Genomic DNA, 142333 nt, shown 5'->3' on the forward strand with positions numbered 1-142333 from the left:
CGTGAGAAGTGGGTGGAGTCACAATATACCTTGAAGGTAGAGGGGGCAGCACCTGCTGATAGACTAGGTGTGTGAGAGAGAAAGAGAAGGCTGTTGTTTTTGTTATTCCAAGTCCACAGCTAATGACTTGCAGAGAGAGGACTAGAGGTCCAGGCTCTTGATGTTGGTCAAACGTTGTCCACCGTTCATTCATTTCACAAGCATTTATTGAGTGCTTGCTGTGTGCCTGTGCCTGGCGCCGAGGCAGACCTGCTCTGCTCTCATACAGCTTACATTCTCGAGGGGAAGGCAGATTCCAAGTCACAAGTGTCCTAATGGCTACTGGAATCACGTGGATGCAGAGAGGTGGGGGGTGCCCCAGGAATACAGGGGGGACCTCATTACCCCAGGCTTCCCTGGACCTGCAGAAGGACAAAGCTGGACCAGAAAGATAGCCAGCGTCTCCTGACCTCTTCCCAGGGGCTGGGGGGTATGCGGAGCAGCTTGCATCCGGGATCTCATTTTAATCTTGTTAAGAACCCTAGGAGAAAGGAATTATTTTTATTCCCCTTTTATAGATGAGAAAACCCAAGGTTCGGGGGAGCAGGGGCAGGTAGCCCAAGGTCACACAGCTGGCCGGGCCGAGACTCAAATCTCGGGCTTTGGATCCTAAGTTTCACCGTCTTCTCTATTCAATGTTCTCTGATATCAGCCCCTTCCCATTACTTCTTGGAGCAAAAGGGAAGTGATTAATAAATCAATATGTCACATAATAAACATGGTTTACCTCCAGACAGTCCCCTGTGATAGAAGCAGGTGTGTTTTTTTGGGAGGGGGTGAGCATGAGGGAAACTTGATGAAAGTCCAGAATTTTCCCCATGAAGTCCACATGACCTTTAATTACTTACAGATTTAATAGAATATCATTCCACATGACTTATTCCACTGGAAGATTGATTAGTAATATAACTTGAATTGTATTCCATTTCCCCATGCAATTTAAGATGATTTAGTGCCAAATAAAGACTAACCTCAAAGCCCTTGCTTCAAAGAGCAGCAGTCCCCCTTCCTGTTCGAATGCATTTGGGAGGGAGAAATTGTGCCTCCTCCCTCCCCCCCCCACCCCCGCCCCCAGTCAGAAAGCAATTCCATCTCTCCTAACCTTTAACTAAGTGAGGATCCGGATCCTTGCAATCTTGGCCGTGGGTCTGGGTCACTTTCTCTTAGCCCAGGGTTTCTCAACCTCGGTACTGTGGGCATTTGGGTCAGATCCTTCTCTGCTGTGGGCCTGTCCCGTGTACTGTAGGACGGTGACCAGCATCCCTGGCCTCTACCCACCAGATGCCAGTAGCACCCCCTGCAGTTGTGAATAACTAAAAATGTCCCCAGACATTGACACCTGTCCCCTGGGGGCAGAATCTTCACCCCTGGCTGAGAACGACTGATCCAGACTTCACTGATGTGGGGAGAACCCAAGTATGTTCTTTAGAAAAGAACAAATGAGCACAATTAAAATCTCACTTGCACATGTATAATTAAAAGAGGGGAAACTTTCTCGGAGGGATAAATCACACCTTTTGTTTCTTGTCTCTCTGGTCCCTGTTGTTACATAGACAGCATCCTTCAGGTCCACCTGGGAGACCCTCAGAGGACACTCAGGTGGACCTCAGGTTTCAACAGGGGTGTTGAGCAGGCAGCACGTTGTGACCTGTGAGCGGCTGGTACATTTCAGTCTGTTTCTTCCCTTGTATGTCAGATCCTGAGGGAACCAAAGGGACCCCGAGGCCTCCACATGAAAGCACAGTGGTCCGAATGTGGCTCCCCCAATGCAGGCTGGGTTCTCGGGCCAGGGAAACACATGTTGCACTTAGTACATTGGCTCTACCAGCTCCTGGGTTTTCAGCTTTTGGGAACCCCTGTCCCTCTGGGATGACATTTGATGTTACTTTGTGAGTGTGTGTGTGTGTGTGTGTGTGTGTGTGTGTGTGTGCACGCATGTTTGAGTCTCTAACACGTTGCAGACACTAATTATAGAAATTTGTGGGACAGTCCGCCTCACACCAGCCCCCTTCCCTTTTCCATTTTAGACAACAAATAAAACAGCCCTGTTCTACTTTGCGGCAGGACCACCAAGGCTGAGCAAAGGGCCGCCAGCCCCTCCCAACGGTTCCCTTGTGCTCTGCCCCACTTGGCTCTTTCAAGGACGGCTCAATGAGTGGCCTTGTTGAGACTTCCACTAAGGCCCGGCCTAGAAGGGACCATTAAAAACAGTTTAATCAGAACAAAAGAAGTTCTGTTCTTATTGTCCCCCTGGTTGCAGTTTGGATGCAGCAGCTGAAAATCTATCTGCACTAAGCCGCAAATCCGGATCCAGCCATGCCTCGGAGTTCGCCCTCCACAGAGATTTCTGGATGGATCTTTGGAGCAGATAATTTACAACGAAAGCAAAATGCAAGGAGAAGCCTTTTTATTTGGCACAAATGTTTCCTATTAAAAGCCTTCGAAAGCCCCTGGTAACTGGAGTGCTCCTTTTCCTGCCCAAGCTCAAGGTGATCATATTTATGCGTACAGAGCACCTTAAAAGAATTCCTGGCTTGGATGCCCATCCTGTCTGCGAGGAACAGTGTGGAACCTGATTGTGAAAAAGTATACAGAGGCAGAGGCGTGTGAAAGGGAGCGTCTTTGGGTTGATTTTCAATGCCTGCCCTGGAAGCTTTGTGGTCAGTGATTTTCTGCTGCTGAGAAGTTCCAAACAGGTAGGGGCGTTTGTGGTAAGCTTCCTGAACCGTCCGGAAACAGGGAGAATTGCCCCAAAGTGGAGCTGCTTGTGTGTTGTGAGGGGATGGGAATTTTTGTGGCCAGCTTTCTGGGACACAAAAGAAGCTCAGTGCTGCCTATTCTTTGGAATAGACCATCTAAAAGAGGTTAAATTTTTAAATTTTTAAATTTTTGGTTTTCTAAAATTCATTTTTAGTTCTATTTTTTTCTGTATTGGCAAAGATGAAATTTCTAGGGAGACGAGGTTGAGAAGCTCATCTTATTTGACCTCGAGGTTCCTCGTCCAGATTTTTCCAGAATGGTCAGCTCGTGGGGTTGTGGGCTCTTTTTGCTGTGCAGGGCCTAATGCAGCTCAGAACCATTTTCATCCCAGCTCATGAGTAGCTCTGAACAAAAGGAGTCAAAGGAACAAGTCTTACTGTTTGGGCCTCAACTTGGGGGAAAATGTGTCTGTTAAGGCCCGAGGAGGACCCTCCGGTGCAGACATCAAAGAACTAGCCAGAGAGCGACGCGGGAACAGCTGGGTGGAAGCATTTCCGTGTGATGTCGAATAAAAGCCCCAAAGGGAATTCAGTGCCAGGTGGATGTCACTGATGTTTCTCTCCTGGTGCCCAGCAGCCCCAGAGTCCAGGCCCCTGTCTTTCCTTATCCCCCGTGGAACTCCTAAGTGCCCATCTGGGGCAGTGAGGGTTATGAGGCTGTCACGAGACCAGTACTTGTGATCAGTCACCATTTCTTTTTTTTTTAAATAAATTTATTTGTTGTATGTATTTATTATTTTTGGCCGCATTGGGTCTTTGTTGCTGCGCGCGGGCTCTCTCTAGTTGTGGCGAGCGGGGGCTGCTCTTCGTTGCGGTGCGCGGGCTTCTCATTGTGGTGGCTTCTCTTGTTGTGGAGCACGGGCTCTAGGTGTGCGGGCTTCAGTAGTTGCGGCACGCGGGCTCAGTAGTTGTGGCTCACGGGCTCTAGAGCACAGGCTCAGTAGCTGTGGCACACGGGCTTAGTTGCTCCGTGGCATGTGGGATCTTCCCGGGCCAGGGCTCAAACCCGTGTCCCCTGCATTGGCAGGCGGATTCTTAACCACTGCGCCACCAGGGAAGCCCTAGTTACCATTTCTTTTTTTTTTAAATTATTATTTATTTTATCAATTTATTTTTGGCTGCGTTGGGTCTTCGTTGCTGCACACGGGCTTTCTCTGGTTGTGACGAGCGAGGGTTACTCTTGGTTGCAGTGCACGGGCTTCTCATTGCGGTGGCTCCTCTTGTTGCGGAGCATGGGCTCTAGGCACGCAGGCTTCAGTAGTTGTGGCACGAGGGCTCAGTAGTTGTGGCACGAGGGCTCAGTAGTTGTGGCTCACGGGCTCTAGAGCACAGGCTCAGTAGTTGTGGTGCACGGGCTTAGTTGCTCCACAGCATGTGGAATCTTCCCGGGCCAGGGATTGAACCTGTGTCCCCTGCCTTGGCAGGCGGATTCTTAACCACTGTGCCACCAGGGAAGTCCCTTAGTCACCATTTCTTAAGTAATTAGCATATGATGGGCACTTTCCATGGATTTTCTCGCTGACTCTTCCTGGCAACATGGGGGAGATAAATGAGGGAAATAAGTCTCCCCATTTTACAGATGGGAGAATGGAGACTCGGAAAGGATCAGTAAACTGTGCAGGCTCCCACAGTGAGCAGGTGGAAGGTTCTGATCGGCAGGCCTGGGTGGGCTTGAGGTTCTGCTCCCAGCGATGCCAGCGCTGCTGGCCCACCAACCACACGTTGAGAATCAAGGATTTAATGCAGAAGCCGGTCAACGTTTTCTGTAAAGTGTGGTTTACAGATTGTAAATATTTTTGGCTCTGCAGACCATATGGTCTCTGTCCCAGCTATTCAACTCTGCTGTGTAGCATGAAAACAGCCATAGATAATATGTAAACAACTAGCATAGCTGTGTTCCAGTACAACTTTATTAACTAAAATAGGTGACTGAATGTGGCCTGTGGGCCATAGTTTGCTGACCCCTGACCTAGTCCCTAGACTAGATGCACAGTCTGCACCTCACAGAGATGTAGGGAGGCTGAAATGAGTTAGGCCCGTGACGTGCTGAGACAGATGCTGCTGGTTGCTGGCCCTGTATCCCTTCTCCCCTCCTTCCTTTCTACCAGAACCAACATGATGCCAGTTAAAAGTACCCGCTGATTAGCCTCTGTTGCAGCTAAGGATGGCTGTGTGGCCCTGCAATGGCTCAGATATGAGGATGAGATATGTTGCTATCAGGAAAGGCTATTGTTTCCCCTTGTCCCCCTCCTTCTTCCGTTCATCCTGCCTGGAAGACTGGTGTGATGGCTGGAGCTGGGCAACCGGGAGGACACTGAAACCATGAGGAAGCAAACCACAGGCTTCGAACAGCAGGGCAGGAAGCTTAAGAAGAGGAAGGTACTTGTGGTGTTTTCTGGGCAGCTACATCAGCCTTGGACTTCCTACCTGTACACTTCCGGTATGGGAAAAAAGCACACCCTCTTTTGGTCAAGCCATTATGGGCAGGTTTCTGTTAATACAGCCACATGCAAACCAGTCCAGTTCTGGATGCATAGTGAGTATTTATAAGTGATTGATATTCAGTGTTGGAAATGTCAGAAGTGAAATCTTTGACCTCTTGGGCATCTTGAATGATGGGTAGGGTGGTAAGGTGGCATGTTTTGTCATGGTATCAATTTTAATGCCTTTTTTCCCCTTTAATTCAGTGAGCAGTTAGGAGATTGGGTAAAGAAGTGGAAAGAACAATGCCTTTGTATTTTTCATGCTGTCATAAATTGTGCCTGTTTCTCTCCTTTCCCCAAGGATACAGTTGACCTCTGTCTGAATCATCCCTGTGCCCCCGGGTACTGGTACCTGCAACTCACCCACCACATGCTTGTAGAGGCTTGAGGGTGGAGTCTTCTTGCCCAATACGATGGTTAATTTTAAGTGTCAACTTGACTGGGCTAAAAGATGCCCAGACAGCTGGTGAAACATTATTTCTGGGTGTGTCTGTAAGAGTGTTTCTGGAAGAGATTAGTATTTGAGTTGGTCAACTGAGTAGAGATGATCACCCTCACCAGTGGGGGTGGGCATCATCTGATCCATTGAGGGTCTGAATAGAGTGAAATGTGGTGGAAGTGCCAGTTCAGTCTCTCTGCCTGAGCTGGGACATCCATCTCCTGCCCTTGGACATCCTCAGTCCTGGTTCTCAGGCCTTCAGACTCGGACTGAATTACACCACCAGGGTTCCTGTTTCTTTCGCTTTCAGAGGGTAGACTGTGGGACTTTGTGACCTCCATCATTGCATGAGCCAATACCTGTAATAAATATCGATAAATATTGGTTCTGTTTCTCTGGAGAACCCTGAATAATACACTCCCATGGCATCACTGTTGTTTGTCCATCCAGCAGTCCCTCTCCACCTGCTTCTTACAACAGCAGAGGAGCTAAACCTGGTACTTATTTTCCCAGCCTCCCCTGCAGCCAGGTGTGGCCATGTGACCTGCTCTGACCAATGGGATGAAAGGGAGGTCCACTGGGGACTTCTGGGAAAATCTTCAGTCCCAATGAAAAGAGAGAGGGGCAGAGGAGAGGTTCCCATGCCCAATCCCTTCTATCTTTGGCGCAAGTTGTGTGAGGGCATAATAACCTGGATCTGTGGCAGCCATTTGTGACCTTAAGGTAACAAGTCAGAGAAAGAAAAGCCAACCCAATGAGGAGGGCAGAGAAGGGAGATGGAGACAGCCTGAGTCCTTGGTGACTCTGTTGAATTTCTGAGCCAATTCTAAAACCATTTTCCTCCTTACCTGTTGTTCTTTGAGATCATATAATAGCTGTATCATTTAAGACACCAGCCAGGGTTTCCCTACAGCCAAACACATCCCAAACACATCACCTTCTATGCAGTACCTTTTTAAGTTTAGTAAGCAGAGCTCTTCACAGGGTCCCCCAACCCCCAACCTCTTCTTCCTCCCCGTTCCCCACCTCAGTCCATGGCACCACCCTTTACCTGGTAATTCAGGCCAAAAACCTTGACATCATCCTTAGTCTCTCTTTCCCCCATGCCCTACATCCAGTCCATCTGGAAATCCTGTTGATCTGTCTTCAAAAGGAATCCAGAATCCAATCAGTTCAACATTCTTACAAACTTAGTGACTTAAAATAACACGTTTATCATCTTTTAGTTTCTGTGGGTCAGGAGTCTCTGTTAGCCTAGCTGGGTCCTTTGCGGGACTGCAGTAAAGGTATTGGCCAGGGCTGGGTTCTCATCTGAAGGCTCACCTGTGGAAAGATCTGCTTCCAAGTTCATGTGGTTGTTGACAGGACACAGTTCCTTGCTGACCGTTAGCCAAAGACCACCCTCCAACTTTGTTCCCTAATGCTCCAGCCACAGGGACCTCTGGCTGCCTTAAACACACAAGCATGTCTTGCTTCAGGGCCTTTGCACTTTCTGTTCCCTTGACCTAGAATGCTTTTCCGCAGGGATGTGAGCAGCTCCCTCCCCACTGCCTTCAGCAGGCTCTGGTCAGACACATGTCCTCCAGGAGGGTTTACCTGACTACTGTAGCTAAAGTAGCGCTCTTGTCTCTCTGAACCCACGCTCTGCCTTACTGGGTCTTCTGTCTGACAGCCCCATTAGGATAGAAGCTCGACAAGTCGGGAATTGTATTTGGTCCTTGTTGTTCACCCTGTACCCACCGTTCTCAGGAGAGTGCCTGCCGGGCACGTAGTTATGCACCATAAATACTTATTGCATGCAAACAGGATGAACCTCTAGAAGGATGAACCCTTGCTCTTGAAGAAGAGGAAGAAAAGAGTTTAAGGTGCAAGGTAGGAGCAAAGACAGGGAAAAGCTAGCCAACACACAAGCAAAAACCACTGGCAAATGACATCCACCCCTAATTAGCGTCTCCGACCACGTGCCAGGCACTGTCCTCAGAGCTCAAGGCAGGTGGACTCTGCCGTTTTAGTGAGGGAGGTGGACAAGAGACCAGGAGCTGCACTGAAGCGAGGTGAGTTAGGCTGTGGCAGAAGAAGTGCAGGGGGCTCTGCATCTCCTCTGTCAAGCAGGTATTTATTGAGCACTGACTGTGCAGGGTCCCGAGTTAGACACAGAAAGTATAAAACAACGGTATCTAGTGTGCCCTCTGGGACCTCAGAAAGCAATGGGCACGAGGCGTCCGCTCCTAACGTTCGGCCAGCAGTCAAGCAGGGCTGGGATTTGGAGGATGGAGAGGCCATGTGGCAGTGATAATTCTGGTTCCCCAGGGTGTCTGTCTGTCTGCAAAACCCCAGCTCAGCTGGATGCTTGACCAGAAAGGGGATTCTTTGATCAAAGGTGGTGCTGGTATCTGCTGTTTCATTTTCACCTACCTGGTATCCCTTCCCCGCTTTTTCTAGTGACAGCATCCCCTTGTTGTGGAGGAACTGCTCCTGCCCCACGGCAGGCATGGCTCTCTGGTGAGGCTTTCAGTGCCTTGATCCCCACCCTGACCCAGGGGCAGTCAGGTGACCCAAGTCAGGAAATCCAGGTGCTCCATTAACTGGTCCACGAGGTGAGCCAAGATCTGGACATCCTCTCCTGGGAGTGGATCCCCCCTCCGCCCCCAGGGTCACCAGCCAACACTGTACGGTGGCTGAGACCCCCTGCCATGCAAGGAAAGCTCGTCTGTGGTAGGAAAAAATGAACATTGAGACAGATGCTGAATCAAAAGAGAGAGACAGAGAGAAACTAAGCCACAGAGAAGAAAGCACGGTAAGCCCCAGCACAGCCCAGACAGAGCTCCCTTTTAGCGGCACCACTTGGATTTGGGCTGATGCCACTGGGACTTGATAGACCCCCCTGACTTACTGTAACAGCTCAGGGAAACTCTGCACTTTAAAGACCGAGGAGGCCCGCAGTGAAGAAACCTGTTTATCTTTCTTGAGCTCATCATTTCTTAAACTTACTTGACCAGAAATTCCTTTTTCCACAGGACACGTGCAGACATTTTGATGACCAGGGAGAAAGAGACGGCGCATTCCAGGTGATGAGACAGCAGAGGTGTGGAGGTAACATTTGCAACATAAAAACTCATCTGGGCAATGGGGCTTCGAGGTAGCTTCTTGAAGCCAGAAGTAGGGAATTATCTAAATCCCCCCAAACCTTCCCGCCTCTTGTAGGGTTCACTTCCCGAGTGAAGAGATCTGTGTCCACATGGGACACATTTTTACAAGATGACTTCTCTGAGTCACATTCCGTTGTTTTATCTATAAAAATTCTGCCTCGGAGACAGACCAGCTTTTTAAACACAGGATGGTTTTATCTCCTTGGCCTGTTTATTGCTTAATGCCAAGAAGGCTTTCTGAAGACACAGATGCCTTGAACTAACCTCCAAGCAAGGGGGACTCAGTGTGGTCACACTCAATGGATTTTTTTTTTCCTCTTTCAAAAATGGAAATGAAAGAACCGAAAGTCTGTAAATTAAATTTTCTGGTTATAATGATGCTTTTGAACCACTGTAAATCATCCTTTTGTTTCTCGGGTTCCCACCTCCCAGCCCCAGCAAATTCCCACAAGGCATTTGGGAATCAAAGAATATTACCCCATAAAAACAAAATCAGGGCCATAGTGCCAGAGACATGGAGGGACATGGGAGCCACAGATTACGGTGGGGATGGGGGTGGCTGGAGGCCTCAGCAGCTTCTACCCTTCGCCGGAGCCTAAGGAAAACATGTCAGACTCAGTGTCTAAACAGCAGCTGCAGGAAAAGGTCTGGCTCTGAGGTGACTGCAATCTTTGTAACCTCTTTGATGTCTGGGAACATCACGAATCCTGGCTTTGCAACTGCAGATAGCTTACTGGGAACACGGTCTTCAGATGCGGCTGGGCAGGGTCTGGCTGGTGAGGATGCTGAGCTTCAGACCAGGAGAAATGGATGAGCACTCAGCAACACCGAGTCTGAACTCTGCTTGGGGACAGAGGCCCAGGCTGGTTTGGGCTGAGTTCTCTTGGCTCTAAGAATTAGGCACCCGCTTAAGTCAACCCTGGGAATATGCTGGTATCGTAAAGACACTCGTGTCCGGGGATCTGGGCACAGGGAACCATCAGACCCCAGGAAAAACTGGAGTTAGAAGTTATTTCCGGAGTTAAGCAGCCCAGATGCTCTTGAGAGTCACCTCAGGGCCTTTGCACTGGCTGTTGCCGCTACCAGGAGCAACTATTCCCTGTTTGTCACATGCCTGACTTCTTCTCAGACATCTGCTTTTCAGACAGGTCTCCCCCACCTGTTTCCCTGAGCCTCTCTCTTGGCTCTGTTTTCCTCTTTGGAACTTCTCACTCACTCGTTTCTCGTCTGTACCCCCCAGCTAGAATATAAGAAATTTTGAATGTCTTTCCACAGCTGCTACCTCAGGGCCTGTATAGAGACTGCCACATGGTAGAAACTAAATACATATATGCAAATGAATCATGAATAAATAAAATCTCAGGGCTGCCAGGTACAGTCACTCAGGGTGTGCACTGCACAAGTCCGGAGGTCACCACTCTCAGACAAGGATGGGAATGGTGATCCAAGGGAATGTAGTGCACAACCTGTACCTCTGGACGTGGAGGGCCTGAGCTCCTTTGCGATGCCGGCTTGCTCACAGCCCATCATGGCTGTGTTCACTTCACTTTCTACCTCCTGACCTGGACTCACTCCCATTTTCTCATGATCTGCCTCATTTTTCTGGAATTTTCTACTTTGACTACTCAAGAGAGTGAATCTGATAAGCCTGGCTAGTGTCTTGCTCTAAGCCATGTCATTGATCACTCTGGCCAGCATGGAATGGTGGCCCGTAGGTGGCCTCCTCTAGCCTAATCATCTCTGGCTAGAGAAGGGACAGGGTTGCCTGTGGTGGGCACTCGGGCCCATGCAGGTACTTCACACAACATCCCCGCCAGGTGGTATTGTTATTAAACCTGTTTTACAGGTGAGGAAATGGGCTCAGAGCCTGATACCGGGCCGTCTGAGCTCATGTTTGATTTTATTGCTGTGTGGTAGAGAAACCCTGGGAAAACTGCTTACTCTTTCTGAACCTCAGTTTCCTCATCTGTAAAAAGGACTGATTTCAAAATACTGATTTCCAAAGTGCTATGACGATTAAATGCAGTCATGTAGATAAAGTGCCGGGAAACCTAAACTATTTAGCTACTGTTGATAAGAATGTCTGTAAGTGTGTTTTCCTTCCATCTGACACAGACTCAGTTGTCTGGGGGCACGAGCCCTTGGATGAGAAAAGGAAACCACACTCGAATACTTGAACATGTGGCTTTTCTAATCTGTTGCCACTGTTGAGGTTGTTTTGTCACCTGACCTCCCCTGTGATGCTGGGCTGTAAGGTGACATTAAGGATGGTGCCTCGGGGACAGGGTACCAGTGACAATCCCAGCTCCTGATTCTGAGTCAGGCAGTGTTCCTGACAGAAACCAAGAATTGCTCTCAGGGAGTGCATTCATTTACTCAGCAATTATTTGTGAGTGTCAACTATATACGAGACGCTCTTCTGGGCTCTAGTGAACAAATCAGACCAAAATCTGCACCCACATTCCAGTGGGGGAGAGAAACAATAAACATGTGACTATATACTATTTCTGGTGGTGGTAAGTGTTATAGAGAAAAAGCATGGAGAGGAGGAGAGGAAGGCAGGAGTGGGGAGAGATTGATTCTGGTAGGGTGGGCGGGGAAGGCTTCAATGACATTTGAGCAGAGACTTTTTAAAAATATTTTTTCCATTTCTGTAATTTTATTTTAATTAAATTAAATTAATTAATTTATGTTTTGGTCTGCGTTGGGTTTTCGCCGCTGCATGCGGGCTTTCTCTAGTTGTGGCGAGTGGGAGCTACTCTTCGTTGCAGTGCGCGGGCTTCTCATTGCGGTGGTTTCTCTTTGTTGCAGAGCATGGGTTCTAAGCCTGCGGGCTTCAGTAGTTGCAGCACGTGGCCTCAGTAGTTGTGGTGCACTGGCTCAGCTGCTCCGTGGCATGTGGGATCCTCCCGGACCAGGGCTCGAACCTGTGTCCCCTGCATTGGCAGGCGGATTCTTAACCACTGCGCCACCAGGGAAGTCCCTCGAGCACAGACTTGAAGGAGGTGAAGGAGGGAGCCGTGTGGATATTGGCAGATGAGCCTTCCAGGAAGATGATGCAGCAAGTGCAAAGGCCCTGAGGTGGGCATTTTACTACAAGGCAGAACCTAGGACACAACTGATGCTTCTTGCTTTACCCAGAAGAGCCCCTTAGTGTAGAATTGGCAGATATAAAATATGGATTGTCCAGTTAAATTTGAATTTCAGATACACAATGACTAAGTTTTAGTATAAGTATGTCCCACACAGTTTGGGACATATTTATATTTTAAAATTAATCATGTGTATCTGAAATTCAAATCTAACTGGGTGACCTATATTTTTAGTTGCTAAATCTGGCAACCTTACTCAGCGGTTAGTCATTGTGTGAGCTATGGAAATAAAAGTTGTGGGCTGGCTCTATGGAGAGGTATGGCTGGAAGAAATAAGGGAGTCAGAATCAGGTTGCCCAGGATTTGAATGCTGGCTTTGGCCTTCACTAGCCATGTGGTCTTGGCCAAGGTCTTTGACGTCGGTGCCTCCACATCTTCATCTGTGAAATGGGAGATGCGGCATCTAATTTCAGGGCTATTCGAAGATTCAAGATAATCTGTAATAGGAATTCCCTGGCGGTCCAGTGGTTAAGACTCGGTGCTTCCACGGCTGGGGCCGCGGGTTCGTTTACTGGTCGGGGAACTAAGATCCCGCGTGAAGTGCGACGTGGCCAAAAAAAAAGAGAGAGAATCTGTAATGTGCTCAATTAATGTCATTAATGTAACTCTCATTAGCGTTAGCTGTGTCATTAATGTAGCACTCATTAGTCTTCGCATCTGTGTTGTGATAGATGAGCTGAAATCTGTTAATCTTCCCAAATCATCTTTTTACATGAGTCAGGACTAACCTATTTAGAGTGAGGCTGTGCCTGGCGGGGGAGATAATAAAGATAAAACCCAAAGTAGAAGACAGAATAATTAAAAAAAAAAAAAAGGGGGTCAGAAACAGAGTGAGGGAGGGAAGAGAAGGAAGAAGAAACAGGGATGGAGAGAAGCATGGTGCGGTGCAGTGAAGAGCTCCCAGGACCCTGAAGGCCAGGAGCCCCAGTTCGAATCCCAGCTCTGCCCTGACTCACTGTAAGGTTTGGAGCCCCACAGTTTTCTTCTGGGTCTCAGTTTCTCTATCTTCAGGATGAAAGAAATGAACCACACACTGGCAGGACTTTGGTTGTAACTCACTGGAAACTCAGTATACAACGGCTTAAACTATCAAACATCTTTTTCAATAAACAAAGAAATAAACTTCCAGCATAAGTATGTCCCAAATAACACATAGGACATACTTAAACTAAAAATTATTCCTTGTTTATCTGAAGTTCAAATTTAACTGGGCATCCTATATTTTTATTTGCTAAGTATAGCAACCCTAGACCCCTTTCTTGCTCTGTTGAACCAGAGAAGCTCTGTTTCTGTTTTCTGTGTTGAGCATCTGTGAAAAGCTTCTTGACCAAAAGTTTCAGCAGCTGAAAAAAAGAGAAGGTCTGTAAGCTTTAGATCAGCATGATTTCCATGGCCCCTCCCAGCTCCTTGATGCTGTATTCTGCAGGGTTCATAGCTGTAGGCAACAGAAACCATCTGGGGCTAACTGGTGCAGAAAAAGTGCTCACCAAAGGATCTTGAGAGGCTTACAGGAGCCCCAGAAAGGCCAGAGAACCAGGCTTGGGGGCTCTGCAGCTGGGAAGATGGCCCCCAAATGCTCTGCAGGATAATAGCTTCTGGGGTGGATGCCTCTGATTGGCTGAGACTTGGTCACATGCCAATTCTCTCTCTGCAAAGCAGGCTGGGACAGTGCATGTCAGGGTGTTCAGCTCCTATTTGGGGATGGGGGGGCAGGGGCTGCTTCCCAAGATGGGGAATTCCCAAACAAAAGGAAAGGTTCAGGGGCTTCCCTGGTGGCGCAGTGGTTAAGAATCCGCCTGCCAGTGCAGGGCACACGGGTTCGAGCCCTGGTCCGGGAAGATCCCACATGCTGCAGAGCAACTAAGCCCGTGCGCCACAACTACTGAGCCTGCGCTCTAGAGCCCGTGAGGCACAATTACTGAGCCTGCGAGCCACAACTACTGAAGCCCGCGTGCCTAGAGCCTGTGCTCCACAACAAAGAGAAGCCACCGCAATGAGAAGCCCGCGCACCGCAACAAAGAGTAGCCCCCGCTCGCTGCAACTAGAGAAAGCCCGTGCGCAGCAAAAAAGACCCAACACAGCCAAAAATAAATAAAATTTTTTTAAGGAAAGGGTTCAGATGTAGCTGGTAGGAGGGAGGTGCTTGGAAGCAACAATGACCAACACTCTTGCTCCTAAAGAAAGAATTCTGAGTTTTGATGTTTCTGGGTGAATTTTCTGACCTGGGCGGGAGGGTGAGTTTATCAGAAAATCAGTTAGAGCCGGAGTGCCAGCGGGAAGCAGACTCTGGAGAGGGTGAGGGTCTGACTTTGCCTGGAGGCGAGGGAGTGGCAGGTTCTGTCTTTTCCGCCTCTCACTCAGTGTTCCTGGAAAAGTAAATTAAATGGAGCTGCTTAGAAATGCCCCAGCCTTGGTGGTCCTTTGGCTTGGGGCAAGGGGAAGGCTGGGTTAGTCCTTCAAATCCAGCAGAGCCCTTTATAAGGCCAGAAGCAAACTGGGTTCCTGAATCAGACTGGTAGATGGGTTTTCTTTGGTCTAACAGTTCAAAAACAAATGGAATTAGTTGCCAACAAATGCACATTGAGAGTTTTCACATACAAACCCAAATTTCCAGCTTCTCTTGAAAATTAGGGCTGTCTGGTAACATTGGGATCGAATTCCTGGACGGCATCACCCGTGGTAATGTGGTTTCCAGTTCACCTTGGTCCCCACCCCTCCCCTGTGGTATCTAGGCCCCGGGTCCCTCGCCACCTGTCGGTGTGTCTGTGCTCATGGTCCCCTTTAGAGGAACGTTAGTGGTAACTTCGGACATGTACAGCCTTGCTGCTCAGTGTAGAATCCTGAGACCAGCAGCAGCGGCCCACCCGGGGGGCTGGGGGAAAGTGCAGAATCTCAGGCACCACTGGGACTGGCCGTGTGGGAATCTGCATTTTGACAGCTCCCCCGGGGTGTGTGTGCAGTCCGGATGAAGAAGTGTTGCTTTAGGATCAAGCAGGGGGGAAAAGATCACGAAACCACCAGACGGTGAGGAGCCTGGGCTGTGTAGACGGATGTGGCTTTGGATAAGGGTTCCGTCGTAGATGAGCTGTGTGACTTTGGGCAAGGCGCTCTCGGAGTCTCCATCTCCTTCCTGCGGTCTGAGAAGCAGGATAGGCCGCTCTGTGCCGGAGGGTGACACGAGCTAAGGCAGCGCGGGGCTTAGCAGGTGCCTGGCAGAAGGGAAAGCCCTGGACTTCTCAGCAGCTCTTATTCATGTCTGGGAGGGAGGAAAGGGCTCCCTCTAAAGCCGAACTGAGAATCGTTAAGTTCTCAAAACCAAATCAGATTTCCTCCAATCGAGGAAGAAATATCAGCCATGCTAGTAATAAACAAAACCGCAGCTTCCCACTAGCTGTTTGGGAGACCCTGGAAATCCCTCCTTGGGCATCAGCTTTCTCTGGAGGTGTGTGTGTGTGTGTGTGTGTGTGTGTGTGTGTGTGTGTGTGTGTGTGTGTGTGTGTGTGTGTGTGTGTGTGTGTGTGTGTCTTTGTTGCCTGTGTTTTCCATTTGGAGCGGTGGCTACTGCCACATGTATTTAAGACTGATAAAAACTGTTTAGTATCTTACTCCTCTGTTTAAAAAATTGTGCAGAGAAAGTCCCAGCGTGAGCAAGCATGAGTTTATCTCCAGTGCAATGAGATTTGCATGGAACGCAACATTGAATTATAGGTGTGCTAAAATCATTTCCTCTCTAGGGTAGATCTCTTTGCACACAAGGATTTTAAAGCCTGTGCGTGAGGAGGCTCTCGGCCCCCTATTCCCTACTGGGGCCTGAGGCCCAGGTCATCAGGCCTCGGCCAGGTGGGTGGACGGAGGGAGCAGCTCTCAGGCTCCCTTGGCTGTGTAGGGCGCCCCCAGGGAGCCCTCAGGCCTGCTGCGCTTCCTCCAGGGCAGATGGTATAAGAGTTCTGCCCGTGAAGATGAGGTCCGTATCTCCCGCTGAATGTGCGTGTCAGCAGAATTCTTTTCTTCTTTTTATTGCTTTGGAGACATATGCTGACTTGGTCAAAATCGCTTCAGCAAGATGTGACTGATGGTGTATGAAATGAAAACTGCTTACCCAGTGCTGGGAGGCCGGCGAGTGAGGGCTGTGGACACTCGGCCGGGGCCGGCCAGACACAATAACACCCCTCACATCTCCAGGCCATCTTTCATCTGGGAGAAGCTGGCCCTGGGGTGGAGCAGATTGGGGAGATCGGGTTACAGCCCAAGAGTCCAGTGCTGGGTGCCCCGGCTTGGGGAACCACAGCTGGGGGCGGGTGGCTGGGGGCTGTCTGCTGGGGAAACGAGATAGGCCCCAGGGAAGTTCCTGGGCCCTGGATGGCATGGGGCGGGGGGTGGGGGGGTGGGGGGCTGGGGGACAATGAGAGGGATCGGAATGCGGGGATCCCCCTTTCATCTCTGATCCCTTCTCCCTCTCTGCCCTGCTCTCTCCTGCTCTCACGCTCTTGCCCCTGCCCTGGATCTCTCCTAGTCAGGATACATTTGCTTTCCTCTGTTTGGCCAAGAAGCAGACCATCATGAAAAGTTGCGTTGTTATTTTTAAGCTTAGGAGGCTTTCCTGTTAACATATTTTCCTTTTCATCCAGATGGTAACTAACATCTATCAAATGCTTTCTCTGTGCCCCAGGCACCTTGCGAAGTCCTTTACATGAGTTGAATTAACTTCTGAATCCTCCCAGCAACCCTAGGAAACAGGTGCTATTTGTCCCCCCCCATTAAACAGATGGGGGAACTGAGGCACAGAGAGGTTAAATCCCTGGTACATGGCTGCAGGTGGCAGGGCTGAGGTGTGAACCCAGGCTGCCAGCTCCCACCCAAGACTTTCTCTAAACAATCTCGAAGCCTTTGCTGGTGGCCTCCGCTCTCAAACCAGCATCTGATGTGCTTCCAGGCAGATATTCTTGTTTGCATGAGTGCATTCATTCATTCAGCAATCAAGCGCGCATTCAGTGGGGGCCTGGTGCAGTCTGGGGGACTCCTTTAAGGGAGGAAGCAGGGAAAATAAAGAGCCCCCCTACCCCCGGCATGAATCACAGGAAAAATAAGGTTAAATAGGGGGTGGTGGGAGTTCAGAGGGAACCTGGTCTCTTCCGGGTCTCAGATATGGAAAGCATATCGTCTCCATCTCGCAGGGGAAAAGATGGCATCCCAGAGCAAGGGGGGGGGCGGGGTGAGGGCTCCACGAGATGCCTTAGCCTGGCGCCTGCGCAGTCAGCCCTCAATCCACTGTGCTCTTTAGATGTTGGCTGTGCTTACTGCTCTTCATTCAACAGGTACTTATTGAGTGCCTGCTGTGTGCCAGGCTCAGGTGAGATGCACAGAGGGTAAACCATAACCCTTGCTTCAGGGCCTTCCCCTGGCCGGGGGGGAACAGCACAGACGCCGGCCGATCCGTTGTTTTCAGATGTGGACTGGTAGCACCAATACCTGCGGCCTCCACCCCCCGCCTCACTTGCTTGTTAAAATCCCCCCCAAGAGATTTGACAGTGGATTAAAAAGCAGAGAAGGCTGCTGCAGAGGAGTAGCATTTCAGACTGGAAGAAAGTAACCGCCTTCATCTCAGCTGGCTTCGGAGGTGGCATAGCGGTTGCAGTGGCTTTGCCCCTGGAAGGCCAACCCCGGGGGCACAGGCAGCTCTGGGGAGACGGAGCCTGATGGCCGTCCCTCGCGCTGCAGGGCCTGTGTTGCACTTGCTGCTCTCCCTGCCTGGGATGCTTCTCCCTGGCAAAGCCGTGTCTTTCTCATCCTTCCAGGACTCAGGTCAATGGCATCTCCTCCAGGAGATCCCCTTCCCACCTCCCTCCACCCCTCCCTGTTTATCCACTCCTTCACTCTATCACAGGCTGACATGATCTGGGTTGCATACGCGCTGGGGGACACTGGACCAGCCGGTGCCCCTCTGACTGCCTCAGCAGGTCCCTGTGTTGGTTCTCACCCGCCACGGTGCCCACCCAGGGCTCTCCCCCTCGACCCTCCTGCGTGCCCCGCTTGGCCGGGCTCCAGCAGATGAGCGCACTGCATCCGGCCTGAGAGAACCGATGGCTGAGCACGGCCTCCCCTCCCACCCCTAAACCATGTATCAGCTTCCCGCTTTGTCTCCCCCGGCCTGAAAGCCAGCTTCGTGGTGGAGGCCGCTGGGTGAGCTCACTCTCTCCTGTCCCCTCCAGGCCAGCACTGTGCTGGCACTGGGATGGGCCCAATGCAAAATGAAAGCAGGGACCCTTTATTCGTAGATCACGAAGAGCTGCAATGTGGCAATAGCAGAGCATTAAGCCAGGTGTGAGCGTGGGGGCCTGGGCACCTACTGGGTCACATGCCCGTGGAGCCCACCCTGCGTGACACCCAGGAAGTGCTCAACAAACCTTTGTTGAAGGAAGGCATCAGTGGAAGAAGGCAGGTGGAGGGGGCTTTCACAGTGCCTTGATTGACAGGTGGGCAGAGGCCCAGCCCTGGGCCAGGGGGCCCAGGACCTGCTCCACCTCACAGCCTGGAGCCTGTGTAACCGGGCCAGGATGTGATTGGAATGGCTAGGACCCACAGCCTTGCATTTCTCTTCTCACCTGGCCCCTGGCCTCTCCTGTCTCTACCCTTGTGGACCCTCAGGCTGCCATCTTGTCCAGAAGCCCCCAGAAGGCTGTATGGCAGAACCACCTATGCTGCAGAAAACTCCAGAAGATCAGGTTCCTCTTTACCAGCCCTGGAGCTTCTGCCTCCCCCAAGTGAGGCTTAGCCAGACCCCTCCCCCCAAAGGACACCCCTGTCCCCAAACTCAGCCCTTCACCTTTCATCCCAAACTCCCTCTGGTCACCCTTCATCTAGCCCATCATCTGGCAACCCCTGGTTTGCGAGTTTGCCTCCTCGGGGCAGGAAAGGGAGGAGGCAAGACTGAACTTGGTCATGGTCCTCACTGCCACTCTGAGTCAAGTGTTATTTTGCTCCCAGTTTTACAGTGGAACTGAGGCTCTGAAGAGCTGTAGTTCACTCAAGGTCCCACAGCGGGTTCTGAGTTGTCTGGGGCGCCTGTGTGCCATGCCCAGTGTGAGCTGGGCCCCAAGTGGGCAGCTCAGTGTCATTCGTGGGATGAATGAATGAGGGGAGGGAAGAAAGGAGGCCAGGAGCATCTGGTGAGGTCTCAGGCACAGACACTCAGAGGTGAACTGGATGCAAGGCCAGCTGTGTGCTCCTCAGGTGTGGCCAGGCAGGGGCTGGTGGAGAAGGTCAGACAGTGACCGGGGGACTTCCCTAGTGGTCCAGTGGGTAAGACTCCACGCTCCCAATGCAGGGGGCCCGGGTTTGATCCCTGGTCGGGGAACTAGATTCTGCATCCGCTTGCATGCCGCAACTGAGAGTTCGCATGCCGCAACTAAAGTCCGCACGCCACAACTAAAGATCCTGCATGCTGCAACTAAGACCCGGCGCAACCAAAATAAATAGATAAATTAAAAAATAAATAAATATTAAAAAAAAAAAGGGCAGTGCCGGTCCGGGATATCTGGTCTCAGGCTGAGGAGTGGTTGGGCCCCAAAGGAAAGGAGGTGGGGAGGAATTCTCCAGCTCACACAATTTCAGTCATTCAACAAATAATGACTGTGCAGCCGCAGTGGCTACCAGGCCCTGGGCTCAAGGACATCTGAGAGAGTCCCACCTCGGCCCCCAGGGAGCTCTGTTTCTAGTGGGAAGGCAAGACAATAAAGAAGGCACGAATAACTCAAACAGTAATTCCAGACGGTGGGAGGAGGAGTTAAAGAAAATAGAACAGGTGTGCGTGGGGATTAGGAGGGGAAGGGACCTTATCTCCGATGGTCTGGGAGGAAGTGGCACCTGAGTGGCACCTGGAGGTGGAGGGTTGGCCAGATGGCAGGGGTGGGGAGGGAGACTGGGGTGGGGGGAGAGAGTTCCAGGCAGAAGGACTGGCAAGTGCAAGAACAAGCTGGCGACAAGTTCGGGGAGGGATCCGCGTGTCTGGAGTAAGGGGGGGGGGCAAAAGGCGAGAGGGGCTCGGGTGTCACCTCCGCCAGGAAGCCTTCTCTTCTCGCCACGCTTCCTCCACACTCCCCCAGCTTGTTCTACCGCAGCGCAAATCCCACGGGTCCCGCTCAGGCCTCCTTCCCTGTCCGGACTACGAGTGCGGAGAAAGCAGGGCCGGCTCGGATTCCTCTCTCCGCATCCCCGCGGCGCCCGGCCCGGCGCTGGGCACCCTGTGGGCACTTGGTAAATATTTGCAGAGCGCACTAGAAGGAATGAATGAACCCATTGGGCGCCGCTGGGGGGAGGGCGGGGCCGAGGGCAGGTGGGAGGCCGCCGACGCGGGAGGGGCCCTTGGAAGCCCGTCCTCCTCCTCCCCCTCCTCCTCCTCCTCCCAGGCCCCAGCGCGTACCACTCCGGGGCTCCCGAGGCGGCCTCTCGTGCGATCAAGGGCGCGCAGGGCTGGGAGAGCGACCTGGGGCCCCTCTTCTGGGCGCCGGAGTTCGGAAGAGGGTGGGTCCACGCCGCCCAAGAGCAAGAGCGCGAGAGGAGCCGGAGGAAGGAGCGCCCGCTCGCCCGCCGCCTCGCTGCCACCCCGGCGCTCGCTCTCCCGGCTCCTAGGTTTGCTGGCTGCTCCTCCCACCCGCGCCCGCCTCTCTGCTCGCGCTCTCGCTCGCTCGAGCCGGCTTCCAAGCCCGCGGTGCGCCCGGGCGAGTGCGGGGCGAGGGGCCCCGGGGCCAGCGCCGAGCCGGGGGCGGGGGTCCGGGCAGAGCGCAGACGGCCGGGGAGGGGCCATGTCCGGCGCGGGCGCAGAGGGGCCCGTCTACAGCAAGTGACCGAGCGGCGTGGACGGCCGCCTGCCCCCCTCCGTCACCTGGGGCGGCGCGGGCCCCGGTGCCGGGTGCCCGGAGCCCGGGTCGCGCGTAGAGCCGGCGCGATGCACGTGCGCTCGCTGCGCGCCGCGGCGCCCCACAGCTTCGTGGCGCTCTGGGCGCCCCTGTTCCTGCTGCGCTCCGCCCTGGCCGACTTCAGCCTGGACAACGAGGTGCACTCAAGCTTCATCCACCGGCGCCTCCGCAGCCAGGAGCGGCGGGAGATGCAGCGCGAGATCCTCTCCATCTTGGGCTTGCCCCATCGCCCGCGTCCCCACCTCCAGGGCAAGCACAACTCGGCGCCCATGTTCATGCTGGACCTGTACAATGCCATGGCGGTGGAGGAGGGCGGCGGGCCCGACGGCCAGGGCTTCTCCTACCCCTACAAGGCCGTCTTCAGTACCCAAGGCCCCCCTCTGGCCAGCCTGCAAGACAGCCACTTTCTCACCGACGCCGACATGGTCATGAGCTTCGTCAACCTCGGTGAGTGAAGGCGGGAGGGAGGGGTGCGCGTCTTGGCCAGGAGTCGCTTTGGGACAGGGAGGGCGCCGCGTCTTACATCCAGCCCGCCCATCTTTCCACTCCCGGTAGTTTTCAGAACGGCAGTGCCTGGCCGAGGGTCTCCCACCCCCCTGCCTTAGTGGACCCCAAGCTGCGCGCGCCCCAGGTAGGGCGAGCCGGGCTCATCTGGCCTGTGGGAGTTCAGGGGAAGTAAGGAGCGGTCTGAAGCCCTCTCTGGGTTAAGTCGGCGACTGCACCTCTGGGGCGGGAGGCGCCGGGCGGGCCGCGGCTCAGTTCAAAGCGCGGGGCTCGGTCATGTGAGCTGTGCCCGTCCGGCTCGGCCCGCGCTACCTGGATTTAAAGGGCCCTGCTCCGCGAAGCTGACTTCCCGCCCTTTCTGAGCCCCTCTCTGCCCTGCCTGGCCCTGGCATCGCGGGTGTTGCGCTCCCTTCCCCGCCCTGGCAAGCCCTACCTGTCCCCTCGCGGTGCGCCCGCCGTAGCGTGCTGCGCGCCCCGAGCGCCTCGGGGCCCCTTTCCTGACCGCTGGGCGCCCCTCTCGCTCTCAGCTCTCCTGGCTGGAGCTGGGGGAAAAAACGTTGCCATTGCGACCTTTCTATTTTAAATGTTTAATGATAGGTCCCGGACTGGCAGAATCCATTTTCAGCGTTTATCACGTGTGGCGCGCAAACCACGGCTTCTGGCGATTGGGTGGCGAGGGATCTCCCAGCAGACGCCGCCGGGGTAGGCTAGGGGACCCGGCTTCCGACTGGAGTCGCGACGGCCCCGGGGATCGGAGGCTGGCGCTGCGGCGGGGGTGGTGCTCTCGCTCCATCTGTGCACGTTCACCAGACTTGCTCAAACTAACCCCCGACTGCGCGCTATAGGGCTCATGATCAAATATTTGGTTTCTGAGATAACACGCCCCGATAGCGCTGTTTCCCGAGCCGGTTTCATTCTACAAGTGTCACTTGCTGCGAAAATACGAACGAAGTCAAGACAGCAAACTCACGCCCACCGGCGCTGTGTCAACAGGGAAATAATGATCCAGAAGCCCCCCGCGGGGCACCTGGGGCGTGGATGGAGGGCGCCGGGAAGCGCGGATCAACCTTAATGCTTCCCGCGCCAGATAAGGTCCCTGGAGTTCCCGGGGCGCCATTGTCTGTCCTTAATAATAGCCCAAAATCAAATAGTGAAACGAGTTTCAGAGAGCAAAGGGTGGGAGGTTTAGATGCCAAAATGACTTCAAGAAAGTTTAAATTATACTAGGCAGCCTGTTAGAATGAGACAGCTCCATATGTCCTGATTTAGAACAATCTCCAAGATGTATGGGGTGGAAAAAAGCAAGGTGCAGGATCAGTGAGGTTACATACGTGCTTGTATATCATGCTTTCCCACTGGAGGAAGACGCCATGGATTGGAAATAGATTTTATGGGGGCAGGGCAGAACTGGGGTTGGGGCCTTAGGGATTTGGGAGCTGGGGCCTGATTTTTCATTGTCTGCAGTTTTGTGTATGATTTTTTTTTCAATGTGTATTTGTGACCTATACTAGAAGCTAAAGAAAAATCCCAAATACGTACATATAAATAAATTAATTAAAGCAGAGCTCTGTATCCATCCTGAAGCCAGGGGTTAACCAGGGCCCTTTCTCTGGCTGGGGATTTATGGTATCTTCTGTTCTGTTGGATACCTGTGACTCCCAGTGAATGCCAGCAGGTCCCAGTGGCGGCCTTCAGAGCCTGGCTGAGGTCATTAAAAAGGTATTTGTAAGCCCTGGCTTCTGTGGAGGGCTCTGCAAACGCAGTGCAAAAAGCACCCTGCTGCTTACGGACCAACCGCGTGGCCAGACCCGGGCTCCTCCCATGCCAGAAAAGGACCAGGTTGCCAACCGGGCACCTCTGGGACACTTGGGCAGGGCTGTTTGCTGCCCCTTGGTAGGGGGGAGCAAGCTGGGACTTGTTTGGGAAGACCACAGCTGGGTGGTTTTCCTCCTCTGGCTGTACACACACCTTTCAGCCCGTTAGTCCCATTTCTTTCATCTTGAAAGGACAAAGACCGGCTTGTCTGAGCCTCTTAATCAGTCAGGCTGGCTTTGGGCTTTGTGGGACAGTCCTGACTTTCTCAGGTCTTGCTTTCTGGAGCATCACTCCAAATTAGATGGCAGAGTGGCTTTTAACAGAGTGCACTGACCTTGTTTTCTTTCTTTCTCAGTCCCTAAAACTTTCTCGGTAATTAGTTGGGTGAAGACCTGGACCGCAGTTGGGCAAGACTCTTCCTGTAGATGTTTCTAAGGTTGCCCTTTAATTTCTGCTTGGCAGCAGCATGGGAATAAACCGCCTGTCCCTTCCATTTTGTGGGGTTCTGGGATTTTGCCACAGGAGGGGCTGTGGGGTTGGAGGGGGCATGTAGGAGACCTGCTTGGAAGCTGAGAAAAAGCACACGATTTTTCCTTGGATTGCAGATCATACTGACCTGTAACATACAAAGTTTTCTAAAGGTGCGTTTAGTCTCACACTTTACTAAGAGTGAGAAAAACATCGTTTGCTCATACGCAGCTATTACTTGTTACCTTGCAGGGGACCTGGGGGAGACCTTGAAGGGAGACTGACTTTCTCCACCACCCTCTCCTCCCCTCAAAGCCCCCCTCCTCCTTCCACCACCCCCTCCTCCCTCATTGCATACCGCTGCTGTCCTGCAGTGCTCTGGGGGACTTCGGCCTGAAGTCTGAAGGCTTTTGCAGAGCTGGTGCGTTTATTCTTCCGTCTGCAGCCAAACTGGTTTTTGTTCCTCTAAGTCGTTCTCCTCAGAATTCAAGCTTTTTGCCAGGCTGAGTGGGATCTAAACTAGAGAGGGAACTAGAGGAGAATTTATGACAAAACCAGGTGCTGAGAATGAGGGCCTCAGACCGCACCTTGTGACAAAGACCAGCCCGTACAATAAAGCCCCTGTAATGCTAGCTGAGCTGCCGGAGGGAGACTCACATCTTCCCAGGCTGGGCCTCTTAAGTTCAATGGCGAGATTTGTAAACTGGTTTGGATTAACAAGCCCCCAACTCCTCTGTGCAGACTTAAGTTTGGAATTCAAAACAGGCTACCCTCTCTTAAACTGTCCCCAGGCAATGTGAGTTCTGCAGACTGAATCCCGAAGATAGCTGCCCTCTCTCCCCCGCTTCTTTCTTTGGAGAAATCTAGCAGCTCCTTTTGGGATCTTCTCAAGAAGCCCCCTGGCACTGGGGGTGTTGCGATACACATTTATCTCTGGTCCAGGTTCTGAAGGAACCAAATTTGTTTAATCTTTGAAGCTAAATTAAAAAAAGGGGAAGTTGGAAACCTATCCTTATTGGGCTCAGTGTCTAAAAGTGGCTTTTGTTAATGTAGCCGAGGAGTGGGGAGAAGGCCGTTCAGTTTTACTTTTATTTTATACCATCTGGCGATCCTTTTTGTTGACAAGTGTTTGGCATTAAGATCTCTCCTTTTGCCCCTTCAGAACAGGCCCTACCACTGTAGAGTATTAGAAAAAGATTCTGTTACAGTTTAAAAATTTCCTTCAGGGAGTGCTTGCCGAGGGAGCACGGGCTGCAGGCGCTCGCAGCTGTAACCCGGCTTGTGTTAAAATTTGGAAGGGGCTGCCCCACATTCCAGCGCTGGAGTGCCGGCCCTCACTGGTGAGCGGCCAGAGGTTAATATAGATGTCACACAGCCTTCCCTCCTTCTTTCTTTCTTTCTCTCTTTCTGCAGAGTGTCTTCGCTATAGGAGTGCACCAACAGCTGTGTTTTTAGTAACCCTTTCAACATCACTTCTTTTAAACCTCGTTTTCCTGCTTATATAAATCAAAGATCTTCTCCCCCCTCCCCCCAAGGATATATGTGACCCAGATTTGAACTTTGGGGGGGGGTGTCTTTGTATTTCCCTTCTGGAATCAGAGCAGGTTAAGGCCGAAGCCTGGATGCCAGCTCGCGTGGCCGGTTTTGGTGTTTATTCCAGAGTTGTCACTTGGTTGTGGGGTGGCCCTTGAAGGGGTAAGGGAGGAGGCCTAGGGAAACGAGGTGGGGGGGGGATTCTCTGAACGCACAGAGAGAGGAAACAGCTTCTGAGATGCAGCTCCTGCGAGCTTCGGGTCGGGGCCTTCCGTAGCGTCTTAGCCTGTCAAGCCTCTGCCGAGATAAACACAGCTGGCCCGCGAACCCTTGACCACCAGCGTGCCTGCGATGTGAGCAAATATCACGTGTCCACTGAGCTCGGAGACGATGATGACTTCATTCCAGGGAGAACCTCATCTAAGTTGATTGATCACCCCTATCGCTTTAATATCTTTTTTTTTTCCCTATTGGGTAAGGTCATATTTGGCCCATTGCAAGAATCAGAGTGTCCTAACACTCCCCCAGTCTCCACCCTTCCCCAGCCTGCCCATCCATTTCACCAGCTGACTGTTTTGAATGGAGAGCCCTTTGCACCAAGTGGCTGGCCACGTTCATTCTTTGGCGATCACTCTTCAGGCCTAGCTGGGGGCTGTCGGCACGGCTGCTTTTTGGCCGGCCTCTGCTTTAATGCACTCTGGCAGTGTCACCGGGGTTAGGGCACAGGCAGGGATGTGTGGGACCTGTCACGTTATTGTCAGAAGGAATGCACGGATTAGCCTGTAAAACGTGGCGGTGGGAGAGCGCTGCAGCTGTGTACACTTATTATAAAAGATTTAAGTCCCACTGGTAAAATCAATACGCTGAATTGCATGACCCTCTGCTTTTAATTAGTTTAAATCAAATGCGCCGGTGCCATTTTGCCTCCTCTCGCCTTCGTGGGGTGAGGAAATACCAATATTTACATAGAAACTGTTAATTTGTGGTAAAAATGATAACACATTTAGCTTTGCACACCCAAAGTGCTCCGATTTGATGGATCCCGGATCAGTGTGGAGTCGTGGGGTGATGTCACCTGGGCGAGGGAGCAGGGCGACCACCTCAGTGATGTTTGTCGCCTGGACCCAGGATGTGGGTCGCAGGTGCCTGTACCGGTGGGTGCAGTGCGTGAAGAGGCTGGTCTTTCGAGAAACTAGCCGACTCTGTCTTTGCAAGCCAGATATGTTGCGATTCACCCCCATGATGTAAAACCTTTTAAGCATTCTTACAAAATTGTGAAGCGAAGCGGCAGTTGCCTTTTTGGTTGTTTTGCGTCTGTTCTCCCAGCATGCTGGGTCCTTTGTACTGGGCAGCTCAAGGCACAGTACTTTATTTATTCCAGAGCTTCAGATGCTTTTCTTTCCAATTCCTGAAACAGTTTATAGAGGAAGGGGGGTGCTTTCACTGCAAATGATCCCATGTACAACCACAGCTATTATGTGAACCGTTCGGTATTAGCTGTGTGTTCAGCTGCACTTGAAATCTGGGTTTTGCAGCAAATGGCATTTGACAAATAATATTTGACAAAAAATGTGACTTGGTATTTCTTAATATGGAACAGATATTTCCCAGTTAACCTTCTGCGGGGAAAAATTGCTCTAACCCGATGTGAAATGGCAGTACCGATGAATACCAGGGCTGCCGCTGTGTGATTCCCCCGCTCTCCAAAGTGGAGTGTTTATGATTTGGGGGCATATTAGCAGTGCATGAAGCTTGACACTTACTTATGTGAAACTCAGAGTAGCGTGTGCGATGCCGTCCTTTCAACATTTGTGTCGGGAGGCATTGCTGGGAGCCGAGAAAAGCCTTTGCTGATCCGCGTGGAGTGGATTGAATTAATGACAACTCCAAGAGCACCAGTTTTAGGGTAAATTGCTTTATTGTTTTGGAGCCAGGGTGCTTATAATCCGGTTCCTGTACAAACATGTTTAACGTGTGTTAATGCATTTGCAAACCAGGGCCTCTCAGCACAACCCTGCTTTTCATTAATTGATGTCGGTAGCATGGTACAGTATTTCAAAGAGCTGGCCAAGTATAAACTGTGTTTCCAATTTCCTTCCTTTCCTGTGTTTGGAATGCCAATGTTAATTTGTTCCCATGCAGGAGCAGGGGCTGCCAACTGCGGCTTTCTATAAAGGGCTTCACGGTGAAGGCTTCCAGCCCTCGCTGATGCTTGGGGCTGCCTGGCCAAGTTTCCTGACACTTTGCAGCTAATTCTGGGTGATATATGGAGTGGGGGGTTGGGGGGCTTCACTGCCGTGTAACGGAAGTCCTCGGTGACAGCAGAGGGTGTGACTTGGCAAGAGAGAACGGAATGGCATCCACACTGATTCTCTTTAGACCCAGCTTCAACCCATGTGTCTGTTTCCACTATGGTTGCCTATTAGCTGTGTGACCTTGAACAAGTTACTTAATGTCTCTGAGTTTGTCTCTTCGTTTTAGAAATCTGGTTAAGAATCCCCTCCTCCGCAGACCCTCATGAAGACAAAATCATATCTCTCATGGGTAGAGTCGGGCACCAAGTAGGTGCACAATAAATGGTAAACCTTGTTTGTATTTTGGTGGCCAGATCACTATTCACTTTGGTATAATAGTCCAAATTTCCGTTTTTAGGTACTTGATCTTAAAGTACCAAGATTAAGCCACCCATGTCGTTTTAGAGATGTGAAGAAAATGGCCCCAAAGATGTATATCTTTGTATATATGTGTATTCCCCCCACCCCCGACACATGCATTTTCCTCCTCTTCAGAGATCAGTGAAATTTGAGCACACCAAATTTATTTGAGGATAAGTAGAGTCTAATGCTGACTTTCTCTCGATTTTAAGCATCTATGGCTATTTAAAAACTTTCCTACTAGGGAACCTAAAACTTGTGTGAGGGGTGTACAGGAACTCTCTGTACTATCCTTGCAACTTTTCTCTGAATCGAAAATTATTCCAAAATAAAAACTTTTAATTTCAAAAACTCGCATTACTGACATATTTCTTCCCACCCCTTCCTGGAAGGTGGTCAAAGTACAAATTGTCTTTTCCTTCAAGGGAGTGACAAGCTCAAAGCATTCATTAACAGACCAGCACAACTTCCCCACTTTTTACGGGAGCAGGTGCAAGACTGCCTCCCCCCCCCCAACCCCTGCTCTCCCAGCTGGGGTTGGGATAACAAAGTCCCAAGTGGATTCAGTGCCTTTAGAAGCCTCTGGAGACCAGAGGATGGTGAAGGTCTCCGGGGCCTGAGTCTCGGGGTGGGCTTTCTCACACAAGGTTTCCCATAAATTCTCTTCAGCTCTTTCTGTACGGTTAGAAAACTCTGACTTAGCGACTATTAAGGTTCCCACGTCTTTGAGGTCACGTGTTATTCTTTCACATCTTTATCTCCCCAGAGTAGCTTTCAAGTTTCACTCTTCTGTTGTCTGGCTTAATTAAATTTTTGGCTGTGAATAAAAACTTGCACTGTTTCCAAAACTGCGGACTTGCATGTTTTTAAACATTGGAGTTAGACCTGTACCGTCTTGTAATGCCAGCCTCTCTCTTGCCTTCATGTAGTTGGAAGAAAAAAAAAGAATCCAAGCAGTGAGCATGACCATCCACCTAGAATGGTCCCAGCGCTCATCCGCCCAGCAATTTAACAGCGCACTCAAAGGCAGGCGGGTTATTCTGTGGTTTCGATGGCTTGTGTTTTGGCCTTTGATAAAGGACTTTCTTCTTGACTGTTTTCTCACACATTCTCCCCGTCCCGCTCTAGCACTGCCTTGCAGAATTCTCATGGCACAGAAGGTACTCAGACATTGGCAGCTTGCGTGCGTGAAGGGGGTGAGGATGTTACACGGCAGTGTCTTCAAGTGTTTTTTGTTTGTTTGTTTTTTTATGTATTTATTTATTTATTTATGGCTGCGTTGGGTCTTCGTTTCTGCGCGAGGTCTTTCTCCAGTTGCGGCAAGCGGGGGCCACTCTTCATCGCGGTGCGCGGGCCTCTCACTATCGCGGCCTCTCCCGTTGCGGAGCACAGGCTCCAGACGCGCAGGCTCAGCAATTGTGGCTCACGGGCCCAGCTGCTCCGCGGCATGTGGGATCCTCCCAGACCAGGGCTCGAACCCGTGTCCCCTGCCTTGGCAGGCAGATTCTCAACCACTGCGCCACCAGGGAAGCCCTCTTCAAGTGTTTTTGATCTTGCATCCCCGCTAGGAAATCTTCGAGTACACACCCTAAACAGAAATAGATCGTATAACTACTGCTGTTTTAGGATGGTGTGCACTTTATAAAACAAAGACTAAAATAGAAGTTTAAGTAGGAGGCACTAAAGATAAAAAAAATACAAAATTCTGATGTTCATTAATACACCTTTTAACTCATGCATCATTAGTAATTAATGCAAAGATTACAAGTTTAATTCATTAGCAAGACAAATGTAATTTTGCTATCCCTAAGATTTTCAGTGTGATGGAATCTGATCTTTCACAGCTCGTGGTTCAACAGTTTGGGGTCAGCGAGCGAAAGGTCTGGCCCTAAATTTTGATTATTTTTTCCTTCGTCTCGTCAGCATCAAGAGTTCACAAAGAACCCCACGATCTCGGTAGCTTGAAACCACAGAGCTTTGTTGTTCTTTTGTTATGGCTGCATCGTGGGTTGGCAGGGGCCTCTGCACATTGGCCGGGCGGGAGGGTGTTCAGATCTCCAGGCCGATGGAGCTGCCGCCCTCTTGAATGTCACCAGTTATGGTCCCAAAGGGAAAGACAGTGCGGCTTGTGCACGGGCTTTTCATCTTTCCAGCAGGAAGCTACACGGGCGCTTCTGCCTGCATTTCATTGGTCACAGCCTGTCACGTGGTCAGACCTGACCCAAGGCGGCAGGAGATGACAGTCCCCCCCCAAGCTTGGAAAGGGGAGCACCAGATAGAGCCTGGGAAGTGGCACTCATGACGACCACACTGTCGTAGGCGAAGGCTCTCTCACGGGGTAAAACGATGGAAATAGAACAGGTGAATTGTTGGCTGCGTTTGTTTGTTGAAGCTCAGCTAGTAAATTCCCATCTTCCCTGACGTCCATCAGTTCTTGAAATTTACTTAGTTGTGATTATAATATTTCCCGCCCCATGTCCCAGTGGATCCCTCTTGCCTCCCCTAAGTGCTTGCACCCCATTTTGGAGACCAGTGTTTCTAGAATCTTCCTGATCACTGAGGTATTCACGTGGTTCAACAAGAATAACCACTTCTCTCCATTCCCACTTGTAAAATGACTCGCCTCTTTAGGACTTGTCTTTCAGCAAAAGCACGCTTCAGCTGCACTCGGGTTCACTACCCAGAGAATTAAGGAGCCTGACTCTGGTCCCAGCTCAAGAGGCTCTTGCCCTAGCCGGTGTTTGTCCGGGCTGTGCGGGTGACTGTCTTGTCATGAAGTCTTGCTTTTTCTTCCTGGGCTTCAGAGGCACTTCCTCGTCCAGGCAGGATCTTGCAAGGCTGAACCTAGAAACTGAATTCAGAGACTCCTTCATTATCTAAATGCATCGCTGAAATAAATCATAGTGATAACGTGGGAGGGTTGTGATCTTTCTGTAGCACTAATGGATTTATAACAGCCTCCCTTATCAGGCTCCTTATTTAATTCTCTCAGGTTCTGCAAAGCAAGTCGTATCATTCCCGTTTTAAGGAGGAAGGGACTGAAGGGCCCCGAACTTGCAGAGCTCGGAAGCGGTGGGGTTGGCATTTGAAACCAGCTCTTGCTGAATGTAAACCCATTCACTCTTCCTCCTGGCCCCGTGGAGGTGTGTGAATGCGGGAGACGGGGCACAAGGGCAGTGGTGATGAGACCACCAGAACAGCCTCCAAGCCCTTGACCTTGACTTTGTGGTTCTGTGCTCTGAAGAGGAAGATAAAGATAAGCAGCTCACGCCTTCCCCTTCATTATCCATCCTGCTTGTGGAAACTCCCCTCTGCTCTGTCTCTATGGCTTAAGAATTATCGACAGGGCAAAGGGCCCCGAGTGCCCATGTACTGGGGCTCCTGCATGCACCCCGCACCCACTTGATGGGAAAATTCCAGAGGCAGCTAGGGACTGGTATTTTAATAGCGATACCTCAAGACGCTGTATTGAAAAGATCATGGAGGTGGTTTTTACAATATGTACTGGAATAAATATTGCATATTGTTTGTAATAGCATCAAGTCACCACCAGCCTAAATGTCCATGAGCAGGGGATTGGAGAAATAAATTTGTAATAAATTTATTTATAAATGTGTAATAAACCAGAAGGGAATGCAGGAATTTCTTTTTTATGTATCACCTTAGACTCAAACAGAATGTCAAGAGGGAGAAAACCAGTTGTAGGAGGATGTTTAGGGTGTAAGCGTTTGTCGTTGTGTCAAAACAGACACACACAAGAGCACCAGATAATACTGTGTATCGTTTGTGGGCTCATATATGTGTGGTAACACTATGCAAACACGGCGGTAGGACTCACAGCAACCGCCTTTGGGGAGGCAGGCAAGGGATGGGATTGGGGAGAAATTTTAAATAAATTCCAACTGTTCTGGTCAAGTTTCCTTTATTTTAATAATAAGAAACCATTCGGAAGTGCAGTGTGGTATCCTGGACTGGATCTTGGAACAGAACAAGGACAATAGTGGAAAAACTGGCGCAATCTGAAAAAAATCAGGAGTCTGGTTAATAGTAACACATCGATATTAAATTCTTATTTTTGACAAGTGTCCCACGGTTATGGAAGATGTGAACCTTGGGGGAAGCTGGGTGAGGGTCCACGGGAACTTTATACTGTCTTTGCAACTTTTCTATAAAGTTATTCTAAAATAAAAAGTTTATGGGAAAAACAGGAAGCAACCGTGATATTAACTCCTGCAAATTCTTAGTTGTGGGTACCTGGATATTAGTTACATTTTCCTCTGCATTCTTCTTTGTGATTTCATTTTTCTGAGCACCAACGAATCAGAAATCTCTCCTCCTGGAGACAAGAGAGTCTTGGCCGGAAGCTCAGCCCTGAGGTGGCTCTTGGTGGTGTGGCCCCAGGGAGCCCATCTTAGAGTGTATTCAGGGTATCACGCCCCAAAGGCCAATAACTCATCAATCCACAGACCCATTAACATGACGGGGCCTCAGCCAGCAAATGAAAACCCCACATGGCAGTGTCCCGAGACCTTTAAAACTCTCTCTGCCTTGGTTCACGAGATACCCCGTGTAAAGCAGTCCTCCGTTTATAAGCAAGAAAGAGAGGGTAGGGGGTCGTTTTAGGTCTTTCAGTTTTCCTCTTGGTCTTGAACTTTGTGAAATGTCCCCCCACCCTCTTCCCCCTTCTCAGGTTCCGTTTTCTGACTCACTTGACCTAACATTTGTTGAGGGAGAAGCCCTTAAAAATGGCAGTGGGGCCTCAGAACCTTCCAGGGCTAGTAAACGTTTATAGGGTGGAGGCGCTGGTTGGTCATTTCCTTTAGGAGGAAACAGTAAATGAAGCCACTTGCCTTATACCTACTCAAACCCGGAGCTCCTAATTGTCTTAATATACTGGGGGGGGGGGGGCGGAGGGTGCGGGGGGATGGGAGAGGAGATCCAGAAACCTCTGGGTCTCATGTGCCTCAAACACCCTAGGAACTTGGAAGTGGCCTCTTCAGGTCGGTGTAGAGCAGGGTTTCCCAGCCGCAGCGCTGGTGACATTTTCAGCCCGACTCTTCTCCACTGGGGGGCATCCTGTGCGCTGGGGGGGGCAATCCTGTGCGCTGCAGAATGTTAAGGAGCATTCCTGAGCTCCACGCATGCGCGGCCAGGAGTGGCCTCCAGTTTGACAACCACAGTGTCTCCAGACATAGCCAGATGTGCCCTGAGGGGCAAAGGAGCCCCCGGTGGAGAACCACTGGTTTAGGGCAACTTTCCTCCAACTTGGAAATTGACTTGGGAGCCTTTGCTTCAAACCCATTGGCCCATGGCCGTGAGCGGGGAAAGCGGCATTTTCGGATGGATGGATCGTTTTCCGGTTGAAAGGAAGACAGAGTGCAATCAAAACGTGAGCCCTCTCCTGGGGACCCAGCTCTGCCTGGATTTGAAACAGCCTGGAGATGAAAAGGAGGTCAAATCTCTCAAGGGCAGGCATCGTCTCCCGGGAACCAAAATATTTTTACAGCACCTTTTGCCCGATGATACTAAAAACTTATTAAACACACACTTAGAACTGGTCTCTCTTTATTTCCCTCCGCCAGCTTCTCAGGAGGAAATAGGGCTAAACCTCTCTCTTACCTTGTTCCCCTCCAGCAGGTAACTTGCTGGGGGGAGGGGCGGTGAGCAAGGAAGCTGCATTTTCCATTTCTCACTGCGGCTCAGAGCTATAATAAATAAAGCAGGGAGACCCGCTGATTTTTGTGCAGACTGTGAGCCGGAATGGCTTTTACATTTTTCAAAAAGGGTGATAAAAGAAGCATATTCCATGATGTGAAAATGAGATGAAATTCAGACTCCGGTGTCTATAAAGCTTTATCGGAACTCGTTTTGTCTGCGTCTTGTCTGTGGCTGCTTCACGCTCCGTCCACAGAGTTGAGTGGTTGCAACAGAGACGGTGGGGCTCCAAAGCCTAGAGTATTTATTATCTGGCCTGCTGTGGAAGTTTGCTGACTCCTGCTTTAGACTGCCTATACCCTCTACCTGGGGAAGGGTAAATAGTAAGAAAGTCTGAGGTTTATCTGACCCCTCTGTCCTCTGCAGACGTCCAGTGACACATAGACAACCCTCTCCCTTCCCGGATGTCGGAGGGCCTCCTCTGAGTTTGAACAAACTCTTAGTTAAACAGATTGCTCCTCTGAAGACTTCCTGGCATCTTTCATGTGGGTCGTGCGTCACAAGTTCCCACCAAAGGGATCAGGTAGACTGCACAGCTTTTCCTAAATTGGCTTCATCCCAGCAGCCCCATCCCATGTTCTCTTTTTAAAAAAATTGTCCTAAAACGTCTCAGGTGGTAGTTAAGACTGGCTCTGGGGTCGGACCTGAGCCTAAATCCCACCTCTGCTACTTGTTAGCTCTGTGACCTTGGGCAGGTTATGAAACTCTGGGTCCCCATTTCCTCCTCTGGGTTCGTGTTGGCGCCTGCCACCTGGGCTGCTGTGAGGATCCGTCCCCTCCGCGGTGGCGGGAGGAGAGCTGAGCGTGGTGCCCCCATGGCAGCTGGTGCCCCATACGTAACGTTAGTGGCCGGCAGCAATGCTGTCACTTGCCTGGCCAAAACTCGGACCACTCTGGGGGTGGCCTGCCTGTGCAGGTCCTCCGTGCAGCTCCCCCTGGCATGTAGGGCAGTGGGATGCACCGCCCGGCACCTTCTGGGGATGGGAGCGGCGTGGGTACGTGTCCCACCAACTGAGCGCTGCGGGATTTGGGTCGGGGTGGTCCTCCCTTAGCCGGGATGCCCCGTGATGAGGCTGGAAGCTGGCCTCAGTTGACTGGGCACGAGGCAAACCAGGAAGCTGCTTTTGTTATTACAAGTCCTGTTAGACTAGAAAGTTACCTCTTGCTGATTATAATCTGTGTTTATCGATGCAGAGGTTTAAGGAAACACCAGATCATCAGGACTAGCCCTCCGTATGTCCGCCAGCTTAGGGCACAGACAACCCCTCAGATTTAGACACTTGTCTATGGGCTGGCCTACTCTTTAAAAAAATGAATAATAAAAATTTCACAGTAAAACTGTACCCTTTTCTCTCTCTCTTTTTTTTTTTTTCTGAATTCTGTTTATGTCAGACTTAGTAGCATTTCCTGTGTCCGACATTTTTTGACATGAGCAACTGACCTCCACCTGAAGTGAGGACCCACCCATGCCAGTCATTCTTCAAATAGCACGATTTCCACATTTATTCTTATGTGTGAGGAAACTGGGACTCAGGGGTGACAGGTCATTTACCCAGCTTTGGGGACAGCGGGTCTGTCTGGCTTTGAGTCCCAGGTCACTGGTGTGTGACCTCATGCAGGTGACTGAAGGCATTCAAGTGCTCTGGGACCCAGCTTCTGTCTTAGTCAGCTTGGGCTCCCATAACAAAATACCATTTCCTGGGTAGCAGAAACATCAGACGTTTATTTCTCGTAGTTTTGGAGGCTGGAAGTCCGAGATCAGGGTGCGTGCATGGCTGGGTTCTGTTCTCTCTGGCTTGCAGACGGCTGCCCTCTTGCTGTGTCCTCACATGATGGGGAGAGGGCTCAAGTCTCTTCCTCTTTTTATAAGGGCACTAATCCCATCCCTTCATGACCTCATCTACACCTGACCACCTCCCAAAGACCCCACCTCCTAATACCATCCTGTTGGAGGCTGGGGTTCAACACATGAATTTGGGGGACCCAATTTAGTTCATAGCAGTTCCCCTCTCATATGGTGTGGCTTAGGGCCCAGGGCAGCTGGGATTAAATGGGATGATGGCAGCCATCTCTCAGTAAGCAGGGACTGCTCCTGGTACTGCCTTTGGAGCCCAGTCTGGCTGCAGAATCTCTTTTAGGTCCTTCTGTAAACGTGGCTAGGGCCTGATATCCTGATTCGTCCTCATTGGGGACGCCTGTAAGTTCCTCTCCAGGTCCAACTTGGGTCCTCACATTTAAGACCCTGCATTTTCCTAAGTAGCTTCACATTTGAAAAATCGTATTTATGTTATTTATTCAACTCCCATTATAGATTTTGACGAGGCCTGGACATTTTAAGAACAGTGTGATGCTGCATTTGCCCCTTTGTGGGGGCAGTGGGTCAGACAGAAATTGGGCAGAGTGAAAATTACCCTTGGAATCCCTTAGGAAGCTGCCATGTTGGAGATAGACACACTCTGTACAAGTCCCTGCTGCTGGTTTTTCTTCCAGCATTGGGGTAGTTTGCCACTTCTTCCATGGCCCATGAGATGAAACAGTTGGCTTAAGTTTAGTGCCATATTATACCAAAATATCTTTCTAAAAAAAAAAAAAATATATATATATATATATATATATATTTATTTATTTATTTATTTATTTATTTATTTATTTATTTATTTATTGGCTGCATTGAGTCTTGGTTGCAGCACACGGGATCTTTTGTTGGGGCTCGCGGGCTTAGTTGCCCCGCGGCATGCGGGCTCTTAGTTCCCCGACCAGGGATCGAACCCGCGTCCCCTGTATTGGAAGGCGGATTCTTAACCACTGGATCGCCAGGAAGTCCCCCAAAATACTTACTTTTAAAAACTAGAACCACTCTCATGAACAGGAAGTGCTGTAAGATATATACCTCCCAAAGCCTGCTCCTTGTTTCTGTGGAGAGGAATGATGTCTCATTTAGGACTTGTTCTAAGTCACAGTATACCTGCCTAACAGTGGCTTCAGCATTAGAAACATGTCAATATCTCCCATAACAGCACGTCTTCTATGAAGTCATTCCAAGTTTGAGGTAGCAGCTCAGCAATATCATCCAGGTATCCACGAACTTTCCCCCTTGCCTTCACCATCCTCAAATGCCTTATTATGTCTGTTACCTCACGGTTACAGGATGGCTGCTACAGCCCCAGACATCACATCTTCATATAACCTCACGTTCAAGGCAAGAGAAAGGGAAAGGGTCCAAAGAGCTCTCCTTGCTTATCTGTCTCCTGGCTTCCTAGACATGCCCTAGAAGACTTCTCTGTAAGTCCCCTGGCCCAAACTGGTTCACAAGGCCAGATCTTGCTACAAGGAAGGATGGAAAGGAATGAAACTGGCTTCTGGCCCACACAGTAGGAGGGAAAGCGTGGGGAAGGAAAGTGCATTGGAAGTGTTCGTTACGTAGCCACATTCAAATAATCTAAGTTGTTTCTCTCTTTTTGTCGTTGTTGCCTATGTGGTGTATAGTTGGATTTACAGAAGTTATCTGCACATGTGATTTGACTCAACTCTTCACTGTGCCCAGATAAATGGGGACCCTAAGCTAGTTTCCAAAGTCTCCAAATAATAGTGTGCCGCAGTGAATATATGCCGAAGTTGGGTTGCATGTTGGCATTAATTCAACCAGACCCTCTGCAGCCCATGGAGAGACTTCAGTTTCTCTTTAAACTCGAACCTGTGAGTAGGTACACCTCTCGCCCTGACTTTGAAGACTGCGTGGGATTCTGGCCAACAGCCAGTTGCGTGCTGAAAACTATATTTATTTTATCACCATCTCCTTAGACAAGTGGCAATACTTCTTGGAAATGATCTGAAAAGGTCAGAATCATTGTCCCCTGGAAGAAAACAGAGGCCAGGTGGGGCTTGGTCTGAGTTCTGCTTGTGGGACAGGTGGCTCCTGTTTCCCTCTGGGTAGAGGATGAACAGATCAAGATACTCAAGGCATGTTAAGAATCTGTGTCATTGTTGGTGAGCCAAGGGTGGAGAGCTACTTGGACGGAAGCCCTGCTATCCTGGTAGAACCTTGTTTGTACCCTGAAAGCCTGTAAGAACTTTTTCCAGTAAGTGGTTTCTGGGCACATGGGTTACTTCTGCTTGTTTCCAAGAGAGACCGATGTGAGAGGGTCTGGGTATATCCCTAGGCCCACTGGTTGGAAGAGATGATCAGTGGAAAAGGAGGTAGAAGGTGCTTTCAGGTGTTGTTTCTGTGCAGTGTGTGTTTGGTGTGAACAAAATTATATGTAACAGAAGTTTTTGGTTGCAGGCAAGAAAATATATTCAAACTAGTTTAAGGAGAAAAAATAGGAAATTGATGCATCCCCAAGACCTGGGAAAGGACATAACAGCAACTAGAATGTCCTTAGAGAGTCCAGGGGTTATTCTCTCCATGTCCCTCACTGAATAGCTTCCCTCTGACCTCTCTGCCCCACTGGATTCGTCTGCTACCCTGCCTATTGGGAGAAAGATGGCCACCCACAGCAACTTGTAGTCACAGCTCTCTGGCTAGCCACATACTTGCCTTACCAGCTTCCCTAGCAGGATGGAATGGACATGGGATGGTGTTCTAACCAGTGAGGCACCAGAGGAAATCTGCTGGGAATAGAAAGGGGTGGGAGATGGTTCTGAAAAATATTTTGCTTCCTGATGAGTGACAGATGAACAAACAGAACTGTCTATACTTTTCTCCCTTTTCTTACCTTGAATGTTGTTCTGTGAAGATGTGATGTTTGGCGCCATGGCAGCCATCTTGTGACCATTAGGCAATAAGCATAAGGACTGAACATCAATGTGCAGGCGATGGCAGAGCAAAAAGATGGAAGAAACTTGAGTTCTTGATGACTTGGTTGAGCTACTGCACCCAAATAAAATTCCTCGGGAGGGACTCTTAGCTTGAATTACATGTTCACTCATGAATCGGTTGGGTCTGGAAGGTAGATCATGCTACATAAATAAGGTTTCTGAGAGTCAGCCTTTGGCCCCTTATGGCTGGGTTGGGGAGTTGGGGGTGTGTATACGATCTGTCGCTAAGCTAGCCATAAAAATAATAATAATCTTTGCAGCTAATATTTGTGAAGGGCTTACTATGTGCTAAGTACCCTTTATCCTCTTTACCTATATTACTAATTTAATTCTCATAACAGCTGTTTCAGGTGGGAGCTATTACTATCCTCCTTATTTTAGAGATGGGAAAACTGAGCACAGAGAAGTAAGTAGCTGGCCCAGAAAGTGTATTTGAATTTGGAGGTCCAGTTACTGAGCCCTCCCTCTTAAACTTGATCCCGAGCTGCTCCTCAGGCTTGAAGGATGGGTTTGGAGCAGGTGAATAAACAGGGAGGGTCATAGGTCAGGGCAGTAGGATGCCACATACACGTTTCCCAATTAGGTGCTTTAGGCATAATATCCCATTTCTTTGATTATTGATGCTTCTGAAACCAAGATGTCTTAAAATTGATAAAGATGTTAGTATCTTTTCCCCAAACAGCTGGTATGAAATTGTACCTCTTATCATAGGGGGACTATGGTGACAGATACTTCTTGAGTACAACTGGAGATGGATAAAGCCAGCCAATACGTATTGTTAATAAAACTGTTTATTGAAGTTTAACTTGTGTACAGAACAGTGCACGAATCTAGGACAGTTAGGAATTGCCACAAAGTGAACACACCCAGGTACCAGTGCACAGATCAAGAAACAGAAGGTGACCAGCTGCCAGAAGCCCCCTCACAGCCTCACCCAAGGGCGACTGCCATCCTGTCTTCTAATGCCATAGTCTAGTGCTGCCTGTTTTAAAACTTTATCCATTTAATTGTACAAGTGTTCCCTTAAATCACTACCAATCATTTCCAATTATTTGGAAGGATGACCCCATTTAGACCTGTTTCACGTAAACCAGAGGAGACTCACTTTGGAAATCTGTTTGCCGCTCTGCCGGTTACATTCAACAGAGAATCCAAACTGTCATTTCAGAACCATTGTTTGGTTTGACCTCGGATTCTCCTTCACTTACCAGAAATAGGTTCAAGGGACAAAAATGCAGTTTTAAGGGTGTTTTGATAGTTCAGCTTGGGAAGTCAAGTTCAGTGTGTTGCAATGTGAGCGTGAAATGAATGAGGGTCTTGAAGTTTGCTGGTTTCCACCAGACTCCCCCTGCAAGCCTCCGGGGCGGCTTCTGCACATCTCTTTACAGTCCTATTTGCAGAAGTGGACGCTGATGCGTCTGTGATGAGTGTTTTGCTCCAAGTGTGGGGTTTAGAGAAGACTCTTATTGTGAAAGGGAGATGGGAGTCCAGCATGAAGGAAACGCAGAACAATCTCTTCCTTAGCTGCACCTGCACTGCTCTGGCCTAATGAGTTGAGGTTGATGGAACCCAGACCTCAGGAAGGATTATAAATTCTCATTTGATTTGATTTGCTTCTAAAATACCTTAAACCAGCTGTGCCTGCCCAGCTGACCCAGAAGTCTCTGGCTGCTTTGGGGGAAGGTCTGAGCAGGCACCCTTCTGTCCTGGGGAGGGGCACGTGGGCTGCCGCACTGCCTCTCCCACCCCCGGCCGCCCCCGGGGCCTGCTCTGGTCCGGCGCTTGTCCTTGTCATGTCCCATGATCGCTGGCCTCTGTCTTCTTGAATTCTCATGATGGCCCCATAACTGGGGACCTCTTCATGTCCCCGTTTTATTGAAGGGGAAGCTAAGCCTCCCAGAGATGGGTTAACTTGTCCTGAGTCACTGCTGGTGATTGGCAGAGTCCGAGTCTGAACCCAGGCCGTAGGGCCCCATCTCAACCCCAATTCTCTGCTGCTTCTAGAGCTGAGTGAGACCGAGAGGGGCTTTTCTGCCCTCCTAAGGGAACCCGTGGGGAAAGTTTCCAAAGATTGTTCACTGAGATACTTGAGAACCTGCCAAGTGCCAGGCAAGTGAGTATGGTGGATGGAACAGTGGAGAACAACAAAATAATCAGAGCTGACGTCGTTCAAGACTTTTCTGCGCACCAAGGACTCCACGGCCGGGCTGTATTCTGGCGGTTCTCAAAGTGGGGTCCCTGGACCGGCGGCATCGGCATCTCCTGACAACCTGTTAGAAGTGCAAGTTCTTGGGCCCCACCCCAGATCTCCCATGTTACAAATACTGGGAGTCGGTCCAGTGGTCTGTGTTTTAACAGGCTGCCCGGTGATTCTGGAACACGCCGAAGCTTGAGGATCCCTGGTCTGTTTTAATCCTACACCGACCCAGGGAAGTCAGTGTTATTCTCATCATCCTCCCATTTGACAGATGAGGAGTAACTTGCCCAAGCGCCCCGTGGGTGGCAGGGCCGGGACTCCCCCCCCCCCCCCCCCGAGCCTGGCTCCACGTTCAAGCCTCTTACGTTCTGTACCTGCCTTCTCTCAGGTCTTACTCTGGGAATTAAAACCTAGAAAAGAAGATGGTTAATAAACAGGTCAACGGGCCAATCAATCACTTCCTTAAGCCCTTGGAAGGAAATGAACGGGGAGGGGCGGCTGGGAGGGAGTGAACGGCCCAGCTCAGCCGAGGGGACGGGGTCTCGGCGCCGGGTGGGCCTGAAGCAGAGCCCCTGAACTTGCTGGGTCTGATGATTACCCAGCCTGACCGTCACTCAGCAAGTGACAAACTCCCAGGTGGCCCTGTGACCGGGGCAGGGGTCGTCATTCCTGTTTTACAGACGGAACCGAGAGCCCAGGGGCCACCAGCGTCCGTCCCAGGCCTCTCCCACAGCTCCGGGATTAAGTTCTCCCTACTTCCATGGAATTTCTCACACTGGGAACCTGTTTTTGAGGAAGAACCTCCCCGTCTCTCTGAGAACACGGATTTGGACCCTGGTTTGCGATAAGCTCTTTATGTCGTCATGCTGCTGTCAGAAACCAGTGCACTGATGCTACAGAACAGCGCTGTCCTGTAGCCCGTTCCCCGATGATGGAAATGTTCCGTATCTGCCGTCCAGTACAGGCGCCCCTGGGCACATTTAAACTGATGACACTGAAATAAATGTAAACACTGCCACACCGGCCACATTTCAAGTGCTCAGTAGACACATGCGGTTGGTGGCTGCCATACTGGACCGTGTAGAGTTCAAGTTTAGGTTGAACTACACATAGGTCAAAATTGGTGGAAATTTCACAACTTTTTTTATTTATTTATTTATTTATTTATTTATTTATGGCTGTGTTGGCTCTTCGTTTCTGTGCGAGGGCTTTCTCTTGTTGCGGCGAGCGGGGGCCACTCTTCATCGCGGTGCGCGGGCCTCTCCCGTTGCGGAGCACAGGCTCCAGACGCGCAGGCTCAGTAGTCGTGGCTCACGGGCCCAGCTGCTCCGCGGCATGTGGGATCTTCCCAGACCAGGGCTCGAACCCGTGTGCCCTGCATTGGCAGGCAGATTCTCAACCACTGCGCCACCAGGGAAGCCCCACAACTTTTTATGGTACAACCTAACAGAAGTGAAAGGGGACTTCAGACCAATGAAATCCATTCCTTTGTTACTGAGGGAAGAACTGAGGCCCATGGAGCTCGGGGTCCCACCCAGCCGATTGAGAGCCCAGGTGGGACCGAAACCGCCTGTTAGCTTGCGTGTCTGTTAGCTCCCGGATTCTCAGCTCGGCGTGGTTGACAGTGGAGGCTGGACCACCCCCTGTAGTCGGGGGCTGTCCTGGGCACTGTAGGATGTTTAGCAGTGTCCTGGCCATTACCCACCAGACGCCAGTAGCACACGTTCCCTAAGCTGTGACAAACAAAAAGGAATGCAGGCATTGCCCAAGAGCCCCTGGGGAGGGGAGGGGAGGACAAAATTGCCCCTGGCTAAGAATCACTAGTTTAGCTGAAATAGTAACTAGTTTCCATTCTTTCCCCTCATTTTCAATTAGCTAAGGATGGGGTGGGGACCCAGAGGTCCCTGAGGGCTGGGTTCCCCCCCCCCGACTCTGGGGAGACGGGGTACCCCTGGGTGAAGGATGGCTGCCTCGATTTATGGCGGAAAGGTTGATGTAAGCGCACAGCCTGTTTTTCTTTTCAGCTCTACCAGCGTCTGGGGCTTTTTAGGCAAACAACTGGCTTTGGCCCTAGAGATAATTAAACCCATCTTTTCTCCGTCTCCCCGCCCCATCCCCTAAACCCTTTGGTCCATTCAATTCACAATGATAACATTGTTCAGGCAACAGCGCACACATGTTGACGCCGGGGTGTTTAATCTCGCGGGGCAGCAATTCTCTGCTCCACCCCCTCCACATCTGCGCGGCTGCCACGCTTATGACAAAGCGCCTGGCCGCCAGCGGGCTCGCCTCCGCACCCGCGGCTTGGGACGCGGCCCCCTGCGTCTAACAAGGAGGCAGTGTCTCCGAAGACCCTCTCGGAGCGCCCGGCGCTGGGGCTCCAGGTGGTCTTGCTGGCAGCCAAAGCATTTGGTGGAAAGTTCGAGAGTTGAAGCGGCAGTTCAGGGGAGACAATGCCGCTTGTGTGCCCTCTGCCGGGCGGGGCCCCACCCCCTGATTTGGGGGGCTGGGGAGGGAGGATGGGGAGACGGGTTAAGGCTATACCACCTTCAAGCGGTCGGCCACCCTCCCTCCCTCGGGGTGACTCTACCACCAGCAGGAGCAACATTCACAAACCAGAGAGGGACCTGAGTGGGATGCAGGGTCCTCGCTCTCTGAGTTTAGCTTTTAAGGAGATTAATGTTGTGACCGCGTTGTGTGTGCTGAGAGCTTGGTGTGTACTTCAGGGATGTCTTTATTTAATCGTCTCCATGGCTAAGAGGTTGGCGGTGGCTCCCGGCATGAGGGAGAGAGTGTGGCCAAGTGGTGAAGCATTCAGACCAGCTGTGTGGCCGTGGGCAAGTGACTTTACCTCTCTGAGCCTCAGTGTCCGCATCTGTAGAATGGGCACGATGCACGTGCTTACTTCTGAGTGGGGGTTTTATAAGGATTCGAGGAAATGATGTGTGTGTGACACATGTGATGTGGTATCCAGGCCAGTGGGAGGGCTTTTATAATGGTACCCGTCTTCCTCATATCGTTAGGATGGCTGCCATCAAAACAAAACAAATCATCAGAAAATAACAAGTGCTGGTGAGAGAATGTGGACAAACTGGAACTTCTGTGTGCTGTTGGCGGGAATGTAAAATGGTACAGCCTCTATGGAAAACAGTTGGATAAGTCCTCACAAAATTAAAAATAGAAGTACCATATGATCCAGGAATTCCATTTCTGGGCATATATCCAAAAGGATGGAAAGCAGGGTTTCAAAGAGAGATTTGCACACCCATATCTGTAGCTGCATTATTCACAAGGGCCAAAAGGTGGAAGCAAGCCAAGTGTTCCCTGACAGATGACTGGATAAACAAAACGTAGTGTATCCACACAATGGAATATTATTCAGCCTTGAAAATGAAACAAATTCTGAAGCATGCTACAACATAGATGAACCTGGAAGACATTGGGCACAGTGAAATAAGCCAGCCACAAAAGGATAAATACTGTGTGATTCCACTGTACGAGGTACAGAGAGCTGTCAAAGTCATAGAGATCGAAAGTAGACTGGTGGATGCCAGGGGATGGGGTGGGTGCAGAATGGGGAGGTGTGTAATGGGGCCAGAGTTTCAGTTTTGCAAGAGTAAAAGAGTTCTGCGTATTGCTTGCACAGCCATGTGAATGGACTTAACGCGACTGAACTGTACACTTTAAAATGGTTAAGATGGCAGATTTTATGCTGTGTGTATTTTTACCACAATTGAAAATAAAAATTTTAAAACGGTGGCTGTTACCTAGCTCAGGGGTTGGGTAGGTGACAGAGCTGCAATCCAAGTGAGCTTTTATCCACCTCTCGCCTCTAGCAGGTCAACAGAGGGCGCCTTACTCCAGAGCGGGCGGTCAAGAAATACCTGTAGAATGAATACAGTGGGGGTGAGGAGACACCCAAATATTTTCTTGGCAGTGTTTATCAGGTTAGACTTTGATGCAGTTTTCCTCTTCTCTATGTTTAGGACCGTCTCCCTTCTTCTGTAAGAGCAGCACAGTGTATCAACGCTCATGTTATTAAGAGAACATTTTCCTGTTAGGGTTGTTGGTATGTGTCTTCAGTTCTCTAGGACTCCCAATTTATGGCATGCCTCTGGCGGCTTTTTCAAGCTCCTTAATCTTGCCGTGTAAATCTTGGAATGAATGAAGAGCCATCATCAAATTTCACATCCCTGAAGCTGCAGAGCCATAAATCGCCGAGTGACAGCAGTCTTGGTAACATCAGCTCCAGTGCATTCTGGCGTGTGCCAGAACCTTCTGGATGAATTGTATCCCCGTAGGACAGGAAGGAGCCTGGGGTGAAAGTTTCAGAGTGAAATCAGGGTGGGGGGATGCTGGGCCACAGGATCCTAAGAAGTCAAGGGTCTTTGAAAACTCAGCTCTAGTTTCTGGCTATATTTTGGGCTTTGGTTGGTTCTCGGAGCCTCGTGAAAGGCATTCGGGGGTCTGCCCCCAGCCCATAACTGGAACTCATGGTCCAGTCTGAGCTCAGGGAAACCGGACGCTGCGTAAAGAGCAGACTTCTAATGCTGGACTTGCAGTTTTTACTTGGAAAGCGTCACTTTGCTTATAAAATATTTAGTCCTCTCTCATAGTTTGGCGGCATCTTTTGGGGACAGTGAGAGGACCGCATAGTCTGGAAAGTTAACTAAGCTTTTTCTAAAAACCATGAAATTTTGGAAGGAACAGCTGGACCATTAACTTGCTTACTACTATTTATCAGGTCTTCCTAGCCCTGGCCGGGAGACCGGCTCGAGGAGGGAATGAAGGCAGCTTTATACGGGCTGACAGTCCCCCCTCCACGATGCAAATGTCTGTCCTCTGCAGCTGGCCATGGTCTTGCTCTCTTTGCCTTTTCTGCACGGCTGTCTCCACCGTTACCACTTCCTGGGGTCTGTAAGCAGCCGACGATCAAATCCCGTGCGTGGTCTCCCTGTCCCTGTTATCTGACTCTGGCTACCATCTGGTCATCTTATCTTGCCTGTCTCTGGGCCTGCTCCTTCCCCTGGACCGAGGTCTTGCGGTGGCCGTGTTTTCCATCTCCCACACAGCCCCCCAAGTAGTGGTCCGAGGCGGTGCTCATCTTTCTCATTGGCTGTGCATTTTTCCCACAAAACTAGATGCATCAGTGCAATTCAACAGCCCCCAATTGGACATTCAACTGCCCAGTCAAATTTCCCACTTTGATTCCCCACAGGTCACCTCAAGTTTAGCTTTCTGCATCTACACGTGTTTTCTTCCCTCCTACTTCACCTGTGGAGTTCTTGCTCCTGTGCTTTTATCCACCACTGGCATTATTGCCCACGAGGCATTCCTAGCCGGCACTGGGTAGCCCTTCTCGATTTCCCTCTCTTCAAAATGCTTGCCCTTGACCAATCTTTGACTTCTGTCCATTCCCAGTCCTGCTTCAGGGTGTTTACCCAATAGAATTGTGTTCACCAAAAGGAAGGATGTTCACTGTAGCCCGATTTGTAATAGTCCCAAACTGGAAACTCCCCAAATGTCCATAGAAAAATCAGCAGTGGCCTATTCATACAATGGGGTCCAATACAGCAGTGGAAATGAGTGAATTACCGCTCCGCAGAGCCACAGAGGGTGCGCGCGGACACAGTGAAGTGAAGGAAGCAGAGGCAGAAGGGGAAGCCCCAGGCAGGCAGAGTGAGTCTGTGGTGTCGGGTGTTCGGATGGTGGTCACCTTTGAGGATGAGCAAGGGCCTGGTGTTTGGGAGGGGCCCGGGGGGGGTGTCTTTGGTGCTAGTAACGAATGTGCCGTGTCCTGCTCTGGGTGCGTTTGCATTGAGAAGTGTCACCAAACTTCATGAACACGTAGGGTCTGTGTGCTTTACTGCATGTATGTTTTCAGTAAAATAGTTGACTTAAAGACTAGAAGAGGATTACACCAAGTAATATATTGAATCCAATAGACTAATGGAGCCCTACTAAGCATCAGGCTGTGCGGGGCACTGGAGGCTCATGATCGAGACGTCACTGCCCCTGTTCCCAGAGCTCGGTCAAGCGGTCATCTTATACTTGGAAATTATCCACGTCTGAAGAAAGCAGCTTTCACGGCAAATGGTCACCTGGACATCCCCACTGTTACCTGGGTGTGTTTCCTGCCCATCCATTTCTGGGTGTGTATATAATTGGGCTCAATTGTTTTGCTCAGAACTGCCTTGGTTGCAAAGGACAGCGACCTGACTCTAAATAGCTTACACGGGACTTGTCTGAAGGGTCTCCACGTGACTCACAAATTAGAAGAACTGAAACCTCAAACTTCAGGAAGGACGGGGACCACCAGGCCAGGGGATCGAGCCTGGAAGGCTTCCCCCTTAATTCTGAGCTCTGTCCTCCTTGCCTGGAATCTTCTTTCTCACCGACCAGCTTTCTCTGCACGGCGGTGGTGTGTGGCTGGCCAGAGTGCCACATTACATCCTTAGGGTTTAAGGCAGAGAAAACCAACGGGGCTCTTTCCCACCAGGTGCCGGTAAAGATAAAAGAAATCTTGTGTTTGGCCCAGCCTGGGGCTTGTTCCCTCCCATCCCTCAACTCTGGAGAAGTAGGTCATGGGACAAGATGGTGGCTCCCTTGGGACCATTTGGCTTGATTGCAAGAGCCACGATGAAGCTCTCCAAGAGAAGGAGTGGCGTGAACGTGGCACCTACTGGTGACATCACAGTGAGGTGTGTCTCAGCACGAAATGAACCCTTAGGGAGCAGGAGAAATATTGCATCTTCTATGCCTCTTTTCTCACGTGTATAAGAATTCATTGAATTCATTTATCTTTGTGTATTATTATGTATGCCCATCAGTATGTGTATATCGGGGGGCATACCCCTAATTTTTAGGGTGTTAAATACAGTTCTATAAAGCATGGCTCTGGAAACCTCTACTTAGGTACGCTTTATTTATTTATTTTTTAATTTTATTTATTTTTGGCCGCGTTGGGTCTTTGTTGCCGCTCGCGGGCTTTCTCTAGTTGTGGAGAGCAGGGGCTACTCTTCGTTGCAGTGTGAGGGCTTCTCATTGCTGCGGAGCACAGGCTCTACGTGCGCGGGCTTCAGTAGTTGCAGCACGTGGGCTCAGTAGTTGTGGCTCACAGGCTTAGTTGCTCCGCGGCATGTGGGGTCTTCCCAGACCAGGGCTCGAACCCGTGTCCCCTGCACTGGCAGGCGGATTCTTAACCACTGTGCCACCAGGGGAACCCCACTTAGGTACCCTTTAAATGCCTGCTGCCCTCTGCAAGTCTGCATGGCAAGCTGCCTTCGGTTATCGTAATCCACTTGTGCAGAGGACCCTAACTTAGTGAGGGGCACACTTGTACATATCGTGTGACTGTAAATGGGAAGAGAAACCCTAGGTGCTTAGAGGAGGCAAACGCTCTTGGGTGATGCTTGGGGATCAGGCTTGACCTGTATGTGGGGCAGAGGTCTTGCCTGACATGTCAGAGGGTCATGAGAGGGGATACCCAGGTCAGTGGCCTCCTGTTCCACCTGCCTCTACGCTTTACTGGCACCCTCCAGCCCAAAATTTGCCCTCCCAGGGCCAGCTTTGGGGTTATTATTTCAGGCTTTTGTAAAAGAAGGACACCAGAATCGGCTTTGGGGACAGTCGTGAAGCTGGTTGCTGTCAGGATGGTTTTTCTGGAATCTATTTTCTTTGGACTTAGCTTTTGGTCTCAGGGGTTGGGACTTTTTTAATCTTTTGAAGATGAAAGTCCTTTGTTCATTCCTGTGAGTTCTCTCAGTCAGTGGTGTTCTAGAATATAAAGGGCAGTGGGAGAAAAAGCTGGTTTCCTAGGTTCTGGGTTTCCTTAGGTTGCTTTTCTTAATGGGCTCAGGGAGATATCAACTCTAGGCATTTATTTTAAAACTCGAGTCTTGGGTAATCAACTACAGTAATGTAACAACAAAGTGTGAAGACAGTTTTCTCCCTAAAATACATGCATGTTTCCATCTGCTTTAGTGGTGACTGTTAAGCCATCTTGATCCCTGAGACTGAAATGGTGTAGATTCCACACGGTGGAGCGGTTTCCATATAAAATGGAAACCTTGGGAAGAGGAGATCTGGGATTTGCTTTGAACTTTGAATTAGTCGCTGCTCTTCTTTTAAAAAATGACTGTTTTTTCTTTGATAAATCACAAGATTATGTAGGTTTCAGGAAGAACAGAATAATGACATGGTTCATACCTCTCATTGTCTTAAAATGATTGATGAAAGAAATTCACTGAGGAAGCTATGCCAAAGAGCCTGTAAATGTTTGCAAGAAATTTAGTGGGACACTGTATCCATTTATCTTTTTTTAAAAAGGAAACCTTATAACCCTGATATCTTAACTGTCTTAGCAGTTAAGATATGTTTTATCTTACACGTTAAAAAAAGTTACACCTGCTGCAACAAACTATATTTGTGATTATATATCAGTGTTTTCTTTCTTCATTGCCTGTGACTTTAGTGATTGTACCTGTGTTAATGTCATGCTTATCCAAACATTTCTTTTCTGTTTGATCTATTGTAATTTTTTTCAGATAAAGTTATCATAGCTGAACTATGTAAATACCCACATGCACATATTATTTTTTCTGTACTGATTGTCACTCTTACAGCTCATTGTTTGAGAGGCCCTGTAAAAATGACCAATACAAATTACTTCCCATTTGCCAGGCACTGTTGTAAGTGCCACCTCCTGTGATCTTCCCTGTGAGGAAGGACCAGTGTTACATCCCTGGAGGAAGGGGACACGCACAGAGGTTTTGTAACTGGGCCAAGACCACAAGCAGCGCACAGCTGAGATCTGAACTCAGGCCACCTGGCTCCAGGTAGTGTAAAGGTCAAGAGTGGGGTTTCGGAGCTCAGGCACTCACCTAACTTGTGACCTTGGGCAAGTTACCTTTCCTCCCTGAGCTTCAGTTTCCTCATCTGTCAAATGGGGCTCAATCCTGCCTCTCCTGGATCCATCACGTGACGGCCAAGAGTGCTCAATGCGAGAACCGTCACGGAGCACGTGCCTTTTTGCACTTCTGGGTTCTTCAGCCATCTTCATTTGTAAATTGGGGGGGTCCACTGCCCCATTCTCTGCTTGGGTTGACGGCTGTGTTTGCCAGGAGGAGCTGTGGTGAGGCGTGGTCTGTCCCCGCGCTGGGAGCAGGGGGACCGGGGTCTGTCGGGGTCTCGCTGAGTCCCAGGCACTGTGCCCGAGGCTCCTGTGCACAACGGCACGAAGCAGGCTTGCTCCCTGAATACTGAAGCATCGCACACCTCAGGGGCTCTTTCTGGCCTTTGGGGGTTTGGCTCCGCTGGGGGAGAAGGAAGATGGTTGGAAATGGAGACTGTATCTGTCTAGTCTGTCAGCATGGGGGGCCACTCTGGATGTTCCCGAGCTGCATGTCAACTCCTGTAAATGGAAATATCTAAGGGGATGTTTCAAGGAGTGGCCAGAAGGATGGGGTGGGGTGGGCAGGAGACAGCTAAGTGTTCACAGTGAAGGGGACTGCAGGAAGGCAAGGTTTGCCGAGGCTGGAAGAGCCACATGTTGACTGCTGCTACCTGGAGGTCCAGCAAAATGGTGACCATAGGGAGTCCTTTCCATTTGGTTGTGGGAGGTCTCTGGTGACCTTGGCTTGGGTGGGGGGCTGGGGCTGGGGGCGACGCGGCTGAGTTCACTGCGAGCGAGCTCTGGGGGGCAGGGGTGCACCCTCCGGCTGCTCGCTGGGGCGCAGGGATCCTCTGCAGGAGTCGTCGCCTCCCCGCAGCCCCCCACCCAGAGTCCCCTGCAGAAAAGTGCCTGAGGAGAACAGGAGTCACCCCCAGACTGTGCCCACGTCTTTGGCAGGACAGACTTGCCTTCTTCCGTCACCCCCCCCCCCCGCACATAGAAGTGCTTGGGCGCGACAGCGAACACGCCCAACCCCACTTCTGGGTGTGCCCGCCCCCCGGAAACACGGTGCCCGCGTGTGCCCAGCGGCACTGCTCTCAGAGCCCCGCACTGGAAACTACGCAAACTCCCGTGTCCTGTAGGGCGGATCCGTGAACAGGGCTGTAACCGAAGTGTGGAATATCATACAGCAACGAAGAGGAATGGACGTCCACAGCAACATGGATGAATCGCACAAACGCTGTTGAGCGAAAGAAGCCTGGCACAGAAGAATAGATACTGTATCATCCCCTGTTTATAATGTTCAGAAACAAGCAAAACTGACCTCTGGTTTGAGAAGTTGGGGGAGAGGAAGGGGGCGCTGCTGATGTTCTGTTTCCTGATCTGGGAGAAGGTTCCACGGTGGGTTCACTGTGACAGTTCACTGAACTGCACCCCTGTGGTTGTGCACGTACAACATGTACGTTGTAATGCAGTGAAAACGTTCTGACAGACAAGCCAAGGAACTCCCCTTGCTGAGCCGTCAGCACTGCCACTGAGATGTGTGGTTAAGGCCTCGGGTTGGGTGGGACCTCGGTCTGAGTCCCAGCTCCCCGACCCTGGGAGGCCACACCACGCCTCTTGGGTCTCAGGTGCACCCCTACCCCTATCAGCGCGGCATTGTGCTCTCCTCCTAGGGTGACATGAGGGCTGAATGAGCCGGAAGGGTGACCAAGACCGGCCCGGGGCATCTCCCTAGTGACAGAGGCCCCCTTACCCTGGGGTCCCCTCCCGAGGCTCACTTGATCCCCAGTGGGTGGCACTTCGTAGAGGCTGCCACAGTAGACCCTGCATCCTCATCTTCTCCATAAATCAAAGTGGAAATGCCCTGGGCCAGTCGTATTATTAAGGTTTAAAACAGATTTTTGGTTTTTAAAGGGCCTTTGGGCTGCCGGTGCTGTGAACCTCCTTCCTCAAAGGCACTCACGCGTTCACGTCCTGCTTGCACCTGTGGCGGCCCTAACCCACCCAGCCTGAGGGCTTTCAAGCTCGGAAAGCTGAAGCTCGCTGCTCATGTTTCTCCTCCCTTCCGGCCAAGCTGGTTCCACTCTCCCTCCCTGTCTCTCTGGTTCCCCACCCCCGAGGCAGGAAGTGGAGATTGGGCTGTGGCTCCCAGGAAATGAAGGGTATCTGCAGATGCTGCAGGCCCACCTGGGCTTGGCCGTCCTGCATCTTTGCAACATCGATGAGGCTCACCTTCACTGCTGCTCCGTGTTAGTCCAAAGGATGCATGATCCTTGCGAACCAGGGGCCCACTCCCAGAAGCATTGTTCTTGGACTTTTATCCATCTTGGTGTTCGCCGTCTATGAAGTGGGACATAATGGCTTAGTCTAGTATCACTGCCAGTATAAGGGAGAAGGGCTTGGTCCCTTTACTTTATTTTGTCCTGAAGTCCTTTCCCGAACCCCCCCACTCTCCCTGCCAAGACGCTGCCATTCACCTCTTTTTCTGCTTTTTGTCTAAGGCTGTGCTTGTAAACCCTGGCTGCTATTAGAGACATCTGGGGTGCTTTAAAAAGTACAGGTTTCTGGGCCCCCTCCCCAAAGATAATGATTCATTTGGTTGCGAGAGGGGCAGGGTGCTGGAGCCCACTTTGTGCCAGTCTGCCATCTCTGTCCTCAGTGACTTCACTTTGGTAGCTTGAAATCTTCCAAGATGAAAATTGGCCAACACTACAGATCGGGTCCTAGAGAGCCAGTTATTAAACATTTACCAGCCCCCACTGGGCTAGGGCATCAATGTTTTCTCCACGTTCCCATGGTGATTCTCACACGCAGCCAGGGCTGAGTACCACTGGCCTAAGGTAACCCATGACAGGCATAGTAAGGTTGATGTTTACACTGTAGCTCACAGCTATCCAGCCCTTCCAGTGGTTAAACTATTTATGTGAATTAGATCACTTAACTCTCACAACAACCCATGAAGGAGGATTATTATTCCCATTTTTCAGATAAGGAAATTGAGGTCCGGATAGCTTACCTGGCACTTGTCCAGGCCCACCCAGCTAGGTAGTGGCTGAGTCCGGATTTGAGCCCAGGCCTGAGTCCCCGGAACCCAAGCCTGTCCAGGGCCTCTGGGATGACTTGGTCGGTACCCCACTCTCCCCAGCAAGTAGATGCAGAGTTCCTTGTTCTTGCTGTCCAAGGTGACCACCTGGACCCACCTGGGTGACCAAGGGTCTGAGCCTGTGACCTGTAGTCTGCTGCAGATCAGCCTGGAACGGGCAGTCATCACCAGGGGTCACCGGCTCTGGGCAGGTCTCTATCGAGCTTAGGCAAGATGCTTGGACGCTGAGCTGGGAGAGTGAAACCCGGTCACTAATGAGCTTTTGGTGCCGATGTGTGTTTTCTCCCCTTTCCAGTGGAACACGACAAAGAGTTCTTCCACCCACGCTACCACCACCGGGAGTTCCGGTTTGATCTTTCCAAGATCCCAGAAGGGGAAGCGGTGACTGCAGCCGAATTCCGGATCTACAAGGACCACATCCGGGAACACTTCGCTAACGAGACATTCCGGATCAGCGTTTACCAGGTGCTGCAGGAGCACTTGGGCAGGTGGGTGCTGTACTGGTGCCTGGGAGAGGTCCTGAGCTTCTTCAGCTACAGAGGAGCTGGTGGCTAGAGGATGCGACCGGACTGGTCATGACTGCTCCCCCCGTGGAGCACCGGCCACGTGCCAGGCCCTGTACAGAGCATCTTTTTTTAGAGATGGTGTATGGTGTATGTCTCCACCTCTTCAAACTATCACCGTCAGCAGATCGAGTTAGGAATAGGGGACAGCCAGGTGAGCCTGGGATAGGGTGGCCCCCGTGGGTAATGATGGGTAGCCTGGGTCAGCCTGTGTTTAGGGGGACGAGGAAGAGGAAGAAGTGTTTTTGACGGTCTGCCTCTCTCCCATTCATCACTGAAACCCAGCATGTGATGTCAGGCCACCAATGAAAGTGGCCATTTGTAATAAAATGCTAGGGGATAAAAATCCCCAAATCAAAAATAAACGGGCAGAGAACTCTCAGCCTTCCAGGAATCTTGAGGTCAGGAACCAAAAGCTTGTGTTGAAGGACTTTAATTTCTTGAGACCCTTCCGTTCCGTTTCAAAGTCCTCTGAGAGGTGAGAAGGCTAAGAGAATGGGCTGGAACTTCTAACAGGGACATCCTGCAGTCCCGAGGTGGTGCCGCCTGGTGGCTGGGTTTTTGGACATCGCGGGCTGTTGGACTTTTACTCCCACCCGCACCACCTGCCACTCCTCATAACGGAAGAAAGGTGGTGTGGACGCCCCCTTCTGCTGGGCTGTCCTAGCGTCTTCAGCGGCAAAGGGGACCTCGTAGCACATTTGGGGACATAGCGACTCTCAGCACCTGGGTTGGCCAGCACTGTCATTTGGAAGGTCATCTTAAATACTAAGAAAACCAAGCTTTTCTTGAGCGTTTCCAGTGTTTTGCCTTCGTCAACTGCCTCTGCCCCCAGTTTCTTGCGTTGTCTCAAATCAGCAAATATATGTGTGCATTTAAATCTTTTCACAAATGGTATCTCGTCATAGGGTCTCTCCTGCACCTACTTCTATCACTAAACCTTGACAATCTTGACAGTAAACCTTGACCATCTTTCCATGTCCCTTCCCAGGGGGCATCCTTGTTCCTTTCATCACCACACGTTTCCAATCGTGTGGGTTGTGCTCTAAGGTATTTAGCCAGTCTCCTGCGTGCACAATGTGGATTCTCAATTTTTCCGAATTATAGACGGTGTGGGTGGGGCGGATAACACATGTGCTTGTCTATCAGTCGGATATAGTTCTAGAAATAGAATTGTGGGGTCCGGGGGCACATACATTGGTGACTCTGATAGATTTTGCTGAACTGCTCCCTTTGGAGCTTATGTCAATTTATACTTCTGCCAGCCACACAGAGGCGGCCTGTGGCCCCATGTGTTCCCCAGCATGGGCTCTTATCGAACTGTTTTGATCTTAGTCTGTCTGATGGGTGACACATGGCATCTCAGTGTGGATTCAATTTGCATTTTAGAGCCCCCGCTTGAAGGCACTGCCCTGTACTGCTCCCCTGCTAGAGACGATGGCAGACCCTCCCTGAGGGGATGGTACCTTTCTGGAATGTGGGTGTGGCTCCGGGGGGGGGCGGGCAGCAGACAGCCTTGGCAATCACCTCCGAATCTTACTAAAGGAACTCAGGTGCCCCACTTCACCCTGGTGGGCTGGACCCTGGCCCCCACACCCAATTTCAATAAGAAGCATTGAGTTCAGTCCCCCAGGGTAACATATGTTTGCTCTGTACTCTGACAGATCCCCCGGGACTCTTGAACAAGAGCACATGTTTGTTTGACTTTTTTCTCGTGAAGGCTGACTAACTGGGGGCGAGGCAGGTACCCAGAGGCTATTTGTCAGTAGCACTCCATCGGTCCACTTGTGCGAAAGCCAAGCCCTGCTCACACCCCAGGGCCTCCTGGCAGGCTCCCCAAACCTGCCTCAGAAACCTCCATCCAGAGGTTTAACCTCAGGAATGTAGCTGCCCCGATGGGCTTTGGCTGAGCAGGACAGGGAGGGTTGCCTGGTGTCACCTGTGCAGCTCTTCCCCCAAGCTCTCCACGCAGGAAGGCATTCGCCCTGCCTGGCTGGTGGTCTCTGGGGTCAGCTGGGATGCGGCTGATGTGGGCCCCGCCCTCACGTGCGTGGGCGCTTGCTTCGTGACTGGAGCATCCTCAGGCCCCGCCCTTGACGCGAGGGGCACCCCACCCCTCGGCCCCACGCCTGCCGTGCGCGCCCGCTCCACTCCGCGCGCTGGGAAGAGCAGCGGAGACCCGGCAACGGGCGAGAGGGGCCTGGCGTGCACGTGCCTCCCTCGCGGTGCGGGTGGGCTGCGCAGAGGCCACTGCATTTGGAGAGACCCGTGGGAGCCCAGCCATCTGCTTATTCAACCACTGCAGCTAAACCGCTGGGATAAACCAGCCCGGGTCGCGGGGGCAGGGACCTCGTCTCAACTCTGTGTGAGGGGTGTACTGGTTTCCTGCCCTCACGAAGCACCACACACTGGGTGGCTTGAAACAACAGAAATGTGCTCTCTCACAGTGCTGGGGGCCGGAAGTCTGAAATCAGGGTGTCAGCAGGGCTGTGTCCCTTCTGAAATTTGCAGGGGAGGATCCTTCCTGCCTCTTCCAGCTTCTGGCGCTGGCCGTCGATTGCGTTCCTGGCGCTCAGCTGCGCCGCTCCGATCTCCACCTCCGTTGTCACACGGCTCTGGCATCCTCTCTGTCTGCCTCTCTCCTCTTCTGATAAGGAGACCAGTCATCTTGGCTTAGGGGCCGCCCTGCTCCAGCATGACTTTTCATTACTTAACTAACTGTATTCATAAAGACCCTAATTCCAAATAAGGTCACATTCAGAGACACCAGTGGTAGGACTTGAGCGCATCTTTGTAGGAGATACAATTCCACCCATAACAGGGGGCGAAGACGGGCAGTCAACAAATAAGCAAATAAATAGGCCCACTGGCCAGATAAGGTGACTGGTGGTCCTTGACGGCCTGTTGAGCTGGGGGTATTTGAAGGACTAGAAAGATCTGAAATGGGGCGCGGGGAGAGTATCTCAGGGGAACCGCAAGGGCCACCGTCCTAAGGTGGAGACAGGCATGTTTGTTAGAAGGACAGAAGGGAGGTGAGGATGTTGGGGTGGGTGTGAGCCACTGGGTCCTCACTTAGAAGAAACACAAGCCTTCGCTTCCCTGGCGCCTGCCGGCAGCTCCTCATCCTCCTGCCTATGTCAACCTGCTGACTTCGTGGGCACTGCTCCCGTAGCGGTTTGAAGTGGCTGCCTCCTCGGCCCTGCCTTAGCTCCATGGGGTGGATCCAGAGGCCCTGGGAGGGGAGAAGGCCTGAGTCACTGTGGTTGGAAGAGGGACAGGACAGCTGTCAGTGGCTCTGTGGCTGGCGTGGCAGGGTGCCCCGAAGAGCAGCTTGGCCGCAGGCCATCTCTGGGGACGCTCAGGCCAGCGTTGGGAATTCCTGCCTCAGGGGGCTTTGGGCTTTGCTGGGAGACCGAGTCCCCCCTCAGCAGATGTTTGAGTACCTGCCGTGCTGGGTGATGGTGGACGTGACCAGACCCCAGTCCGAGCCCTCGAGGAGGTCACATTCAAACAGAGGAGGAGACGCAGGAGGACATGGCAGGTGCAAAGCATACGGCAGAGCAGAGAGTGGACCGAGAGGCAGCAGGCGGGCAGGAAGGGGCTGTTTGCTTTAGATTTCTAAACTTCCTATCTATACTTTTTTTTTGAATTTATTTATTTTTTTATTTATTTATTTTTGGCTGCGCTGGGTCTTCGTTGCTGCGCGTGGGCTTTCTCTAGTTGCGGCGAGCGGGGGCTACTCTTTGTTGCGGTGCGCGGGCTTCTCATTGCGGCGGCTTCTCTTGCGGAGCACAGGCTCTAGGCGCACGGGCTTCAGTAGTTGTATCTCGTGGGTTCTAGAGTACAGGCTCAGTAGTTGTGGTGCATGGGCTTCGTTGCTACCACAGCATGTGGGATCTTCCCGGACCAGGGCCCGAACCCGTGTCCCCTGCCTTGGCAGGCGGATTCTTAACCACTGCGCCACCAGGGAAGTCCCCTATCTATACTTGAAAGAAGGAAGCAAGGCCCTCATTCTCCAAGAGTTAAAAGGTTAACATTTTTTACAAAAAATTACTGATTTTTTTTCTGGGTAGGTTCTGTTTTTGAATCCAGAAGCAAAATGATCCTATTATGTTATTCCCCAGGTGGGATAACCCAGCTTTTAAGAGTGTAGATTCGCATCCCGACACTATGTACCAGTGTGACCTTGGGAAGTAGTAACCCCTCAGAGCCTCAGTTTCCTCCTCTAAGCAATGGGGATAATAACTGAATCTACCTCCCAGGGCTGTGGTGAGGATAAAGGGAATTAACATACTTACTTAGAACATAGTAAGTGCTCAGTAAAGGTTTACCAGATATTAGAATCATCACCATCACTGCCACCCTCACCACCACCACCCTCACCATCACCACCGTCCTCACCATCACCACCACCATCCTCACCATCACCACCACCACCCTCACCATCACCACCGTCCTCACCATCACCACCGTCCTCACCATCACCACCACCATCACTGGGAATGCAGAGACCTGCTTAGGAAAAGGAAGGGCTCCAGGTCTGGGTGGTGGTACTGCCTTTGCCCTCTATGCTAAATCCCTTAATCTCGCAGTTTCTGATGGGGATGGAGGCCTAAGCTGGCTTGGAGGTGGAGTGCTTGTTTGCATTTCCACAGCCTGGGCCACGCATCCTCTTCAAGCAGAAGGCCTTTGGCTCGTCTGACCCCGAGACGAGTCCTGATCCCGCGCCCGCCGCCCTGCTGTGTGGCCCCCTGCTCCCTCTGCTAAGGGAGCCGCGGCCTCCCCGACACCGACCGCCCAGCTGCGCAGAGCTCGGAGCTGGGACATCTGGCGAGCCTCTGCCTGAGCCCCAGGAAAGCCCTGGGCGTGCCGGGGCTTAGCTGGCTTCGGGTCGGCCTCAGCATCACTCCCCCTGTGGCAGCCACTTTCCACAGATTCCTCTTGATCTCTTGGAATCCAGATTAAATTCCGATAATGAGCCGAGCTGGAGGCCTTCCACAGCCTTTGGGCTCCACTTGCAGCTGGAGAGGCCGCCCTTGGCCGGCTGTGGGGTGAGCGGGGGCCGAGAGGCAGGTCTGGGATGGTGGCCTTGGCTCCAGTGGCCTTGCTGGGGAGGGTGGGGGGCGGCGAAGGGATTGGAGTCTTGCCCTCCTTTTCGGAACCTTGGGTCAGGGGCTGGCCAGTCGAGGCTCGGCTTCCAGGAGCTGCTCCCACTTCTGTCCCCCTTGGCTCTAACTCTGGTTCCAGCTCCAGATGAGGCAGTTTGAGGTGGGCGTCCTGCAAGCTAACGGGCTTCATTCGTGGAGCTCAGGCTGGGCATTTTCCAGCCTCACCCCGCCCCGGCCCTCTCCTCGCAGGTCCACGCTTTCTCCCCGCAGCGCTGCCCCACCGGTAGGGGGTCCAGCTGGTCAGTGAGACACCCTGGGGCCCACGGGCCAGCAGAACCCGCTTGCAGGGAGTCAGTCACTGCCAAGGTCGAGATGAAGTTGACAGCTGGATAAAAACTGTCCCTCGGTCTGTCTCAGGGACCTTGGCTGCCAGGAGGGTGACCTCACAGTGGTCTCTGGGGCCAAGATTGGCTCAGCCGTAGCCTGAGTCACTCTGAGGAAGAGGGAACTGTCCCCGTGACGGGCTGGAGGGGGTGGGGGGCCGAGGGGCTGCTCGCCAGTTCCCTTCACCCCAAGGCAGCCGCGGGCATTGAGGAGGGTGGAGGCCAGCGCTGTGCCTGTGCTGCCCACGTGGGGACCTTGTAACCTGCAGCCCCGCCAGCAGCCCCGCCTCAGGGCTCCCAGCTCCCCGCACAGAGGAGATGCCACGGCTCTCCTCAGCCGGTGTCCCCACCCTCCAGGAACTCGCACGCCTGCTGCAGCTCCTGCCTTCCCTCGAGAAGCAAGCTTCATCCAGAGCTTCCCTGACCCAAGCCCAGGGCCATCCTCGCCCTTTAAAAGCTCAGCTCAGTGACATGGCTCCTCCGGCATCAGGTGAAAACGCAGGTTCCAAGTCAGGTGGCCGGGGTGCAGCCTGAGCTTCTGTGAGTCTGACAAGCTCCCAGGGGACGCGATGCACAGAAGCGAGTGGGAAGGCGCCGGGTGGACAGGGCCTCCCACTGTGGGGACATTGTGGTCCCCACGCCCCAGGGCGGCCCCAGGGCGGCGGGTCATCGGACCCTTCCCAGGTCTTTGTCGCATCAGATAAAGGTGAAGGACTTGGTAACAAGGCTGCTTTTTTTTTTTTTTTTTAATTTATTTATTTTTGGCTGCGTTGGGTCTTCGTTGCTGCGCACGGGCTTTCTCTAGCTGCGGCGAGCGGGGGCCACTCCTTGTTGCGGTGCGCGGGCTTCTCATTGCGGTGGCTTCTCTTGTTGCGGAGCACAGGCTCTAGGCGCGCGGGCTTCCATAGTTGCGGCACGCGGACTCAGTAGTTGTGGCTCGTGGGCTCCAGAGCACAGGCTCAGTAGTTGTGGCTCACGGGCTTAGTTGCTCCACGGCATGTGGGATCTTCCCGGACCAGGGCTCGAACCCGTGTCCCCTGCATTGGCAGGCGGATTCCTAACCACCGCGCCGCCAGGGAAGCCCACGAGACTGCTTTTTATCTGACTTCAGTCACCGTGAGCATGTCTGGACAGAGGGACGTGGTCGCACCCCAGGGCACTTCACCTTCCTTGAGGACCTTGGAAATGATCCTGCGAAGGCTTGATATCCCCATTTTACAGGTGTAGAGACCGGCTCAGAGGGGAAGTAACTTACCTGAGATCCCACAGCTCAAATGGGGCAGAGGCGGGACTCAGCCGCAGGTCTCTTAGACTCCAGGGCTCGTGTTCCTGACCACGGCAGCACCCTGGTGCTTCTTGCTTGTACGGATTTCCTTCCCTGGAGAAAACAGGCTCAACAGGGCGACTGTGAGTCCCCAGCTGTGGTCCTCAGCCTTGGCTGTGCATTAGAGTCACCTGGGGGGCTTTTCCGACTCTGGATACATCAGGGTCTCGGGCGTGGCTGGTCCTCAGTATTTTCTGAACCCCCAGGTGGTTCTCTGTGTAGCCAGGGCTGAGAACAGGTGGCTGAGCCCTCTCTCCTCCCTCCTCTGCGGGCCGTCTTACGCGCCCAGGAGACAGAAGGGGAGAGACTTCTTCTAGCCCAGGCCCCCAGGTTCCTCTTGCCTGGGTCTCTCCAAGAACACCGTTTCTCTCCCATTGGACTGAGCCCCAAGTGTGGTCCAGGCCCTGATTAAGAGTCTCAGTGGCACAGGGAAGGGGCAGGCTGAGGGTGGAGGTCCTGCGGGCTCTGGTTCTGAAGGCTTCTGGAATCTCCTGGAGCCTTCCTGCTGCCACGGAAGGCCTACGTGCCCGGTTCCACGTCTCCTGGCTTTCACCTCGCATCACTACACCTCCGCCCCAGGGCGTGAGCTCTGGTTTTGAGCTGCTTTCTCGGGAGTTTCTGGTTCAGCTCTGCAGAGGGCAGGGAGGCAGCACTGGCTGCCCAGGCACGGCCGGAATGTCCTGGAAGGTCCAGGGAGAGCGGCTTGGTCCAGGGCACCCAGGCACTTCTGGCTGCCTTCCCCCAGGCCCCCTCCAAATCCCAGCACAGGGCGGCTTCAGCAGGACCCAGGGCCCCTTGGGATCCACTCAGGTGTCCGATGGGCTCACTCTGGAAAAAACCTGCATCCAGTGGCCCCCCGGCTGACCAGATGGCAAGCTGCTGTGTCCCGCCCGCATCGTGCCAGTCAAATCGCAGTTGGGCTGCCCTGCTCGGCAGCCCGGGACCAAATGTCCACATATCCGTTGGTTTCCTGTCCTGCAGGCTAAGGCCATCGTGGGCCTTGGTGCTTTTTAAAATCTTGGTGCCTTTTGTTTCCTTCCGTAATTCATCCCCAAACTGGCTTCACAGGGAAGATACGAGCGGTGGTCAGGGAGTCGGTGGTGACAAACTCTGTGCGTCAAGTGCTTGCAAGTTGCACGCACGCTAAGTCCTCACGACGACCTTGAGACGTCTATATTCTCCCGTTCCGTGGATGTGGTCGTTGGGGCACAGAGAGGTCAAATGACCCTCCCAAGGTCCCACCCTCCCTGCAGTTCAAAACCAGGCACTAAGTAAAATTTCGGGTGCTGGGGTCCCACCCCCAGAATTCTGATGTAACGGGTCCCTGTATCGCCTTGACACTGAGTTTTTTTAAAGTCCCCAGAGTGGACTTGATCCCTGTCCTTTCCTGCTCCTTTGAGGATCTGCGGGACCTTGCAGGAGTCACGTCATCCGTTGAGTGTGGGTGGAGACTCCTGCCCTGCGTCCCCTCCCGGGAGTGCGTGAGATGTGGATGATGCTGGTGAGTGCCAGTGTGGGATTCCCCGAGGTGAGCGGATGGCAGCCTAGGTGCCTCTTTGGGAGAGGAGATTACAGATGATGACCATGAGGAGCCTTTATGAGGAGCTTCTGTGTCTGCCCTGTTCCCATCATTCCATATGGATTTAATGCTTAATGACCGTGAAGGTCAAGGAGACCAAATGTCCCGTGAGTCAGTCCCCTTGCAGACCCGCCTTGTAGAAAGGGCCGCTCCTTTACATCTTGTCCATTCAGCAGATGCCTTCGAATTCAAGAGGTAATAGACACGCTCCCATTTGGATCACAGTTCTCTGAACTGAGAGGAGAGTTGGCTGCCTTTGCTGACGGTGACAATGACAAAGCTGACTGTTCAGAGCACTCGGTATGCAGCACTCTGTCCTTCCCATCACGACCCCCTGAGGGAGGTACCATCACCCACCCCATTTTACAGACAAGGAAACTGAGGCACAATAGCAGGTTAGGGTTAAGGAAAGGAAGTTTGCATCTGTCCCCAGTCACTTCTGGTTTTCCTCCTTGGCTGGTGGATACACATTTCCTTTTCCCTTCACGGCAATCCTAGGAATCGGGTAATTAGGAGGGAAACGTATTTTCTGCACAAGGAAACTGAGGCCGAGAAGATGGAAGACCTGCCCCGCTTGCCCCAGTGATGCTGTGTGGACAGCTGGTAAAGACCAGGGGCTTTGGAGGCAATTGGATTTGCCTCCCACTCCACCACTTGGAAGCTGCGTGAACTTGGGTGGGTCGTGGCCCCCCAGAAGCCTCATCGGGCTTCAGCAAAGATCTGAGCGGGAGCTGTGGTGACCGTGATGGTGGCCCAGCAGCAGGGCCAGAGACGAACTCTCCATGAGGGCAGACGTCTGGTGTGTTTTGCTCACTGTCGTATCCTTAGTACCTGGAACCTGGCGTATAGTAGGTGCTCAGCAAAACACGTGTACATGAAGGATCTGCCCTTCTAGCTGTGGGCTTCCTGACTTGACAGACTGTGGCTGCGTCTTGCACAGAGGAGTTTCACCACCAAGCACGGGGGCTGGTACGAGGCCGTGTGAAACAGGTCCCTGCTGGCCGGGGGAGTGCCGGCCCTCCTCTCACACTTCCCACACCTCCCACCTTGGGCCCGTCAGTCCCAGCAAGCCTTCCAATGCGTTCTCTCTTCCAGAGCTGAAACCCGAGAACGCCTCGTTCGCAACCTTTCCTCAGCATCTGAGCCCAATTTCCAAAAAGTGAAAATTGCCCATAATTATAATACTTTTCAATCCCAGGGAAGTTTCCCTGTGATGATTATAATTATATTATTTTGAGCTTGTGTGCCAGTGGGTACCCAAGGGTGGATTGGTTCTCGTCTGCAAGTAGGGGACATGTCAGCGTGTGTGCCATGGCCCCGGATTCCCTACACTGGAATGAATTTTGGAAGAATGAGCTTCAGTATTGGGGGCTGGCTGTATAACTTGATCCCGGAGCTTTAATTCCAAAAGCACTTCATACTTGGACCTCTGCTCGTCCATAGGAGTCTATTTTTCCAAATGTATTAACATCTGTGTTTCATATCAGGGCCTGTAATTGCTTTAGCTTTTTTGGCAGGAGACAGAGAGAATTAATATTTTTCAGTTTGGTCATGAGCAGTCGGTCATCTGTAGCTGGGAAGAAAAGTGCCTGCTCAGATGTGAACTCAGTAAGGATGGGAAATGCAGGCTCACCGGGAAAGGGACGTTTTAAAGGAGTCAACCATGGTTAAGGAAGCCCTTGGTTATTTCAAGTTCAGGCTGGAGGTCAGCATCTGGGTAAATGCTCAAGGCTCTTCCAGACACTGGCCCTTCCTTTGTCTTCCTGTTGCCAGCCCCCAGCAGCACCATTTTCTTCTTTTCTCCACAATGTCCAAGGCTTTGCCTTTTGTCACTCCGAAAAGGGAGGAAGGAAAGCTGACACCTGGCCTGCAGTCCAGCGAACATGCCACCACACCCCCTCAGGGACCCAGGGCAGGCATCGCTAATGGATCACAGAGCTCCTTCCTGCCTACCCGGGCCTTGGCCTGAATCCTCAGTACAGGTCCGCTAGCTGAGGCAGCTGCTGCTAGTTGAGTGAAGCTGCCATTGAGTGAAGCCTGCCGGCCGCCGGTCTCAGATCAGGCTTCCCTGAAGTCAGACCCTGAGAGGAAGACTGTGTGAAACTGCACGATTAGAAAATGTTTCCAGAAAAAGCAGGTGCATGGGGAAGTGGGCCTGGAAAGACAGGCAGCCAGGCAAGGGGGTGGTGCCGGGCAGAGTCCCACGGAAGGTGACTTTGGCTCCCTCGTCCTGTAGGGACTTCTGGAGGTGAGTCGTACCCCTCCCCCCACTCACGGGTCAAGGAGCTGAAGTGCTTCTACCTCCTCATCCGCCAGCGCTGTTTGAGGCAGGTTTCTCAACCTGGCATCACGGACATTTGGGGCTGCCCTGTGCGCTATAGGATGTTTAGCGTCCTCCCTGGCCTCCGCTCGTGAGATGGCACTGCCAGGGTGCGACAACCCAAAATGTCTCCAGACGTTGTCACATGTCCCCTGCGGGACCCCTGGGGAGGGGGAGGGGCACTTCCACCCTGGATGTTCACAGGTGAAGGGGTGCTGGCGCCTGGGAGGGAAAGCCCCCGGGAGCCGGGGAGCCCAGGCAGAAGCATCTGAGATGCTGCGCTTGTGGATGAGCCGGAGGGGGTGCTGCTGGCCCTGACCCAGGCTTGAGTGGGGAGCCCCTCCCCACCCTGTCTCCTTCCTGCCTCCCATTCATCTGACTCACTGCTATCCTCCCCCTAAAGCCCCACTGAGCTCCAGCCACGTACCTGCTCACACGCGTCCATCGGCCCCATGGTCTGGGATGGGAGGGCCCAAGCTGAGCTGTTGTCGGGACCCCCGGGACCACGTTTAAAGAGAAAAACTCAGATTCGTGTATTTAACCCCAGCCAGTCTGGTGTAAGGACCGGAAGTCTTTGTTAGTATTCTTCTTTTTTAAAAAGATTCTTTTTAGAGCAGTTTCAGGTTCACAGCAAAATTGAAGGGAAGGTACAGAGACTTCCCCTATAGCCCCCCTTCCCCACACGTGCACAGCCTCCCCATTATCCACATCCCACACAAGATGGTACATTTGTTACAACTGAGGAACCTCCATCGACACATCATTATCACCCAGGGTCCCTCGTTTACATCAGGATTGACTCCTGGTGTACAGTTTATGGCTTTGGACAGATGTGTATGACATGTATCCATCATCACAGTATCTTTATGTGGAGTATTTTCACTGCCCTAAAAATCCTCTGTGCTCTGCCTGTTCATCCTTCCCCTCCCCTCAACTCCTGGCAACCGCTGATCTTCTTACCGTCTCCATAAATTTGCTTTTTGCAGAATGTCATACAGTTAGAATCATACAGTATGTAATTATTATTATTAATTGTTAAAAAGAAGCTCCCAGGACTGGTCACATACTTTGTGAGACCCAGTGCAAAACGGAAATGTGGGACTACTTGTTAAAAATGCATTAAGGGGGACTTCCCTGGTGGTCCAGTGGTTAAGACTCTGCGCTCCCACTGCAGGGGGCCCCGGGTTCGATCCCTGGTCAGGGTAAGATCCCACATGCCGTGCAGCGTGGCCAAAAAAAAAAATGCATTAAGGATTTCAACACAGTGACTGCCGAGCATTAAACCAAGCACGGAGTCCTTGTATGTGTGGGACCCTGGGTGACTGCCCAGGTCACATGCCCATGAGGCTGGCCCTGCAAGCGACCTGGGTGTAGATATCTGTTGCTGTCTATACACATATGAATGCTTCTCATCTGTACCTTGAAAGTCCAGTGCTTTAGTCCAGGGGTGCACACCTTCCACAGTCCAGCTCCAGCCTCACCTCCAGCTGCCGCCTGTACACACACACAGAGACACACAGATACACTTACAGACGTATGCACATGCAGAGACACACAGGCACACAGCACACACAGAGGCACACAGGCACACAACACACACAGATACACATACAGACGTATACACACACAGAGACACACAGGCACACAACACACACAGACACACAGGCACACAACACACACAGATACACATACAGACTATACACACACAGAAACACAGGCACACAACACACACAGAGACACACAGGCACACAACACACACAGATACACATACAGACTATACACACACAGAAACACAGGCACACAACACACACAGATACACATACAGACGTATACACACACAGAGACACACAGGCACACAACACACACAAATACACATACAGACGTATATACACACAGAGACACACAGGCACACAACACACACAAATACACATACAGACGTATACACACACAGAGGCACACAGGCACACAACACACACAGATACACATACAGACGTATACACACACAGAGACACACAGGCACACAACACACACAGAGACACACAGGCACACAACACACACAGATACACATACAGACTATACACACACAGAAACACAGGCACACAACACACACAGAGACACACAGGCACACAACACACACAGATACACATACAGACGTATACACACACAGAGACACACAGGCACACAACATACACAGATACACATACAGACGTATACACACACAGAGACACACAGGCACACGACACACACAGATACACATACAGACGTATACACACACAGAGACACACAGGCACACAACACACACAGAGACACACAGGCACACAACACACACAGATACACATACAGACGTATACACACACAGAGACACACAGGCACACAACACACACAGATACACATACAGACGTATACACACACAGAGACACACAGGCACACAACATACACAAATACACATACAGACGTATACACACACAGAGACACACAGGCACACAACATACACAGATACACATACAGACGTATACACACACAGAGACACACAGGCACACGACACACACAGATACACATACAGACGTATACACACACAGAGACACACAGGCACACAACACACACAGAGACACACAGGCACACAACACACACAGATACACATACAGACGTATACACACACAGAGACACACAGGCACACAACACACACAGAGACACACAGGCACACAACACACACAGATACACATACAGATGTATACACACACAGAGACACACAGGCACACAACATACACAAATACACATACAGACGTATACACACACAGAGACACACAGGCACACAACATACACAGATACACATACAGACGTATGCACACGCAGAGACACACAGGCACGCGACACACACAGATGGGGACGCACACACCCGACCTATGGCCCAGCCAGCTTGGCGCCCCCTTTTCTCCAGAGATACCTTGTTTTCTCGCCTCTGCTTTCCCCCAGCTGGTCTCCCCTCCCTGTCTCTTCAGTCCTGTCACTCTAGTTTAATCCCTCCGCCCCCCTGGAAACCAGATTTTAGAAAAATATAGTTTACTTTTTATTACTAGATCTTACTTTTTAGAATGGGTTTAGATTCACAGAAACATTGACTAGATGGCACACAGAGCTCCCGTACACGCTGTACCCGGGCTCCCCTGTTAACCTCTTACATTAGTTTAGTGCATTTGCTATAGTTAAGGAGCCCATGTTGATGCATTATTATTATGAACTGAAGTCAATAATTGACCCAGATTTTCTTGGTTTGTACCCAGTGTCTTTCTTCTGCTCCAGGACCCCATCCAGGACATCACATGACATTTAGTCATCACGTCTCCTTGGGCACATTTGCCTGCGGGTTTCTTAGGCTCTGCTTGTTTCTGATGACCTTGACAGTCAACCAGCTTTTTTTTTTTTTTAATAAATTTATTTATTTATTTTCGGCTGCGTTGGGTCTTCGTTGCTGCGTGCAGGTTTTCTCTAGTTGTGGCGAGCGGGGGCTACTCTTTGTTGCGGTGCACGGGCTTCTCATTGCGGTGGCTTCTCTTGTTGCAGAGCACGGGCTCTAGGCGCGTGGGCTTCAGTAGTTGTGGCTCTCAGGCTTCAGTAGCTGTGGTGTGAGGGCTTCAGTAGTTGTGGCTCTCGGGCTTCAGTAGTTGTGGCGCACGGACTTAGTTGCTCCGCAGCATGTGGGATCTTCCTCGACCAGGGCTCGAACCTGGGTCCCCTGCATTGGCAGGCGGATTCTTAACCACTGCGCCACCAGGGAAGCCCCTCAACCAGCTTTTGACAGAGTGTTTATACATAATCCTCTCCCACTGTTGCTTCGTCTGTCTCAACCTTACCTCTTTCAAACTCCAACTCGAATCCCGCATCCTCTGAACCTGGACGCAGGTGATCAGGATCGCTAGGTCCTCAGCTTGGAGCACCCTGTGGCCTCTGGGGTTTTCGACCATTGCACACCACCCCCTTCCAGTGCCTGGCACAAAGCCTGTGGTTTCACTTCTTGAACGGAAACTAGATTATCAGGGCCTTTTAGCGGGGAGGATTTTAAATTTTTTTGGCTCTTCCTCAGAACCTAGCTAGGGACTCTTTAAAGATGACACTTGGGTCCAAAAGCAGACTTCTTATTTCCCCTTGATGTCGTGAGGTTAGGGATTCGGGCTCAACCTTTGGCTCCAGGGTTGGGCCTGTAGGCTGGGGAAGTGGAGGAGTGGGGTGGTTTGTGAGCCAGGTTTTCGAGTGGGACTAAGAGTTAGAACGAGCAGCCTCCAAAGGAATCGGTCATTGTCCAAGGAAAGGAAATGGGAATTCTCCTTGGACAGCGCTTTCCATTAGAGCCCTGCTTTGTCAGGCATTACACGTGCAGCGGATTGGGGTGCCTCCCCGTGACCCTGAATTCCTAGGAGAAGAATTTGTGAGGCCCATAGTCTTGATTCCTGGGCTGGAATAGGGACCGCCCACCGGCTTCCCCTTCAGCGCTGGGTCTTCTCTCCCAGGTCCCACCCCTACCGGCCATCGTGGGGGGGGGGGTCCCTGCAATTTCTCCTGCAGCCCATGTCTGGCCTCCGAGGGTGGGCAACTCCTGCCGTGTTGGGCTCGCCAGCTGTGACCTGGGACAGGGCCTCCGTCCTTCCTCACTGCAATGGCTGACTGGCGCTGCACGCCAGATGCTTCCGCTCAGCACCGGCCTCTCCTGCCCAGGGCTTTCTCTGCCCCAGGAGTGTGTGCAGCTCACTGCAGAGTCAAAGCCCCTCACCTTCCATCGCAGGTGGGTATATACCCCAGCCTCCTTGCACCCAGGAAGCACCACGCTGACCTGTGTTCACGCAGCGCCCCAGGGGCCCAGCGGGTGTGAGCCTCAGATGCCCACAGCTCCGTGTTTTGGCCTCTTTCCATCCCTGCCTCACTTCCCGCCCTGCTCCAGGTGGTTCCTGGGGTCACTTCTCAGACGAACCACTTGCATTCAAGTCCTTGACTCAGGATCTGCTCCTGGGGGGCCTCAGAATATGACAGAGGACGAGAGACTGTGCACCTGGTAGGCTGTCAGGGGTTCAGCAGCGTAAGGCACCTGTGGCACCTGGCACAGCAGGTGTGTCCTCAGCCTCGTCTCTTCCTGCCGCCACTCTTCGGTTTAAGGAGCCACAGTCTCAGACACCCCCTCCCTCCTCTGCATCGAGTTGGATCTGGCCTTTGTTTTCGAAAACCTTGACTATGGTGCTCACGACACTTGCTTCTGTCTGCAGACGGCACTGCTGAGTTCATTTCCTTTCTCCCTTGTCTGCCTGGTTCACTTAACTTTTCTTCGTCTGGGTTTGGAATCTTAAAACAGCCTGTGGTTGTTTAAAAAAAAAAGTAGGAAAGATGACACAGCACAAAAACTGGGTTTGTGTTGGTGTGTTTATTCCTTGAGTGTGCGTGAAAGAGGCTGCATTTACCTTGTGCTATTTTGGTCTGGAGCTGGAGGCTGGAGGAAATGGGGCAACCGGGGAAAGTCTCGGAAGATGAGTCTCCCATCCTCGGCGTCTCGCCCGCCCACCTCCACGATGCCAGATGCAGACAGCTGCCCAGCCACGTGGGATTTCCCATCTCAGAGTTCCGTGGCGCTCCCCACAAGGCCTGGTTGTTCTGGGGCGACCCCGGGGGCCTTTATGTTTCACCTCCGAGCACTGAAATCCCCAGCGTGGCTCACTTCTCATCGTTTGGTTTCTGTATGGATCCCACCCAGGGTGAACAGAATGCCAGGTCTCCAGGGTTCTGGAAATTCTGGGGCCCAAACCTTGGGATCTTAAGTAAGGAGGAACAACAGTCGGGTCCCAAAGTAAATTTGAGATTGACTTTCTTCCCAGCCGCAGCCCCGTGCCTGTCTGCGTCCTCTTGGTTTCTCCTGACAGGTGCAGACCAAGGAGCTGACCTTGACAGAGTGCTGAGGGCACAGAAATGGAGGAGGTGAAGCCCAGGCAGCAGGGCAGCCTCCGGCTGGGGGTTGGCTGGGGGAGGTTTGGCTACCCTGTGATTACCTAGCCAGGACCTGTGGAAGGTGGGGAGCGTGGAGGTGCCTGGGGACGGACCAGTGTGTGTGACCAGGCAGCCTAGTGCCCATGACCTGGGAGGGGGCTCCCGGTGGGTACAGGGTGGATGGTGGGCTGAGGCCCAGGGCACTGGAGGCAAATCCATCTCTGGAAGCACCTGAGTCCTTAGAAAAAACATTCACTCTTCCTTTTTAATAACACAAACTACAGAGAGTGACATCAGAAAACCTCCTTGGCTGATAGAAACTCCAAAGATACCAGCACATTCATTCAGCGGTGTTCTATTTGAGACCTACTATGTGCTATGTTGTTTGCTAGGTGCTGGGGCTCCGACAGAGGTGAGCAAAGTAGGACTGGTTCTGGCCGATAAGGAGCTTAAAATGTGTTGGGGAAAGAGGAAAACCCAAAGAACCATATGAACACATTTAAATTCTAGCCTGAGTGCTGGAAAGGAGAGGCTGCGAGGATGTATAATGAGGATGTCCCCATCAGGGTGTCAGTGGAAGCTTCCCTGAGGAGCTGCAGGATGCCCAGGTACGACAGAGGTGAAAGGATAGGGAACAGTCTTCCAGGCAGTGGGAACAGCATGTACCAAGGCCTGGAGTGGGCCAGAGTCTGGTATAGATGGCAGCCTAAAAGGAGGCTGGAGTGGCTGGCCCTGGGGGGCAGGTGGAAGGACAGTGGAGTGAGAGGAGGTGTCGGGAAGGGAGGGGGGCCAGACCACCCAGAGCCTATAGGGAGGGTGAGTAAATGCCCCCATGTGCCCACCTGGAATTAATAGTGCCTCCTTCCTCTCCCCAGAGTTTCCCAGTTTGGACCGGCAGTTACATCATCTCCCTTATCATGGAACGCATTAGTGAATTTTGGCTTTCTTATCCTAAGACCTAATAAAGGGTTTAGGGCAGGGCAGTTAGCTGTTCAGAATCGGGGTTCCGACAGCCTAGCCGGCTGCTGGGGACAGAGGGAGTGGGGGAGGAGGAGGGTGGAAGGAAGGCTCTGAGGTTCCTCCAGGTGGCCGCTCTCCCTCCACCCCGGGAGCATTTGTAAGCTTCCCTGAGCCTCAGTCTCCCGCCTGTGCAAGGGGACAAGAGCACCTGCCTGCCTCTCAGGTATCGTAGGGCTCGGTGGGCCGTCTCCACGCCAGACCTGTTCTATGATCATTGCATCTCGAATGAGAGTCAGAACGATGTGGTTGTGGGGGAATCTGCTGCTCCCCGGAGCCTTCAGCCTTGAGTCTTCAGCTCTGTGCCGGCACCTCGACTGTACCATCCCAGCTGATGCATCCTTAGAACAATCCTCATTGTTATCCCCACATGACAAACAAGAGAACCTGAAGGACAGAGGTTGGCTTGCCCTGGGTCACTCCACAGGGATTTGATTTCAGCTTTCCTAGGACCCAAAGCCATGTGTCGTAATGCATACATCCCTGACCCCCCAAAGTGTGACCCAAGGACCACCCCGGCGACTTCATCACAAAGAGGATCCTGGGCTCCACTTAGACCTCCTGGTTGTTTCCTCCTGCTGGTAGCTGCATCCCATTTTTAGGTCCAGACTTCATCCCTCTCCCCTCCTGCCCCCGTGATCTGCTCTCACACACAAGTTTGAGAGCCTCTGCAAGCACACTCCATGGCTGGAGGAGACATTTCTTTGCAGCAGGATTTCTCAGAACCTTTAAAGAGCACATGTGCATTATGAAATCTCTTAAGAAGCAGTGATGACGTGGTGCTTCCTGATCTTACTTGAATACAGAGCCTTTGTGATTTTCAGCCCTGTCATTTTCCCCCCTTGGACGTCTTATTCATGGGAGGCAGTTTTTTTTTTTTTAATTAATTAATTAATTTATTTATTTATTTTTGCCTGTGTTGGGTCTTTGTTGCTGCACGCGGGCTTTCTCTAGTTGCGGAGAGCGGGGGCTACTCTTCATTGCGGTGCGCGGGCTTCTCATTGCGGTGGCCTCTCTTGTTGTGGAGCACGGGCTCTAGGCGCGCGGGCTTCTGTAGTTGTGCTGTGCGGGCTCAGTAGTTGTGGCATGCGGGCTCAGTAGTTGTGGCTCGCGGGTTCTAGACTGCAGGCTCAGTAGTTGTGACGCACGGGCTTTGTTGCTCCGCGGCATGTGGCATCTCCCTGGACCAGGGCTCGAACCCGTGTCCCCTGCATTGGCAGGCGGATTCTTAACCACTGCGCCACCAGGGAAGCCCGGGAAGCAGTTTTTGAGACCTTGATAAACTCCAAATCCTTCCTCTTGCAGACGGACAGATTGAGACCCAGGCCTTAACAGCTGCTGATTTGCTCCCTGACTCCAGTGACACAGGCCTCTTGGACCCTGGACAGGGGTGTTCTTGACCCTTCTGTGAATGCCCAGGTGGAGGATGGGGAAGGGAAGAGAGGAGGGAGAGATAGACAGACAGACAGACAGACAGGCAGATGGTCCTGGGGCAGGGAGGCTGTGGGCTGGTGACTCGTGCTCTGGCTGCGGGAGGAGAATATTGTGCTTCTTTGTGTATTTTTCCACCTTTCTCCCCAAATGACTTAATTTAGTCTTCCTGGATAGGTGCAGCCTTAAAAAAAAAAAAAAAAGTGTTTAAAAAAAGCCTTGGACCTCTCTGACTTCATCTTCCCGTCCCGGGGACACCAGCGACTGTCTGGGTGACTTGGAAGAAGGTGGGGCATTCCCTGAAGCCCCAGGTGGGGTGCCAGGACCTGGGCTGGGTCCTGCCTGACCCGGGAGGTGAATGACAGCCACGCCCCATTTCCTCTGCCGGCCCCTTTGATCTCCTTCCCGGCTTCCCTGCAGGGCTGGTGTTTGCAGGCTGGGCTGTCTCCAGGTGCACAGCGGGCTGCCGGCTTCCCAGCCTGACTCAGCCTCAGCAGCGCCATGACTGCCCCGCTCCGGGACATCATGTTAGCCTGGGAAAGCTCTGGCTTCTCCATCGCTCGCTGCCTTCTGAGGAACGTTCTCGAGACCCAGAAGCAGTTTACAACGTGCAGGGTTTTGAAATAAAATGTCCAGCCATGCAGTTTCCCAAAGAGCCACAGGGTGAGGGTCAGAGCAGGGGTGAGGGAGAGTTTGCCCAAAGCCAGTTATTTCCACTCCCTGGTTAAAACTCTTGCCAGCCTCCCAGTTCTCCCAGCATCTGAACCTTCCCGTGGCCAGGCCGCCCTGCAGCTCCGTGCCACCGCACGCCTCTGTGCTCACCAAGTACCTGCACCCCCTCCACGGTAGCCTCTCTCATGAGGCTTTGCGTATTCTGTTCCCTCTGCTGGAATGCCCTTCCTGCCCTCTTGGCTGCACCGGCCTTGCTCACCCCTCTGGCCTCCCTCAGGAGACACTTCCCAAGGAATGTCCTCCCTGGACAGCCTCACCCCCCCAAATCCAGTGCTTTCCTTTGTCTTGCTCACGCAGAGGGCACTTCCTCTCCTCCATTCCACTTAGTCAGGGTTGACTTGCCCTCACGATGGGATGCATCCACAGCCCATGGACCCAGAGCTCCGTCTGTGACTGCCTTTGTGCCTCTGGTTCCCAGCAGAACTCCTGAGACGCAGGAGGTGTTCAGAGTGTGTTTCAGGAGGGAAATTCTTAAGTTCTTCTGGCTGCTGTAACAAATTACCGCGAACTTAGTGGCGTAACACAAATTTGTTATCTTTTAGTTCTGGAGGTCAGAAGTCTGAAATGGGTCTCGCTAGGCTAAGAGGGAGATGTCTCCAGGGCTACCTTCCTTCTGCAGGCTCTAGGGAGAATCTGTTTCCTTGACTTTTCCAGCTTCTAGAGGCACCTGAACCCCTCGGCTGGTGGCCCCCGCCAGCAGTCACATCACTCGGTCCTCTGCTCTGTCCGACATCTCCTTCTCTGACCCTTCCGTCATCTTCTTTCACTCATAAGGGCCCACCTGGATAATCCAGGGTAATCTCCCATCTCAGAAATCCTTGATTTAATCCCTTTTGCCATGTAATCCACAGGTTCTGGGGGTTAGATGTGGATGTCTTTGAGGGGGTGTCATTCCGCACACCACGTAATGTCAAGTTCTTTTCCCTTTTTCTGCTGGCGTTGGGGGGAACCTTGGCACTGGGCCAGCCACATTCTCTCTTGGATCCTCTCCACCTCCTCTAACCTCAGGGAGGGATTCTTGGCTGGGGACACCGATGTGAAGAATGGGCCCATGTGCTTCATGTCACTTCCGGGCGGGGGCCGGCCGGTCACTAGCTGAGGATGCTGTCTTAACTCCCCTGCAGCTCAGTTGTCTCACCTATGAAGTAGGGGCTGTGATTATGTCTACCTGGTTGGAAGAGGAATGATTAGGTGAGAGAATGTCACTCAAGGGCTTGGCGCACAGTAGGTGCCCAGGATGCGGAGCTGGGGTGCTGATGCCCCCTGCCACCAGTGAGGCCTCCTGGAGAGACCTTGGGTGACTCCGAATGTGGCCCTTCCAAACCCCAGCCTGTGTCTGCTCCCTGTCGGTGATGGGCTGTGTCTGAGGGATCCCAGAGGGAGTCAAGCTGGGTCTCGGCCTCCATCACACTGGCCTAGACTGAGGCCCGGGGCTGGGTTCTGATTCCCATGCAGCCACCAGCGGTCTGTGCACCAGACTCTGGTCTTCCGGGCTGAAAATTAAAGCATCCGGAGTAGATTTCCAAGGTCCTTTTTGGCTGTGAAGACCCTGCACTGCTGGGCCCCACTGGCAAGTGGAAGGCGGTGTCCTTCCTACAGCGCTCTAGGGTCGGGGGGAAGGAGAGTGAAACTGGGTCCTGAGACTGTTCAGGGACGGTCCCAGGTGACCAGGCAATGGGCACTGGGTGGCCCCGTGGGAATCCGTTTCCCATGGGTCCTGTTCCTGCCTGGAAAACCCCGGGGGCCAGAGGAATCCCCAGGCTTCCATTCTCAGTCCCGGGGCTGTTTCCCTGGGAGCCGAGTGTATGCAAAGCATTAACAATGTCTCTGAGGCCCTGGTCGGAGCGGGTGGCATCTTGCATCCTGCGTGGGGCTCTTATTACTCCGGGAGAGGCTCGTGGGCGAAGGCCCTTGGGATCACAGTCTCTAAATAGTCTCTAAGGAGCCAGAGGGCAAAAAAAAAAAAAGGACTTTCCACCTTCCCACGTTGGAGATTTAAAAATACCCACTTTTCCGTTGTGGTCGGACTTTCCAGGGGAAGGTGGGCTGAGATGCTGGAAACTAGGTCAGGTGATGGTGTGGGCTTCCTCCTGCTTCCCCCATGGGTTAGATTTCGGCCACTCTCATGGTGTCCCTGGGAGGAGGAGCCCGCAAGCCCCAGCAGCACTGTGTCCCCAGGCCGGTGGTTAAATATTAACACCCCTTCTGCCACGGAGTTGGGGTCACTGGCGGTTCACGCCTCGCGGAGAGCAGGGCTTTGGGGGAGGCTGGGTTTCAGGAGGGGTGAAGTCTGCCTTCTGGGTCTCCTGCTGTTCCTTTCATCGGAAGCAGCATGAGCAGGAGGAAGACCGGCTTTGTTCCCCAGCCCGGCTGCCTCTGTGAGCCTGGAGGAACGGGCAGAACTGTCCCCACCCAGAAGAGGGGGTGAAGCCAGGCCAGCCACCTTGCCTGTGTTTGTTCCACAGACGCAGTAAAACATGGAAACAATGTGGACCTCGTACTATCTCACTTCTTTCAGAAATAGATTGTGCTTGCCGACTTGCGACAACATCGACGTGTGTGTGTGTAGAGGCGAGAAACAGCCCCAGGGGGATTGTTGCTGCAGCTCCCGAGTATGTGCATCTAGGCTTTCCACGCATAGGTGTGTTAACCTTAAAAAAATTCTTAGCATCATGCCACTGTGCTCTATATTTTGGGCTTATTCACTCTTTAAAATATAGCTTTATTGGGATGTATATTTCACATACCATCCATTTCAATCTTGTAAAGTATGTTATTCATTGGTTTTTAGTATACTCAGAGCTGTGCTATTTAAGGTTACCCTATTTAATCTTAGATGATATTCACCACCCCAAAGCAAACTCCACACACATTAGCAGCCGGCCTCCCCTCATTTTTCCCCATCCTCAGCTATTGGCAACTACTAATCTTTTCAGTCTCTGTGGATTTGCCTCTTCTGGACATTTCATATAAATAGAATCATACAATATGTGGTCCTTTGTGTCTGACTTCTTTTACTTAACACAATGATTTCAAAGTTCACCCATGTCGTAGCATGTGTCAGTGCTTCATTCCTTTTTACTGCCAAATAGTATTCCATGGTATGGGCTTACCATGTTTTGTTTAATCTGTTCATCATGTGATGGATATATGAGTTGTTTCCATTTTTTTTGGCTCTTATGAGTAATGCTGCTATGAACATTCATGTATAGGATTTTCATTTCTCTTGGGTAGTAAAATTATTGGGTCATATGGTAACTCTGTGTTTTACTTCTTAAAAAACTGCCGTTCTATTTTCCAAATTCACTGCACTATTTCACATTCCCACCAGCAGTGTCTGAAGGTTCCAATTCCTCCACATCCTGGCCAACACTTACTATTGTCTGTGTTTCTGGTTTTAGCTATCCTGCTGGCTGTGAAGTACTAACTTACTGTAGTTCTGATTTGCATTTCCCTAATGGCTAATCATGTTGACCCTCTGTTCATATGTTCACTGGCCATTTGTATATCTTTAAAGAAATGTCTGTTCAAATTGGCCTTATCCATCTTTGGAATCAATAACATGCTAGCTTTACAATACAGGTTCTTACTTTGCCCTCTTCCATTTTCTTGACCAATTTGTATAAGAAGGAATTATCTCTTTTTTAAAAAATTTATTTATTTATGTATATATTTTATTTTTGGCTGCGTTGGGTCTTCATTGCTGCGCGCAGGCTTTCTCTAGTTGCGGCGAGCAAGGGCTACTCTTTGGTGCGGTGCGCGGGCTTCTCACTGAGGTGGCTTCTCTTGTTGCGGAGCACGGGCTCTAGGTGCGTGGGCTGCAGTAGTTGTGGCACGCGGGCTCAGTAGTTGTGGCTCGTGGGCTTTAGAGCGCAAACTCAGTAGTTGTGGCTCGTGGGCTTTAGAGCGCAGGCTCAGTAGTTGTGGCACGCGGGCTCAGTAGTTGTGGCTCGCGGGCTTTAGAGCACAGACTCAGTAGTTGTGGCTCACGGGCTTTAGAGCGCAGGCTCAGTAGTTGTGGCACATGGGCTTAGTTGCTCCGCGGCATGTGGGATCTTCCCGGACCAGGGCTCAAACCCGTGTCCCCTGCATTGGCAGGCAGATTCTTAACCACTGCGCCACCAGGGAAGTCCAGAAGGAATTATCTCTTGATAATATGGTAAAAATACAGTATAAAACCATCTGGGTGTGGGGAAAGGCCTTTTATTTCTGTTTCAATTTGTTAGTGCATATTGGGTGACTCAAATTTTCTACTTCCTTTTTTTTTTTAACCAATCTTAGCATATTGTATTTTCCCAGAAATTTGCATACTACACATCCTGTTTTATGACACCTTTTTACTTAATACCGTGTTTCCCTCTTGTCAAGAAGTATGGATTTATATGGTCCTTTGACACAGCTGTGTAGCACTTGGATACACCCTCTGTTTTTACCCGTCCCTCTCAGTAGATGGTTTGTTTTCGGTTTTTCTGTTCTAAACAGTGTGACTGTTGTTTGGGTTCTATCTCTTTGGTGAACAAACCACCTACAACGCAGTGGCTAAAACAACAATCATTTAATTGCTCAGGAATTTGGGCAGGGCTCAGCTGGGCAGTTTTTCTACTCTTGGTAGCGTCTGCTGTAGTCCCTGATGAAGCTGAGAGCTTGGCTGGGGCTGGAACACCCTAGATGGCATGTCTGCTGAGGGCTGGCTTGGCTTTTCTCTCTCTCCCCTCATAGACCCCCCCCTCCTCCTCAGCCTCTGCCCCTTCCCCTTCCATGTCATCTCTCCCACAGAAGAGTCAGAGTTGCCAGTGCAGTGGGCAGCAGAAGCAGATCTGCTAAGCCTCTTCCGTCTTCCTCCTGGACATGGCAGGGCCTCCCTGCCACTGAGTCCACAACAAGTCAGGTGGTCAGTGCAGACGTCAGAGGTGGGAGCAGACCTCCTCCCCGATTTATGAGAGAGCTGCATGTGGGGAGGGAGAGGAGGAATTGTTGATGGCCATATTTGCAGAAAATCTCCGACTGCGAACATCCGGAGACAGTTGTCTGATGAGTGCTGGAGTCCAAGGCGAACGCTGTTTGAATGGACGTGTGGTCTGTTGTTCCATGGGTCTTGGGCAGTCATGGAATGACCGGGACCAACACAGATAAAGTTCCCATCCCAGAATTTCCTACCGTCCGACAGAATTTCCTATCATCCAATTTCCCACCGTCCAATTTCCTACAGTACACCAGCACTTACATGACTTGTAGTAACTATAGCGATGGTCTAGGAGCCGTGGGAGTTTGTCACTAGGCTGGTCTTCACTCGGCTTCCCCAGCTGCTGAAGAAGAGGGCATTCTCTCCATTTTACAGAGGAGGAAAGTGAGGCTCCGGAATGAGCTAGCTAGCCCTGCTTGCCTTCTCTGTTCCCTGCCACCTGGACGTCATCGCCCCTCTAGTATTTTCTCTGCTCCACACAATGTTGTGACAATAACACGCATCGTGCAGCACTGAACAACCTCCTGGGTCTCTTGTCCCTTGGCCAGAGGGTGAGTTAAGGAGGTGATGGGGCTTAAGTACCAAGTCCTCAGGTCACACTTCCGGCGCTGTATCCTGGTTCTGTCACTTAGAAGGTTTTTTTTTTTTTTAATTTATTTATTATTTATTTTTGGCTGCATTGGGTCTTTGTTGCGGTGCACGGGCTTCTCATTGCGGTGGCTTCTCTTGTTGTGGAGCACAGGCTCTAGGCGCGCAGGCTTCAGTAGTTGTGGCGCACGGGCTTAGTTGCTCCGCGGCATGTGGGATCTTCCCAGACCAGGGCTCGAACCCGTGTCCCCTGCATTGGCAGGCGAGTTCTTAACCACTGCGCCACCAGGGAAGCCCCTGTCACTTAGGAGGTTTATCCATGTGGGCAGTTGGCTTCCCCTCGCTGAACCTCACTTCCCTCATCTATAAAATGGGAACAGTAACCTGACTGTTGGAGATCAGGGAGCTGGTGCACGGAAAGCACCTAGATTCTTAGCAGTGGGAAAGGGGAAGGAGTGCATTTAGGTTCCCCGGGGCTCCCACCCTGAGCCGTTCTGCCTCTGCTGTCACCTGGGCTCGTCAGGGAGGCCAGTATGTTCATGGTAAATAAGAACATCACAAAGGGCTTGTTGGTTCCTCCCAGTTGTAAGAACCAGTGTGTTCGAATAAGGTGCTGGAGGTGGCAGGGAGACATTGCCACTTCCCCGGCCGTCAGTCTGGAGGCGGCTGCTGGGTAAATTGCTCCCTTGTCCCGTTCACGCAGCCATCCTGGGGCTGGGCTTTCTGTCTCAAAGCAGAGTCTGTGTTAGCATCTCACTCCCCCCGCCTCGACAGGGCTTTCCTGTCCCGATGCCTTCCACGAAGGTTCGGCTCTTCCCAGCAAGCCCGGAACGAACTGCGAGCTAGGGCTCAGGACAGGGAGTCCGCACATGCACGCATGTTGATTCACGCTGAGTCAACGCTCGCCTGTAACATCTGGCCCTCGGTGTCCCGGCTGTAATAAGAGAACGTTTCGTACCGTTTGGCAAGGCGTTCACTGTTCAAAGGCCCAATTCCATTCCCTAAGTTGCTATTCATTGTTTTACTGTCCATCAGGTCCTATCCAGATATCTGGTCACATTTTCCGGCAAATAATTTTCCAGCGAAGTCGCCACCCAGGTCTGTGACTTCTGTGCTGTGGTATAGAGGCTGCCTACCGGGGCCCTGGGAGCCCGAGCGAGTGAGGGAATTGTTTTGACTCGGACTGGTGTTTCTTCTCTCATCTGTTAATTATCGAGAGCAGCGAACTGGTTCGTTGACAGTCTTGGTAATCTCCATAGCCAGGAAAGTCATCAAGGCAGACTGGAGATGAAGACAGTGGAAATTCTTGTTTGGAAGTTTAAAATCTGTGTGGACGTCCCCCCAGGTCAGTTCTGAAACTACCTCTGAAAAGGCACTGGGAAGAAGTAGAAGTAAACGGATCATGAAAGGTTGTCTCGTTATTTTAATTCAGTTTGGCCATGAAAGTCAAAGTGTCCTCAAAATATTCTGTGGCTCTGAAAAGACGTCCTTGCCCCCCTGCTCTCTCTGTATTACAGAGGCAGCAAGTGTCCTACAGTCACCAGGGACTGCGGTTTGGCTGGTCAAGAGACAATGCACTGTCCTGTAGTGTGGCTCCGTTCTGCTGGCTGTAAGATCAGAAGTCGTATCTCGTTCACGTGCGTGACATAATGTAATTCAGCATTTTCTGAATTGGGTTCTGGCGATTACTGAGTATCACTTAAAAAGTGGGATTTTGGGGGGCGTGAGGTGGGGATAACTCCTGTTTCCATCTTGTGGTCCTGGTGATGTTGTCCATCACCGTGGAGTGGGGTGCCCAGCCCTCCCGTGGCCAAGGGTGGGGCAGGGACTTGACGAGGCCAACTAGATCCTCTGCCCTCAGACTTTTGGATGGAGAGAGTCAAAGAGGGAAATACAGCTCAGATTCATTCCCTCACTCCCAAAAACTGTGCCTTGATGAGACAGCCCTGCACCCTCTCAGCTGTCTTGGCTCCTGTCTGCTTCTGAGCCTGGCTCTCCACCCTGTGTAGACTTCTCTGAGTGACCTGTTAATCTCCCAGTACATTTCCGCTGGGTTCCGAGTTAAAGTAAATTTGAGACACTGGGTAACATTACCAATTTGTTTTCTGCATGCATGCCTTCTCTGAGTCTTATACATTTTAATATGCTTGGTAAATGTCTAATGTGTTACGATGCAACAGAGATCTCACAACCTTCGAGGTCTCCAGACCACACAGGAAAGATGAAGAGGGTGGTCAGCACTAGTTTTAGGAGGGAGAACGGGGGATGGGGTCAATAAGGAGATTGTGCCTCATCTCAAGGAGGGGGTATCTGCTGCTCGCTTCGGCCGATGGCTTAGTGAGTTATATACAATGGGTTTAATTCGCCAAAGGCTCTTAAATGATGACAACGACACTTGAGCAAAGGCAGCTTCCGGAAGACCTTCTCTTCTTGTATGGTTGCAAGCCTCACAGGGGGCCCGGTTCGGTTCCAGGCCTGCCTCAGCTGTGTGCTAGCAGTGTAACCCTGTGCAAACAGCTTTGCCTTTCTGAGCCTCTGTTCTGAGACCTGCACAGTGGTACAGTTAATATTACCCACCTCAGAGAGTTATTGTAGGAACTCAGTGACATGATCTCGGCAGGCAGTTCAACCCAGGGCTTGGCAGGTGCTAAGTGCTCAATCAGTAGTTGGTACATCTGATAAGGTGTGAGCAGAGAAAATGCACCTTAATTTCCAGGAAAATTAGATCCCTCCAGGTATGATAGAGACTGTCAGTACCCTGGGGCAGGAGCCGGTTGGGTGCTGTTCATCATTGTACCCACAGCCTGGTACAGTGTAGGAGCTCAAATATCCTAATTGACTATCGAAGGGCTCAAAATATTTAAACTTTGAATCCTTATAATTAAAAGTACAAAAGAGACATTAAGATATTTTACATACTAGAATTCTACTACCTAGGAATGTAAAAATCCATCCATCCATCCATCTGTTCATCCATTCATCCATACATCCATCCATCTATCCATCCATCTTCCATCCATCCATCCATCCATCTTCCATCCATCCATCCATCCATCCATCTTCCATCTCTCCATCCATCCATCCATCCATCCATCCATCCATCCATCCATCTATCCATCCATCTTCCATCTATCCATCCATCCATCCATCCATCTATCCATCCATCTTCCATCTATCCATCCATCCATCTTCCATCCATCCATCCATCCATCCATCCATCCATCTATCCATCCATCTTCCATCTATCCATCCATCCATCTTCCATCCATTCATCCTCCATCCACTACAAGGTCAATTGTGGTTTTACCCATTTGGCTACTACAAATCTGAGGAAGAGAGAATTAAAGGACTTCCTCTATTAATGATGTCAGTCTGCATGGGGGTCCACCTCCTAACACTTGGTGGGCTCATGAGGAGGTTGCACAGTGTGGAAATGAGGAGCGTCTGCACTGGTGCTCAGCTGCCTGGGCTCAAACCCCCAGTCTAGCAACTTCCTGGCTACATGACCTTGGGCATGTCATGGTTTTACCATGGATTCATGGGAGATGATAGTACTCCCACAGCTTAGGGTTGTGAGAACTGAATGAGAATGTGCGCACCACACTGGGGACAGTGCCTGGCGAGTGGTGAATAAGCCGACGAAAGGGGACTTCTGTTCCCTGAGACTTCCGGCCTCATGGAGGCTGTGAAATTGCTGCCTTCCTGTGCTGTGTCTCACTGGCATCCCCCCTGATGAATCTGAAGGGCGCGTCTGTCTCGTAGCAGCTCCCTGTCTCCTGCACGTATCTCTTTACACCTCTTCTGCACTCCGTCTCCCCACCACGGCTGCTACCTGGGGATCTCCATGGCTGGCTCTTGGTCTGATGAACCCACTTTGGGGGGACTGACAGACCTCCTGCCAGCTCCCCCGCCTCACAAGGTCCTCCTGTCCGTCAGTGGCTGGCTGGCTGACGGGGGCACCAAGCCATGACCTGCTGACCCGGAGCCTGCGTCTCTCTCCTCTCTTGCAGGGAGTCGGACCTGTTCCTGCTCGACAGCCGCACCCTCTGGGCCTCGGAGGAGGGCTGGCTGGTGTTCGACATCACGGCCACCAGCAACCACTGGGTGGTCAACCCACGGCACAACCTGGGCCTGCAGCTCTCGGTGGAGACTCTGGATGGTAAGTCCCCACCGCCACGCCAGCTCGTGCCGGTGCGGCCCGCAGCCGTGGACTCGAGGAGGATCTCGGCGGTCCACGTGCTCGTCTCCATCAGGACCAGGCTTCCCCTGCCCCCTCCCCCATCAGTACTTACTCTCCAGCTTTTTGATCCAAAACGAAAGCAGTCCCTACCCCTTTTGCATAAGATGATTACACAGTTGGCCAGAGCTGGGGTGGGTGAGGCCTAGTTGCTCACAGCAGCATGGGTGGCCTCCCGCTTTTCGAAATGCGGACTCTCTGGCCCGTCCCAGGCCTGCTGCATCAGAACCTGCACTTTAGCTGAGCCTCCGGTGATGCCCGAACATAGAACATGCTGATGCAGGCTCCTCAAGCTCGGGACACAGGACATCCTGGGGTGTCCTGGGCATGGTTGGATGTTTAGCAGTACCCCGGGCCTCTACCCACGAGATAGATAGATAGCCTCCTCCACTTGTGACACCCAAAGAATGTCTCCAGACGTTGCCAAGTGTCCCATGCGGGGCACAGTTGCCCCGGTTAAGGACCACCGCACTGATACGAGGCATTAACCTTCTTCCAAGAGACTGAATGTGGTGCTGAGTCCCAGATACTTGGAGAATGCGCTGTCCGCCCGCCCTCCCCCAGCACCTCCCCCGCACCCCACGCCCATCTTTTCTGAGAAGGGCAGACAGGAAAGCACGTGCGGGACTAGGGTGGGCCCGGCTCTGCCGATCTCTCCTTCCCCGAAGCGTATTTCTTATTAAGTGGGGATGCCTTTAGGGTGGGTAACTTCTTCCTTACACCAGTTTACAAAAGAATTATTTTAGAATAGGTAATACATGTGCCTGGCTCAACATTCAAAAGTTACAGCCCTGTGCAACAGTGAGTAGTTTCCCTCTGACCTCCTTCCCCCAGCCGCTGAGTTCCACCTCCCAGCGGCAGCTATCTCCACGTTATTGGGTGTCTTTCTGTTCAGAGATGCCTTCTGGGTATCTAAGCAATTACATATAGATTCTGCTTTCCTTTTTTTTTTCCTCCCACAAATACTATCATAGTATATACAGTGTTGTTCGCTTTGCTTTTTTCACCAGACAACGTATCTCGGAGGTTGGTCTTTTCTCCGCTGTTAAAGAGCTTCCTTAGTCTTTAGAGGCTGTTGTGTCTTTGTGTACGTGTGGAGTGGACACAGCTCTGCCGCTCACTCACTGTGTGACTTTGGACAACTTCGCCTACGTCCCAGAGCCTTGGCTCCTCATATCCAACCCTTGGGTAATAAGAGAGCCTGGGTTATCAGGTTGTTCTGAGAATGAGTGAGTTAATACAGGAAGAGTTTTAAAAATAATGCCCTAAGGTACAAAGGAATTCCCTGGGACGCTTGTGAAAATGCAGATTCTGTTTCAGCAGGTCTGGGACGGATGGGAGGCTGTGGTCCAAACAGTCCCCAAGTGATGCAGAGGCTGCCAGTCCCTGGACAGTGCTTTGAGTAGTGAGGGCTGAGAACAGGGCCCGGCTTGTAATACACGTGCCCTAAATGAGAGAAGTCATTGTCGTTGTTGTTTTTGTTGTTTTACTACCACCAAGAGTAACACATCCAGTCCACCCGGGAGGGACGTCTAGGGTTTTCCCATCTTCCACTCCCATAAACAGAGCTGCAGTGGAGAACCTCAGCGCACATGTCCTTGGACACTTGAGTAGGTGTAGGTCTAGGAACAATTCCTGAAAGTGGCATGTCTGTAGTTTTTTTTTTTTTTTGTAATATTTTATTTATTTGTTTAGGCGGCACCCAGGATCTTTTAGTTGCGTCATGCAGGCTCTTCGTTGTGGCACGCGTGTGGGATCTAGTTCCCCGAGCAGGGATCGAACCCGGGCCCCCTGCATTGGGAGCGCAGAGTCTTACCCACTGGACCCCCAGGGAAGTCCTTGTTTGTAGTTTTGATCGGTATTGCCAGTTTACCCTCCGGAGAGGTCTTTCCATTTGCGCCCGCCGCCGGCAATGCACGAGGGCACCCGTGTCCCCTTCTTTGTCGGGACAACCTCTCAAATGTACCTGTCTTTGCTGATCCGATAGATGATGCGTGGGATCTTGTAGTTTTGCTTTGCTCTTCTCTCCTCTGTGCGAGGCTGAGCCCTTATTTCTCAAATACGCCACTTGCAGTTTCCTCCCTGCGAACCTCTGTCTCCTCTGCCCATTGCTCGCATAGGGTGTCGGTCTTTTTCTGCTTTATATTTTAGGGATATTTTGCCCTTTGCGATTTGAGCTGCAAATATTGTTCCAGCTTTTAGTTCTTCTTTTTACTGTGGTTAATGCTGGGTTTGGCCAAGTAGATTTGGAAAATATAGGTAAATTTTATAATGTTTTCCCCAGAATTATCCGCCTAAGGTCACATGCTATGTGGGAGGGGGCCACAGAGTTTAGGACCACACTTGTCTTCTTTCCAGTCTGGTCTTCTTTCTACTGATGGTCTCCCCCAGGCTCCCCACCCCTCCAAACCTTCCCCTTTTCATGCCCCTGACACTTTATAGTGGGGTCCTAGAAGATGCTGGAGTTTCCCGTTGCTCTATAGTGGGTTGGCAAACTATGCACGGTGGACCAAATTCAGCCTCCAGCCTGTTTTTGGGTGCCTGTGCGCTAAGAGTAGTTTTCAAAATTTTAAATGGCTAAGAAAACTTTTAAAAAGAAGAATATTTTGTGACACATAGAATTATAGGAAATTCACATTTTGGTGTCCATAAATAAAGTTTTATTAGTACACAGTCACACTTACTGGTTTATGTATATCACCTGGGCCTGCTTTTGTGCTGCAGCAGCAGAGTTGAGTAGTTGTAACAGAGACGCTATGGCCCACAAAGCTGAAAATATTATTTTCAGAAATACTATTTACAGAAGGAGTTTGCAACCCCTGCTCTATAGCAGAATTTCTCAAACTGTGTTCCGTGAAGAGTCATGATCAGTTAAGTGCAAGAAATGCTAGGTTGGATAAACTAAACAGGTTTCACTGCAGGACTTATCAGAGCCTTTATTTTGCTGATGTCCATTGTGAATCTCCTGATAGGGTATACAGCATAGAAGAATTCCAAACTTATTTGGCGATAGAATCATTCAACTCTTGTTTGTCCTTAAAAGCCCCTGTGGAACATAGTGGAGATGAGGCACAAATGAGGCTAAGGGAGACTTGATTGACCTCTTCAGAGTGACCGTTTCCCTGAACTTGTGGGTATTGGCTTGACCTGCCAACTTGATCCAGTGGGTCATGTGCTCCTTTATCCTGCCTGCCCTTCTGGCTCAGGGTGGCAGAGGTTTGGTTTTTCTCTTAAGTGACACTCAACCCAGGCCTGCCATCCCCTTTCTCCCCCACAGTCAGGGACTTTGTCCCCCTTTTGCCTCCAGCGTCTGCTCCCCCCAACCTGTGGCTGAGGCTCAGTGTTTATTGACGTGGCACAGCCTGATGGTGACATGGGCTCGGGCTCAGGAGCTGGCCAGACTCCCCAGGTTCAAGTCCCAGCTCTGCTGTTTCTAGCCACATGACCCAGGGTGAGTCACTTAATGTCCCTCATCTGGAAAATGGGGTTAATAATAGTTTCCACCTCCCAGGGTGGTTGCAAAGGATTAGATGAGCTCATGCAAGTGAAGAGCTTAATTGCTTAACATGTGGTAGCTGCTAAGCACAAAGTAAGTGCTTTCTGCCATTGTCTCCTGTGATCCTCACCATTACCAGCGGGGTAGATGCTATCATTAACATCCCCGAGGGACAGGTGACGAAACTGGGGCCCCCGAGAGGTGCTGAGGCCTGGGGACCCCTCTCCATCCAGGGGGAGCGTAGCCTAGCGGCCGCAAGATGCTGCCTAGAGCCAGGGTAAGGATTAGACGCCATGCCCCTGACTTGATGCCCCATCTCCTCCCCTCCTAAATGGGGCCCTGGGGGCCGGGCATGGATGCTGCCGCCCTGGGACCCGGCTTGTCCAGGTGCTGTGCACGCCGACGCGGCAAGTTTAGCCTGGTTGCCTGGGTCAGGGAAGGACCGCCCACCCAGACCGTCAGGGAGGAGGAAAGTATTCAATGGCCAACTGGGCGTATGAGTTTTTGCATCTTTTGGGGGATGAGATAAGAAGCAAGTGAGCCCAGCATTTCTGAGACCACAGGCTCCTGGCTGGGACATCGTTTCCCTCCATGGTGTTTCTCCCACGTGTCGTCCATCACAATCCCCCTGGGTGGCACACTGAGCATGCGGATTCCCGGGCTCCACCCCCAGACCCACTGATGGCGATTCCCCAAGGATGGGCCCAGGAATCTGCCTTTTCTCACAGGCTCCTTGTAACTTGGGGTCTGGCCCAGTGATAACACTCTGCCCCGTGTTTTGGGGTACCCTGTTTATAAGATGGTGCCCGGGCTGGCCAAGTCCACTCAGGTCTAAACCTGGGTCAGAACCTTTTCGTGTTGGATGCCTACACAGGTGAAAGACCAGCAGGGGCTGCTGGGGAGTCCGTGGATTCTGGGGTGCGTTTGATGGGCAGGCCGATGCGCACATACTGTGTGCCAGCCCTGCGTTGCCTGTAGGGACAGCCGGGCCCCTGCCCTGGGACCACCTACTAGCATTAACATAAACTCCGACAGCACCTGGAGAAGACGGGGTTTCAGGGCGTGGCACCCGTGCCCAGCTCCCAGTGCCCCGTCTGGGAGGGGAGGAGATGGGGCACTGAGTCAGGGTACAGCATCCTGCAGCCACTGGGCACCTGCCAGTATATGCAGCCAGGTCACCTCCAGGGCCTCAGTTTCCTCACCCATACAATGGGCACGTTGATGATAGTAATTCGGGCCAGCTTGCTTAGTGAGGCACAGACGTCACAGACCCTCTTTCCTGATGTTTGGTGCGACATGAGGTGAGCCCCGGCTCACCGGCTCTCCAAATGCGGCCTGAGACCACCCAGGAAGCGTGCGCCTGTTCCCCCTTCCTCCAGCTGCGGCCCTCCTGTTAGTCACCCCTCGGAGTAGAGCGGAGCGGCACAGCCGAGGCCTCCGCCGGCCAGCGAGCCTGTGTGGGGAGGAGCCGGTAAACCCCCCGGGCACCTGGGGCTCATCAGGAACCCAGCAGGGAGCCTCGTCTCATCTCTGAGGACAGGACGCTGCGGGAAGGAGGGCTGGCGTCTGCCGTCTTTCCTTGTACGGAGGACAAGAAGAGAGGCAGCCCCTCCACCTCCCAAGCCACACAGGCTGCGCCCCCCTGAACCCCCAGGGCAGTGGGAGAGGGGAGAAGAGGCACCCTGAGCAGAGGGGACCTGACACCAGTGTGGAGGGCTCGCCAGCTGGCCAGGGGGCTGTCTAGGCGGTGCCGGTGAGAGCTGCGCCCTCGCTGCCGGCCAGGCCCCGTGCCCAGTTCCGGTACAGGACCAGAGTGGGGACATTCTGGCGGCTCCTGCACCGACTCCAGTGCCCGATAGCCTGATGCTCCGCGGGGCGGCCTCGTGTGATCTGGGACGGCTGGTCCAACCTCCTGATGCCTTGTCCCTTCATCTGTCCCTCGGGCATAATTATGGCTGGGAGGAAGAAAAGAGTGAATTCATGTAAAAATGCGGAGCCCTGGGCCGGCACCCTGTCCACGCGCGTGAGTGTTAGATATTATTATTGCTGTTATCGATGTGTTTAATTCTCACAATGACCCTGCCCAGGCAGCACGTTTGTTACGGCCAGCATCTTACAGGTGAGGAGACAGAGGCCGAGAAGGCCAAGCAACTTGACTAAAGTTACTCTGCTCCCAGGGTAGACCTGGGCTTTGCTGCAGATTGACTGACTCCAGACTTGCTCGTTGCTGGAAAGCCTTTCGAGGAATGTGGTCACCAGTGGCCACACCTTGAGGGGCGGTGTGTAATTAACAGGCCCCTGCTGGGTGCACGGCTGGGCCACCCAGACAGAGAGCCTGGGACCCTATAGCATCCTGGTTTCTGCCTGGCTCTTCTCTCCACATCCCCTTTCCTGGGAAGAGAGTTTGAAAAAGGACCCGGAAGACAGTGGGCTTCCCACAGGACTAAGTGGAGGAGCCAGCGTCACAGAAGTGGCCAGGGGGCCCTCCCTGCATTCAGAAATGTTACAACTTGGTTTATGACCATCTTGGTATAACGATGAATATAATCCTGGCTGGATTAAAAATGAAAACATTTTCTCCAACCCTAAAAAGTTCATGTTTTTTCTTCTGATTTCAAGAGATGTTATAACGTTTTCCCAGGCCCCTAAAAGTGCTGTGGGCCTGGCCACGGTGCCTGACGGATCCCAGCCTGTAGAGCAATGCTGAACCCTCCCAGCCCCGGCACCTGGTGGTCAGAACCGGCTTCCTACAGTCAAGAGCCTTTTGCCCGTGTTGAAAGCACATTTATTCACTCAACAAACATTTGTGTGGAGCTATGATGGACCCGGGACTGTGGCAGGCACCGGGGCTACGGCTTGGATAGGACAAGGCTTTTGCTCACATTCTCATAGGAAGAGGCAGACGGTGAAGGGACCATACGCTGAAGGTCAGGGATGAGGCCCTGAAGACAAGTTCTGAGGTTCCGAGGACGGCTCCGGAGGGCTTCCTGCACGCGGTGTTCCTGGTGCCGCTGTCCATCCCAAAGCGGCGGGGAGGTGAAGACTGCTTTGGGCTGGAGACTCCATCGTCTTTGCAGATACAGAAGCACCTAGTCCTTTGTTCCCAAGGCAAGGACCCCAACATCTTGTCCTCGTTGACAGGGTCTTCCTCCTCTCCCTTGTCCACAGAAGAGATCACTTGACGGCTCAGGAGGCCCGTGGTGTCGATCGGCCCTGGCTCTCTGATCCAAGAAGACGGCCTGGGGGCCTCATTTCCCCCACCACGCTCCCTCGCCAGGGGCCTCCAGCTGCTGCTCGACATCCCCGGAGCTCCAAGACCAGGAGGGCCCCTTCTTCTGCCTCCAGGAGGGCAGACACAGGCACATCCTGGACGTCTGCATGCAAAGAGGGCCTCGAGCTTCTCTCCGGGGCCCGCGAGAGCACGTATCCCTGTTCTTGATCATCCCAGATGGGATCAAATGGGATTGTGAGGCATTTAAAGGATTGAGGGCGTATGCCGTGCAAGTGTGATGCCGGCCGCGGCAGCTGAAGACGGGACCCGGGAGTGAGCCTTCGCCCACGGAGGCTGCGGAGACGAAGCCCCATAAAGCCGAGGTTGGTGAGCGATCCCGCCCACGGCGCAGCTGGCTTCCAGGTGCCTTCGCCCTTGCGATTGCTTCACATCCTGTTTGTCCAGAAGCCGAAGCAAGAGAGCGAAGAAGAGGTCTTGGTGACCCAGAGGCTGGGATGGGACCTTCCAGGGCCGGTGGGCAGTGGCGGCTGGGGAGGCCTTGGGTAACTGGGCCAGGCAGATGTCACAAGTATTAACTGCGTTCTCACTTGTCACTCAGGCCTTGGTCCATCAGGAGAAGTGGCTGGAATTAATGCGTTTTGCACAATTAAGGAGGAACATTCTTATGCTGTGGGCCTCCGAGGGGCACCCGATGGCTCTAGCCCTGGAAAACAGAGAAACCACAAGAAAACCAAGATGCCACCCTCTCTGTGGGCGAGTTACATCCCCTCCTTCCCTAAGAGGCCCCATTTGTGCTCCCTGCCTGCTCCGGGGCTCTTCTGGACTGGGCATACTCTTTCTGCCCGGGCCACCCAGGCCTGCCAGTGGTGGCCTGATGTGCTGGCTCGTCCCTGTCCTCAACTCAACTTCCCGGAGTCCTGCATCCACACCCCTGCCCACCTGGTTCGCCTCTGGGAGGGACCTCCCCTCAGAGCCTCGGTGGATCCTCCCTTGCCCTGGAGGCCCCCGTAGGCTGCCCACATCCGTGCCTGGGCAACCTCTCCTTTCTGCATTTCCATCCACCTTCACTTGGCAAAGGTTTGGTGGTCAAGTTCGTAGCCTCGAGCCAGCTTTCCCCGTCTGTAAATGTGGGGTCAGTAGTCCTGCCCAAGAGCAGTGCAGGGGGTGGGCGCTGCACAGTGCCTGGTACAGAGCACACACTCAATAATCTTGGCTGTGAACCAACAACGGGCAGAACCCTCTCTGCAAGGAATACTTTCACTGGCAAATAATAGACAGTAAAGGCATCTTATCTCATTGGGACATTTTATGGTTTTCTTTACAAGTCTAGAATTAAGTGGATCTGGGGTTGGTTAGAGCAGAGGTCAGCTAACTCTTTCTCTAAAGTGCCAGATAGTAAATGTTGTAGCTTCGCGGGTCAGACACCCTCCGTCCAGGTTCCTCAACTCGACCGTGACAGCGGCAGTACACACGTGCGTTAAAGCAGACAGTAAATATGTGCGCGGGTGTTCAAAGCTCTGTTGCAGTAAAGCTTCTCTCTTAACTTTTTATTTTATATTGGAGTAGAGTTGATTAACAATGTTGTGTTGGTTTCAGGTGTACAGCACAGTGATTCAGTTATACACATACATGTGTCTCTTCTTTTTCAAATTCTTTTCCCGTTTAGGTTGTTACATGATATTGAGCAGAGTTCCCCGTGTTACGCAGTAGGTCCTTGTTGGTTATCTGTTTTAAATATAGCAGTGTGTACATGTCAACCCCAAACTCCCTAACTATCCCTCCCCCACCCCACCCTGTAACTGTAAGTTCCTTCTCTAAGTCTGTGAGTCTGTTTCTGTTTTGTAAATAAGTTCATTTGTATCTTCTTTTTTTTTTTTGATTCCGCATATTTCTCTTTATCTGGAGAGAAAGAGAAATGTCCAATAAAACTTTATTTGCAAAAGCAGACGGTGGGGGCTTCCCTGGTGGCGCAGTGGTTGAGAATCTGCCTGCCAGTGCAGGGGACACGGGTTCGAGCCCCGGTCTGGGAAGATCCCACATGCCGCGGAGCAACTAGGCCCGTGAGCCACAACTACTGAGCCTGCGCGTCTGGAGCCTGTGCTCCGCAACAAGAGAGGCCGCGATAGTGAGAGGCCCGCGCACCGCGATGAAGAGTGGCCCCCGCTCGCCGCAACTAGAGAAAGCCCTCGCACAGAAACGAAGACCCAACACAGCCAAAAATAAAATAAAATAAATAAATAAAAAATGATAATAAAAATAAAGGAATTCCTTAAAAAAAAAAGCAGGCGGTGGGCTGGATTTGGCCCGCGGGCTGTTGTTACCAACCCCTGGTTAGAGTATGAACAGCACGCAGGGCTTCTCCCCCGGCCCCCGTCTTGCGTGTGTCGGCTGCGTGTCCTGAGACTCACCTTAGTGCCGCTGGCAGATGGCTGTCTCCACGTGCCCAAGCCTGGAGGAGCTCTCCAGATGGCAGGCGGGTTGATTCCAGCACCGACGGACACCTCGAGTGTGCGAAGACCGTGGGGAATAGGCCACAACAAGGATTTCACCTCCGCTTCACGTCACAGAAATGAAAGTGTAGGTCCACACGGAAACCTGTACGGGAACGTCTGTCATGATGTTCCTGCTTACGCACACTGGAAGCAGCCCGGGTGTCCTTCAGCAGGTGACTGGGTCATCAAACTTCGTGCATCCACACCGTGGACCGTGAAACATGCAGCACCGCGAGTGGATCTCAAAGACACGTGGGTTGAAATAAGCCGACGAAAAAGACTGTGCGTCCACGTATATGAAATGTCTAGGAAATGCAAAGCTGCAGGGATTAGAACAGGTCAGTCGCTGGGAGTCTGGGAGTCGGGGAGGGGGTGACTGCGAAAGCAGGGCTTCTCCCCTCGGCACCGCTGGCGTGCCCGTGTGTGCGTTGGGACGGGGTGCGTCCTGTGCCCTGTAGGATGTTCAGCGGCAGCTCTGGCCTCCACCCGCTTGATGCCAGTAGCACCCCTGCCCCAAGCTGCGAAAACCAAAAATGTCTCCAGACGTTGCCAATGCCCCTGGGGGGGGGGGCGGGCTCACCCCTGATTGGATGCACCAAGGTAAAGCTTTGCGGTAAAGCAGCACAAGGGAGTTCTTTGGGATGCAGGAGCTGCTCTGTATCCTGAGAGAAGTGGTGCTAACGTGAACCTATACACGCGTTAAAACTGACAGATCTGGATACCAAATAAAAGTCAATTTTACTAGATGTTAATCTGAAAACTAAAATTTAAGAAAAGCCAAAAAACAGGAACAGAAACAAAACACTCACTCTGCTAGAGGCAAGCCATGAATCCTAAGGATGAAGAAATCGGCAGAGTTGTTACCTGCTTGTTGGGTGGGCCGGAGATCCCATCATGGTTGCTACAGTATAGCAGGGTCAGTTACCATCATAGGCCAGGAAAGGCTTTCTTTCCTGACTTAAGGAGCACCTCTTGGCAGATAAAATACAGATGCACACTTAAATTTGAATTTCAGATAAACAACAAATAATTGCTTAATATAAGTTTGTCCCACGTATTGCAAACGTTATTCATTTACCTGAAATTCAAACTTAACTGGGCATCCTGTATTTTTATTTGCAAAATCGGATAACCCCATCCTTGGGCAAATCTTCAGGGTTTGTTTAACCTATTAATCCTTGTCTAGAATATAAATCTTTTTCAACTTTCCCGAAGATACAGACCTATGTTAAAATATTACGTGTATCTTTTCTTCCTGCCTAGCTTAAGGAATTCACCCACCTCAGTCCCTCTGCCTAATACGTTGGGCCTGGCTCCCTATTCAGTGTGGCTTGCTCTGGAGGTTTAAATACAAATAATCAAAACAAATACTTGCAAGTGCTAAGTGAAGCCTTTACATTGTAACAGCATAAAACGAAAAGGAATTCCTCTCTCAGCTAACCCACAGGTCCTCTCCCCCAGTGTAACCTTTCTCTGCCCTTTGTGGGAGTATTAAAACAGAAATAAACTTTATGTATATATATATCCACATATGTTGGTATATGCTTCAAATTTCTTTTCTCCCATGTGGAATCACACTGTATCATGTTCTGCCCCTCACTTGGCAGCCCTTCCTTCTGTCGGTCCCACGAGAGCCTGGACCTGTCTTGTCCCCGTGGTAACCCCCAGGGCGCAGAGCTTTGCTGGGCTCGGGGCATGTGAGCCAGGAATATTTGTAAATAGATGAGTGAATTGTTTAGGTGGCTGGTTGGTACCTCATGCCCGTGCCCCCTCATTTAATTATCCTGTCTTAATAAAGCACCACATTGTCTGTGGGTTTCGCAGCGAAAAACTTGACCGCAGTAACTTATCTTTGCATGTCTGTGCTGCCTGGCTTACTTTAGGAAGGGTATATGTAGCACCTGGCTCTCGACCTGGGACGTTTTGCCTCCCAGGGACACTTGGCAAGGTCGGGAAACATTTTGGGGATGCATTTTTGGGAGCAGCCAGGGGTGCTGCACCTCCTGCAGTGCCCACGACAGCACCCCAGAGGACCATCAGCCCAAACGCCCGGTGCCAGGTGGAGAGGCCGGCTGTGTTTGCGATCGCCTGCTTGGTGATCGTGCTTTGGGCCCCATCTTAGAGCTCTCACCTGTGCAGGGACGGTGGGTGAAGGGGACCATCCCTGCCCTGAGTTGCTGAGCTTTTGGAGGAAGACAACGTGTGTGCAGGGCCCCGAGAGGCCGCCCTGAGCGTTACGGGGGTCCAGAGGAGGGCGTGGTGGGAGGGGGCTGGTTTCTGGACCTCCACGCGGCTTCCTCTCTCCCCACCCTATCTGTTCGCCACACACCAGCCCCAGGGGGCCTCTCATCACAGAACTCTGGCCACGTCCCCCTGCCAGACCTAGAACGTGATCCGAGGCCCCGCATGACCCGGCCCCTGACCGGTCCCCCCCTTGTCCCTGAGCGCATCTCCCTCTCTGGTCAGCTCCTGGGGGCTGTCACCCTGTTCACTGCTGTACCCGCACCTGGCACGGTGCCTGGCACACAGAGGGGGCTTCATGAATCGTTGTTGACTGAGCTGCTAAATGAATAAACAAGTTGTTTGTTCAAGCCTGGGACGGAAGAGGATGAGGCAAAGGGATTTCCAAATGCGAGGCCCCTCTGCAGCCGCAAGAGACGAGATCAGCATGTGTTTCATTGACGAGGAAAGATGTCCACAGTACATTGCCCCCAACCCAGGTTTATGTAAATCAGCAGGGACACACATCCCAGTTATGAGGAATTGCACACACATGTTTCCATGTGTCTATACGTGCATGACGGGAATGGCTTCACGGGTATGTGACCCGCACAGGACCCTGCACTAGGACCCCATGCTTGGTTTGATGCTCTGCTGTCTCCGTCTTGCGATTTTTAATAACATTAGGTCAAGAGGTCCTGCATTTGCACTTTGCACTGGGACCCGCAGATTCTGTAGCCAGTCCTGGTGCCCGGGGATGGCTGGGAGATCAGTCCATCTTCTAGAACCCCAAATGGGCTGTGAACAGGAGGACCCACTTTCTTCTCTGCACTTTGCTCTGGTTGCAGACACCAGGTAGAGTTTTTATAACCCTCCCACCCCAAGAGGAAGCCAGGGCGATGCACTCAGTTCAGGGTCCTTCATTCCACATTCTTCCAAATGACCGTGGTCGCATAGTTGACGTTTCAAGGAATACCAGGAAGGTGAAGACCAGCCTGGAGAAAGCTGTCTCCTCTCCACCTCCAGGTGGCTCTTTGCGATGTGGTCCTGGGCCAGGGGAGCCTCCGAGGTCACATGCAGCTCCCACCCTGTGTTGGGGAACCTTGACCCCTTTTTAGCACATGGGGCAGCCCAGGACACACTGGTGTGAAGCTGAGAACTCAGACTTTGGCTTCCTGCAGAACAGGGTTCGAATACTGGCTCCACCACTGACCCGCTGCGAGGCCTTTATCACGGGAGCCTTGTTCCTCTTTGAAAAGTGACATCACGATGTCTGCCCCATGGGGCCGTGTAGAGGGTTGGCTGGGCTGTGAGCTCTTGGTCCACTGTTGGCACAGGAGACGTTTGCTCATTTAGTAAACGGTCATCAGGAGCCCACGAGTGCCGGGCACTATGACGGACATCCTTATACGGTTTATTAACAAAAACTATCCCCCAGGGTTTGGTTAATGGGTCATTCCTACTCCTGTTTTTTTTTGTAATTTATGTGCTTCAAAAGTTAAGATATAATTCACATACATGGAATTCACCATCTTAAAGGGTACCGTCTAGTGCTTTTTAGTACATTCGCCTTGTTGTGCAGCCATCCCACTATCGAATTCCAGAATATTTCCGTCATCCCCAGAAGAGACTTCCTATCCATTAGCACTCACCCCATTCCCTTCCTTCTCCTAGGCCCTGGCAACCACTAATCTACTTTCTGTTTCTATGGATTTACCTATTCTGGAAATCATACAACATGGGATGTTTTTGACTGGTTTCTTTCACGTAGCATAATGTTTTCAAAGTTCATACATGTTGTAACATGGATCTGTACTTCATTTCTTTTTTTTTTTTTAAGAGTTTGGTTTTTATAAATTTATTTAGTTATTTATTTATTTATTTATTTTTGGCTGTGTTGGGTCTTTGTTTCTGTGCGAGGGCTTCCTCTAGTTGTGGCAAGCGGGGGCCACTCTTCATCGTGGTGCGCGGGCCTCTCACTATCGCAGCCTCTCTTGTTGCGGAGCACAGGCTCCAGACACGCAGGCTCAGCAGTTGTGGCTCACGGGCCCAGTTGCTCCGCGGCATGTGGGATCTTCCCAGACCAGGGCTCGAACCCGTGTCCCCTGCATTGGCATGTGGACTCTCAACCACTGCGCCACCAGGGAAGCCCTTCATTTCTTTTTATGGAGAATAATATTCCGTTGTATAGATACACCATGTTTTGTTTATCCACTCATTAGCTAATGGACACTTGGGTTGTTTCCACGTTCTGGCTATTATGAGTAATGCTGCTGTGAACACTTGTGAACCTATGTTTTTAGTTCTCTTGGGTAGGTACTTAGGGATGGAATTGCTGGGTCGAATGAGAGCTCGCCATTTAACTCTTTGAGGAATTGCCAAACCGTTTTCCAAAATATCTGCAGCATTTTTATAACCCCATCAGCAGTGTAAGAGGGTTCCACTCTCTCCACATCCTCACCAATACTTGTCTTTTGTCTGCCTTTATTTTAGCCATTTTAGTGGGAGCGAAGTGATATTTCACTGTAGTGTTCCATATGCCTGTTTTTTGTTGAAGGTGAATGTCTGTTGTGGTGACAGTCAGTTGTACCTTGAAAGCTTTCATCTTTTCTCATACTTGGTGATAGACGGGGAATGATCCCTACCTGCCCTGTGAGTGCCTGCTCTCTACCAGGCCCAAGATGGCTTGCTGCCCTGTTCCCTAGTCCTCCAGCCTCTAAAAAAGGGGCAAGGACAACCCTAAAATGGCAACTCAGACTGAACAATCAAAGGGGTTTATTCGTTTGGCTGGCTGGGGCAAGGACAACCCTAAAATGGCAACTCGGACTGAACAATCAAAGGGGTTTATTCGTTTGGCTGGCTGGGGCAAGAAATCAGCTTCAGGAATGGTGTGATCCAGTGGCTCGGTGATACCACCAGAGATCACGCGTGTCTGTTTGTCTCTCTGCTCTTCCTTCCACCAGGTCAGCCCCATTTGGAAATGTGGTCTACTCGTGGTTGCCAGATGGTAGCTGTTTCTGGGACTCTCTCCATCCCTCCTCCCTCAGTGCTGTCCAGGGAAAGAGAGGGCTGCTCTGGACTTGGAAACTTCCAGGATACCTGTGCTCCATTCATTGACTAAATTGGGTCATGTGCCCGTTCCTGAACCAGTCGCTGTAGCTGGAGGGTTGGTTGCCGCGTGTAAGACCGCAGGTCCTGCCCTCTATGGCCAGGCTGGAGTCACTCTAAGGCACGGCTGCCTCAGTAACAATTGGGTGGGGTAGGAAGAAAAAGAGGGCATGGGTGAGAGAAATGGCATCATCCCTATTTCACAGATGAGGAAATGGAGGCCCCAGCACGTGACTTCCCCTCTCTCAGCCCACACAGGCTGGTCAGCGGCAGATGTGGGTTTCAACCCCCTGGAGACCCTCCTCTTTCCTCTCTGTCTGCCCATGTCTCAGCCGAGGCTGTGAGTCCCTGGACGTGGCTGTCCTGACAGTGGCCAGAGCGAGCCAGACACCCTCCCTCGGATGCACGGCGACTGCCAGCAGTGCTTGTTGGCTTCACTGGATCTGGAACGGCGTCAGGTTTTCAGGGAGGCATTTTTATTTTGCCCTAAAAGCCTTCCAGGGGGGACACAATTCTGAAGGGCTCGGCTTTAATGGTTCCTTTTATAGAATCATTCAAATTATAGATGGGTGAACTCGAGGAAACCCCGCTAAAGAATGCAGGAAAGCCGGCGTTAAAAGGGACCAAGGTAAAGTAGTGGTGGGTGAGGGAGCTCGCTCTTTTAAAAGTTTGTTGTTGGGCTTCCGTGGTGGCGCAGTGGTTGAGAATCCGCCTGCCAATGCAGGGGACACGGGTTCGAGCCCTGGTCTGGGAGGATCCCACATGCCGCGGAGCGGCTGGGCCCGTGAGCCACAGCTACTGAGCCTGCGCGTCTGGAGCCTGTGCTCCGCAACAAGAGAGGCCGCGATAGTAAGAGGCCCGCGCACTGTGATGAAGAGTGGCCCCCGCTTGCCACAACTAGAGAAAGCCCTCGCACAGAAACGAAGACCCAACACAGCCATAAATAATAAATAAATTTAAAAAAATTTAAAAAAAAAAAAAGTTTGTTGTTAAACAACCAGAGTGAACCCCCTGCTGCTGATCTGGTCCTTGGGAGGCTGGGTTTCGGGACATCTGGCCTGTCTGGAGGGCTCCAGGTGAAGCTGATTCCAGATGTGGATGGGCCCAGGGCCTTCAGAAGCACTGCTTTCGCTGACCTCTGACTCTTCTCACCCAGCTTGCAGGCACCATATTTGTTGTGGTTAAGCCGCCTCACCTGGGTTCAGATTCAACTCCCTTGCTTCCAAGCTGGGTGTCCTTGGGCAAGTGATTCAGCCTCTCTGAGCTGTTCTGTCATGAATGAGATGGGCTTTCTTTGTCCTCTTGCTTTACCTTCCTTTGGAATACTTATCACAACCAGATGTGATGTTAAGTGTATACTGGCCAATGGTCTCATGGTTGCCGGAGCTGGTAGCCTGTTCTAGGCCCCCGTCACACTCGACCCGCCCGCAGAGCACAGGACACTATGACTGCTTCATCCGCCTTCTCCCCCAGAATCCAGAGCCCCATATCCTCCTGGCATCCCCCTTCCTCCTGTTCAAGCTTCTTCCAGATCCTTCCCCGCCGGGCACTCGTGCACAGCCTCTGCTGCGTTCCCCGGATCTCTCAGGTGGAGACAGGGCATCTGGGCTCAGTCCTCACGTTGCTTGTCTAGCTACACACTCCCCAGGGTGCACGCGTCCAGCCTTCGCTCCGGCCTGGACCGCTGCCCTCAGCTGGTGGTTAGTGAGCACTTCCGGTGTGCAGAGCTCTGCTGGGAGGAGCGTCTGTGTGTTGAATGGCGGAGGTGGGACGTGAACCCGGGAAGGCGGGCCCTGGGCCAGAGCGCGTCTTGGCTCCAAGGCTGTCTCTCCCCCTGGATCAGGAGCCAGGCCCGGGCTGGGATGTTCTGCTGTCCACAGCCCGTTTTCCTCGTGCGTCTGTTGGGGATTTCAGACAGGAGCCGCTCAGTCACACCGTTTTGTCCTCTGCCCTCCCCTTCCCAGGTCTTCTCCCCACCCCTACTACCCCCGCCTTGGTTTCCCCACCTCCTGAAGGGTACATGGGGCCTCTTTGTACATTTTTATCACAATTTCCTGTGAATCTGTAATTATTCCAAAACAAGACATTGAAAATAAAATAAATTCTAAAGATGCACTTAAAAATGAACCGTCGAGGATCTGAAGGTTTGCGGCCGCCTCTGCCCTCACTGCCCCCCGTCCTGTCCCTGTCACGTCTTCCCGTGCTATTCCGTCGCCTCTGCCCGGACGCGCACTTCCAGCCTCGCCCCCTGCAGTTCAGTCTCCCGCAGTGGCCTGGGTTGGTCTTTTACAAACAATTCCAGCTGCCCACTCCTCAGCCGAACACCCCGTGGTTTCCACTTCATGCAGACAGGGTGTGTGTCCTGGGACTTAAAGCAGCAGAGCTTTATTCTGTCGCTGCAAGTCCAAAACCAAGGTGTCCTGGGCCACACTCCTTCCAAAGGCGCCAGGGAAGAGTCCTTCCTGGCCTCTTCCAGCTTCTGGTGGCCGTCGGTGTTCCTTGGGCTCTGTCTTCACACGGCTGCCCTGTGTGTGTGTGTGTGTGTGTGTGTGTGTGTGTGTGTGTGTGTGTGTATGCATCTCCCTGTCTTCACGTGACCTTCTTCTAAGGACACCAGTCATTGGATTAGGACCCACCCTAATCCAGTATGATCTTAACTAATTACATCTACATCTAAAGATGCTATTTTCAAATAAGGTTGCATCCTGAGGTTCTGGGTGGACGTGAACTTGCGGGAGTAAACGGAATGAAGGTAAAGGGCTTGCTGATGCCCCCAGGACCCTGCGTTGCTTCTGCCCCCTGCTGTGCCCACCACTTTTCCCCTGAACTCCCCCGGCCCTCTCGCCCTTAGTCTCTGCTCCAAGAGGAGGCCAGTTTGCTCACTGCCCCCCGCCACCTCCGGGCCTTTGCCTTTGCAGTGCCCCCGTCCCTGACATCCATGTGGCTCCCTCCCTCGCTGTTACCCACCTCTCTGCTCAAGAGGTCCCTCCGCGCAGAAGGTGGCAGTCACTGGGGCTGCTTGTGACTGTTCCCACCCCCCTGGGCACCAAGCGGGACTGACCCCACCCTTTGAATTTAGGTGGATCACATGATCTGATTTGGCCAATGAGATGTGAGTGGAACTTGCACCAGCTGGAGTCCTTCTGCAAACCTCAGCGTCCTACCCCTCCCCTGCTCCATTTGTCTCCACACACGTATCACCACGGGCTCCCTGCCCTGCGTGTTTCCTGACCGCCTTCCCCACCAGTGGGCGCACCCAGGGGCCAGGGAGTTTTCTCTCTGTGGTTCCCACCGTGTTGCAGGCTCCTAGAGCAACCTGGCGTAGGGTCAGAGCTGAGGCCACACTTGCGATGGACGGGTGGTGGGCGCGCGGATGGATCGTGAACCTCGGATGAACCGGCGTCTGTGCAGCCCTTCCCACTAACCGCCTCTCCTGTAACCGCTCCTCTGTGCCTTTGACTCCTTCCCGTCTAGGGCAGAGCATCAACCCCAAGTTGGCAGGCCTGATCGGGCGGCAGGGGCCCCAGAACAAGCAGCCCTTCATGGTGGCCTTCTTCAAGGCCACCGAGGTCCACCTCCGCAGCACCCGTTCCACGGGGGGCAAGCAGCGCAGCCAGAACCGCTCCAAGACACCCAAGAACCAGGAAGCCCTGCGGGTGGCCAACGTCGCAGGTACGCCTGGGGGCTGGAGGGTTAACACATGGATACCCGCCCCCCCCCGAGGAGCCCACAGGGGGCCCCCTGTGGGACCCCAGTTGGGGTGGGACTCAAAATCCATGCATGTGCTTGACAGATGGTTCTGGAACCAATGCAGCAGGAAGCACAACCCACAGAATCCCTTCCACCCCAGAGCTCACCATCTTCAGGTTATAAATTGTGCCATAAATTCATTTCGAAATGCAAGTAGCAAAACATGAGTATAACAAGATGCCAATCATGTAAATTTCTAAGCGGACAAAACAATAGCTACAAATAAATGGAGGGAAGACTTCACACCAGCCTCCGGAGGGACAGAGGCTGCTGCCCGGGGAGAGGGGAGGAGGAAAAGGGGAGAGTTTGCTGTATCTTTAATTTTATTTCTTCAATTGAAAAACATTTGAAACTCATGGCAAATTTTAACACTTGTTGAATATGGCTGGTACGATTTTCTTGTGGAGCCGTCCCGGCTCTGGTGAGCTGGGAGAGGCCTGGGGCTGGTCGGAGGAAGCGTGGAAGGGGGGCATGGGGGTGTCTAGAAGGGTGATGGTGAGGTGGGAAAGGAGCCGCCGCCCTCAAATTCACTTATATTGTCAATAGCTTCTTCTGCCTTACCTGGACAATTTGGAAATTTCTGTTCATTTTCCTTTCCGAGGGAAAAAGAAAATTACAGTTACTGTGGTTGGTGATATTTTTAAGAGCAGGGCATCCTGCTGGGTGGATCCTAGTGGGTACGTGTGGCTCCAGAGTTTGTGTGCAGAGATTTTGAAGCTAAAAGAATCTTTAGATTCTCTTCTGGCAGGTGCATCCATTCTTTTTTAGGCTGCTCAAAGGGAATCTGTGATCCCGCAAATTAAAACCCAACTGAATCTCTTCATTTGTATTAGGAGCCTCCTCTGCGCCGGGCTCTGGGGGGCTGGGGTTCAACAGTGAAAGCCCAGCCGTGGTGCAGAGATGGTTCAGGATGGGCAGGAGTCTGCCATCCTTGGCAGCCACACTGACACCAGGCCGGGGAGTTGGAATGTGGTGACGAGGGACTCTTTAGGGGGTGGTTCAGAGAAGACTTTCCAGCTGGGAGCTCCGAGGCGAGCTGGTGCCCCAGGGGCCAGGCCGGGTGGGCTGGAGGCCAGCGCTGCAGGCAGTGGGACCTGCAGGTGGAGGGAGTTTTCGTGGCAGCTCTGGGAGGGAGGGTGGAGCAGGGGCAGGCCATGTGGCTGGGCTGGGGAGTGAACATAGTCAAGTGTCCTCTCGGGAGCCACATCTTGAGTTTGAATTTCATCCAAAGCAAATTTGGAAGCCTTTGCAGAGTTTCCAGCTATGATGCAGGGTGGGGTTGATAAGAAGCTCATTCTGGCTGCTCTGAGAATGGTGGGGAGCAGGGCGGGGCACTCAGGGAGGGTTGGAATAGGAAGATTTGTGAGAGGCTTTTCTATATCAATCAGGCAGGAAGGGCTAACAAACGTCATCCCCGCAGAGACTCCCGTGGTTCGGAGGTCTGTCAGGTGTAACGGTCTAACCGAGGTAATGAAAGGGGAGGGACGGGTCTCAAAATCTTAAAATTGGACACTCAGCTTCCCCCACTGCATCCTCACCAGACCCCCATCAGGTCTCCACTTACATAACCCCACAGGACGGAGCTCTCACTATCTCACGTGGCAGCTGTTCTACCTTGCCTGGGGTCTACTTCCTTGCTCTGGATTTCTACTTCCTGGCCCTGTTTGAAGTTCACCTAAACCCTGCCTGGAAGTTTAATTTTAAAAGAACACCGAAGCCTGGGCCCCACTGCAGGCTTAGTAAACCAGAATCTCTGAGTGTGAGTTTGTGCACACGTGCCCGGTTGAAGTGCTTTGCCCCCTGTGATGAGCTGGGAATCCTGCTGCAGGGCCACACGAGTAGAGTCCTCTCTCCCACGGCAGCCCTTGTGTGCTGGAGAGACACGTCCTGCAGGCCAGCCCCACCCCGCAAAGGCCTTCAACTGCTCTTCAGACCGTGTGGTTTGGGGTGAGAAAGTGGGTCCCTCGCCTCCCTTCCACTTGCTTCTCACCCACGACTGGACCCCACTCCCTAGTCGTTAGGCGTTTTCACCAGATGACCCACGGGGGTGGGCGCCGAGCCCCAGCGCCGGTTGTAACTTGGCAGCTGCTCAGGCCGGGCTCGCGGAGGTGCGTGAGCAGCAGCCCCTCCACTCCTGCTGCCCGCCTGCTGCGGCCTGGGATGGGTGGGCAGGGCAGGAGGGACGGGGGAACTGGGGTTCTACTTCTTGAGCATCTCTTTTCTTCCCTTTCCTCGTCTTTCTGCTAATAAGAGGTCAGAGTGAAATAGGAGTTCCAACCACTTCTTCCTGGAGCAGCCACGTTCCAAGGAGGCCTGAAGGACCCAGGTGTCTGAGGTCCCTGATGGCAGGGCCAGGGCCCACCCCATACTGATATGCCCACAGCTAGCTTCATGAGCTGCTCTTGTCCTTGGTCTGTTGGGCCTTGGGCTTCAACATGAAGCCACATATCATTGCTTTGTTTTCAGATAGGGTTGGGAAAAGTGGCAGTAAGGTCCCTACTCGCCCTTCCTCTGCTCATGGCAGACATTGCTAATCAATCCTGGCACATTCTTCTCACTGAGCCCACACAAAGCTTCGGATCCTTCTTTACTCAGGGCAACAAACAGCCAGCAGTGTTGGCCCTCCACGCACAGCTTCTTTGCCCCATCCCTGGCCTAGGCTAACGTGCTCAGACCTTTGTCTTGTTCAGGTTGCTTCACACAACATCACTGGGCTGAGGCTGCTCCCCACTCTCCCCTCTACCTTCTGCCTCCCTACAGGGAAGGAGGGGAAGAAGGCTTGTGGGGCTGCCGCCTGGGGCCACAGGCACAGCCACAGCAATGGAGGCCTTCCTGGATTTCCGCTCAGTGTCTGTGCCTTCCATATGGCACAGTGAATGGGCCAGGAGGTTCCTGGGCTCGCCTCTGATGGTTCCCTTGACCTTGACCTTTGTATATCGATGACCACCTGGCCCTCCAGCAGCCCTACTACCCCTGCAGCTGGTTTTCTCTCTCTCAAGGCCCTCAGGCTAGGTCCCAAAGTGGGGAAGGGGGGCCCAGGACTCCCCATTCCTGCTCCATCCTCCCTAACCTCCCCACCCCCCAGCCGTGGAGCTCAGTCCAGCGAAGCAGACCTCCCCCCTCCGCGCTGCCGGCCGCTGACCCCGGCGCTGCCTCCTCATTCCTGGAAGGCTCTAGTGCCTGCTGCCCGTCCCTCTGCCAACCGCCACTCCTGTCCTGGTTCTTGCCGACCTCCTAACCCTCCTCTCCATCCTGCTCCGTCCTCATCCTGGAATCGCCTCCCTTGGATTCCTCCCTGGCCCGCCCTCTCACTTCCTTTGGTTCTCACACGAGCATCACTTCCTTGGGAGGCCTTGGTTAGCGCCCGTGGCACGGACCCCTCGGCCGCCCTTCCTGTCCTCCTCTCCTCCCTTAGTTCCTCCACGGTGCTCATCTAGATGGAACGTAATTGGTGTTTCCTCATTTGGTGATTATCTGCCTCTCTCGCTGGAAGATAAGCCCCTCAGTGGCAGGGCTTTGTTTTGTTCACACTTGTAGCTCCACTGCCCAAAACAGCATCTGCAAACCTGTGGACATTAACAATTTGTATGAATGAATGAATGAATGACATACCAGGCACCAAGGTCATGAGGGCCCGAGATACCCAAAGGTGGGTGCTCCCTCCCCCCCAGTCTATGCCCCCCTCACTGAGATCCTCTCACTGGTTCTGAGTGTCTCCTAGGAGCCAGGATCCCTCCTAGAAAGACACACGCAATTCTGTCGTAATCAATTGTGTCCTTTCCTCGTTGGTTTGTACATTTTAAAAAATTGCTTTTCTGAACTCTAGATACAAAGATACGTGAACAATTGGGGATATTCCAAAAAAGCTGATAGGAAGCCCCTGGGAAGTTTTAGGTGGAGGAGAGACAGGTCGTGGTTAAGAAAAAAAAATGAATCCCTCTAGCTTCTGGGTTCAGGAAGGTTGTGCAGTGGCAGCTGTGTGTGTGTGTGTGTGTGTGTGTGTGTGTGTGTGTGTGTGTCAGAGAGAGATAGAGACAGAGAGAGACATAGACACAAAGAGAGAGATAGAGAAACAGATTTCTACATGTTTACAAGGGCTCAATTCCTAACCCAAAGTTCCTACAAACTTTACATACTTCTGGAAAACCCCAGTGCATCATTTTCGTTCCTCAGAGAAACCTCAGTATTGTGTTTTTCTGGAAGGTCAGTGGGACTTGACTTTTGCCCTCTCATTTCTTCTTGATGGTGGGGCTTTGTCCCAGGCCCTGTCCGTGTCCCCTCCTGCCCGCTCCACGGGGCTGAGCATGGTGAGGCGGGCGGGCCTCACAAAGCGAGGTTGAGTGGAAGCAGCCCCTCTGGGCAGGCTCTTGCAGCCAGCGTGTGGGAGGTGGATGGAGATGGAACCCACGCAGATGTCAGCATCCAAACAAGAGAAAACAGCGTCCACAGAAGGGTCCAGAGAGAGCTGTGAGCCAAGACTGCGTCAGGGAGACGGGGGCATTGGTACCTCCCTTACAGAGGCCGTTTGCTGGGGATGGAAATGAGTTTTGAGGCTACAGGTGCTTGAACGGCTTCTGTGTCAGGAAGGTCACCCTCCAGCTTTCAGAGTTTGCTTGGGATCACACCACTGTCTTAGACTGAGGAAACTCTAATCTGTGTGTGTCTCCTTTTCCTCTCCCCGGTGCTGCTCCTCAGAAAACAGCAGCAGCGACCAGAGGCAGGCCTGTAAGAAGCACGAGCTGTACGTCAGCTTCCGGGACCTGGGCTGGCAGGTAAGGGGGTGGGGGGTGGCTGGATCGGCCCCGGATGTGTGAGGCCTCTAGTGTGGGCTCCCCCGTGCTCCCCCGGTGGTGGGGCTGGGCCCCACATGTGCAGTGAGCCGTGTTTCTCATCTCTTGAGACTCCGGTATCGCGTCCTAACTAGAGGCTCCAGGGATGCCCCATGAAACCCAAGAGCAGAAACATGGTTGAGACTCAAGCTAGAACCAGAAACCCAAACAATGTGGACTCTGAACCTCATTCTCCATGTGAACCCCATTTCCATCCTGCACTGGCTGCTTCTCTCAGACATGGCCGAGTCCGTGTGCTGGAATCCAGCTGCCTGGGGGACGGGCTTCCACCCTCTGCCCTGTCTCCTCCTCCTTCCCCCGTCTGTGATTCCAATTCCCAGAGAAGGTGCTGATTGGCCCAGCTCGGGTCAGGTGCTTGTTCCTGAACCAATCAGCTGTTTTAGGGCTGGGATCATGTCCTAGGACCATGGCTGCCCCTCTGGAATCATTTGACTGGAGCAGGGCAAAGGGCAGGGGTTGAATCCTAGAAAAAGAGTTATCTCCACTATTTATGAGTATCTGTGACATTCTGGGCCCTTTTCTAGGCACTAGAGGTGCAGCCCTGGGCATAGCAATGTGCCTGCCCTCATGGAGCCCAAATATCCCCGGACAGGGTGCTGTCATAAGATCATCAGGGCCACTGGTTTTGTTGTTCTCCCTTCAGCGAGCTTGTAGTTCAGTGGGAGGGTCCAGATTCTTCCCAGGGCATCATGTCCTCAGATACACCCCCAGGGCACTTGTGCACACGGCCGGCTTGGAGTCCTCCTGTGACTGTGTCCTCACTCTTATGACAACATCCATGGTCTAAGAGGTGCCAGGCCGCGCTTACGTTCTAGTGCTGGAACAGAGGCCCCAGATGCACTTGAGTCCCTGAGGGGTATATGTTTTGCTAGGACAACATTTCTGTGCTAACCCGACCACGTGCGTCCTTTACTGAGTCGCACACGTGTACCGGGCACTGTGCTGGCTCGGCTATACTGTCATCTCTCTCCTGGGTGGCTGAAGTGAGGCCTGGAGGCTTTGTTTAAAGCAAACCGCCCACGGATTACCACCTAGTAGGGGTAAGGGTGATGCCACCCTAATCACCCCTCCCTGTGCCACCTTCCGATGAAGATCAAGTGTTCCTTCTGGGCTCAGCCCAGCCCCCGGTGGTCTTTCCCTCACTCTGCAGTCTGTTGGGACCATGAACGACTACCTCTGTAGGAGCCCCAGCTGCCCAGGAGGAGGTGGGCCATGCCTTTGACCTCTGGGAGCTTCGGGGTCCGGCCCACAGGAGGAATGTTTCGGCCTAGAGGGCAGGACCCTGCGGCTCCCACTTTCCACGTGGTTCTGAACCCGCGCCCCGCCTGGTCCTCCGCTCTCTCCCGCAGGACTGGATCATAGCGCCCGAAGGCTATGCCGCCTACTACTGCGAGGGGGAGTGTGCCTTCCCTCTGAACTCCTACATGAACGCCACCAACCATGCCATCGTGCAGACGCTGGTGAGTGGCCTGCGCGCCGGCCGGGCTGTGGGCAGCTGGGGGGGCAGGGCCACCAGATCCCGCCTCGCGCTCCTCCGAGCTGGGGCCACAGCAGGTCTCTGGCCAAGGCCACATCATGACTTTCAGGAGCCCAGGGCACTTTTGCTTTCGTGGGCCCTACCTCCATAAAACAAGATTAAAAATTATATTTAATAACATGCATTATAATCTTCGTGTATGTCTGCAACCCCAGAGTGCATTTATTTCTCCTAATTGTAAAAGCAGTTAGAACAGTTTCACGGACTTCTAAAGGTATCGTGGGTAAAGGTCACTGTGCCTAACGGCAGTCGCGCTGGCCCTGCCTCTGTCAGGCGACCGTTGTCCCTGGTTGTCAGCATCCACATCCACAGGCCCTGCAACGTCTGGGCTTCCTCCAGGTTGGGTAGGCTTGAGGGCTCATCCCCTCCCAGAGCTCGTGGCTTTGCCTCCTAGCCTTGAACTTTGTGGTTCGGCCATTCAAGGGTGTTTATTGAGCATCTACTACATGTAGACCCTGCGCTGGCAGCTGGGGGCGCTACAGGGAACAGCATACAGGGAACATCACAGACGTGGTCCCTGCACTCAGAGCCTCATTTTCCAGGCAAGGAAACAGTCAAGTAAACAAATGCGGGAACTTCAGGGAGAGGGGAACGACAGGAAGATGGCAAACAGGATAATAGGATAGAGAGATGGGGGGTAGCCGTGGGGCTCTTTGAACTTTCACGGGGTCATTGGAGGATTCAGTGTGATGATGCAATTAAAGCTGTTAAGGGGGTATCCGGCGCGGAGGACACTCAATAGATGTTATTTTTACTACTTTACCAACAACAAGAGTGATACGAGTTAGAGACTTTGTTCTTTAGCTTAGAACCTGAGGTTCAGAGACGTTGGTTATCTTCCTCCTTGCTGTGAACGTTATCTGGGCCTTCCCTGACAACTGGTCATCCTCTCTGGCTTGAATGCTTCTAGTGATAGAGAGCTCATTACCCAGGCCCATCTCCTCTGTACCGCGGGTCTGTTTGTTGCAGAGCTTTGTGCTTCTTTTGCTTAGTAACCTGCCTCCCTCTTCCCTGTCCCTGCCCCGTGTGTTACTTCTCACTCCCCTGTTCCGTTTATTTGGATCAGGCTCTGCCCTTTGAGGGAAGGCCTCTTTTTTAAGCATTGCTTTGCCAGGACCCCCGCTCTCACAGCAGTAAACTCTGAAGCCCTATTCAGGACTGAAGGTCTTCAGGCTGGAAATGAATAGTCACCCCAGCCTGTTCCTTGGCCTGAACTTGTCCCCCGTGCCAGTGTCCCCGTTCTGTCCTGCTCCAAGGACCAGAGTGACGGGGGTGTCTCCCAGGCTGCCAGGAGCACACCTCCACCCTTCTTTGAGCCCTGCCTTCACGGCCCATGGAGCAGAAGCCCGGCCGCCCTGTGACACCCTCTCAATCTGCAGTTCACCAGAAAGCTCTAGGATCAGAATGAGTCCTTTGATTATTCTGAAACGAAGGTCATGTTTGAAAAGGAGGTGAATCCTTGCTTTCTAGAGAGTCCTAGTGAAATACAGAGGAAGTGAGCTAACATCTGGGATTTGCTTTAACATTATTCAAGGATGGAGGAGATGGGGGAGGGTTTAGATTTGTAAGGTTTGAGACGATCCGTAAAAAACAGTTTAAAAAGCGCGCTGACCTACGTGGGAGGTCATAGACTGGGGCTTGGGGGCAGGGGGTCATCCACAGGGTTTTCGGTTGGCCCACGTGGTGTGTTAGAAACCTGGAAGTTTCTCATAAAAACAAAACAGGACTGACAGCTGGCCTGTCCTGAGCACTCGGTACATCTGATCGCACTGGCTTTGGGCAGCTTGTGTCCGTCTCCCTTTGGTTTGCCCCAGTCCTCACTGGACCCTATGGTCTGACTTCTGGCCCAGTTTGCTCATCCGTGGCACTTGCGTGGCCCCTGCCGTCGTTTGAATTTGTTTGTCCCTGAGCCCCACCACCTGTAAGGTGCGTAGGAGCCCACGAGCCAGAAGGAACAATAAACCTGGGCAACTGGCTGACTTCTTTCTTCATTCTTACCTTCTGGACCTTCTCCTTTCTTGTTGACGTCCACCCAAGTGTTTGCCCAAATTCTTTTCCTCTCATTGTTATTGCTCAAGATGCAGAATAGTCTAATATAGTCTAGACTCACACCATCCAATACAGTAACCACTTTTAAGTGTGTCTCTTGAGTACTTGAAACGTGGCCAGTCTGAATCGAGATGTTTTACAACTACAAAATACACACTGGGTTTTGAAGACTTAGTATAAAAAAATGTAAAATATCTCATTAATGATTTCTTATGCTAAGTATATGTTGAAATGATAATTTTTTGAAATCTGGGGTTAGAGTAAATATACTGTTTAAATTAATTTCACCTCTTTCTTTTTCACCTTTTAAAATGTGGCTACTAGAACATTTTAAATTACACATGTGGTTTGCATGATATTTTTCTTGGATAGGACAGGTCTGGCCCAGAGGTCAGCAACCTTTTTCTGGAAAGGGCCAGATAGTAAATATTTTCAGCTTCGAGAGTTGAAAGCCTATGCTGCACCTTTTCACCACAGATGCTGTGTAATGCAGAAGCAGAAGCAGCCACAGATGTTGTGTAGACGAATGGGCGTGGCCGTGTGCCAATAAAACTTTATTCGTAAAAACAGGTGGTGGAGCAGGGATCGGCCTGCAGGCCGACCCTCGTCTAGCCCAGTGGTTCTCCACTTGGGGCAGTTTTGCCTCCCAGGGGATATTTGACAATGTCTGGAGACATTTTTAGTTGTCACGGTTGGCGGGGGGGGGGGGGGGTGGCGTGCCTCCGACCTCTAGTGGGTGCAGCCCAGGGATGCTGTTAAACATCCCGCAGTGCACAGGACAGCCCCACATTCCTGGCCCCAAGTGTCTTCCTAGCCGTGTGCTGTGTGACCCTCTATGCTTTGGTTCTCTCATCTGTGAATCAAGAATAACCCCAGAACTGAGTTAGTTACCCATCAAGCGCTTAGAACTGGGAGTGAGCGGTAAGTGTCACCTGCGGGGATTTTTGTCCAAGCAGTACCTGTTCCTTTTAGAAGTACTGAGGCCAGGGAGGCGTGACTCACCGGGTCTCACCACTGCCACCGTTTTGGTGTGTGTTCCAGGTGCACTTCATCAACCCGGAAACGGTGCCCAAGCCTTGCTGTGCTCCGACTCAGCTCAATGCCATTTCCGTGCTCTACTTCGATGACAGTTCCAACGTCATCCTGAAGAAATACAGAAACATGGTTGTCCGGGCCTGTGGTTGCCACTAGCCCCTCCTGGAAGTCAGACGCTTCGGGGCCACGTTTTTCCAGATCCTGGGTCTCTCCCACCACCTCGGCGAGGAGCCCGCAGACCAACTGCCTTTCGCGAGGCCTTCCCGTCCCCCTCCCCAACTGCAGCGCTGTAGGAGTGTTAAGGAATTTGAGAGGCAGATGGCTTTTGATCCGTTTTTCGTCGGCATCCTACAGACAAGATCCTGCAAGCTGCTGCAGGCAAAACCTAACAGGGAAAACATATATCAAGAAAAATTGCCGGGCCCCGATCGCTGGCTGTGAAGTCTCAGTTGTGCACCGACTCGTTCCCAGGGGTAATGATGACACCCTTCAGCCCGGCCACCAGCAGCGGGAGGAAGGGGGCGTGGCCAGGGGTGGGCACGTCCGTCTCTGTGCGAGAGGAAGACTAACGCGGAAGTCCCTGTAATAAATGTCACAATAAAACGAATGAATGAAAATGGTTAGGATGGTAGAGATATATTTTCCTAAACAATTTATCCCCATTTCTTGGTTTACTCTGATTTCCATAAACAGAAGCTGTGGCCGGCGGAGGGAGGGGAGGCCCCGTCTCCGTGCCATTCCGGTTTCATTCCGAGGCTTGCCGAAGCCCACTGTTTACGTAAACTCACCCAAAAGCCAAGATTTGGCCAGCAGGGGAGACGGAAATTTTCTGCTTGGAGTTGACCTTGAAGAATAAATAGGTTCCATCATTCAGCCGAGTGCGTGGTGGCAGAAATTAAAATAGGCATGTGACGCACCGGCAGACGCCTGGAATTGGTTTTCCAACACTCCCCATGGTAGGAAGTCAGTGAGGGTTGGCAGATGGAGGAGGACAGCTCAGGACAGAACTTGCAGCTTGATCCTGAGTTCCGGCCACCATAGCCCTATTTTCAGAAGCACGCTAGCCTTCAGCAGGGGTGGGTGGGCAGGAGGACCGTCAGTCCCCCAAGTTGGTCATCGATAGCAGCGTCCTGGAGTCTGGGCTCTGATGAGGGCCTCCGTGGTCACCTCCTTTCGTTTGCAGACCCCTTTTAGAGGACTCTGTGCAAGAATCGGCCCCTTGAAGTAAGGGAAAGGTGACACGGTGGGAGGTCTGCTGGATGCAGGGTGTGCAGATGTGAATCTCAAACAGAAGGCTCCTGAAGCTGTCGTGAGAGTGTCCTGACTCGAAGGTGCCATTTCTGACGTGGCTCTTGCCATGAGCCTCCCTTGCCTTAGCTGGTGGGTCCCCTAAATGGTGTGCACCCCGCTTCCAGCTGCAGTACAGCCTTGGAGACGACCAGACTCTCTGTGAACAAAGAACAGGATTATCCCGGGGAGGCCTGTGGCCCCTGGGATCTGGTCTAGTGGGAAACTGCTTCTCCATGTGGATTAAGTTGGTTCCTGGAAACACAGGGACACTGTTTTCATTTTCTTTTATGTTTTCTTCTTCAGTAGCTTGGGCTGCAGCCTTCACTCTGCCTGGTCAATGGGGAAGAGTCGGTGTTTTTGTTACATTTTGTTTTGTCTGTTGACAGATCTGGGGATTTTGCTGTGATTCCCTCCTGGTGCAAGTTTTGTCACCACGTATACCCCGGCCGACGTCTGGCTAGCATCATTTGTACACTGAAGCATGTAAATAGTTGTTACTAAACAAAGAAATTATTTATGTCCGTCTGAAGCTCATTTTAGACCCTCTCCAATCCCTTGTTCAGGACGATGAGCTTACTCGCTTCCCTCCAACCTGTTTATTTTCTTATTTAAGACTATTTATTAATGGTCAGACCAATGTACCTTCAGCCGTTACATAGAGCAGTCCTCAGAGAAAATGCTGTATAAATAGACAAAATAAAAAGGGTTCTGGTTTTGGGCCTGTGTATGTCTGTGTTGTTTTTTCTCTCAGCGCCTGGATATTGGAGTTCTCTTGGTGTGCTGAGAACTCTTTGCCTTGGCCTCCACCATTAACACGCTGTTTATCATTCAGGCCCTGGGGAGAGAGGGACGCTCGTCAATATTTGATGCAGCTGTGTGGGGCTCCGGGCAGGAGAGATGGAACCAAACAACAAATGTGAATTTGGTAGGCTCAACTACAAAGATCCTTGATTGAATTACAGTGCAGCTGTCAGCAGCTGTTTCAAAGAGGCAGGGGGTAAATTAGCTGTGTTTACTGCTAACATAGTTGAAAGATTTAGTCATCCCAATAAAATAGAGGCACAAGAAAGAAAAAGAAATAGTAGTGGGGGGTAGGGGGAGTGTACACCCAAAACTTTAAAGCGGCGCAGACCCCGGAGCCAACACTGTCCAGTGCAAATTATTTCAGCGGCTTGGGTGCTGCTGCTGGCTCCCGGCTTGAGCTGGAGATGGCCCACAGCGGGCCTGGTGAAGGTAGCCAGGGGCCCGCTGTGCATGCAGCAGCATGCAGCCGTGCAGCGTGGAGCAGCGTCTTGGGTCCCTTTCCGCTTTGAAGTGCACGCTGAGGTCACCTGATGGTTAGACTCTGGGCCCATTCCCTGGCCGGCTGCTTGCTCTTGCCCTGTTGCCTCAAATGAAGCAGCCGCTCCTAACAAGTTCCAGCCCCTGTGATTTCCAAACCCTCCTGTCATTGTCCTGATGCGTGATCTAGCTTTTGTTCTGTTTCCAGGCTGAAGACCAGAGCTGCAAACCAGAGGGCCAGATGCCGCCTGCAGCCGTATCTTATCCCTCCTGCATGGTTGAGTTCGTTGCCAACACATTTTTGAAACTCAGAAGATTGGGGTGAAAAAAACCCTCAGATTCTGCCTTCCCTTGAGCAGTCTGCAGATCTGGCCACCCTGGGCCCCGTTCCTGCGTGGCAGCTCCCGGCTGGAGCCAAAGAGCAGTTGTTGCCACAGTCTCCACTGCTCCCTGTTGTCTGTCTCATGAAGGTGCGAATGTCAGTTGCTGTTTTAAAAATTGTAGGTATTTATTGATTTGTCCCCATGTCTCTATTAAGAGTAGGAAAGTAAAGGCTGGACTGAAAGAGCCACACACTCTGGGGGAAGAGGAGAAGCCTTTTGTTCACTTCTGGCTCACTTTCCCCTTTCCAGCTGGACCCCTGTAGGCAGGTGTGTCTGTGGCTGCAGCACCGCAGGTGGCCTCGTCTTTGGCCTTCACCTTGCCCTCGCCTGGTTCCCACCTCTCTTGCTCATTGTTACCTTGGAGCATTTTGCGTTGGCGCCTCTTCTCCCTGTCCCGCTCACAGAGCACCTCTGTCAGGGACCACGGCTCCCACCACTTGGCCTGACGTCGTCGCTGGCCGTGCTGAGAGGGCCTGAAGAAGTGAAGGAATTTACTCACTGGCTAATAATTGCTGGTACCGGAATTGGGACCCAAAGCCTGGGCTCGATCCCATGCTTCCCTGAGTTAGAGTCTCCTGGGTCTGCTCACGAAATGTGGGGATTCCCGGCCCCCAGCCCTTACTCTCCAAACGACCTTCCCCAATTCCCTACGTCCATCCCTGAACCCATGCCAAGTTCCTGGACCACAGGCTCAGGCTCTTGGTCTCCCTCCTGCTTCCAAGCAGCTCGAGGGCCTTCCTCTGTGAACGTGTTGCCGAACTTCTAGCTTCCCCCCTGGCTGGGCCCGTCAGCCCTGCCTGCTGTACAGTATAGCTTGCCTGACCTCTGATTTCTGCTTCATTGCCTGGTGACGGTAGTGTGTGGACCTTGCTGGGAGCCTGGGAGGGTCAGCAGTGGTCACTGGGGCCATCTGCTCAGAAAATTCTCACGTGTACATTTTGAGTCCTTCCCTCTGTCCAGATCTTTTGGAGAAGCTGAGTGTATTAATTTCCTGAGGCTGCCATCACAAAGTACAAACTAGTGATTTAAAAAACTAGAAATTTATCCTCACAGTTCTGGAGGCTGTAAGTCCAAACTCAAGGTGTCCTTGGGGCCATACTCCCTACAGATGCTTCAGGGGAGGAACCTTCCGTGTCTCTTCCATCCTTTGGTGGCTGCCGGCATCCTTGGCTTGTGGCTGCGTCTCTCCAATCTCTGCCACGGTCTTCACATGGCTTCTCCATTTTTCTATGTCCTTCCTCTGCACGTCTCTTAAAAGGACACTTGTCACTGGATTTAGGGTTCACCCAGATAATCCAGGATGATCTCCTCGCCTTGAGATCCTTAATTACATCTGCAAAGACCTTTTTTTCCAAATAAGGTCACATTCCCGGGTACTAGGGATTAGGATGTGGGCGTATCTTTTGGGGTACCACCGTTCAGCCCACTCTCATGAAGCTACACGTCCCGCCCCTGAGGCCTTGCCCCCGCTTTCCTGCTGCAGAGTTTTGGGACCTCGTAGAGCACCGTGGTCCTCACAATGCCCCTGGCTGCCGTCCGTGCTGCCGTGTGAGCGCTGCAGCTCCTTGTCTCGTCCCACGACTAGAAAGGGACTTGGGAGCCCAGCCCAGCTTCCCCCCAACTCTGAACCTTCACCCAGTCACGCTTTAGCCAGGTGCAGCACAGGGTGCCGGGCCGTGTCAGCTCTGGAGGAGTGGGCAGACCATAAACAAGGATGGCTGAACCACAGTGCCCTTCACAGGTGCAAAGGTGTCTCTGAGGGCTGCACAGGCTTCCTCTTTGGCCAGGAGCCTTCATTCATTCATTCGCTCATTCACTAGTTCCTTGTGCGTCCTCTGTGTGCCAGGCTGCGGGCGCTGGAGATACAGGAGCAAAGCATCCGCTCAGGGAAGCACATGTTCGAGGGCACAGGAAACAAATAGTATCTGGTACCGCACCACGGCTGCGCAGGCTTCTTCCTCTGTATAAAATAATACAGATTTTCCTTCACGATTGTGTTGGTATAGAGATGAATATTAACCAGGCTGCATCATATTTTTTTATCTTCTCATTTCAGAAGATATTAAAATATTTTTTGTGGGCTCCTAAAAGTACCGTGGCTCCCGAGCACGGTGTCTGCTGTGCCTGATGGACAAGCCGGCTGGGGGTGACCCATTTAGTGATGCATGCTGGGAAGAAAGAGTGAGCCAGGGAAGGGTGGGTGGTGTCAGCAGAGAGGCTCTTGGAAAGCATGGTCAGGGAAGGACTCTGAGTGGGGAGCGATGGGGGTCCCCATGGGCAAGAGCATTTCTGCCTGAAGGATTTGCACGTGCAAAGGCCCTGAGGTGGGACTTGCTTGCCAGGTTGGAGGAACAGCAAGGAAGCCCGCCCTTGTGGCCGGAGCAGAGTGAGTCAGGCAGGAATGAAGTCAGCGAGGCAAAGGCTTTGAGGGCCCCAGAGGGACTTGGCAGTGGGGTCATAGGACATGCTAAGAGCAGAAGAGGACTTGATGGGAAGAGCTGGGGGGTGGGTAAGGGAATAAGGGAGGGCTTCAAGGAGGACGTGGCATTTTAATCTTCCCTGCCCCAGTTGAGCCTTTCCCGTCTCCCATCTGCAGAGGCTGGAGGTGGGGTGAGCACTCAAACCCCTCTACCTGGCGTTTGGGATGGGAAGTGGCACCCGGTCAAGGTCACACACGGAGGCAGCTGAGAGCACGCTCGCTTCCCCTGGGAGAAGACCTCTGCTGCCTTCTTACACATATTTATTTGAGATGGAGGTGCATCCCCGGGCCACAGAGGGAGTGCATGCTGGGCAGAGGGGCCTGGGATCAGCGCCAGCTCAAAGCCTAACTAACTCATTTTGTTAGCTGTGGGACCTTGGGCAACTTCCTACCCTCTCTCCCAGGACCCAGTCCTTCTCGGGGCCCCAGCCCTGCACTCAGGTTGGAGCCCGTCCACCCCTTCTAGGGATACTGACCGTGACCTAGACATGCTTCCCCTCTGCCTGTGGATCGGGTCCTCCTGGCTCAGACCCCTTCAAGACTCTGGCCCCGGCCTCTCTTGGTCTTAGATTTGAGGAAATAAAAATAGAAGAGGAAAAACACAGAACTCTCCAAAGTCTCTGGATTTGTGACAGCTGTTTGGACAGAGACAAAGTGCACCTGGCCCGGGAGGACAGCGCTGCCTTCCCTGGCACTCAGTCCTTCTCACCCGCCCTCTCCCAGCCATGGCTCTCTGGTGACGGAGGAGGTGGCCGAGTGGGGCAGGGTCTCAAGGCCCCCACTCCATGGAACGCAGGCCCTGGGCTGGCCCTACCTTAGTTCCGTGAGCACTGCAGTGTGGCCACAAGTCATATCCCAGCATCAGCGGCCAGTGCTGTAAAATGGTGCCAGCTACCCGCCCCCGCCCCCCCGACGAGGGCGTGTGGCCTGGGCGGTCACCCAGGGCTCTGTGCTCCAGAAGGCCCTGCGTTTCCATGCTGCTCCGGGTCCTGAAGCCAGTCCTGTGCCCGGTGGACAGAACAAGAACTTTGGTGTCAGGCCCAGGGTCTGATATGTCCTCTGCCACATTCACTGTTCAACAAGGACATTTGGGACATACATGGGCTGCGGGCAGTGTTCTGGGCACTGAGGATACGCTGTGAACGGGGGTGGGGGGAATGAGGCCCCCCTCTCTTGGATGGCGCATGCAATGGCAAAGAGAGCAGGCGAGCAAATGAATGATCACGGGAGAGGCCAGACAATGGCCAGCATTGGGGGAAGGATTAGCACCAGCTGAAGAGATGTTAGCCAGGTGTGCAGTCCAAGTGTGCAAAAACCCCAGGTAGAAGGCCCTGAGCCCACGGAGCGGAGGACAGACCCCAGGGGAGAAAGCCAAGGCCAGCGGGAGACCTGTGATGGGAAGAGGTTAAGTGAGGGGATTCTCAGCCTCGGCGCCACCGGCGTTTGGGGCCGGGCATTGTCTGCTGTGGGGCCGTCCTGTGTGTTGTAGACCGCCACCCTCTAGACACCAGTAGCATTCCCCTGTTGTGGCAACCACTAATGCCCCCAGATATTGCCAAATGTCCCCTGGGAGGCACAGTCGCTCCCAGTTGAGAACCACCGAATTACGGAAACTGAAATCAAGCCAACAGAAGCCTGGGAGTTATGGGGAGATTTTGAGGGGTGGGGTCCACTTACTTAAGAACTCACAGCTGAGGAAGGGAAGGAAATGGGGTTGGAGCACCCCCATCCGGCCTCCTAGAAACCACCCCCCCAGTGATGTCCAGCCCCTGGATTGGCGCTCAGGAGTCTGCTCTCTGGTGTTGTCTGTCCCTTGGGAAGGGCATCTGCAGGAGACAGTGACGGGGGAGAGTAGAGAGCTGAGCATTTATTTTAGGGACAGTTGAGGGGAAACTCCTACAGTGAGTGGGGCCACTAAACAAAGGACCTTGTATGCCCTATTAAAGGATGAACTTGGAGCCTCTTATGAGCTGAGTGACCTTGGGCACATCACATAGCTCCTCAAGCCTCAGTTTTCTCTTCTATAAAGTGGGCACAACAATAATAATCTCTTAGGGTTGTTGGGAGCATTAAATGAGATGATGTAAGCAGAGCACATCTTGGCAGCCAGAGTGATGCTGTTAAACAAGAGTTCTCTGCTCAAAGCCCCCCACGGGCTCCCACCCCGCTCGGAGTAAAAGAACCAAAAAGAACCTACAGGATCTGACCCTCGCCTCCGACCAAGTTTCCCCTTACCAGTGACCGTGGTGACAAACTACAGTCGTGCCTCACTTTCTACGGGGGATTGGTTCCAGGACCCCTCTCTGTATTTGCGTATAACCTACACACATCCTCTGTACGCTTTAAATCATCTCTAGATTACTTAAAGTACCTAATACAATGTAAATGCTATCCGCATGCAGCAAGTTCAAGTTTTGCATTTTGGAACTTTCTGGAATTTTTTTCTGACTATTTTTGATCCGTGGTTGGTTGAACCCATGGATACAGATGGCTGAGTGTACCACAAACTTAGTGCCTTAAAGCAACACAAATTTATAGTTCTAGAGGTCTGAAGTCTAAAGAGGGCTGGCCCCTTCACCATCTCTAAGGCCCACAGGGTAGCATCTTTAGGTCTCTTCACATCTTTCTGTCCAGCCCTCCTCCTTCTGTCTTCCAGGGACCCTGTGGTTACTTCGGGCTCACCCACACAACCCAGGAAAATCTCCCCATCTCAACATCCTCAATCACATCTGCAAAGTCCCTTTTGCAAGGCGGGACATATTAAAAAATAAATATTTGGTCTTTGGTCTCTGATTCCTGGAACAGAGCTGCTAGACGCCTTGGAATTTCCTGAGTGCTGGGAAGAATAGGAGTTTTAGGACTGTCTAGTTTTTCATAACTAGCTCCTTTCAACCCTACCTGAGTTTATGCTAATGAGGTGACTCTTGACTGAGCAAAGAGACTCTGTGATTGGAGGGTCGAAATCTTCAGCCCCACCCCTGACCTGAAGGAGGGTTTGGAGAGCTTCCAGGTTGGTGACCGCATGGAGGTGAGGGACCATGGCAGTTGGGGAGGCCCGGGGGCCGCGTGCTCCTTCTCCCACTGCACTTTTCCCTGAGCATCTCTTTCACGTGGCCGATGCTGGGTTGTATCCTTTATAAAAATGGGTAATAGTAAGTAAAGCGCCTTCTTGAGTTCTGTAAGCTGTTCTAGCAAGTTATCAAACCTGAGGAGGGGGGTGTGGAAACCCCTGATTTATAGCCAGTCGGTCAAAAGTGCAGGTGACAACCTGGGATTTGCAATTGGTGCCTGAGCCCTTAAACTCAGGGTCTGTGCTAACTCCAGGGAGATAGTGTCAGAATTGAATTGAATTGAATTGTTGGACACCCAGTTGGTATCCAGAGATTTGGAGAACTGGTTGGTGTGGGGAGAAACCCCCCCGCCAACATTTGGTGTCAGAAGTGTTGTGAATGTAAATGGTTGATACAGACCAACGTAGTCACCTTCCATAAGGTAACATTCGCAGGTTCCAGGGATTAGGACATGGCCATCTTTGGGGGGTCATCATCAGCCTCTGTCCTCACTCTACCGCCCCTCCCCTCACACACTCTGCTCCAGCTGCAGCACCCCCCTTGCTGGTCTCCACATCCCAGGTGTGCACTCCTGCCTCAGGGCCTTTGCACTTGCTGCGCCCCTCAGCCAGGAATGCTATTCCTCCAGACAGCTGCAGGCTGTTCCCTAAGCTCCTTCAGATCTTTTCCCCAAATCGCCTCGTCCGCGAGCCTTCCTCTGCTGCCTGCTGGTGTCTCCACCCCCCCACCCTCCCTGTCCTCTTCCTTGCTTGCTTTCCCTCCGTAAAGCTCATTGCCACCTGACAAACTCCATGTTTTTACTTATTTATGTGGCTGTTGTCTGTCTTGGTCTCCAGAAGACAAGGGATTTTGTCTGTTTTGGTCGCTGTGGTGTCCCCATGCCCAACCCAGGTCTTGGCACACAGCAGGGCTTCCTTGACACAGTTTGATGAATAAATGCCTGTATTGCTATTAACAAGTCCGGAATCAGGAGACTTGGGCTCTGCTCCTGGTAGCTGAAGGGCCTTGGAGAGGGCTTTAACCCTGGCCCCCTGGGCCTCGCCCTTTCAGATGAAGGTTAGATCGGGGGTGTCTGCCGGCTCCACCTGATGGGCCCCTTTGGCATCTGGGCAGCGTTTCGGGATCATCTGTGAGACGTTTTCTCAGGTGTACGCAGGAGTGTGCTTTAATGGAGCGGTGAAGTGACCCTCCGAGTTTCATCCCAAACCCTGTGGTCTTTTCCGCTTTTCCTGCTCTAGGAAAGGAAGGGGCTGGGGGAGTTTAGGAATGGTGACTCTGGCCTGAGATCCATGTTCTCCTAAACTCATGTCATTATTTAATGGCACAAACAAGCTGCTGAGCAGCAGACTAAGTAATTCCCAAGAAAAGTTTGTGCGTGTGTGCTGGGGTGGGGGTCTGGGACGGTGGCGGTGAAGGTGGAGGTCCGGCGGGCGGGGCGGGGCGGGGAGACGTGGCCACCATTTGCCCACATCCTTGCCCTTGACCCTTGATGGTGCACATAGAACTTAATCACGTTACAGAAATGCTGAATAAAAATGGTTTCAGCTGCTAAAGCCAACAGAGAAACTGCGTATCTGAGCTCTGACCCTTCCTAACCAAATCCAGATCCAGATCTCTCTATTTTAGGACGTCTTAGCAGGAATCATCTTACCCTTTTTGGCCAGCCCAGAGTTGGGTAGCAACGGCTTTGTGCCTCCACCTGGCAACCCACTTGGCCTGGGGGTGGGTGGGTCGCCCAGAGGTGCTATGAGGGGGACGGAGAGTCGCTCTGAGCAAATTCCTTCCCGGGTGTCTTTGGGGAGGATGATTTTCTGGCTCGGTGACCTCTCCAGCCCTCCAAACAAGCACTGGTCTTTGTTCCATTCTTGTTTCGAGTGTTGATGAAGGGAAGGATGACAGATGACCCGGGCCTCCATCTCATCCTGTCCTTCTGAGTGGTCCCTAAAATAACACCATTAGTGGGCCAAGCGGAGGCGCCTTATCTTCAGAGGGGTCTGCTGATAACACCAAGTGGGGCTTCTCGGATGCCCTGGGCTGAGACCGGGCGGCGGCCGTGGCCTTGATGCATTACAAGGGTCTTTGCTTCCCGGCGGCCTGGTGACATTCCAGGGGTATAAATAGTCCGGCAGGCTGGAGGCCGGCGTGCGCGGGCGTGACGGCGGCGGCAGAGCCTGGCACGCCTGGTTCATGACACCCGCCGAGAGTCACATGTGTACGGAGACGTGCCACTGCTCCTGCCCGTGTGTCCTCAGCCAGGCAGGGCCTGTGAGCAGCGGGGGTGCGGGGCAGACTCATCTGGGCAGCATTTCTTCCCAGCCTTTGCCCAGCCGTGACCTTCCGTCCCCGCCATCGGCTGTGGGGTGCTTGCCTTCAGCATCATTCCTTAAGCCTTTCTCTGGCCGCCTATGGCTCATCCTCAAAATGCTCCTTTGGCTAACATTGATCATTCCTGATCAGAGATTTGGAAATAAAGAACAGCACACGGGAAAAGGTAAAAAATGACCCATCAATCCAATGTTCTCCCCCTCACTGGATGTAAACGTGACGCACATTTCCACTCCTCTGTTCTGTGGACGGATATCTGACTAGTCCATTCAACATCTGGCACTCACAAAGACTCCTTCAGCTCTGCCTCTGTGCCAACCGCTGTTACGGAAACGACATAGACCAGGAGGGAGATGGACGGGATCCTGCTCTCCTGCGCTCACAGGCTGGGAGGCGAGGCAGGCACGACACAATCAACCGTCGGCACCAGACCGGCAAGTGACAATCCACCAGCCGGAGAAAGCAGCCCTGAGAGAGACAGTGACAGGGTCAGTAGAGAATTCACAGGGCTGTGGTGGTGCCGATGGCCGCTTTGGGACAGGTTTTCAGAGGAGGCTCCTCTGAGAAGGCGACATTTCAGCTGAGACAGGATGATGGGGAGCCACTGTCAGCCTGGTCTCCACAGCCCTTGGATGAGGGAAACATGATCAAGATTGTGTGATTGTAGTTACTTTCAGTTTTCTACTGAAGTATGATATCCATGCAGGATGCGCAAAATGTGAACACAGACAGTTTCTGCACCTGGAATAAATCAAAAAATAGCATCATGGTCCCCAGAGTTGCCCTTCTAGTCATCGCCCCGGCCCCCCAGAGTAACCACTGCATGCAAGTCTCACTCCGTAGGTTGGTTTTGCCTATTTTAGCAGGTTATACAAACAAAACAGTGTAATACTTGTTCCACTGCACCTGGCCTCTTTTCCTCAATGTCATGATTTACCCATCTTGCTGTGTTTAGTTGTAGTTTGTTTCCTTTTCGTTGCTGTATAATATTCCATTATGTGACCATAGCAAATTTGTTTCTTCATTCTACTGTTGATGGGCATTTGGTAGTTTCTGTCTAATAAGAAAATGCTGCTGTGAACACTCTTGCATATGTCCATGCATGTCTCTGCTGGGTCTCCTCCTAGGAAAGGACTAGCGGGGCTGGGTCACGGGATCTGTGAAATGTCTGTTCTAGCTGATTCTGCCAGACTGCTTTCCAAGGTGATTGAAGCTACATCCTCACCACCAGCAGGTGAGAGTCCCATTTGCTATACGTCCTCGCCAACATTTTTTTTTTTTGGCTGCATTGGGTCTTTGTTGCTACGCGCGGGCTTTCTCTAGTTGCGGCGAGCAGGGGCTACTCTTCATTGCGGTGCGCGGGCTTCTCATTGCGGTGGCTTCTCTTGTTGCGGAGCACGGGCTCTAGGTGCGTGGGCTTCAGCAGTTGTGGCACGGGGGCTCAGTAGTTGTGGCACAGGGGCTTAGGTGCTCCGTGGCATGTGGGATCTTCCCGGACCAGGGCTCAAACCCATGTCCCCTGCATTGGCAGGTGGATTCTTAACCACTGCACCACCAGGGAAGTCCCCATCCTCGCCTACATTTGATATATCTGTTTTTGTTTTTGTTTTTGTTTTTCACTTTACGGATGCTGGTGAGCTATTCAATTGAATTTTGAATTTGCTAGTTTGAATTAATTTTTTGAGGGGGATTCACAGTCACTCAAAAGTATTTAAGGGCAGGGGCAAGACCAGGGATGGGAAAGAGAAAAGGTCTCTGCTAGCTGCTGCTTCGTGCCCTGCAAACCCCCTGTGAGCCAGGAGCTGGTCTGGGCAATTGCACCCACTGCTCCAGTCCATGCTGTAAGGGAGGTGCTGTGACGGCCCCTGCACTTTGGGGACCAGATTGGCCCAGAGACACTAAGCGACTTGCCACTGTCACACAGCTAAGGGCGGAGATTTGAACTCAGGCTCGTCCTGCTCCAAACCCTGCTCCCATCCCCGGCACTATTCCACCCGTGAAGGCGCTCGCCCTGCCCAAGTAAGGGGAGACCAAGATGATTCCACTCCCACAGACCAGATTGTTTCTTGTTCCTTTTGGCGTCTGCCCCAAGCCTTGAACATCACAAATGTGGGGGCCACCATGTGAGAACTTGAACCAGAATCCGGGGAGACAGCTTATTGCCCAAACCTGTATGTGGGTGAATTAAAACCAAAACAAGTGACCTCCTTGGTCATTTACCAGGCACAGCAGGAAAAGGGGACTTGGCAATGTCCTGCTCGCTGACCAGTCTAGAGGAACAAACCCGATCATTCAGCCTAAAGAATTCACTTGCTCCATCGGTCCTGACCCATCAGGAAGCCTGGCAGCTCTGCCGGGAACGCTGCTCTTGCCAGAACAGCTGTGGGAAGGAGAGTGATGCATTTATTTATTTAGGATTTATAGATGCACTGCTTCCCAAAAAGATTTTGTGGGAGGCTTAACAAAAAACTTAAACACATGAAAAAATAGGAAGATTTAAAATAAAATTGGAGTCAGAGGTTTTTTTTTTAAAAAAAACAATGAAGTTAACAGTGGTGGGCATCTGGCATGGGACGACCACACAAATGTTCAAGGGGCCACCTTGGGAAATCTGAGCGAGATGCTGACCCCGAGGAAGGCAGAGCAGAGAGACAGAAAAACTGGGCTCTTGCTAAGGTGACCAACCGTGCTGGTGTGCCTGGGACAGACAGCTTTCCCTGGAGTGTGGACATCCCTGTGCTAAAACTGAGATCGCCCCAAAGTGGGTTGAGTTGTCTGCTCTAACCCTTGGTGACGTCACTTGAGCTGCTAAATCCAGCTGTGCTTGAAAGCAGACCACCCCACCACCACCCCTTGCTTTGCCGATGTATATACCAGTCAATTCCTCTTATTCCTCTTTTTACCCATAGAAAACTATCCTTTTGTTACTCATTAAGTTTAATTTCTATTTGTGCAGAGGTCAATAAAAAGTTAAACTCTAATACAAGGTTTATAATAAAGAGCAGCTGTGCTCTACCCCCCTCTTCAGCACTGGCTCCTACTCCCAGGGGGATTCAGATCAATATTCACCATTTTGAAATTTATTGTCCTGGGTACTTGATGGGCACCTTAAATCTGAACATTAGTGCCTTCTAGAAGAAACCACCTTTTCTTTCTACTCTTTTAGCTCTTTCTTCTCATATAAACCTCTATCTTTCTCAATAATATGCTCACCCTGTTCTTTCTTGATTTCCTATTTTAGACATTAACCATTGACCTCTCATATGGAAAATGAGAATTGAAAACCTAACACCACTTCCATATATAGACTTCCCACATCCTCTTGATCTGTTGATCCAAATGTTTGGCAAAATGAACATTTAGTGTTTATGTAATTCTGGCCTTGTAAATACTGTTTACCTCTACCCAGTGTAGTCTGACATCATTTCCTTTCTGACACCGCCTTTTGTTTTTCCTGGAGTTTATAATTGCCTTAAGAAAATAATCTGCTTAGTTTTCTTTGTATCCATCATGTGTCTTTCTCCAGCCCTCCAAAAGAATTCTAAAACTTTTCTCAGCACAAACATATCAGGTAATCTATTGGGTGATTTTTTTTTTTAATTAATAGCTACTTTATTTATTTATTTATTTTATTTATTATTATTTTTTTTAGCTGTGTTGGGTCTTTGTTTCGTGCGAGGGCTTTCTCTAGTTGTGGCAAGCGGGGGCCACTCTTCATCGCGGTGCGCGGGCCTCTCACTGTAGTGGCCTCTCCCGTTGCGGGGCACAGGTTCCAGACGTGCAGGCTCAGCAGTTGTGGCTCACGGGCCCAGTTGCTCCGCGGCATGTGGGATCTTCCCAGACCAGGGCTCGAACCCGTGTCCCCTGCATTGGCAGGCAGATTCTCAACCACTGCGCCACCAGGAAAGCCCCTATTGGGTGATTTTTGTTTGTTCGTTATTTTTCAGTGATTCCTCCTGGTTCCCAGTCAACGGCTTCCAGGCCTGCTGCAGCACTGGGACTTCCCCTCACACCATCCTGGGACTTGCCCTCACCTCCCTTCTGCGATGGGCCGCCAGTTCCTGGATCCTGCGCTTTCCTCCTTCATGGTTTACACTACTGTGTGATTGGAACAGGTTCTCTAAGAGCTGCCTGGTATGAGATACAAGGGAGGCAACTTTTTGAAACATCTAATATCTGAAAACATCATCATTCTAACTCACACTTTGATTGTTTAACCCAATATAAAATTCTAGTTTGAGAATAATTTTCCTCCCGGTATTTGAAGGCTAATAAGGCTTGGTTCCATGCACTTCATAGTTGCAAAACTTCCAGTGTTCCTGTCAAGAAGTTCAGGGCTATTCTGATTCCTGTTCATTTGTATATGACATTTCCCCCCTTCTTTCTCTTTGAAAACTTGAAGTGTCTTTTTTAATCTCCAATTTTCTGAAAAATTTTCATGCTATGATAATTTCCTTTTATTGAAGTATAGTTGGAATTTGGGTCCCAGGATGGAACCTCTTAATTTTCTTATCTCTTACTTCTAGTTTTCCATCTCCATGTTTTTATGCCAAGCTTTGGGGGTATTTCTTCACCTTTATTTCTCAATTATTCTATTGACGCTCTTTTTACAGCTTTACAAGAGTACATTCTTGCTTCTCTGAAAAAAAATTTTTAGATAGCATTTTCTTCTTGCTTCACCCATTCAATCTTTTATCTCTGTGATAATATTAGCCATGTTTTTTGTTTTTTTCTTAGGCATGTTTCTTCTCTCTGCATTGTCTTTGTATCCTTATGTTCTGCTGTTTTCTGCTTGTGTGTTTCGGTTTCTGGTTTGGATGTGGAGGTGGGCCCCGTGATGGGAGGAAGGTGAGGCTCACCATTTCCCACACTGACTTGCACTTAAGTTTACCGTTTTCACAACAGGGTTGCCCGTCTTTCTCTGTGCTGGCATCCCTGGTTTTGGAGTCTCAGGTTTAATCTCTGTAAGGTTGATCTCCCATCTCCTTCCAGAGAGGGGCTAGAATTAGGGAGCCTAATTTTCTGGGCCATGCTTCTTAGAGTTCAGCTTTTCTGCTGGCCTATGTGGGTCGTCCCCATCCATTTGACTTCCACTTTCAAATATCTTGTGGGTGTCCTTCAATTGCTGTTGTCCTCTCGTCTATTCATATTGTTCTTCAGGTTTATACCTTTATTTAAAACTTCACCTGTGGGCTTCCCTGGTGGCACAGTGGTTTAGAATCCACCTGCCAATGCAGGGGACATGGGTTCAAGCCCTGGTCCGGGAAGATCCCACATGCTGCAGAGCAACTAAGCAGCCCACGTGCCACAACTACTGAGCCTGCGCTCTAGAGCCCGAGAGCCACAACTACTGAAGCCCGCGTGCCTAGAGCCCGTGCTCCGCAACAAGAGAAGCCTGCGCACTGCAACGAAGAGTAGCCCGTGCACTGCAACGAAGAGTAGCCCCCGCTCACCACAACTAGAGAAAGCCCACGTGCAGTAACGAAGACCCAATGCAGCCAAAACTAAATAAATAAATATATTTTTAAAAAACACCAAAAAACTTCATTTGTTAACCTTTTTAGCATGGTCTCTGGGTGGAGCAAAGACAAACACACATGTTCAATTCCCTGGGTTCACCAGGAATAGGGTAACCAACTTATCCTGGTTTGTCCAGGAATTTCTTGGTTTTAAAACTGAAAGTCCTACTGAGTCACCTTGCTGTACAGCAGAGATTGTGAATCAACATTGTAAATCAACCATACTTCAATAATAAAAATTTAAAAATAAATATCAATAAATAAAACTGAAAGTCCTGCATCTCAGGAAATTCCTGAGTCCTGGGAAAACTAATTTCTCCAGCTGTAACTTCTGAGTCTCCTTTACCCCATCGATTGTCTGAACCCATCTGAGTTTGGTATTCCCTGAACAGCCACTGAAAGTGCCCTGGCTCATCCAGGCGGTGGTCCTCACAGCCTCAGAGAATGACGCGGACCGAATCACTCATGTTACAGACACTCACAAGTGTCTGGAAAAGTCCCTGTATTTCTGGAAACCCCAAAGATAAACGGCAGGCATGACTATCATTACTGAAATTGCCGGCTGCAGTGGAGACGTGCAGGTCTGGTGGCCGCCCGGAGGTGCAGCCCCCGCCTGCGCAACCTCTGTAATTATGAGAGAGCATTTTAAATTGTTCCAGTCCAAACAAGACCTGGAAATGCAGAGAGCAGGCTGGTCGTTAGGGCTGGAGAGGAGCAGTCTCCATGGAAGAGCCTGGAAGGGCTTACTCACAACACAGGGCAGGGCTGGAGGTGATGTTCTCACCGTCTCTACAGCAACAGGGGTTGTAGATGGAAGGGGAGTCGGCGGATCTTCCTCAGCACCCCCAGTCTGTCCCCTGGGAACAGGCATACGGGAGGTGCTTTTTTGTTTGGTCGGTGCTACGCTATACTCCACCAACTAAGCATGCATTTGGATGAACTAGCATTTAAAATTAAAAGGTAAATATATTTATGATGAGTTGAGCTTAGCAGTCATCCACACATTAGAGTAAGTTAATTTACACAGAGGGAGGGAAGCCCAGCACGAGGCAGACGCTAGAGGGCAGGCAGGAGGGTGGCTGGTGGAGAGTGCGGACCAAGGTGTGTGTCTTGATGGTGGATACCACTGTGGCTAAGTCCCAGTGCCACCCACTTATTGGCTGTATTATCTGGCCTCCCTGAGCCTCGGTTTCCTTATCTGCAAAATGGGTATAATTATAGCATGTACTGCATAGCGTTGGTGTGAAGATTAAAAAGAAAAATAAATACCATGTGCTCAGCATGTTATGACGGTATGGAACATGATAAGTGCACAATGGCTGGTGTTATTATTGCTGTTATTGTAATTATCAGGCTTATTTTGCCATTCTTGAGGGACCCACCTGACTCTGAAGGTGGGAATTAACAAATGGGGAACAAGCAAGGACTTGCTCAGCAGATCCTGGGGGAGGGCGGAGCCCGGCCAATGTGGAAGCATGTCCACCAGCCTCCATCACTCAAGGTGAGGCACCAGGCTCTGTAACAGCACAGGTGTTATGGGGGGGTCCAGTCAGGCTTCATGGGTCCTGACTGTGGAGGAGAACCAGACCACGGTATCGCAGCAAGATTCCAACATCAAGGGGTCATGGAGAAAGCAATGTTCATTATCTCCATCTCCTCTGGCCCAGAGATTTCTGATTATTTGAGCTTTTCTTACCCAGGATCCTTCTCTGGAAAGCATCATGGCACATCCCTGCATTCTTTCATTTGTCTAATGAACAGGCAGCACGCTAGACTCCCAATTTTGTTTTTTTTTTAGGCCACACCGTGCAGCACGTGGGATCTTAGTTCCCTGACCAGGAATCGAACCCGTGCCCCCTGCATTGGAAGCACGGAGTCTTAACCACCGGACCGCCAGGGAAGTCCCCTGGACCCCCCAGTCTTAAAGAAACTCAAAGAGCCCACAGTCTCACAGGGAGGCTGACAAGTCCAAGGCAGTCACATCACCCTCTGAGGAGCCCCTTAGTTCTTGCTGAAATGACGGAGGGAATCAATGGGGGAGTGAGAGAATGAATGAATGAATGAACTAAAACGCTATTTGTGGGTGGCATAAGTGCAGGTTTGGTGGAAACACGCAGGGCTGAAGGACCAGAACTGTCACAACTGCCAAGACTTCCCAAGCTGAATTAGTCCCTCCCTCTCCCCTTCCTATGCCTCACCAGTCCCTCTGCCTCTATCTATTCTCCCACTTCTATTTCACAGAAGCCCAGGAACAGGCTGGGCTCCATTTAGAGCAGGAAAAAAAGGAGAAAATTGAGCAAGCAAAATATGTAATCCTCCTTAGTTGTGGTGGTTCTGGGATTCTTTGGTAAAAGGAGCACTCAAATATTTATTGATTTGTGTCTCTGTCACAAACACCTGGAAAATATTTTGAGGCATTGCTTAATGTTCCTTCTGCCTTTCCTTCCTGCCTGGAATGTGGATGTGATGTCTGGATGAACAGCTGCCATCTTACAGCTATGAGGTGATCAACATGCTAATGAAGGGAGAACTGGGGAGAGATAGGGAGAGAATCAGAGGGTCAGAGATGGACATACACAAAAACTGGGGAAGAAAGAGGGAGAAAGAGAGAGAGAGGAGGAGATGGCCCCACCTAAGTCACCACAATGTTATTTGAATGTTGACTGCTCTGGGGAGCCGCCCATCTGGGCACCACTGTCCTCAGCCCTCTGTCGTCTGCAGCCTGAACCAAGGCGAGAAAGCTGTTCACCTCCTGATAAGGTCAGAAAGCCATCCCTGCCCTGGGGAGGGTCCAGAGAGTCCACATCACATGACCCACGGGAGCCTCAGTGGGAAGGAAGGATTCCTCCTGGTTGGTGTATTTATTCGGGACCTCTCCCTGGAGGACCTGGCAGCAAATGTGTTTTCCTAAAGGTGAAGGATAAATAGGGAGAATCCAGCAGGGGAGTAGTGCAGGTCTGGCACACAGGCAGCCAGCACCCGTGTGTCCGTGTGGGTGTGAGTGTGTGTGCACATGCGTGTGCACACTGTGCTGTGATCGTCATCGTAACAGCCATTGTCCAGCCCTTTGGAATTTATGAAGCAGCTTTTAAATATAACATCCGTACGACTCACCCACTTAAAGTACACAATTTAATATTTTTAGTATTGATATATTCACAGAGTTATGCAATCACCACCACAATCCTAGAGACTGGTCAACCTGTGATTTGCATCCAGGCCCTCTGGGTCCAGAGCCCGTGCTCCTAACCTCTGCAGGGCATGGCCCCTCAGGCCCCTTTGCTGCAGTGGTGAACCCGCTGACCAACGAGCCCGGGTTCTCAGTGCCGTCCTGGACCTGCCAACATCACTGCTGTCCTGTTGCTGGCCTGGGCTCCGTGCCCGCAGACGGTGGTGGCTCTGTAGGGCCTGGGTTTTTATCGCCGTGCTGTACACTTCCTTGGCCCCCTCCCACTCTGGCTGGGGCTCCTGCCACTTTGATGTGGTTCCTGTTTCCCGTCCTGCATCTGGCCTGCACATGGAGGGCCGGGCATCTGAGCCGGCCCACGCCCCCCACCCCATGTCCCTTCTGCTGCTTCTCCGAAGCTGTTCATGATCCCAGCATCTTCCAGATTCTGTCTTCCCACCTGGGGCTTTGCATCTGGAGGGGCTTGGGAATCAGAGCTTGGAGGCAGCTCCTGGGGAGATACAGGAAACCCTGGCACCTGCCTGCTTTCAGGGGAGAAGAACTATGGCTGCAGTGAAAAGCTGCAGGTGGGCAAAAAGCGTTGCTTTGAACCCTCCGAGCATCCCTCCCGTTGCCCCAGATCCTCCCTTGCTGCCCCCAGCCCGGCATCTAAAGTGGCAACATCAGCCCAGTGGGGCGGCCAGCACCATCTTCCTACTGTGTGTTGCTAAATATTTTGAAAAGCACTTTGCAAAAGTGGGAGCAGGGTGGGGGGGAGGCATGAGTCTCTAGGGACAATACAGAGCTGCACCGTGCACCCACAGACCACAGCCATCAGCCACGGGCAATGGTGAAGGAGCTCGGAGCTCTGTGGCCATCAGTCAGTGGTGGCCTCCACGTGGATGCATTCTGGGGCTGAGTGTCTGGGTTTGAATCCAGTTCCTACTCTCAGGGCTCTGTGACCATAGCCGGTGACAGAACCCCTCTGAGTCTTCAATTATGCATCTAAATCTGTTCATGGTAGCGCTCTCCTAGCAGGGCTGCTCGAAAGATTAAGTTAAACAGTATACTCCAGTAGCGCCCAGCATATAGTCAGCACTCAAAAACTGTAGCGTTACATACGAACTTCAAATAAATAGGGGCATCTGTGCTGATTTGTAACCTACTTTGTAAACTGAACTCATGGAGTTTTCCATGCTAGTGGATGTAGTTCCACAGCATGATTTTAAGCCATGGTGGCTGAGAGCACAGGCTGTGCGACCAAGCTGTGTGATTGCAAATTCCAGCCTTGGCAGATGGGAGCTGGGTGACCTTGGACAAGTCATTTAACCTCTCTGTGCCTCAGTTTCCACATCTATGAATTCTATTGAAATGGGAATAAAAACACTACCCAGATCAAAGGATTGTTGTGAGAATTAAATTAATACATAGAAAATGCTTTGCCCAGTTTCTGGCATGAAATCAGCTCTTTGGACCAGCTGGATTTTTTAAAATTATTTCTCCATGGAACAGATATGCCTTTCATGTATTTAGTTTGACTTCTCATTAAGCAACTTGCCCAGAGCTGGGATTTGAAACCAAGACCTGTCTTATGATACCAAAGCCCATCGAGCTAATCAAGGTGGAAGCCTAGAAGCTTTTAACATTGGGAAGGAAAGCCAAACACAGTGCATAGACACCTGAATTGCAAGAAAATGGTTTCTTGTTATAGAAAGAGCGTCAGACTTGGCATCTGAGTTCAAGCCTGGCTCTACCTTTAGCCAAATGATCTCAGTTAAATCATGCCCTTCAATAAAATTAAAAAAAAAAATCATGCCCTTTCTCTGAGCCTCAACTTCCCTCTCTACAAGATGGAGATAATGAAAGTATCTACTCATAAACCTATGAACCTGTGAATCAAATGCAGTAATGGATATAAAGGCAGAGAGTAAATAAACCTCTCTGGCTTTAAGGTCACAAAGAGCTGGATTGGCTCCCAGACCAGCCTCTTCCTTGCTACTTACCAAGTCAGCCCACCTGTCCAAGCCTCAGTTCCCTTACCTAAAAAATGCGAGGGAAAACAGCGGTTTTCCTGAGAATCAAACGTAGGCCAGATGATGTCGTGCTAACCTGGTAGCTGATGCTGTTGGCTGAGGGTCACTGTCACTGTCGGCCAGACCTCAGGGGCTGCGGAGGGCATGAAAGCTTCCCAGGATGGCTCAGCTGAGGCCCTCAGAGTCCGCATCACTCCGGGTCCCTGGGACGGCACAGCCCTTGGCCGCCGAGGCTCAGCCCCTCCCCCCAGGGTTAAACTGATTAAAGCTGAGCGCTGCTCTGTTGGGGTGTCATAACATCACTGTGTTCACTGATGTTAAAAATAACCTGGAAAGTAAGAGCTGCTTAAAGCATGTGAACCATTAATCGTGTGGGTTTTTTAAAATATACTTGCTTTTAAAAATCATTTGGCATGTCACAAAGAACACACATTACTTTTATAATGAAATAAAATTAAACAAAGAGAATATAAAAGTTAACATAAATAAATGAGGGTTTGTGTCATATGATCTGTCTGCAATTTCTCCCAAGCCTCCTTTATGACCGGCAGGGGACACCAGTGGTTATGGCCTCGTGGCCTGGATTCAAATCCCAGCCCTAACACTTACTACTGAGTGATCTTGGGCAAGTTTACACCGTGACTCAGATTTCTCATTTGTCAAGTGAGCTTAAAACTGTATCTAACAGGGCTTCCCTGGTGGCGCAGTGATTAAGAATCCGCCTGTCAATGCAGGGGACACGGGTTCGAGCCCTGGTCCAGGAAAATCCCACATGCCACGGAGCAGCTAAGCCCATGCGCCACTACTGAGCCCACAAGCCGCAACTACTGAAGCCCGCGTGCCTAGAGCCTGTGCTCCGCAACGAGAGAAGCCACCGCAATGAGAAGCTCGCGCGCCGCAACGAATAGTAGTCCCCCCCTCGCTGCAACTGGAGAAAGCCCGTGAGCAGCAATGAAGACCCAATGCAGCCAAAAATAAATAAATAAAATAGGTAAATTTATCTAAAAAAAAATAAAAAACTGTATCTAACATAGTGTTACCATACGACCCAGAAATTCCACTCCTAGATAATATAACCAAGAGAATTGAAAGCAGGTGTTCAAACAAAAGCATGTATATGAGTGTTCATAGCAGCATTATTCACAAGAGCCAAAAAGGGGAAACAACCCAAGCACCCATCAACTGATGAATGGATAAACAAAATGTGGTACATCCGTACAATGGAATATTATTCAGTTGTAAAAATGAGGGAAGTATTGACACCTGCTACAACATGGGTGAACCTTGAAGCTAAGATGCTAAGTGAAAGAAGCTAGACACAGAAGGCCACATATTGTATGATCCCATTTATAGGAATTGTCCAAAACCGGCGAATCCATAGAGACAGAAAGTAGATTAGTGGTTGTCAGGGGCTGGGGGAGGGGAAATGAGGAATAACTTGTTAATGGGTATGAGGTCTCTTTTTGGAGAGATGAAGATGTCTGGCATTAGATAGTGGTGAGGGTTGCGCAAAATCGTGAATGCATGAAAAGCCACTGAATTACACATTTTAAAATGGTTAAAGTGCTGAATTTTGTTAAATGAACTTTACCTCAATAAAAAACAAAAACAAACAATATCTACCCCCAAAGGGCTGGAACTGGCATGAAATAGCACCCCTGGAGCATTTGCACAGTGCCTGCCATATAGCCAGAACTAGCTGAACTTAGCTCGCTGGAAGTAAATGGTAAGACTCGTACAGTTCTAGAACCTTCCATTCCCACCACCCAGCCTGAAAATCCTGCTCAGACAAGCCAACGATCTGCCGTGGGAAGCCGAACAAAAGTCCACTCCGTGAACCCCTCCAATCCAGTTCACATGGCACCCGAGGACTAAAAGGAAATTAAGGCCAAACAGGGCAACTGCAGGGGAGGTAACCGCAATAAGGCGGACAACCTGGACCAGTGGTGCGTCCTCCTTCTTCACGAAGACCAGCTCAGGGAAAATAAAAGTCTTGTGCGTGGCATTTTCCCCCATCTAATAATCAACATCGTTAAACTGTGTCCCATGGAAAATATATACTCTGACAACTTGGGCTATATACTGTTTTGAACAACATTGTAGTCAAGAGCACAGGCTCGGGAACCAGAATGCCTGGGGTCAAATCCTGCCTCCAAGGCAGAGGCTGTGAAGCCTCAGGCGAGTGGCTTAACCTCTCTGTGCCTCAGAGTCCTCTTCTGTACCTACCTGATCAGGTGGTGGTGAGGATTACAGGCGAAGTCGTCAGGCCTATGTCTGGCACGACATGAAGGCTGTATAAACGTTTGTTCTTATTAATGATGTTATGATACGCTGGCTCTTCATGAGAAAACAGTCCCCATGTTTCAGCCAACAAAGTGTTAATTTCTGGGGAATCTTCAGGAATACAAGAGGGAGACAGTTTTCCAATCCTTCAGTCTGAGACTTGATTTCGCAACGTGAAATGGGGCATCACTAGGATCGAGCAGGGTTCTCAGCCCGGGCACTATTGACGTTTGGGGCTGAATCCTTCTTTGCTGTGGGGCCGACTGTGCCTGGCAGAATGCTAAGCAGCACCCCTGGCCTCCACCCCCTGCACGCCCACCCCCCCACCCCCAACCGTGACACCCAAAATGTCTCCAGACATTGTCACACGTCCCCTGGGGGCCAAGTCACCCCGGTTGAGAACCACTGCTAGAGAAGGAAAAATAAGAACAAAGTGATGATTATCACATTTTATCATGTTTTCTCTGCTTCTAGAGAAGTCTTGAGAAGCGCTATATTGGGGAAAGTTTGCAAAAATCACATTTTAGCGATAGAGACTTCTTAGCCCAGTGGAGGTGACAGACTGTTGAACCAAGAGTTAAAAAAATCCAGCATCTGGGTCCTGGCTCCTCATCACCAGATGTGTGACTTGAGATGTGTATGTCTTACTGCCCTCCCTCTGTTTCGTCACCTGTCACCTGGAGACAATAGCACATGTCAAGTGCTTTCTCTGGATTTGTAGCCATCCGTGAGCAAGTGCTCCCCAAACTCAATCACTTCACGATTTTTACCTGTACCCATAAAATAACCAAATTATTATTCAGCATTTTATATAAATCAACTGCACCCTCTCTTTTATTTTTATCATTTAAGTACCCACTTTAGTCTTGACTTAAGCAATTCATGTATTTGATGTACTTGTTATATTTTTTCCAATACAGTTAAAAGCAAATACGTAAAATTTTAAAAGTCTTTGTCCTACCGAAAACCATCTCACCACCAGGGGTGTTCAGAACAGCCTTTGTGAAACCTGGACATAAACTTGTACAGGTGAAAATTCTTTGCAATATAAAAATATTATTTTATGGGACTTCCCTGGCGGTCCAGTGGTTAAGACTTCGCCTTCCAATGCAGGGGGGTGCGGGTTAGATCCCTGGTCGGGGAGCTAAGATCCCACATGCCTCCTGGCCAAAAAACCAAAACATAAAACAGAAGCGATATTGTAACAAACTCAATAAAGACTTTTAAAAATAAATAAATAAATAAAAATAATAAAAATATTATTTTAAATGGAAGATATGACTTAATTCAAACCAATATTTGCTAACAGAATTGACTTGGAACATTTGAAATGAGACCGGTTGCTTCCTGTTCTGCTTTGCGGCCATTCCTAGCTCCCACCAGGACGTGGAGCTCTGATAGGGCGCCTGTCCGGCGCTGGGACCGCCGTGACCCACCTTTCCCAGGCTTCACACCCCAGAAGCTATCCGGTGGACAAGAGACTCACCCCACACAGGGGAGCTGAGCCAGCTTTGAAACCCTCTCTGACGGTCCCTGATCCTCTCCAGAAAACCTCTCATTTGTCTGGACAAGGACAGCAAATTTGATGAATCCGAGAAATTAAAGGGTCTCCAAGCAAGCTCCCTCGTGCTCGGAGGGAGGAAGGAGCACGAGAAGCGGGCTTGCTTGTCCAACAAGGCAGCTCCATGTGTGCTCAGAGCCTCTCTGCATCCCCCTCCGCCCCACAGCTATGGCTTTTTCTAAACTTCCCCAGCCTTCCCTAAATCCTAACCTCCAACTCCCCAGAAGCAGGGAATGCTGTCGTACAAAGCAGACATGGGGAGTGCCCCTCCAATGGCCTGGACCTGGTCTCACCGATTCCACTGCCCCCACTGGGGCCCACAATCTCGTCTCCAACCAGAGCCGGAGAGCTTTTCGAAACGAAAATCAAATCTCACTACTCTCCATTTAGACTCCTCTAATGGGGCCTCCACACTCAGAACCACAGCCGGGCTCTTGGCCTCCAGAGCCTTCCACATTGCTGTCCTTGTTTCTGCAGCCTCTTCTTCCACCACCCTGCTCCCTCGCTTGCTTCCAGCACCTTCCAGCGTCTTGCTGTAGCTTGAACACCCCCCAAGCCTAGTCCGGCCTCAGGGCCTTTGCACGGGCTTCGGCCTCTGCTGGAACATTCCACCCCTGAGTGTTTGCCTGGCTCATTCCATCCTCACATCATTCAGGGCTCAGCTCCAGTATCAGCTCCTCAGAGCGGCCTTCCCCGCCCGTCAATCTTGATCCCTTTAGGGCTCATCTCACCCTGCTTGTTCTCTCATAGCATCATCATGACCTAGAGGGATGTTTTAAATAATTAATTTTTATTGGCGTAGAGTTGACTTACAGTGTTGTGTTCGTTTTGTCTGAACAGCAAAGTGTATCAGTTATACATGTACGTATATCCACTCTTTTTTAGATTCTATTCCCATATAGGCCATTACAGAGTATTGAGTAGAGTTCCCTGTGCTATACAGTAGGTTCTTATTAGTTATCTATTTTATATATAGTAGTGTGTATATGTCAATCCCAATCACCCAATTTATCCTTCCTGCCCCCTAGAGGTTTTTATTATTATTATTATTATTATTATTATTATTATTATTATTATTATTATTTCTAAATCTACTTGTTTCCTTATTGGTTAAAGTAGATTTGTCCAGAATGTAAGATCCACAAAGGCAGGGACCTGGTCTGTTCCCCACTGTATCCCCTGTGCCCAGCCCAACCTCTCTGAGTATTTTCAGAACGAATGAATGGAGTCCATTTTTCGGATGAAGAAACTGATTCCTGACTCTCCCCAGAGCTCTGAAGGAGTTTGCTCTGAGCTCTAACCTGGGACCCCCTTTTTCCAGGGAGTCCCTGGGATTTTCCATTTGAAGATTCGTGTCCTCCCCATCATTCCAGCTCCCGCACCCTCTGTCTGGCTCTGATTACCGGTTGCTGCCACCCACCCGCAGACTAACAAACGTGGAACAGCTGTGCCGCAGGAAATCGCCTCCAACTCAACCCTGATGCTGCAGGGATGTCTTTCGTTAACGTAAATAGGCTTTTAACATTCATTTTTTTCTCTTTGTGCAAAATACCTATCATTAATTCTGACTTGTGAGATCAAACGGTTAACAACGTGTTGATCCTAGCTTACTTTCAAGTGATGTATTGTATCATTTCAGAGAGTTATGGGAGGTCGATACTTTCTTTGACAAACACATCCCAGTCCGCAGGAGAGGGCGAACCAGCGTCCTGGCCCCGGGGAAGGAAGCAATTAACAGCTCCATTCCGCGGGTTCCAAGCACCATTGCGTCATTCCTCCACATTTTATTGAACACTGGCTTTTTCTTTTGCGTTCTGTTTTTCTTTTTTTTTTTTGCTTTTCCAACCAAAGGAAATGAGCTTCTTTAATCCATCACCCTGAGCAGCATCAGAGGTAGAGTGGAAAATAAAACAGCTTCTTTGAGCATCATTGAGGTTTTTTTCCCCCCTCCATGTTGACAAGGCCCTGCAGGGCTCTTTCGTGAATGGACTTTTCTTTCTTTCTCTTGTGGCCCTCTGTCTTCCCAAGGAGGACCCGTGGCTTTTCAGCACTTTGAACTCCAAATACCAATAGTTTCAAGACAAGAACCCATACTCAATGCCCCCAGAGTCCAAATGAGTATATAAGTCAGTGACATTGTCTAGGTATAAGACACTAGGGAGTGGTGGGGACTGGGGAAAAGTGCAGATCCCACACCCAGCCTGAAGGGGCTGCCACTACTCAGAGACACACAAGGGCTATTTTGAGACCGTTTTTTAAGAGAACCTGGAAATCTGGATTTGCGTGTGTGTGTGTGTGTGAAAACTTAAAAATACTACACAGGCCAAACAAAACCAGAGGGCCAAAGGCCACCAGTTTACAAGCCCTGCTCACTCTCTGACCAAACTTCTTAGGCGTGAGCGTGTTTGCTCTCCAGGTACAAGTCAGTGGTGAAGGATTTGGAAAAGCCCCCAGAGAAATGAGGTACATCCTCTGGGAAAGTGAATTTTATTAGAAGTTTTTTTTGGGGGGAGGAGCGATTTGTGGAATTACTGATAGACAATTAGGAACATTATTTTTATATGAGAACAGACTGAGAAATGTTATAGAGTAGAATATAAGAAACAACTCAACATTAAAAACCAGAACATCAAAGAAATTTTGCTTTTGCGGCAGGTAGATTTGGGAAGCCCCTCCAAGTCCCCACCTTACATGCTATTTTCTTCTACTGTCAGGAGCATTTTGATGGAAACATGGAGAAACTCAAGAAGCTTGGTTGGCTCATCTGAGGACTGGGTCTGATAACTGGACCTGCCTTTTGGGGTCACGTTGAGGAATCAGCAATAAAGCATATGAAGCTTTTGGCCTCCCAAGTTGTCACCTACCTTCTAGCTGTCCCTCTAGGCGCGACTGAGTCCCTTCACTGTCCCCACAGCAACCACAGAGGACAAGCAGAGCAGGAGACAGTACTTGAAGCTTACCTTGGATTTGATCTTCTGTCTCCATGAGAAATTTGTGAATTTTAAACCGCCTCAGAACAAACAGGGGCACGACCGCATCTCGCGATCTTCGTAACAGGTTTCCCGTATTCCTGAACAGCCCCTCCTACTTCCAGCTCCTGCAATTTTCTCTTTCTCTTGGCTGCAGAGCCAGGTATTAGACACAACTTCCCTTGGTTGCGTCCAATGCTCGGTGTGGGCTGACACACAGTAGGAACTCACTGAGATTTGGTGGAAAGTAAAGCATATGCCAAATTAGTTTCCCAATCAGGCCATCTGCTTTAGTGAAGATCATTTCTGGCAGAATTTTGCTGAGATTCGAGTATGTTGAGTGATTTATGGAGCTGTTAAACATACACTAAATTAATCTTGATCTTTTTTTTAAGGGTAGAGGTGGAGAAGTGACATCTTTCAGGGAAAAATAAAGTCTTGGAGCTAGGATTTGCAACCTGGGGCCTGACAAGGTCTAGAAAATGGCCACTGCGGTAACACGAACCTAGCCTGTCAATTTGAGTATGATAGTTTTAATGTTCCCCAAATCTTGCAAAATGTGTATCCAATTAACCACTATTGAAGGCCCTTATTTATAAAATAATACTTTTGTGGTCAGGTTGCACTTTTTCCATTCATTTCTGGTACACGGGCTCGAGTTGCAGATTCCGCCTGTGATTAATAGACACAAACATCGGATTTCTGCTGGCATCCGCGGTGCTGGGTGGAGTCTGGCCGGAGCAGATTTCCCTTCTCATTGCTGCCTCTCCTGCAAACAGGGCTGAGGGAGGATCGTAAGAAGTGCTGGGCAGCAGGGGATGCGAACCCTAAGAGCAAAAGTCATTTTTCTTGGACAGGAGTGGGTACCAAAGCCGTGTGATCCAGGCAGGTCCCTGACACATCCCGTTGGCTAATTGGAGGGGGAAGTCTGAAGAGTTTTGTGGTATGTGGGAAATAGCTCCCTGGCGCACTCAAGGGTTTGGTTTCCTTTTATAAAGCCAATTTTATTCCTGTTAATGCTGTTAATAAATGCTTTTATAAAGCCAATTTTATTCCTGCTAATGCACTGTTCTCAAGCGTTTGTTGAATTACTTTAATGGAAGCAGAGTTCAGTAGGTGGGGATTTAGAATTTGGAGCTGGTAAGAAAGTCAGCGACAGTTTGGTGTGGGGGTTGATAAGCTTTTTCTGCAAAGGGCCAGATAATAAACATTTTCAGCTTTGCAGGCCAGACCCTCTTGCATCTACTCAACCTGCCTTTGCAGCCCTGGAAACTATGTAAACAAATGGGTAAGGCTGTTCCAATAAAACTTTATTTACAAAAGCAGGTGGTGGGTTGGATTCGGCCCACAAGCCCTAGTTTGTCAAGCGTGGTTTAGCCCCATGGGAAGTGAGATGCATAAAATTGAAGTAAGCTGACCGCTTCACCCAGAGACTAAATAAATTCTCTGTCTATAATGAACGTGAATTTGAGTCTACTGTCTATGATGTGCAAGGACTGTAAGTCTAACTTAATTTCTCTCTCAAGCCCCTTGTGCCGGGGGCAGAAACTTAATTCGAGGGATATGGGGTCCTCCTTTCCCTGCAGCATAGCTTATGGGGCCTGTCTAGCCCCAGGTGAGTGAGTGGTATCTGGCCCGGGCTGTCCCAAGTGCCCTGGGCACCTGCTGAGCCAGCCCCCTTCCTCAGTTCTCACCAGCTGCACCTGTGCGCTCTGCATCTTGAGAGTGAAGCCTCTCCAGGGGTCCTGGGTCCCTGGGCCACGTCTAGCAGAGCGGCCCGAGGGCCCACAGCAAGCTTTCTTCGGGTGCTGCGGGGTTCGGAGCTGAGGAAACTCTCTGAGGCTGCCAAGCATGCCGACGGATGTTGCCTGTGCAGCTGCCCCTTTGTGTGTCTCAGGTGAACGCCAGAAGCTGGCCCGTTCCCTGGATCCCCTTCTACAAACGGGTGGCAGAGGTTTCCTGTGCTCTTGGACCCTCAAAGTAACGGAAGGTTCTATCGCTCACCTCTACCTAACTTTGGGAGTCCTGGGGAAGGGGAGAGTGCAGACCTGTGTGTCACACACTCGTCTTTGTGTCAGTCAGCTATTGACACAAGAACACCACATAACACACCATCCCTAAACTCAGCGGCTCATAGCTGGTTGAATGCGGCTCGGCTGACCTTGGCTGGGACCTGCTGGGGTCTGCTTCAGGCTGGGGGTCTGCTGGGCTGGGTTACGGGACTCAGGCCGGGCTCACTCAGCTCCACGTGTGTTTGCTCTGGGGCCCAAGACTGAAGGGGCGGCAGCCGATCCTGGGGTTGGTCTTCTGGTGGGTCACTGGGGCACAAGAGCCAAGCCAAAGCATGCACGCGCTTTGAAGGCTGTTGCTTGTGACACATCCACTAATGTTCACTGGCTAAAGCAAGTCACATGGTGAAGTCCACAGTCAGCTGGGTGGGGAGGGATGCTCTGCCCATAGTGTGAAGGAGAGGGGAGTGATTGATGCTGAACAATAATCCAAATGACCACAACCATCGTGCATATCTGTTAGAAATGTTTTCAACAGCAGAGAACAGAACACATCTCAACGTAGCTTAAATAATAGATTTAGTAATCCCACCAGTCGTCTGGAGATAGAAGTTTCCAGGATCGGTTTGATGCCTTAACATTAGCAGTAGCCTCCGCCTGGGCCTGCCGTCCCTGTGCTTGGTGCTGTCTCATGGTGGCAAGATGGCTGCCAAGCTTCCGAGTCAAGTATCCTTACAGGATGGCACTCCAAGCAGGAGAACAAGGCAAGCTCTTCTCCCTCACACCTTGCTCTTGTCAGGGAGGAAAACCTTTGCTCTCAATTCCATGCAGTCCCGACTCCCCTGCCTCCTGATGCCTTTGTCTCAGGTCTGCAATTACAGAGTCTCTGAGTAGAGAATCATTTGAGATGAGAAAGGAGACCAGGAATGGCATCAGCTTTTGTTTGTCATACAGCATTGTTGATGCCAACACCCAGTCCCCAGAACCAGTGAGTTGGTATGCTCCGTGGCAAACGGCACTCTGCAGACCTGCTTACGGTTACGGACGTTAAGACAGAGGGATTATCCTGGCTTCTCTGGTAGGCTCACTCTAATCCCATGAGCCCTTAAAAGCAGAGAACTTTCTCTGGCTGGAGTCAGAGGCGTGGCAGGTGGGAAGCCAGAGATTTGAAGCAGGAGAGGAACTTGACCCACCGTCGCTGGAGGGGCCACCGGGAAAGCAAGAGAAGGAACGTGGGCAGCCTCGAGGAGCAGACACCTGCCCCCCACTGTCAGCCACGAGGGAACGGGGACTTCAGCCTGACGGCCACCAGAAGCTGAATCCGGGCCGCAGCCTGATGGGCTGGAC

General features: G+C 51.5%; 1 protein-coding gene across 2 annotated transcripts; it reads left to right on the top strand.

Moving 5' to 3' along the window:
• The first annotated feature begins 20473 nt into the window (after nt 1–20473).
• On the top strand, nt 20474–113661 carry BMP7 (bone morphogenetic protein 7). 2 transcript variants are annotated; one of them, XM_036827062.1, is made up of 7 exons: nt 20474–21383; nt 52935–53127; nt 82622–82770; nt 100871–101068; nt 105842–105918; nt 107346–107456; nt 113397–113661. In XM_036827062.1, exons 1-7 carry the CDS (start codon nt 20966–20968, stop codon nt 113511–113513), a joined length of 1263 nt encoding a protein of 420 aa, XP_036682957.1. In that variant the 5' UTR covers nt 20474–20965; the 3' UTR covers nt 113514–113661. The 2 variants fall into 2 exon arrangements, with proteins under 2 accessions (XP_036682957.1, XP_036682956.1); XM_036827061.1 differs by lacking the exon at nt 113397–113661 and adding an exon at nt 110624–111234 and having other exon boundaries at nt 20480–21383.
• Nucleotides 113662–142333: the final 28672 nt, after the last annotated feature.

Source organism: Balaenoptera musculus, chromosome 15 (genome assembly GCF_009873245.2).
Source record: "Balaenoptera musculus isolate JJ_BM4_2016_0621 chromosome 15, mBalMus1.pri.v3, whole genome shotgun sequence".
Taxonomy (NCBI): domain Eukaryota; kingdom Metazoa; phylum Chordata; class Mammalia; order Artiodactyla; family Balaenopteridae; genus Balaenoptera; species Balaenoptera musculus.

Excerpts from the sequence above, each read along its gene's own strand:
- BMP7 (XM_036827061.1), top strand. The coding sequence starts at position 20,966 with ATGCACGTGCGCTCGCTGCGCGCCGCGGCGCCCCACAGCTTCGTGGCG. Across the intron at positions 82,771-100,870 it reads CTCGGTGGAGACTCTGGATG|GGCAGAGCATCAACCCCAAG; the intron begins GTAAGTCCCCAC and ends CTTCCCGTCTAG. Across the intron at positions 101,069-105,841 it reads GCGGGTGGCCAACGTCGCAG|AAAACAGCAGCAGCGACCAG; the intron begins GTACGCCTGGGG and ends GCTGCTCCTCAG.